This window comes from Salmo salar, chromosome ssa03 (genome assembly GCF_905237065.1).
Source record: "Salmo salar chromosome ssa03, Ssal_v3.1, whole genome shotgun sequence".
Classification (NCBI taxonomy): domain Eukaryota; kingdom Metazoa; phylum Chordata; class Actinopteri; order Salmoniformes; family Salmonidae; genus Salmo; species Salmo salar.
In genome coordinates, this window is record NC_059444.1 from 72,589,074 (window position 1) to 72,732,322 (window position 143,249).

Genomic DNA, 143,249 nt, shown 5'->3' on the forward strand with positions numbered 1-143,249 from the left:
CTTTGACTACTTTAATACACATAAGTGAATTTGTCCCAATACTTTTGGTCCTCTAAAATGGGGGGACTATTTACAAACAGTGTTGTAATTTCTTAACGGTTCACCCGATATGGATGAAAATACCCTAAAATGAAAGCTGACAGTCTGCACTTCAACATCATAGTCTGCATCATTTCAAATCCAAAGTGCTGGAGTACAGAGCCAAAACAACAAAATAATTGTCCCTGTTCCAATACGTTTAGAGCTACCGGTATATCAATTAACTCAATCTAACAAAATAGTTGAAACCCCAAGCTCTAAGAGCAAAGAGTCTGACATTAAACTACTAACAGGAACTGTCAGAAAGAAAGATGTTCATAATAACGATAAAAGCCATATCCCTGGCCATGGAGCTGACATATTTATTCAGTCCTCTCTCTGTCCAAGCCATAATTTACACTAATGCCCTGACACCACCAGCACTGGACACTCATTTGGAGCTTCAGCCTCCTGTCACCTGGGAAATAATGTCCTGCTACACTACCTCCTTCTAAGCCCTCTGCTTTCTCTCTCCTCTCCTCCATCTCTGCCCTGCTCTCTAAATCCAGCTCTTCTCTCCTCTATCTCTCTTTTCTCTCTCTCCTCTCCAGCTGAGCTCATTTTTCAGGGTTACAAATGGGGGTGTTCTCTCTCTGTCTCTCCGCTCCACTGGCAGAGTGACTGAGCTGTACTCCTACTGTACTGTCTACCGCTGGTCTCCTCTAGACTCCAACACCAAGTCCACTCAGTCCGTCTCAGCCATCTCTAAGACTACACCACTACACTACACATGGCTACAGCTACTCTCTGCCCCTCTGACAGCCTGTAATCACCAGAGGGTGTTAAACATGGGGGCAGAGGAGCTAATGCTGCTACATACACCATATATACAAAAGTATGTGGACCCACCTTCAAATTACTGGATTTGGCTATTTCAGCTACACCCGTTGCTGAAAATGGAGCATACAGCCATGCAATCTCCATATACAAACATTGACAGAAGAATGGCCGTCATAGGATGCCACCTTTCCAACAAGTCAGAGCTTCCCCGTAAGTGCTGTTATTGTGAAGTGGCAACATCTAGGAGCAAAACAGCTCAGCTGCGAAGTGGTAGGCCACACAAGCTCACAGATCATGACTGGTGAGTTTTTAAGTGCGATGCCTCTGGAAGCAACATCAGCACAATAACTGTTTGTCGGGAGCTTCATGAAATGGGTTTCCATGGCCAAGCAGCCGCACACAAGCCTAAGATCACCATGCACAATGCCCAGCGTCGGCTGGAGTGGTGTAAAGCTCACCGCCATTGGAGCAGTGGAAATGCATTCTCTGAAGTGATGAATCAGGTTTCGTCGTCCGACGGACGAAGCTGGGTTTAGCGGATGCCAGGAGAACGCAACCTGCCCCAATGCACAGTGCCAACTGTAAAGGAGTAATAATGGTTCGGGCTAGGCCCCTTAGTTCCAGTGAAGGGAAATGTTAACGCTATAGCTTACAATGACATTCTAGATGATTCTGTGCTTCCAACTTTGTGGCAACAGTTTGGGGAAGGCCCTTTCCTGTTTCAGCATGACAATGCCTCTGCGCACAAAGCGAGGTCCATACAGAAATGGTTTGTCGAGATCAGTGTGGAAGAACTTCACTGGCCTGCACAGAGCCCTGACCTCAACTCCATCAAACACCTATGGGATGAATTGAAACGCCAACTGCGAGCCCGGCCTAATTGCCCAACATCAGTGCCCGACCTCACTAAGGCTCGTGGCTGAACGGAAGCAAGTTTTTTTAATGTATTTTTGATTTCACCTTTATTTATTAAGTCCCCGCAGCAATGTTCCAACATCTAGTGGAAAGTGTTCCCAGAAGAGTGGGGGCTGTCATAGCAGCAAAGGGGGGACCAACTCCATATTAATGCCCATAATTTTGGAATGGGATGTTCGACGAGCACGTGTCCACATACCTATGGTCATGTAGTGTATATTTAAGAGTTGAGTGGAATTGTGACATACAGTAGAATAGGAGGAAGAGTGGGTGAGGCATTATAGAATAATTGAAAAAGGAACATCACCGTTGTTAAAGATGGCCCGTTTCAGTTCCCTGAGCCAGTAAAGGAATCCTTCACAGTGTGTGGCCTATTTTGCACATATGTGGACTAGGCTGTGTGTAGGTGAAGCTGATGGTGCATGGTGTGGATTAGTACCATGTACTAGCATTTATATTACTGATTTGATGTACATGTTGGTGTCAGCAGGTACTAGCATTTATATCACTGATTTGATGTACATGTTGGTGTCAGCAGGTACTAGCATTTATATCACTGATTTGATATACATGTTGGTGTCAGCAGGTACTAGCATTTATATCACTGATTTGATGTACATGTTGGTGTCAGCAGGTACTAGCATTTATATTACTGATTTGATGTACATGTTGGTGTCAGCAGGTACTAGCATTTATATCACTGATTTGATGTACATGTTGGTGTCAGCAGGTACTAGCATTTATATCACTGATTTGATATACATGTTGGTGTCAGCAGGTACTAGCATTTATATCACTGATTTGATGTACATGTTGGTGTCAGCAGGTACTAGCATTTATATTACTGATTTGATGTACATGTTGGTGTCAGCAGGTACTAGCATTTATATCGCTGATTTGATGTACATGTTGGTGTCAGCAGGTACTAGCATTTATATCACTGATTTGATGTACATGTTGGTGTCAGCAGGTACTAGCATTTATATCGCTGATTTGATGTACATGTTGGTGTCAGCAGGTACTAGCATTTATATCACTGATTTGATGTACATGTTGGTGTCAGCAGGTACTAGCATTTATATCGCTGATTTGATGTACATGTTGGTGTCAGCAGGTACTAGCATTTATAGCACTGATTTGATGTACATGTTGGTGTCAGCAGGTACTAGCATTTATATTACTGATTTGATGTACATGTTGGTGTCAGCAGGTACTAGCATTTATATCACTGATTTGATGTACATGTTGGTGTCAGCAGGTACTAGCATTTATATTACTGATTTGATGTACATGTTGGTGTCAGCAGGTACTAGCATTGATGCTAAGGGCTGTAGGATCATTCAGAGGTTGGTGAAATACCTCAAAGGATCCGGTCTCTTAGCACACTCAGATCGCCTCTCTGTCTCTCCCTCTCTGCTGCCTGCTTCTCTGCTCTGCTTGTCCTCATTATGGAAAAGCTGTTCCACTTGGCATCACATTTAACCCCTCACTTTCCACTGAGACAAGCAAAGTGGGTCACAGGATCTGAAGCGCTAAACATGCCAATGGGAAGTACATGCTGCTGCACTTAGAGAAGAGGCTAGAAACAAGACTAAAAACTGAGTGATGGAGAAGATGGGAAACAGGCAGGAGGCTTAGTGACAAGACGTAAATGACAGTCATATACTGTATGAATAAAGAGAAAGACATTACAGACTGGAGAGGGACACACATCCAGTCAAGAAAGGAATATGAAAGCTTGTGTAAATATGTCGAGGAAATAAGGAAGTAGTTGCCTGAAGGAAGCTTTCAATCTAACAATCAAACCAGCATATTGTTTTTCCACCCCTAAACATATGCACTGTTAGAAGTTTGGTATTTTCATAAACTACAGTATAACAAAATGGCTGAATGAACAAATAAGTCAATATAGTTTACATCATTTTCTGTGGACTACAATGGTTGCAACCAAACAAATTCAGTCAAATAATATAATTACTGTATTTAATTAAGCAAAATGATTAACTAGCTAGGCACTGTAAGCTAACATTACAAGTTGAACATAGCATGCTTCAGACGATCCACAAATCTAGAAATGGATCATGGTTCATAATACAGCTTCATGCGACACGACACAAGGGGGTTTGTTGAACCAATAAATACATGTCATACCACGAATAAATTGTGAAGACACATCCAAAGCTTAATTCAAAAAAAGAACGCATTTTTCTTTAATGATTTACATTTTACAATTCTACAGCCGACCATTAGAATGTTTACCTCTTCAAAAGGCTGATTATATATCACCACCTGAATCAACTCTAAATCTCGGTCCAGGGGAGACGTTGGGGAACCATAAATGAAATGTTAGATTTTTTTAAAAGTAAATAAACAATATGTTCTATCATGTAATATAAACAAACCTTTCATATCTGGAACAATCAATATTATATGTAAAATATTAAATTACAATAAAGCACCATTTTCAATAATAATAATAATAATAATAATAATAATAATAATAATAATACAGACATGACTGCTTCATGGTTTTACATAAGATGATGTAGTCCTATTGAGTACCTCTGTTGGATTGCTACTGGAACGATGTCTAGATGAGGAAAGTGGAATGCTCAAATGACATTACACACGTGTAAGAGCAACGTCCATTTCAAAAATGTGAATCTCATTCATGGATGTAAAAATAATACATGCAACCACGTGGCTGACTACACATTTCTCAGATAACATTTCATTGTGATCACCATCTACACAACTAGCCTAACCAGTGTGATCCAATTAAGTAATGAGCGAGACAAGACTAAAAGCAAGATTATCAAGTAACTGTCCTTGTTCTAATTCACAACAGATTGCTTTGAAGTTGCTTCATAAATAATGCCATAAGCACCAAGTATTCTCAGTGTGGATAGAGGGGAAAGAAGGAAGGGAGGGAACACAAAATGTACCCACTTAGTCCAAGTTGCCCCACTAATACAGTATCATCTACCCCTTGACCTACACAAGACCAAAGAAAAAAACGAATTCTGCAGAAAACATTGCAGTCAGTCTCCCACCCACCCGGTCTCCCTCCCTCGAATACTGTGGGTGCTCTGGACAGCGGCTGCAGAGCTGCAGTTCATGTCATGCACGCCACCCCTCAGTGGAGTTGTCCTGGAATTTACAGGCCTGGAAGTCATTCTACACTACACACACTGTTGATGCACTGTGCATTTCTTAATGCACCATTGACTGCTAATCTTCACTCAAATTGGCAAGGCAGTGCACAAACATACCATATACAGAAAAGCATGGTACCTAAAATTCCTCCTCACTCCCACACACACTTGCAAGTCTATGTACTTAGTGAAACAGAGCAGATCCAATAAAACTGTACATTTTAGAGCTCGTAGACAGTACTTAAACCGACTGGAATCAAAGCCCTACTGCCCAAAATCACAGAAACATGATAGAGACACACTTGTTTTAAAACTTAAAAACTAATTTTTATGTCAAAGTAATCATGTTGTAGAATGTGCAAACGGTTTGTTTAGGCCTATCTTCCTGACATGTCAACTTTGTTACAGTACAATAAGAAGGCCTCCACATACCACTAACTAGAGGGTTCAATGTGCCCACCTTGAGGCTAACCTCTGCTATGACAGACTATGAAAGGACGTCATGCCAGAAAAGCATTGTGGAGACTGACTGATCTATTCACTACATATTTTCCTCTTGCAAATCACTGAACTTACACAGAAGATGGTTGTATTCACAAAATAAATAGAAGTAAAACTGTTAAGCATAAGCATTACTCGATCCCCACAGATGTCAATAAAACCTTCTCTGAGACATTCATATCATAACAGTATCCAAGAGAGGGATTAGAACAAACACCAGTAACCATTAAACAAACATAATGATAGGTAGACTGTGTAAATTGCTGTTTAAAAAACATCAGGGCAGAGATATGCTCCTCATGAACAATTCTGTACAATAATGTTGATATATTACAAGCTGCATCAAAGTCAGATGAGAACAGGTATAAATCAGTCTGTATACTGGAGGTCCAGATCCACTAGCCCATCAGTAACCACTAGCCTCAGTCTTTTGGGCTTACGGTCTGAGACCGGGGTACTCAAGGAGTGGGAGGATGTGGGAGCATGGTGGGATATTGGTGGGTGGTCTATGGGCTGGCACTGCTGTTGTATGTCCCTCTTGCAGTGGTCATCCTGGCCTTTAAGCCCTGAAAAGCCCCCCACAGAGAAAGATGGTGAGTGTGAGAGTTGGGGTCCACATGGCTCCAGAACCAGCCTTCCCTGGGTGCCCGAAGGCTCCATGAGGCAGCGGTACGTATAGTTGGTGGGTGGAGACCCTGGGTAATCTCCCAGGCCCATGGTGACTGAGTGGTCACCAGTAAAGTTGACCACATAAGGTGGACCTTGGTGACCATAAGAGTAGGAGAAGGAGGAGGAGGGGGGCTGCTGTTTGTTAGCTGGTGTCTGTGATCCAGAGGGAGAGTTGTGTGCTACTTGGGGGCTATTGTGCTGAGACATAGAGGGAGAGAGCGAGGTGGAAAAGGTCAAGTCTGAGGAATCGTAACACAGTTTGTCAGGTGACGCCGATGTGGCATAGGAAGAGTGAGGGTTCTGGGAGTGCACAGCAGCACAGGGCTTGTCCTGATTCAAACGTTTGCCATGGGGAGACCCATAACTCTGAGGTGCTTGGCTGGGGAAAAAGAAAGGCCTTGGGAGAGTGGAGAAGTTTTTGCTGCCGAAGCTGGTTTCAGTGTATTGAGGTTTGTCAGAGGGCGACTTCTCCAAAGCTGTCGTTGTACTTTTACTGGATGTCTGGAAATAATCTGGATGGACTTTGTCATTGGGAAGATTTGACTTGATGGGGTAGTTTGATGCATTGAGACGAACTGGATCTTTTCCTGAAATGATGCTATAACTGGGCATGCTACCTTTATGTCCGCCAGTGCTAAAACCTGAACATTTGTTACTCTGGTGGACCTTGTCAGTGTCACTGTACCTAGATTTGGCAATATGAGGTTTGGCCGCAATTTTAGGGTTGCCAGCGACAATATTAACTTTAGAAGGGGCACTATTCAAATTCTGACTTGGTTTCCCTCCTTGAAACTTCAGCACACTCTGGATCACACTAGAGCTTTTGTCATACGTGTTGCGAAAAGCATCTCCTACATTAGGATTTAATTGTGAGCCAAACTTGTTAGAAACCACTTGAGGTGAATGGACGGACTTGACTGAGTAATTCTGGGGCCCAGTTTTGAAGGAACTTGGCACTGGCTGAGAGGTGGAAAAAGATTGAGATTTGTTGGAAGAGCTCATCAGGTGGAAGGGACCCGGAGTTTTGACTTGAGGCTGGACCTTAGAAAAATTGGAATGAGCAGAACTAGCCTTAGTACCATTGGTGCTCTGATTGAGAACATTGACTGGGGTATTGTGGGAATGGGAACAGATGGATGGAGTATTTGTATTAAACATGAATGATTCTTTCTGAGAGTAGTGGGTTTTGGCTGCTGAAGATAAGGCTTGTGTCTTAGAATCTTCTTTTGACAATTTCATCCCAGGATTTTTCATCAAAAAGCGATCCATGAAAGTCCCCTCAGCGCTGCTCAGGGGTGTAAAACAAAAATTTGCATTGAGCTGTCCTCTGTCTTTGGAAGTATCCTTAACTCCACAATCCAAAGGGAGAGACTCATTTTTGGAGCACACAAGACCATTAAGAAATTGCTGATCCTCTGCATTGAAGATACTTCCTGGGCTTGGAGGGCCAAGGTATGGGGTTTCTGGGTTCCAAGCATCCGAGGGGCTATGAGAAAGGGGACTACTAAAGGGCCCGCTGGGTGGATCCATTGGACAGAGGTCTATTGGAGAGGTTTGGAGGATGTTCTGTGGATGATAGAACCCTTCAAGATTGAGACACTGGAAGTCGAGGAGATCTTCACAACAATTAGCAAAGCTGGATTCTGTGGAAAGCATCCTTTCTGGAAAACTGAACGGTGGAGACTGAGACTGAGACTGGGATGGAATCTTTGAGGTGGAAGCAGTGTAATCAGAAGGTATGTTTTTTTCTAAGGATTGTGACTGACATAATCCTTCTGAGAGTCTAGAAAGACTGTTGTCTATCTGTAGCAGGTTATGACTAAGACAAGAAGTTCCCATCTCTCCAGTTGCAACCTTACGAGCAGTCTCTGTTTTCTGCCTTTCTTTCCGTCCCCTTCCCCTTCCTCCCTTATTAGTGATTTTTGGCATGGCCCTATCATTCATTGTTTCAGGAGCATAGGCCCTCACATCAGAACCCACAGGTTGAGGTGAGTTAAGGGTCAAGGGTGAGAGAGATAAAGTGAGGGGGGGAGGTTCTTTTTTCAGAAGAACAGCAGAGGAATCTTTTAAAGTGTTGCACTTGATTGCACTGTTGAGTTTCTGGCAGGTGGGCGGTTGAGAAGGGCACTCTTCTTTTGGCTTAACGCATGTCATTTCCTTCTTCTCTTTTTCAGACTTTGCTTCACTCTGCTCCAACTCCTGGCTGTCCACCTCCCATACACCCTGTATTTTTCTCCTCAGTTTGATCCGTGGCAAGGGTTGGTCCTCATCCTTTACTTTGTGTTCATGCAGTGCCCCACTGTCAACCAAACTACTCTCTACTCCAATACAAGTATCCTTCACTTGTTCTCCGTCTTCAGCCAAGGATGGAATATCTTTCTCTTTTTCACAGATTCTAACAGGACTTGGTGTGACTTGATAGTCACATTGCAGTCCCCCCACTCCGACAGACATACCCTCACTAGAAGTTGTATGGCCCTTTTCTCCTGGCAGTTGCTTTACTCCATAAATAACCTCGTCTAGCACCTCATTTATCTCTACCTCACTTATCTCTACCTCACTGAGCTCCCCCTGTTCCTTTTTTTTCTCTTTCGAGTCTACAGCTACAACCTCACTTTGCCTGTTCATCAAAATGGGACCTCTATCTTTCAAACTCCCCAATCTGTCTCGTCTAACTTTACGTCTCTTCCAAAATCGTACGTCATGAGTCTCCTTCCCATCTACCTGGGCACCCTTCTCCATTTCTAAGTTTAAGATTGACACAGAATCTAAAATGGCCCTATAAGGCTCCAATTGTTGTGAATCAATAGACTTTTCTGCTTCAATAATCAAATCCTCTCCTCCTGCAGGTCTGTCCAACTCCCACACTTTACCCCTCTTTCTCTTAAAACGAATTTTGAAGTTGAGGCTCTGCCCTTTCCCGTTCTCTTCCTTGCATGTTTGAGAGGCGAGTGAATTCAGTAACTCAGTATGTGATTCTGTCTTCTTCTCTCCTTCATTTACATGTTCTTTTTTAGAATCCAGTGAGATTTCATCATGTCCTGCTTTGTGTTTGTCCTCATCAGATTCATTCTCCAGTACCTCTGAGTCTCGGGTCCCTCTTTTATACTTTCCTGCACTCCTCCGTGGCCGGGCTTGTTCCAGCTGATTGACTCTGGGACGCAGCATTCTGGGCGTTGCATTTTGTTTTGCTGTCCTCTTGATGGTCTGTGTCCGAGATTGGACCCAAAACTCTGAAACGGTAGACTTAGGGTCACTATTAGACCGCAACCCACCTCTACCGCTGTCCTCCAACACTTTGATAGCTTTGATTTCTCTTCCTGAACACAGAGTAAGATTCTGCCTCAGCTCTGTGGAGGGTTTGAGGTCCTTGGAGGATGGCTCTGACACAGGAGAGTTGATACTCTGCTCAGAGTCAGTCTCCACAGAATTACGGAACATCCGTTTCTTCAGAGGAATGTTGGCCTGGGTGTGTGTCTGAAGATATTCTGAAGAAGGAGGGGGAGACTTGGAAAGCCTATCTTTCGCTGGGATTAAATCATCATTACTTTGTGGCGAGTGAATATGCAAGTCTTGGCCTGGACCCTCAAGTTTCAGCTTACTAGCCCTTCCTTTCCCCCGTTTGGAAATTAACATACTTTGTGTTTTTGCATGAGGCAAACTATTTGTCTGTGCATCAGATAATATATTAACCTCTTTCCCGCCATCATTATTTGCCTTTCTGCCATCTTCCATTTGCTTATGGTTGGAGGAAATTAGATCTTTCTTTCCTGTGTTCCCACTTCCTGAGCCCCCAGCCTTCTGATCCCGCTCTTTTCTTAGAATATCAGAAAGTAGAACCCTCACCTGTTTGATGACAACACCCTTCTTGTCCATAGTTATACTACTCCCCTTTTTTACCATTTCAGACACCCTCTCATTCTTACCTCCATCCTTTCTGATAATGCTGTCACAACTTCTGCTATTTTGTCCTCCTGCTTTTCCATTACTCTGTTCTTCTGCATCATTTCGCCCTCTAAGCACCCTCTTATCACAGCCAACAACTTGAGATTGTACACTTTTACTATTTAGTTTTGCCCCTCTGTCAATGTCTTTCACACTCCCCCTATGCCCCTTCCCAGCCACACTAACCTGTTCCCCCCCACCAGCAGCTTCTATTTCAATGACCTTCTCACCTGCCCCTTTCTCACCATGTAATAAATCGACTTTCACCACAGCAGTCTGTCCCTTTCCTACATCAACTTTGTTAACCTTAGCCTTGAAATACATTTCCCTCACCCCTTTCTTACCTTCAGCATCTGACAACTCTCTGCCTGCTTCCTCCATGGACTTCTGCTGGGACCTGGACACTCTGGTGTCTGCCTCTCCTCCCTGTGTAGCTGATCTAGCCATCTGTTCTGCTTGCACTGGTACGCTGCTCTCTCTTCTCACAATGCCCTTTCCCTCCAATCCTGGACAGGCCCTTTCTTCTGCTACACTTCCCGGCACAGACACTCTTATCAAGCTAACTGTGACTTGCTTCAGTCCTGACATTACTGGAACATGGTCAAGTGAGGGGGAAGAGAGAGAAATGGTGCTAGGGGTGGTAGTGACAAGGGGAGTACTAATGGGTTTCTGGTGATTCCCAGGCTTCTTGGCTTTGTCCAAAGCACTTTGGCAAACTTCAACCCTTTTACCAGAGGGTTTGCTCGCCACAAGTGTCCCATCAGTCCCCGATTCTCCAATGGTTTTGATTTCCACTTTCAGATCCACTGGTTTCTGATCTGCACCCTGAGCCTTGCTGCCTTTGGGCCCGCCTCCACCAGTGTATGTTCTGTTGCTGATGTATGCCACATCATTGTTGTTGCCGCTGGTGTTATTTTCGATGGTTATGCAATTGGTTCCATGAATATCTTTGATAACATTGTGCGTGGCATCTTTTCCACTACAGCTATCCATGTGTTTCTGAGGACTTGCGCTGTTGCTTTTTCTGCAAATGGGTTTGGTGAGTTCAATGCGCTTGCTAATGATTTTGTTGTTCTTCTTGGCTCTGGAAACAGACTGGCGTGTGTGACAGTTTCTGATCATGCTCCTTGTTCTGGAAGAGATCCTTGTCTGGACAGATACTTTTTCCACCACTCGAAGGGGCTTGCCACCCAGTATCTGTCCAGAAACTGCTGGTCCAGCATTCTGTTGAGAAGACAAGGAAGGGTGAAGAGTGAAAGGCTTCAGGTTTAACTCACAAGTATTGCTGCTCTTCTCTTTTTTGTCATTCTCTTTGGTTGTACAGTAGAGAGCAGATTGTTCCTTCCTCCACTTGTCTTTTGTCTCCACATGTTCAAGCTGGTGCAGCAAGGCCCTCTCTTTGCTGGTGGGGTCCTTGCAGCTCAACAAGAAGTTGAACGTGTGGCGCCGTACTCGAACCCTAAGGTTCCTCAACACCACCTCTGATAGGGATGGCATTATCAGCCGTTGCTGCTTGATTCCCGATATCCTCCTTTGCCCCTCCTGTTTCAACCTTTTGGTCTTCCTGCTCATCATCAGAGCATTTCTCTTCATCTGCTGGGTAAATGAATTCCTTGAAGGGATAGCTAAGACAGGAAGACAAAGAACTAAGAAATTCAGGCAACACCAATAGCATAACAAATAAATGCATACTGCACCTAACATTACATTCTAGTTGCATACTGTCACTAACTGTCTTATCTGCAATACATTTAGCAATAAAGACAGTTTATTGCTCAATGACCAATACGTAGTACCACTTGTATTTTCCTAGAATGAAAATTTCAGGCATTGTTAAAAGACATGAACATCATTAGCTTAAAGTTTGAAACGAGAGACAAACAAACTTACCTGAATTTGAAAATGTAAATGTAGGCCGAAATGTAGGAGGACAGGGTGCTTTCCCTCTGTTAAGACGAAGGTCTGTGTCTCTGAGGCGGTACTTCTGGCCAGACAGGTCATTAGAGTCATCACAACCAGGCTGCCTCTCTCTGTGTCGGAAGTGACCCTCTCCTTTTCTAAATAATAAACAAATAGTATAATGTTACACGTCATTATATAGTACCAGTCAAAAGTTTGGACACATTCAAGGGTTTTTCTTTATTTTTACTATTTTCTACATTGTAGAATACTAGTGAAGACATCAAAACTATGAAATAACACGTGGAATCATGTAGTAAGCCAAAAAAAGTGTTAAACAAATCAAAATATATTTTATATTTGAGATTCTTCAAATAGCCACTCTTTGCCTTGACAGCTTTGCACACTCTTGGCATTCTCTCAACCAGCTTCATGAGGTAGTCACCAGGAATGCATTTCAATTAACAGGTGTGCCTTGTTTAAAGTTCATTTGTGGAATTTCTTTCCTTCTTAAGGCGTTTGAGCCAATCAGTTGTGTTTTGACAAGGTAGGGGTGGTATTCAAAAGATAGCCCTATTTGGTAAAATACCAAATCCATATTATGGCAAGAACAGCTCAAATAAGCAAAGAGAAACAACAGTCCATCATTACTTTAGGACATGAAGGTCAGTCAATGCGGAAGATGTCAAGAACTTTGAAAGTTTCTTCAAGTGCAGTCACAAAACCATCAAGCGCTGTGATGAAACTGTCTCTCATGAGGACCGCCACAGGAATGGAAGACCCAGAGTTACCTCTGCTGCAGAGGATAAGTTTATTAGAGTTACCAGCCTCAGAAATTGCAGCCCAAATAAATGCTTCACAGAGTTCAAGTAACAGACATCTCAACATCAACTGTTCAGAGGAGACTGTGTGAATCAGGCCTTCGTGGTCAAATTGCTGCAAAGAAACCACTACTAAAAGACACCAATAAGAGGAAGAGACTTGCTTGGGCCAAGAAACACGAGCAATGGACATTAGACCAGTCAAAATTTGTCCTTTGGTCTGGAGTCCAAATTTGAGATTTTTGGTTCCAACCGCCGTGTCTTTGTGAGACGCTGTGTGGGTGAACGGATGATCTCCGCATGTGTATTTCCCACCGTAAAATCATGGAGGTGGTGGTGTTATGGTGCTTTGTTGGTGACACGTCTGTGATTTATTTAGAATTCAAGGCACACTTAACCAGCATGGCAACCACAGCATTCTGCAGTGATACAGCATCCCATCTGGTTTGGGCTTAGTGGGACTATCATTTATTTTTCAACAGGACAATGTCCCAACACACCTCCAGGCTGTGTAAGGGCTATTTTACCAAGAAGGAGAGTGATGGAGTGCTGCATCAGATGACCTGGCCTCCACAAACCCTCGACCTCAACCCAATTGAGATTGTGAAGGAAAAGCAGCTAACAAGTGCGCAGCATATGTGGGAACTCCTTCAAGACGGTTGGAAAAGCATTCCAGGTGAAGCTGGTTGAGAGAATGCCTAGAGTGTGCAAAGCTGTCAAGTCAAAGGGTGGCTACTTTGAAGAATCTAAAATGTATTTTTTGATCTGTTTAACACTTTTTTGATTAGTACATGATTCTATATGTGTTATTTCAAGGTTTTGATGTCTTCACTATTATTCTACATTGTAGAAAATAGTAAAAATAAAGAAAAACCCTTGAATGATTAGGTGCGTCCAAACTTTTGACTGGTACCGTATGTATGTATGTATGTATGTATGTATGTATGTATGTATGTATGTATGTATGTATGTATGTAAATTAAGCTGGTCATTCAGACAATGAGCAGATATGTCTCAATCCTCTCACCTCTCACAGGTGCAGCATTCACACATTTCATTGTCTTCTCCAAAAAAGCTGTCGCCATAGTAACAGGTGATCTCCTCCCCAGGTGCGATGGGCCTCACCACTTTTACACAGCCTCCATTCTTATCGCCAGGAACAAACTGGAGAGAAGGGGGAGGTGAGGGAAGAAACAAGGTGACATCGCTAGCCCTGGGGATGTAACACTTCCAACAATAAAACCATAATAGTACAAGCACAATACACTGACGAAGAGGATAATAACAATAATCATGTATAACAACACTTCTATAAAAAGGGAACAATGCTTAACAGGAACAAACACACAGAGTGATTAAAAATATAGAAGAGTAACATGACTAATAATACATAACATTGTTGATTACCTTACAGTTTGGTCTGCAGTCTTCACCCAGGAAACAGAAACAAGCGTATGGTTACAATACAGATATAACAACTTAAAAACACTGGAAATTGTGCCATGCGTCTGTATAATAAAAGTATTGACCATTAGCAAATCCTGTGAAGCTCTGCTGTAGGTGAGCACATTAAATACCAGGATTACATGAGTGCATTTGATTTGATCACTCTAGATCTAATGTATGACTTGTTAGGAATGCCTAATTAAGAGAAATCCCATAAGCAGATGCTCTGTCTGTGTTTTCTGTGATAGGTATGCACAGTGGGTTTCTGTTTTAGTGTGTGTACAGTGTGGCAGACAGTAACTGGGGTTGAATCTTGAAAAACTCACCGTGGTTGATGAAAGCCGCAGGCCCAAGCCAGAGTTGTGCACAGCGCTTACGAGTGGAGTACATCACACTAAAGTCATTCACCCCTGCTCTCAGAACAGCACTGTCTGCTGGACTCAGCTCGGCTATACAACCCAACAGAACCTCCATCCGCTCACCTACAAACCTGCAGCATTCAGCATCAGAGTTAAACATGATATATAAAAACACAGACAAGATTTATGTCATCTGCAGTTACACATGACTATTGAATGAACTGTTAAAATAAGTTGATCCTTACCAGTGCTTGGTAGAGGTTATCTTTGCTCCGTTGGTTTCTGAAGAGTATCGGTCACATGACTCAATCTGGACACCACTATCCAACAGGAAGGCACAGAGGTAGCGATACACCTGAAGAAATAATAGCTGTCAAGACCATGCATATAGCCAAGCATCTTCATGCACACAATCATGAATACCCACAGAGTGAAAATAGGTAATATTAGCTAACTACCCAAACTAATAAGAAAAAAATGACAGAGGCCAACAAAAGTAAATGAACAAATTTAAAATTACACTGACTAAAGAAAGGAAGGGGCAATCAAAAACTTACTTCTAGTGCACACTGATATAACAGGGTTAACTGATCCTGCAAACACACACTTACATGCTGTTTCAGTAGTTCCAGACGATGTGTTCCCAGTCCAGTGAAGTAGTCACAGGCCCAGTCTCCCACTGTAAGGGCCTCAAAGGTGGCCTGCAAATCATGTGTGCGTTGGAAGCGTAGCAGAGTCTCTTTGAGGTAGCCCCAACGACGGACCTCTGGGGGGGGACTGCAGGGCGACAAGAATTAGGTGTGTGCTGTTCTTTGCAATTGTGAATTAACTTTTCCACTTCTCTTTGAAGAACGCTGAAGTTGTGCCTTAACTGCCTGATGAAGACTGATTACTAGACGCATAGAGGAACCATCATGACCAAGCACAAGAAAAATGGTACAATGCATACATTATGGCAAAAGTTTGTCATTTCACACACTTTTGTCAAATATAATGGATAGGTTTAAAGAGATTACCTGACATTCATTTTATGAGTGCTGAACCCCAGCAAGGGGTCCAGCACCAAGCTGGTGGCCAGATCATCCGTCTCACACAGCTCCATCACACTCATTTTACTGCATCCGTCCATCGCCTCCCACCATCAGCATGCTGAAAGGACAGGGGGTCGGGGTCAAGGGACAAGGCGATGCGACTGACAACCACCCACAACTGAGTCAAGTCGTCCTCATATCCCCATACAAGCTAACATTAGCCTTTATGTACGGCTTCGATAAGCTAGTTCTAGCTCAAACATCAGTAAGGTTATGTTAGAAACAAGCAAACTGACCAGCTAGCTAGCCTTCTGATTTTGATGTCTAAATTAGCATCATAGCTAGCAGCTAGGTACCGCAGGACATAGCGTTAAGCTGAAAGTCTAGCTAGTTAGCGTCTGACTCAGGCATAAGTAAACACGATAAATATAACTAGCTATATTGATTTATATAAAAGTCAGTCTACAGTTATATTTAGCATAACATTACCTGGGAGTATTTGATAACGAAAGCCGTTAGCTTGATTGTATCCGTAGTGGTTGCTAGCTAGCCGCTAGCTGGCTATGTCAGATGTCGAGTCAGCTAGCTAACGTTACGTAGCTAGCTGATCCGCCAAAACACAGCACAATTTCTTGGTGTTGCCTCGTTGATTCAACGCTGCAAATGTAATCAAATTAGCTAGTTTCCACAGCAAAACGACTGACCCGAGGGAAGGAATATATATTTTTTTAATGTTTGTTATTCTCGTATCAGAAGTTGGGCGAACAACCACTGAGGTATGCGAGTAACACTGCTGCAGTGAAACCGAACTAGGGCCATATCCGTTGTTTTTCATTGGCTAGTGCCAAGGTCAATTTTACGCCCGTTACGAAATCTCTCACAGGCCATTTGTCAATAGGGAGAGGATGTCCTTTAGTTCTAGTAATACTGTTGGTTGTACCTGGTCATAGTAGGTTGGGTTTCAGTTGCTTGAATGGACAGTCGTTATTTATAAATGTCAGTTTAACAGAACTTTCACGTTAAACATATTGATAACCCTCTCAAATAACTGTTACATCGACAGAATCCATGGCTAAGGACCCCGTCTCAGCCATCTACTACATTGGCGTAAGCAGTGGTATGTCAGTGGTCCTTCATGGTCTTGCTGGGTGTCTTGCACGGGACACCGAGGGGATAACACATCAGTGTAAGCTTGTAACTACCCAGGCTTGAGGTACAAATCATTGTAGATCGAGCCCATTCCAACACACCAACTACACTGAAGTTTTGGGCCAGTTTTCCAGACCTTGATTAAGCCTATACGCCTGGGTTAAATACAAAGCCAATATTACGATGTTGGCCTATTAAAATTAATTTACACAGGCAGACCAATTCTGATATTTCTTCCTACCAATGGGTCAACTGAAATGTGATTGGTCAAAATACCAATTATTGAAAAAAGATCATAATTAGGCTGCCTGTCTAAACGCAGCCAGTGTGAGGCAATAGAACACTTAGCAGATGTCTAGATTTAAGAAGCCAGAAAACTGGAATCACTGAGGTTTTATCAAGGACAGTGGATACCACCCCCATGTCCTATGAACAATTTTCAATCTATGGCGCCACTGAATAAGGAAGACATGCAAAGTCCCCCTATACCAGCAAGGGCCTGATTTTGGCCCCAGGTGGTACCCACTACAATCAGACAGATCACATGTTTACTTGGCCAGACATTTAACTTTCCAAGGAAATGGTAATATCACTGGAATTCACATTAGTGCTCACTAAAGCAAGGAGACAGTTTCACATGATTGAAGGCATCCAAAATTGGAGCTGCAATTTATTACAATGCTCTTGTGTCGTACAACAGGGATAATGTCACGTGCACGGGTAGAGGACATGGAGTGTCATGCGTCAAGCCCTCACTGACAGCAGCTTGTGTCGCACGTCTTGCACACACAACCAGAGGCACACTTGCTGCAACCAGTCGGGCAAAAGGAACAACAATCTGGAGAAATGATAGAAGAGATTAGTACTGATTAATGACCATGACTGGTTTTCTAACAAGACCTGTGGCTGCTATATAACAGGCCTGAAGGCATTTTATCTGGGCTAAAAGTTCAGCTGAATGTTACAGACATGCCACTAGTGGCAGCATCCAGAGTTTGACAGTGGATATTCCATTTTAAAATTATTATTTAGATATTGCACTAAATGCTTACAATGTAAGGAAAGATATGCAACTCTAATTTCAGGTGAAGGATTCCTTTAAAGCAGGGTTTCCAAACTTGGATCTTGGGCCCATGTTTAGATTTTTGCCCAAGCACTACACAGCTGATTCAAATAATCAAAGCTTGATGAGTTGATTTGAATCCACTGTGTAGTGTTTGGGCAAAAATCAAAGCGTGCACCCAAGGGGGGCCCCAGGACCGAGTTTGGGAACCCATGCTTTAAAGGGACACTAGGATAGTCAATTTAGCTCTTAAATCTCAATGGTGGGTTGCGCGTTGACACTGGGCGGATTTGATAATGCCAAGCAGCGGGGCACAGCCCATGATGTGAGCGGGCAAAGGCGGTGAGGGAGGAGCCGGTTCGCAAATCGAACAATCATTAATCTGCACCGCACCGAATTTGCAAACTAGTTGTTTTCATGGGGAAGGCAGCTAGTTAGAAATTACTATTACACGTGAAGGAAATCCTACTTATTACTCCTCTCGCATAATTACGTCACTTAGAGCCGACTTCGCCGTGGGCTTTCTCCGGGCACCTGGCTCACGCCCAGGAGGCAGCCCGTTCTTAAACGAACGCAATAATCTCTCGGTGTAATGCACGCCTACCCGGGCCCATTTTTTTTGTTCGAATCCTCATTGGTTTGGGATGTTCAGTCTAGAAGACGTGGTTACCAATTGTTCACAACTAATCTGTAAAGTTTTTAAAAAAAACTTTAATCTGCACTTGTTACAGCTATTTTGACAAATTCACGACATGTACCCATTGATTCTTTAAGAATTTAACTTTAATGCGCTTAGTTTAACTGTCGTAGGCCTATTCCATCAGCACACAATATAAAATGCTTACAAAAGAGAATACTAAAGCTACAACTATATATTAGTTATTGGATAGTCAGTCCTTACATCCCATAGCGAGTCTAAGTGTACATTTCTCCAGCTCCATCCGTTAAAGTGCAATCCGTCGAAACAAAGCGACGCTATCAAATACACATATTTAGCAGAAGTTACTGTGGGTATAACAATTTTGTTCCGAGCTCAAACAGATCAACACATGCACTTACTTTGTGGCACATCAGCAGTTTGTACAACTGCAGCGTCCAGCTATAAACAAAACACGTCAACTACTAAATTAATAAGGGTCACCTGCACTGCAAATCCATTGTACCCGTTCAGGTCAATTCGGAATTTAGAGATCAATTACATTAGGCAAACTTACTTTTTGAGCAATCACAAGGATACATTTACAGTTTGAATTATATCTTAGCCCAAACAATTCACCAAGGCTGACCTGACTCCGTTCCAGTTTCGCTTTGTCTGTTATTGATTTGAGATTTGGTTCAGCTGTTTTATATGATCGGAATTGATAGGGCAATGTGCAAAATAGAAACGTGCATTGATGCTCCGCCTATTTCTCCCTATAATACAATTTTACTATAAATGATTTCCTATAGATTAACTGCATACGTTGTTGTATACACTAGATGGCGCCCATTTAAAATGTAATCTCAAACATACAATATGTAGTATGTATCACATTATGGGTAATTCACCATTAGTGGCCTATAGCGTCATTTTATCTTACATTATACACAAACCATGGCTCATTTAAAGTTCCATTATGGAATATTGGCCGTTTCTTGAGACAAAAATGGCCCACAATTATGGACAGTAATATTGTCCAGAAATTACTTCTTTAGACAGAAGGGGGGCCAACCTCCCCACACCCATGAGCAAAAGTTTATATTGCACATCATGCATACGAACCATACAGCCAACACTCGAGAAAAACTTCCATATTGTATCATCTTTAAGACAAAAACAGACAAAGTACAAATTCACTATTTTTTATTTTCTACCCGGTAACAGAGACAGGATTTGTGATTGGTTGGAAAACAAATTACATAAAAATAAAACATTATCATTTTATTTTTATTTAACGTTTTTGATTCATTTATATTTGAGCTTTTCTAGCCTGGGGCGCGTTCAGCAGGACTTAACGTTTTGATACGTTCGGATAGAAATAGGCTATGTAGAACAAACGCCTCTGACATGAAGAATACGAACGCATCAGCTCTATTCATGCCATTTCTATCTGCAACGTTCGACAACGTTTGGCAACTGAACGTGGCCTTGTATTGCCCCCAGCGACAGTGCATTAAGGAAAAACGTCCCTGATTGGTTAAAATAAAATAAAAAAGTTTTACATTATCACAATATCTATATTGCCCTAGTCCTTGAAATAAAAGTTCAAAAGAAATAAGATTAATATCGATAGTTACAGTAGATTGTTGGTGATGTCTTAATGATTTTAGCAAATTAATTATCTGACCAACATTACAAGCAGAACGTTTGCCTTGCTATGAACAGCGTAGGGTCGGGTGAAATTGGAAGTTGTGAAGTATCATTCAGGACAGCAATACTAAGACCTGCAATGATCCCCAAAACAATTTATCTTCAAGTTGAGGCATTGCTCTACCCTACTGCCTAAAGCATGTAAGCAAAGCTTGTTTCCAAAATGCATATTTAAAAAAAATTGCAAATGGTCTACATTACAGCTCTGAATCAGTCTCAAAGCCTTGTCAGAAAACAAGCCATTGACAATTCCGACAACTTGAAACTCCTACCTTGTTATTTTATCAGCAAAAAAGTTTCCAACCCAAAATGTTCTCTCTAATAGTACAGCTCTTTTAAAAACAAGCATATTACCTTTCCATGTAACATATTGTATATCAAGCATTCAATATCCTTATCTAACAGCAAATAACACTTCCTCTGGTCAATAGATCATAACATGTCATTAAAATTAACACTCCTTGGTCTCACAATATGATCCATTTTCTTTATAAACTACAAAGCCAAAAAACCTTGAGCCATGTGCTCTTTAAAAAACATACTGCCGCCTATACACCATGAATGCACTCAGTACTGTTGGGGGCACATTGAATGTACAGTACTCCTGATCCCAGTCTTCAGTGAGATGACGCAATGGTGAGTGTTGTATGAAATGCACCTCCTAGTGGAGAGGAGAGAGCACTAGAAGCAGATATGAGCTAGCTACTAAAATGTGAGAAAGAACCCAGCACAGGAAATGAGCATTAATGCTGTCTGGCAAGTTGTTACACATCTTTAAATATAAAAGAGAAGAGAAAAACATGAGCTGAGTAAGGGGTGGGGGGGCAGATGCAAAGTGGGGTGAGAATTGAGATATGACATTCTTTGACTACTCAGAACCCAGAGGGAAACTACTGAGCAAAATGGGAGACAGAATATGGAAGATGGGGGGGGGGTGAGAACCAGAGAGATGAACATTGACCTTGTTTAAAAGGATAGGGGCAAGGAGAACACATTTTAAGGAAAGGAGATGATAGAAAATAGCTAAGCAAAAGACCCCAAAATGCTGTACAGGAAATGGGTATTTCTTGGAGCCAGCAACCTATGCCAACATCCCACCCTGAACAAAGAAAGCTTTCGATACCGTTCAGACAAGAGAAGAGCAAGTGGGAATGACAAAGGGGGTAGAGCAGGGGTGTCAAACTCATTGCATGGAGGGCTGAATGTAACTAGGCAAGTCAGTTAAGAACAAATTCTTAACACTAACCCGGGCAACACAGGGCCAATTGTGCGCCGCCCTATAGGACTCCCACTCACGGCTGGTTGTGATACAGCCTGGAATCGAACCAGGGACTGTAGTGACTCCTCTAGCATTGAGATGCAGTGCCTTAGACCGCTGCGCCACTCGGGATCCCTGAAATTCATTACTATTTAGTGACCTTAATTCATCCACCAAGTACAAGGGTGGAGCAAAAACCCATGGAAACGCAACCCTTTGTGGAATGAGTTTGACACGTGGGTTAGAGGAATTTAATATAAACAAATCACAAAGAAATGGTGAGGTGAACATAGTGAACAGTGTGATGGAATATTTTAAATAAATGGTTCTTTATTAATCATCGGCTTCCAAATAAACTAAAACTCAAGGATTCAAACCTTTTTTTATGCATCTACAAAAAAAAAAAAACAGAAAAGCAAAACTATTTCACATCCATGATTGCATTTTCAAATCATTGGTTTTGGGAGAGAAAAAAAAATAAACGTGTCCACTTCTTGATCTTTGTGAATCCATAAACTAAAAGGGTCCATCTGCACATATCCACCTGTGCTCTCAGTGTGTGGTGTGTGCCGTTGTTACCATCTGACCATGCAGATTGACCCCATTCCATACACACACCTCTCAAACAGGATGTACAAAAGCTTGTGTTGAGCATCAAAACAGTGCAGGGCCCTAACAAACAGTAAAGGCTCCTTTGCCCTCCTCTCCCCCCCCCCCAGGTGTGCATTTACATCACTGAAAGGAAGGACCAATTTCATCTACAAAGTGACAGGAGAACAGAGCAGGGGAAAGGAAGGACATACAAACAGAATACAATAAACCTCTCTTTCAGACACACACAGACATACATACACTCAAACAGTTAAAAACAGTATCAGAGGAAAAGAGGACCGAACCCTAGGTACTGTCTGCTTTGTTGCTGTTTGGTGATGAGGGAAAAGTAGGGAGGTAGAGAAAGAGTGTGGGGGGGGGGGGGGGTGCTTGGTTCAGGGAGGGGGGTCCAGTGGGTGTTATTTCTTGGCCTTTCCGCCTTTGGCGGAATTCCGTGGCGGGGTGACGGGGCGTCCAGATCCCATTCCTCCACCTCCACCATAAGAGTAGAGCTTCTTATCCGCTGGCTTGAGAATCTGAAGAACAGAGGCTTTCTTTAGACAGCTATAAATATACATATACTCCTACAGACTAAACACTGCAGCACATAACAGGTAAGACAGAGGACTGGCAGAACTTAAAAATCTAGACAGACAGGAACAGCCAGACTGAAGGAGAGAGAAAAGGGGCAGAGAGAAAAGCAGAGGAGTACACACCTGAAAGGAACACATGAGGGTCTCATCCACACTCATCATGGCACCGGCATTATCAAACTCTCCACAGTAGTTAGGGGCAGAGAAAAGAGTAACAAGCTGTCTCTTTGCAAAGAACTCGTAACCGTCTTCTACCACCTGAGGACAGGAATGAAAGAGGTAAGAACGCAATGAAAAATAAACAGGAAAAATACCAGGAGTGGATAACCAACAACTGCAGGGCAATCAGTACATTTCAAACAGAGGAGTTACCATCTTAAATGAACACAACCTCCATCGCCAGTAAACACACAAAATGACACGCTTTAAAGATGGAATCCGCATCAGGGGAAACAGAGCCACTGTTCACCCCAGCACCTTTGTTGTTGTTTGTGTTGTGAAACGGAGGAGAGTCGTCTTCGGCAGCATGGACCAAAAACTTGCAGTACATAATCTGCTGTTCTATCGCGAGTGCAATGATGTCAGAGAGGAAAAATAGGGTTTGTTGTTTACAGCAACTTCTGTTGTTGTTGTAATATCACAAACAGACGTGGCAGTGTCACCAATTAAGGATTCCAGCTTTTAAAAAGTGCTTCAATATTTTATGTAGGTGCAATGACCTTCGATCATCTGATTTCCCTGATTAATAACAAGATCCCTCTATTCTTCCAACACTACCATTGGTCTGACAGTGTCCTGCAAAATACTCTCTTCCCAGCCCCTAACCCCCATCCAAAACTCTAAGCCACTGAGCTAAGCCATTACCTGATGTGCCCTGCATATAAGGTCCATGTCGTGTTTGTGCAGAAATTTGGCCACCACGTCTGCCCCGAATGTGAAAGAGACCCCGCGGTCGTTCTCGCCCCAGCCTAGGACATCTTTGTCTGGGTCGGCCCACAGCAGGTCACACAGCAGGCCCTGGTCAGGCACATCTGTGGGTCGCATCACTCTGCGCACCTGCTCCATGGACTGGAGGTCTGGAGAGAGGCCTGGACAGAACATAGCACACAGAAACATTACATCACCATACAAATGAATGATGACTGCCATGATACTGTCTTCTACCACCAAGAACAATAACATCTGAAATCACACCTTGATAACTACCACCTCTTATCGACCGTATAGTGTATACACGAGTCATCTTCCACCACAAATACTTAAGGGGAGTGATTAATCCAAACGATCATGGGGCCCCCAAGTGCTTATTGATAAGGCCCACAGGAGAAAGACCCACACACTCAGACCATGCAAGCATACACCACCCACCTCCATGGCAGCAGAAGATCTTCTCATCTACAATGGCAGCCACGGGTAAACAGTTGAAGCAGTCTGTGAACGTCTTCCACAGCTTGATGTTATACCGTCTCTTACCTAAAGAGGAGCAGGGGACATTACTAAAAGGCTATTCTCTGTGTGTTCCGGTCTCCTGTTGTTAAGCATGTGTTCCAGCTTCTCGGCACTTACACTCATCATAAAAGCCGTAGATACGGTTAATGGAGGCACACTCGTGGTTGCCACGCAGCAAGAAGAAGTTCTCTGGGTATTTGACCTTGTAGGCCAGAAGCAGGCAGATGGTCTCCAGGGACTGCTTCCCTCGGTCCACGTAGTCCCCTAGGAACAGGTAGTTGCTCTCTGGGGGGAAGCCTCCATACTCAAAGAGCCGCAGCAGGTCGTAGTACTGACCGTGGACGTCACCTGCAGGGGGCAGCACAGAGGTGGCCAGTCAGTCACTACCACACCCTCCCTGACTACATTAGATCTGTGTGTGTATACAGGCCGTTGGACTGAGATAGCAAAGGCAATTAGAGATTAGAATTCTACAGTAAATCAGACAATCAGTCGTGTTGTGAAACCTTGGAGCTTTCACTATCAGTTATGTGTCAGATTTGCTACACTGACATTAATTACTATGAAACCAATTTCAGCCATCGTAACTTATCCAATATGACTCACCGCAGATCTTGAGTGGTGCCTCAAGCTCGAGCAGGATTGGCTGGCTGAGGAAGATTTCGCGAGACTTGAGGCAAAGGCCACGGATCTCGTTCTCTGTCAGCTGAACGTTCTTGCCTGGCCGAGAGCCCTTAACTAGAGAAGAGAGAAAGACAGAGCAAACAGAGTGAGGACTGACGTTGCGCTTATTGGAACAAACATGCTAGGCCAAGACCATGGAAACAACACATACACAAATAGCACAGCCACAGATCTAACACACAGTACACCAGAGCAGAGAAACCAATCAGTATCACAGGCCCCGCTGACAGCACAACCCTGAGCATACTGCAGAGCCAAGGTGAATCTGCTCACACAGCACAAGCCAGGAGGATGAACTATTTGACGTGAGAATCTCAAGGTTACAGAGCGTGAAACCTAAATGAAAATGGGGTTGGGGTCTTTGTTTCTGAGCACTCAAGGCTAGGGGATGATGATGATGGCAGTGTTGAACTGAGCACCAGCAGAAGGTACAGGCCTGGCTATGTGTCTGAACAAATGTGTACAGTGTGCACCCAGCCCCAGAAGCACGTATGAACACACCACCTGCCTGTCTGCTGATGTAACCAGGACAGAGAGGCTGCAACGGAAAGAGGCACACGCAGCGAATCTAACACTGTACTCAGAGGGTGGACGACTCAAACAAGGATCAAATACACTGCCCTTCAAATCAAAGTAGGCCTAAATCACAATTAAATAAACACATCATTGATGGCCAACTTCAGAGCTCTCTGGTTACAAGTGCACCGCATGCAGTCTGGTAGCATAGGGTAGCCTGTGAACTGACTGCAAACGTTGCTAGGCCGCCTCTGACCACACGGCAGGCTAGTAGTAGCAGGATGGTAGTAGCAGGCAAGTCTGAGATTTGGTCAGGTCACAAGGGACACATGCACAGTGCTGCGCTGAGCATCTTCCTGAGGCATGCTCCTGGCTGTCCCCTAACTCTTCTCACTGGATCTCAAGAATCTTACGTTTGTTGAGTATAGTAGCTAGTTATGACATTTACACACATTCTACCAGGAAAAAGAAAACCCACCCTGTGGCTGTGTAAATGTTAAGTGTTTATCAAGCAGAGGCGCAAATCCACAGTGCAACTGATATGATAAGTGTTCAATGATCAACACAGACAGGTGATCAGCTCTACTGGAGCCACAAATTGGTAAAATGTTTAATGTAGTTAACGCACCATTGTAGCTCTGGAGCAGGGAATACTCATAAGTATGTTGGCATGATATGCAGGGCAGCTTGAGGCTTTTGTGGCGCTGCAGGTCAAGTACAGGTTTAATATGATCAGCTGGATGAGGCTCCTACTTCAATCTCAACACTCCTCCCAAACTAAAACCTTCACTATAGCTGCATGGGATCACCACAACAGCACATCTATAGTCAAACAAATACAACAGTAGGACTGTATTCTTCAGAAATCCTGTTTGCATGACAAGCTCCAGGCAAGGATATAACGGAGCATGTAGTAAGTGTATTGCAGTGACTCATGATGGACGGGGGAACTTGTGCAAGAATGCGCATCAGGGTTGTTTGTGTCACAGAATCAATTCCACTCCCTTTCCTGCACGTTCTGCTGTCTTCCCTAGGTGCAGGTGAAAAGTCCAATGCCAGCGCTCTATAAACCATCACAGGAGAACTAGGCAATGACAAACAAGCATCAATAGAAAACCTTCTAATATTCAACCATAGACACTTGTTGTGCTCCATCATGCACCTGGTACTGTAATTGCTGAAGCTAAATGGGGTATCGATACACTTGAGAGCAGAACAATAAAATTGCCTGAAACCCTTCAGTGACATTCTGCTTTACAAGCTGGGTGCAGACAGTGTTCTTTACAAAAACACACACCGGGGTTAATTGAACACTTGTCAAAGCTCTGACAGCTCAAACTGAACGATGCTGACCATGCCAAATACCAAACTAGAGAACATGCAGTTGTCACACAACACAATGCCACAGATGTCTCAAGTTGAGGGAGCGTGCAATTGGTATACTGACTGCAGGAATGTCCACCAGAGCTGTTGCCAGAGAATCTAATGTTAATTTCTCTGTCATAAGCCGCCCCCAACATTGTTTTAGAAAAATTGAGGCCAGTTGGATGTACTGACAACTGCATACCACCTTGTGTAGGCGAGCATTTTGCTGATGTCAACGTTATGGTATGGGCTGGCATTAGGTACGAACAACAAACAATTGCATTTTATCAATGGCAATTTGAATGCACAGAGAAACCGTGACGAGATCGTAAGGCTCATTGTCGTGCCATTCATCCGCCGACATCACCTCATGTTTCAGCATGATAATGCACGGCCCCATGTCGCAAGGATCTGTACACAATTCCTGGAAGCTGAAAATGTTCCAGTTCTTCCACGACCTGCATACTCACCAGACAACTCACCCATCAAGCATGTTTGGGATGCTCTAGATCGACGTATACAACAGCGTGTTCCAGTTCCCGCTAATATCCAGCAACTTCACACAGCCATTGAAGAAGAGTGGGACAACATTAGGCTTGGGGATTCGAACCAGCAACCTTTCAGTTACTGGCCCAACGCTCTAACCACTAAAGCTACCTGCCACCCAACTCTATGCAAAGGAGATGTGTCACACAAGATACTGACTGGTTTTCTGATCCATGCCCCTACCTTTTTGTAAGGTATTTGTGACCAACAGATGCATGTGTATTCCTAGTCATGTCAAATCCATAGATTAGGGCCTAATGAATTTATACCAATTGACCGATTTCCTCATTTGAATTCTAAACTCAGTAAAATCTTAGAAATTGTTACATGTTGCATTTATATTTTCGTTCAGTGTAGTGCTTTCACAAAAATATATTCTGCCCTAATAAAATCACAGGCAGTGGGAGAGAGGCAAACACATTTGTTCTGAAAATGGAGGATGGAAACGGACGAGGACTTCCAGGTAGGACCTCAGCAATAGATCTAAATAAGCAGTGTCATGTTTGGGCAGCAACACAGGCCTTGGCCCTAAAGAGTGAAATGTGGGTATAAATAGGGTAGTGCTGCTTGTCACTTTAAACCTGGATTAGGGTCGGCTAAGCCATGACAGAGCTTACTCTAAAGTTAGCCACATGGCCAATGGCAACAGTGAGCTTAGAGAAGGGGCGTGGGGGATGGGGAGGGAGTCAGACAAAGGGCTTTCCGCTTTACTGGTCACGGGATAGAAAAGAAAAAGTTGGACAAGCACAATAGGAAAGCCGTTGGGAATCAACAGTTGGCTGGCTTCAGATTCCCCACCTGATATGTCCATGGCTGATATGGACATCCTCTTAGATGGTGACAGGTGGTGGTAGTAGCGGCCTGGACTGACCGTTCAGATGTACAGGTCAGGAGGCTGATGGTCAATCCCATTGAAACTAGTCATACCGTCACCACATCTAACTGCCCATGTGTTAAGGTGTACAAGGTGCAGCTAAAGGTCGCTGGCGGTCAGTCACCATTCTCTGACAAACGAGTGATTAAGCAACCAGAATGCAGTTACCTTGGCCTGTCACTACATCATAGAAATACAGCAGGATTGGATGGACAAAAAGCCACAGGTGATGGTTTATGGATTGGCCAAGACTTCAAAACTAATTTAGAAAATGCCATACATGATGTGATAGGCTAATTATGACAACTCTCACGACAGAGGCAAACACTCTGCCTTGTAATGAGTTGCCACACCACAAGAGGAAAAAGGTCCGCTATATATACTGCCAGTACAGCTGTTTTTTTCTTTTTCCTGAACTTGTCAGACAACCTTATCATGGACAGAGTAGAACACGGTTTCCACAACACTTCCAGCCATCAAGAGCCACAGTCAAAGTCAGAAGGGGCTAGGGCTGAGCGATATATCTAATTAATTTGAATGTGCATTTTAGCGCGAAATTCCAAACACATGCATCTCAAGAATAAAGTTCTCCCATTTTTATGAGCGTTTATGTCTGCTTGTCTTTTTACTCCAGTGCTGTGCGCACCTTCCCATTCACACCAAGCCCCTCCCCCTGCCACTCACAACAACAAAGTTGAGACTACTTCTTTCTCTATGAGAACAAGCCGTTTCAACTGGCTATTTGCATTTGAGGTTTGGTACTACAGAATCATTCATATGGACACCGAAACACATTCGAGATATTTTACTGTAATAGAAAAGTGAACCTTTCCAACGATACCCTTTTTATGTCTCAACTCCCAAAATTTAGCACAGATCAGACCCTGTCTAGTCTACTAGCCGTCTAGCCTGTTTTATAAATGTGCAAAGAGCATAAAAACTAACAACTAAAACATTATGAAGCTTCTATTTGATCAATTAAGTAGCAAATAAGCCATTCCATTGTTTATCAAAATTCAACACCCATTTAAAATAAATATATATATAAGGGCCTAATGAATTTATTTCAATTGACCGATTTCCTAATTTGAATTCTAAACTCAGTAAAATCTTAGAAATTGTTACATGTTGCATTTATGTTTCCGTTCAGTGTAGTGCTTTCACAAAAATATATTCTGCCCTAATAAAATCACAGGCAGTGGGAGAGGGGCAAACACATTTGTTCTGAAAATGGAGGATGGAAACGGACGAGTCCACGAGGACGACATATATATATATATATATATACATACATACACACACAGTCGTATGAAAAAGTTTGGGCACCCCTCTGAGGCTGCATAATAATTGACTCTGTCGTCACAGAAAATGATCACAGTGACATGCCATTGATTTTCTAATAAAAGCTGAGTACTGGGGTATTGTCCAGACAAAGATTTTTAGTGTAGCAATATTAAGTTGTATGAAATTAAATCAGATGTGAAAAATAGGCTATGCAAAAATGTGGGCACCCTTGTCGTTCTGTTGATTTGAATACCTGTAACTACTTAGCACTGATTAATTGGAACACACAATTGGTTTGGTGAGCTCATTAAGCCTTGAACTTCATAGACAAGTGCATCCAATCATGAGAAAAGGTATTTAAGGTGGCCAATTGCAAGTTGTTGTTCTCTTTGACTCTCCTCTGAAGAGTGGCAACATGGGGGCCTCAAAACAACTCTCAAATGACCTGAAAACAAAGTTTGTTCAACATTATGGTTTAGAGGAAGGCTACAAAAAGCTATCGCAGAGATGTAAGCTGTCAGTGTCCACTGTGAGGAACATAGTGAGGAAATGGAAGACCACAGGCACAGTTCTTGTTAAGGCCAGAAGTGGCAGGCCAAGTAAAATATCAGAGAGGCAAAGGCGAAGGATGGTGAGAACGGTCAAAAACAGCCCACAGACCACCTCCAAAGACCTACAACATCATCTTGCTGCAGATGGTGTCACTGTGCATCGTTCAACAATTCAGCGCACTTTGCACAAGGAGAAGCTGTATGGGAGAGTGATGCGGAAGAAGCCTTTTCTGCACACACGCCACAAACAGAGTCGCTTGAGGTATGCAAATGCACATTTGGACAAGCCAGCTTCATTTTGGAATAAGGTGCTGTGGACTGATGAAACAAAGATTGAGTTATTTGGTCATAACAAGGGACGTTGTGCATGGCGGCAAAAGAACACAGCGTTCCAAGAAAAACACTTGCTACCCACAGTAAATTTTGGTGGGGGTTCCATCATGCTGTGGGGTTGTGTGGCCAGTGCCGGTACTGGGAATCTTGTTAAAGTTGAGGGTCACATGGATTCCACTCAATATCAGCAGATTCTTGGGAATAATGTTGAAGAAATCAGTCACAAAGTTGAAGTTACGCCGGGGCTGGATATTTCAACAAGACAACGACCCAAAACACTGCTCAAAATCTACCCGGGCATTTATGCAGAGGAACAAGTACAATGTTCTGGAATGGCCATCCCAGTCCCCAGACCTGAATATCATTGAGAATCTGTGGGATGATTTGAAGCGGGCTGTCCATGCTCAGCAACCATCAAACCTAACTGGAGATGTTTTGTAAGGAGGAATGGTCCAAAATACCTTCATCCAGAATCCACACACTCATTAGAGGCTATAGGAAGCATCTAGGAGGCTGTTATTTTAGCAAAAGGAGGCTCTACTAAATATCGATGTGATTTTTCTATTGGGGTGCCAAAATTTATGCACCCGTCTAATTTTGTTTTGATGCATATTGCACATTTTCTGTTAATCGAATAAACCTCATTTCACTACTGAAATATTACTGTGTCCATCAGTTATTTGATATATCAAAATGAAATTGCTGATCCAAACACCCAATTATTTATAAAAGGAAAACATGGAAATTGTCAGCGGTGCCCAAACTTTTTCATACGACTGTGTGTGTGTGTGTGTGTGTGTATGTATGCATGTATATGTGTATATATATATATATATTTTTTAACCTTTATTTAACCAGGTAAGCTAGTTGAGAACAAGTTCTCATTTACAACTGCGACCTGGCCAAGATAAAGCATTGACCTCCATACAAAAACACCTCAGTTAACGTGCGAAAAATATAAAAACACCATCTGCTGGAGAAGACAGATTTTGGGCCCAGCTATCCCTCTTGCTTCACCTCTTCCTCTCTGGTGTGACTCACAAATTTCAGTTAATTACTATAGCTCCTGCCTTGGGCCAATCAGTGTCATCGTTCACCCAAGTTTCATCAAACTCGGGCCAGTGCTGTCTGAGATGGCGTTTTTACTAACGTACGAACAGAGACCGATCCACAGTCCCCTACCTGATTTCATTGTGGGAAACAAAGTGGACAGGCTAGTATGTTGTTCAAACAGTTGGAGACAGACAACATGGTGGAGCCAAAGATTTGTTATAACTAACCCAAGATTGGAAACGCCAGGCTGTGGTCTATGGGAACAAATGAGTCATAGTGGGCAGAACAAGCAAGGAGTGGGCAGAGCCAAGCAAGAGAGGTCCTATTGGCGCGTTCTAGCATATATTTGCATATTTCCGTTAAGGAACACCTACTCTGAAGTGTGTGCAATAACTCAATTTGCCCTTGCACTCCTTCTAAACAACATTTTAATTGTTTTACTTTGACAAAGGGTAAAATCTCCAAAACTTAGTCCACACTTCATAACGGATTCTAGCTTTGAGAACAGAAAACTGTGTTGAGGTCAAATGTTCATCGAGGAGAAAATGATCATGATGTCGGCAAAAATCCATCTCGTTCCATCTTGTCTCACTGCAGGACACTAGGCTCTCTCTCATCACCATATTAGGTAGTGAGTGGAAGTGTCAATCGGATGCTTCACACTTATACAACCGATGAAATGTCTGGATTATTGTTCTATCTGTGGTGGAGCCCTACAACATGATGCACCGCTATTACCATGATGTAGAGGAGTGATAACACCGAGAAAACAGACATGTGAAAATGTCTAGGTTAACTGCAGTACCATTACAGTCAATAATTGTCAAAACAGAAATAAGCTATAGCCTATAAATTGATACGGTAATAATCTGTATACATCTAGATCAATAGATTTCAAAAAGGAAAGAACAAAACAGCAGATCCAGGTGTTTGAACACCTGATGTGACTTTACACCAGTTAGACCAGACTTGGAGAGAGACATTTTTTTAATCTAACTAGACAAGTTCCAAGAGCAGCAGAATGCCCCACTTCCTGTTTTTGAACTGTTCCCAGGCCAGCAGAAGCTCATGTCTGGCTCAGCCACTGTGCTCATTACAGCGGAAGGCCCCTGCAGATTTAGTAGCTGGAGGGGTTTATGTTGGTCTGACAGCCTCAGGTCTCCCATTACGCAACATTTATCATACATTTAAGTTTGCTTCTGCCCCCCCCCCCCATGTACACACACAGTCCTCAAGGCTCATATCTGTTACTATAGAAGCCATCATAAATCTAAGGAGTGGCCAGGACTGAGGGTAGGCAAACCTGTGTGGTATAGACAGCTTCTCCCATGCACCAAACACTAACACCTACATATTATTCAACAGTCATTAACCTCCACAATACTCCAAGAGTGGTGTGGTGGTTACAAACAGAAACACGGATAGCGGAATCGTTTTAATCCATCAATACGACCATAAGCTGCCCACAACAAAAGATGTGTTCAGAGTAAAAACCCAAGAGAAAGACACTAGGCCTGCTACTTGCAAACAACACTGTCCCTCACATTCCCCAAGTCTGCCCATATTTCTACTATTCATGCTTCAGTAGCCGATGTGAAATACCTAGCTAGTTAGCGGTGCGGGCTAGTAGTGTTCAATTACTACTAGCCCGCACCACTAACTAGTGCTGGCTCAGAGCTTGAAGTGGTTGTTGCCCTAGCACTTGAAGGGACACTGCTTTTGTGGAGCTATAGGTAATGATGCTTCTTGGGTGACAGTTGGTGGTGTTCAGAGGGTCCTTGGTTCAAGCCCAGGTTGGGGCAAGGAGAGGGACGGAAGCAACACTTCATTACATTACAAATCTACTGGGATCGCAGAGAATGTAATGTGCCATAATGTTTCCACCTCTAGTGTTTACAGTATGCACAAATTTCACCCCTGCTATAAGCTACTTGGCCAATGAAAAACAAACCCAAATCTGGATATTCCCTTTACTTTATAATGTAGTAAAGGCCATTGGCCTTCTTTAGACAGACAAGAGTCTAAAACCAGGGCACTGATGTTTCCTGTCCATGGAATTTGGAGTATCACAGTAGTACATTATCATGGTGGAAACAGTTGTACCGAATGAAAGCCAGTGTGACCCATTGGTCTGTGTAACCAACCACTAATGATATGGCTAAACCTACTGTAGCTTGCATTTATACAATAAAAGCAAGTTATTACTTCAGCAAGCACGCTTTCAGCACATGATAATTGCATCCGCAGCCCTGAAAGACATGCTTAAGTATGCTTCTCCCTCATCCAGGCATGAATTGCAATGGGCCTGCTCCTACATACAGCATCCTCCATTCAGGCTGCAAATATATCACTTTCCTCCTTAACTATTTTTAATGGGCATTAAAAAAAACTGAAAATATGCATACTTTATTTAACAATTTGTCTTTTCGGACAATTTAGGATATTGCACATTCTTGGTTGAACATAGTGTGCAACATGTTAGATTGTCCAAAAATATAAACAATTGTGGTGGGAAATTGTGTTTCAAAAATAAAGTAAGCATATTTCCCTTGAATGGAGGATGTTTTATGTACAAGCCGATCCATAGGGGGACACTAGTTTATTACCGGGAATGCACATCCAACCTATACGATAGTACATGGGCGCTAGAGCTGTACTATCGTCTGCCTAGGCTACTGTACAACCGGTGTGTTAGACATAACTAGCTAAATACTGGCAAGCAAAAAACGACATTATGGAAAGATTGGATGCAGGAAACAGAAACGAATGGTAAACAAAACCTACTAACCGACGTTACTGGCTAGCTTTGCATTCATTATTACAACAGCATACACCAGACAGAACACATTTAACGTTGCAGTAGCTAGCTAGAGTTAGTTAGCTAACACAGCACCATCGTAAAATAGCCGTGTTTGTCATCTTAATAATGATTTGCCATTAATACTAATATTACAACAAAATTGGCACATCAGGCCGAGTGATAAAGATTGAAGCAGCAAGCCAGCCATCTCTCATTTGCCCTACTAGTTCGTAGACCTAGGTAACGTTATCTCGAGCTCTAACCCGGACACATCGTTTCAAAGAGAACAGCTAACTTGACGTTAAGCCTGCTAACATACACCAGACATCGTTAGAATTCCGACGCTTCTTTGAAAATACAAATATCCAAATAGCAACTGATTCGTAATTAATCAAATTAAGTGGCTTGATTCCTAGTTAAGTACAAATCCTCACCTTCCAGAAGACGCTGTATTATGGAGTCGATGTTTAATTTGTCCGGCTCCGCCATTTTACTTTTTTTTTGTCGTGGTTCAGGCAGTCAAGACCTTCGTTTCGTGTTGCTTCTTCGATGAGACAAAAAAACAAGTACCGATCAAGTTAAACAAACAACTAGGCAGCTTATATTTTGTTGTCAAATTGAGGGAAAAAATGTCATTTGGCTTTACTTTCCCTTCCGTGTTGTAGCTAGCTGGCTAAATGAGCTAGCTAGTTAGTTCAAGCTAGCTAGCCGATGTTAGTTAGCTAACAAACCAAGCTACCCGCTTTAGTTATAGCTAGCCAATAATGAATGATGCAAATACGAAATGTTAACATATAATCAACCTTTGATTTGACAATAGTCTTCCCGTGTAGAAGACAGGGCCTTTTCAGGTCTGTTTTGTGTCTTTTTGTCTTCGTATTTCAGAGTCCCCCTTTCTCTTCCCCCACTGAACTTAAAAAGGGCCGTGTTGTTCAGGGGAAGCGAGAAGAGAGGGGGTTGACACTAAGGCGAGCTTTAGATTTACTCAATGATGATTGGGTGACTGCATGATTTTGAACCCATGTTGTCGTTTTCCATTGGATACATTGTACATCCGTCACACACTGGTGCCCCACCTCCAGCTGTTTTACGGGTGACATCAACGGTCGTCACTAGTTACCACTACTGAGGTATAAATAACTACCACAGCCACAAAGTCAGAAACTCCGCCTATTTCTACAATGTATCTTCTTAAAATGTGATTTTAGACCTAGCCTTTACCATAACCACACTGCTAACCGTATACCCAACCCTAACCTTAAATTAAGACCGAAAAGCATGTTTTCAATGATTTTTACGATATAGCCAATTTCGACTTTGTGACTATGCTATCTAGTGGAAACCGACGCCAACGGGGTCGGTACCGGCAAGGACTGCCATCGTGTGTTAGAAGTTAAAAGTATAAGGCATATTTTGCATTAGTGTAGAGGCTAGGGTTTCCCAAACTTGGTCCTGGTTTTTGCCCTATCACTACACAGAATATTCAAATAATGTAGTAGTTTAGTGTGTCGTGTGTAGTGTATAACTTTGTGGGAAGGTAATATGTGGATGTTGTGCAACCCTAACCCATCTCTTTCCCGACATTCCTCATTCCTTCCCATAATCTCCACAAATTGACATTCCACCATTACAGGTCAATATTACACAATCCTCCTCCTTACTCGTTCTTTACCAGCTTTCCAAATCCATCCCTCACCTCACTGTGTTTCTATTTGTCAGACAGTTTTGACAGAGGTATGGGATAAACTTTTCCTTGGGGGTGTGGGTTATGGGGTGGGACATTGTGAGTTCTGTGCCTTGTGATACAGGTAGGGGTAGGGGAGGGGGTGACTTCAACTGAATTCACAGTGAATCATAGGCTACATGTTTACTATGAATCAGAGCCTAAATGTGTGAACTCCAAATGATTCATGGTTTCAGGATGGCATTGAGAGACCTCTGCTGTTATTGTTGTTCATGTCTTCAATCTATACAACCAAAAATAAACAATTTATCTTTCACTCACATATCCTTTGTTTTCATTTTTTCATGTAGTCGGTAGTGGGTAACACTTTATTGTCAATCTGTAGATGCTCTTCAGACTATCCGTAACATTTAAACTATCTACTAAGCCTAGCCCTAACCCCAAACTGAATCCTTATCCTAACCCTAAACTTAATAACCCTAGCCCAGGCCCTAACCCTTACCCTAACTCTTATTCTAAACCTAACCCTAACCGTAACCTTAGCAAGCAATTTCTTATCAACAGATAGTTTGTTGTCAGTATGACCATCTGTAGTGCGTCTACAGATGGACTATCCAGACAATCCAAATAAAGTGTGACAGGGTAGTGAACCTCATTTTGCAGTAGCTTGGTGGTAGTTGAACTAAATTTGAATCTAGGTAGTGTTTTCAGTATTGAATTACTTTTTTGAGATGTAGCGGTGTAGCTAACAACTGGAAGTACACACTACTTTTTTGCAAAAATATAATATGGGTGAAGTGGGCAATCATTTCCTTTCTTTTTCAGCATCAGACCTTCATAATTCTCACTTGAAACAGTTTTTATTGTTTTTATTCATTTATTTGGATCCCATTAGCTCTTGCAGAAGCAGCAGCTATTCTTCCTGAGGTCCACACAAAAACATAAAACACGACAAGTAACAAAACACTGATAAACTGACAGACAAGAACAGTCACACAAATGTAAAATACAATGAAATACAAACAATACAATTAAAGAATAATGTGTGTGTAGATTGTGTGTGTGTTAGATTGTGTTTATGTGTGTGTGTGTGTTTGTGTGTGAGTGTCATTTCACAGTCCCTATCGTGTCATTAGATGTTGTTTTATAATTTAGCTTTTTACTTTAGTAATAAGAGATGGAAGGGAGTTCAATGCGATCACGGCTCTGTATAATACTGTGTGTTGCCGTTAATTTGTTTTGGACTTGGGACTGAGAAGAGACCCCTGGTGGAATGTCTTGTGGGGTATGTGTAGGTGTCTGAGCTGTATGTAATTTGATTATGCAGACAATCAGGAATTTTTATCACAGTAATATTTTTCATAAAAACTAGAAGAGAAGCAGTTCATCTCTCATCAGCCTTCAACCAGGAAAGACTGGCATGCATGTTGTTGATGTTAGTTCTGTATGTGCCTTTTAGGCCAAGGCGTGCTGCTCTGTTTTGAGCCAGCTGCAGCTTTGCTAGGTCTTTCTTTGTTGCATTTGACCATTTTACCAGACAGTAATCAAGGTGGGACAAAACCAGTGCCTGAACAACTAGTACAGTTGATTTTTGTGTCAAAAACGTAGAACATCTTTTTATAACAGATATACCCCTCCCCACCTTCACAACAACTTTGTCAATATGACTTGACCATGATAACTGATATCATTTAACGTACTCCAATGTCTTTTTCCATTGTGTTTTATGTCATTTATCTTGGTTAGGTATTATAATTTCTTCTTCTTTTTGTTAAGTTTAGTCACACATTTTTTCAATTTACAGTGTCAACCAATCAGTTGAGCAGCCAGACTTGTTTGCCACCTCTTTTGCACAATTTATTTTAACCATATCATTTTTCAATTAATCATCAATCCAGGGGGCTCTAGCAGTTCTCACAGTTAGTTTCTTAACAGGTGCATGCTTGTCAACAATTGGCATACATGAATATGTCACGAATCCCACCGAAGGCGGTTCCCCTTCCTGTTCGGGCGGTGCTCGGTGGTTGTCGTCACCGGTCTACTAGCGGCCACCGATCCCTTTTTCCCTTTTCGGTTGGTTGGGTCTGATTGTTTTCACCTGTTCCTTGTTGGGGTTTGATTAGGTGTTATTTAAGCTGGAGATGCCCGCTTGCTGTTGTGCGGGTTTGTTTCTCTTGTGTAGTGTTGGTGGATGTGTTTATTTGCATTTACGCAGTACTGTAGTGGGTCCTGTTTTGCGCCTAGTGTATTTGGCGTGACCGTATTCAGTTCTGTATTAAATTGCATTCGTCCTACCCTCTGCTCTTTGCACCTGATTCCTGCACCCACGCGTTACAGAATAACTTTACAAATACTGCATTTGGATTCACTTCCTCATATACATCATCAGACCAACATACATATTTCAACAAAAGATTGCTGATATTTTTTTTTGTATGATCTCTTATAAATTACTTTAGGCCCAACCTTTGGCACTTTGAATTTCATTGTTATTGTCACAGGGACCACTTTTACATTCACACCAATATCCCGTTATTATTCGGGATACTCAAGTTTTTGTTTTTAAACATCATATACCGTTAACAATAACCTGAAAAAGCTTGTTTCCCGGTTATAAGAAACCCGGGCTAGATACCTGGTATATGCTGATCTAAAACGGGATACTGTGGCATGTTAACATTTTATCCCGTTTATTGTTGTTTTTGCGGTTTGGGCAGGTTCAGTTTTGCATATCATATGTGTTGTGTGATGCATTATGTTTTCATCTGATTGTTAAACAAATCACTTCAAAAAGTAGGCTACCTGTGCAATTTGATCCACCCTAATAATTTAGCCTACTATAATTAAGTTACTTTAAGTTTCTGCTCATAATTTCCGACATTTGGTAGATCATATTCAGTAGCGACCTGTCATTCAAGGCAGTTTTGAGCCCCACATTTTTTGCAAAAAATAAGTAAAAAGAAAGGCTTGCCTGTTTTGTATGTTATTTTGGCATTAATACGTGTCAGTTTGCAAACAATTAAAGATATATATAATTGAGTTAATAAAGCCGCCTTCAGGCTGTAACACAACAAAATGTGGAAAAAGTAAAGGGGTGTGAATACTTTCTGAAGGCACTGTATATTAATATGGGCTGTTCTTAGCCTTTTCCTTGGTAGTTTATCGGAGATAGATATATGGAGAAGAAAATTTTCAATTAAAACATTGTTTTGACATAGAGTCAGTCAATCAGGCACTTGTGTCAGCTGCTGTGTGTGTGTGTGTGATGTTGGGCTGAAGCTACTGACCCAGAAGCTTGGCTCTCTCTCTCCTCCCAGGCTTTTGGGAGGGAGGGTGGACAATGAGCTTGTCATAGGCGATATAAGCAATGTCCCACATGCTCTCTGGAAGCTTCATCCACTTTTATTATTATTATTATTATTTATTTATTTATTTTTATTTTATTTTTTAGGGGTGGATCAGCTTAATATTGCGGAAAGAATATTGCTTCCATCAATGTAATTGTCTGCATCATTTCCAATCCCCCATTTATTTTTTGGGTAAATATATATATCCATACACGCATGCATACATATACACATATATACATACACATACCTATATAGATATAGATACTTTTTTAAAGAATATACCTTTATTATTATTCCCCGCAAACCCACCACCGATCGCCCAATTGGAGTAAACTAATAAACACTTCGGCTTTTACCTTCAATTTATTCATCTTATACACATTTTACAGACACCGTCTATTTTACAGTAGTTCTTTTTTGTTTGTTTTTAGTCCTTCCTCTATTTCTGATGTCCATCCAGTTTGATTTCTATTTGTAACTGTGCTATATCACAAAAGTTCTGAACCTATATACATTTTACACACCCCGTATGTTTTACATTGTTTTATCTTGTTATTAGTCCCACCCTTCAGCTCCATTCAACCCCTCCCATCAATCCATCAACATCATCCATTTCGGATTTCTATTTGCCATATATTTTTCAACTGTGCTGTGAAGCTTCACAAAACAATTGAACCTTTCTATTCTCATAGCTTCTACATATTGTAAATTAAAAATAAACATTTTTGCTAAAATAATTATTATATTATTGATTGATTGACTATGGCTTTTCAAATCACCCAGTATTGCTATCTGCAGCGTTAGTTCTAGGCAAATGTTGCAATTCTTCAGCCATTCCTGGACCTGTGACCAAAAACGAGCTACATCTGGACAATACCAAAATAAATGATCTAATGACTCTGCCTCCTCACAGCAAAATCTGCAGAGCTGGGAAGATTGTATCCCCCATATATATAACATTCTATTATTTGCAAGAAGTTTGTATAGTAATTTAAATTGAAAAATTCTAAGTTTTGAATCCGGCGTTGTTTTGCGTATCAATTCATAAACCATGTGCCATGGCTGCATGTGTGACATCACTCCACCAGTCCTATTTATAATATCATTCACTAAAATTATACTTTTTTTTTTTTTTAATTTCTTCGAAAAATACAGTTTTTTTAAAATCAATTACTATATTTGAATTTAACCACAATATTTGTTGTATTATTTGTTCTGTCTTTTCAAGTGGATTAAACTGAAATTGCAACCAACTTTCTAAGGCTTGTTTAAAAAATAAAGATATTTTGGAGATTATTTCCTTTTCAAACAACCGAAAGTGGGCAGGTGTAATCTGAATAAAGGGAACAAGGCCCTTCTTGAACATAGGATGAGACACATGAGACACCAATTTACTAGAAAACCAGTTTGGATTTAAATATAACTTTGGTATGACTGATGCCTTTAGTGAGAGGTCTAATGCTTTAATATTTAATAATTTCTGCCCTCCGAATTCATATTCGTTATATAAATAGGCCCTTTTAATTTTATCTGGCTTGCCATTCCAAATAATGAATATTTTTTGTTCATATAATTTAAAAAGCAGGTCACTAGGTGTAGGCAAAACCATAAGCAAATAGGTAAACTGATATGACTAAAGAGTTAATCAGGGTGATTTTTCCACAAATAGACAGGTATTTTCCTTTCCATGGTAGCAAGATCTTATCTATTTTTGCAAACTTTCTATAAAAATTTATTGGAGTGAGATCATTTCTTTCTTTTGGGATTTGTATACCGAGTATGTCCACATCTCCGTCAGACCATTTAATTGGTAAACTACATGGTAATGTAAAATGTGCATTTTTTTGTGATCCAATACATAATATAGTACACTTATTATAATTTGGTTTTAATCCAGAGAGGATAGCAAAAGTATCTAGATCCTAATTGTGGTTTTAAAAGAAAACATGAATCATCGGCGTACAATGACACCTTGGTTTTTAAGCCACGGATTTCTAATCCCTTAATATTATTGTTTGATCTAATCTTAACAGCTAACATTTCAATGGCAATAATACATACATTTGCTGATAGTGGACAACCTTGTTTTACTCCTCTAGATAGTTTAAAACTTTCTGAGATGTAGCCATTATTTACTATTTTACACCTAGGGTTACTATACATAACTTTAACCCATTTTATAAGAGATTCCCCAAAATTGAAATATTCTAGGCATTTATATATAAACTCCAGTCGTACTTTATCAAAAGCCTTTTCAAAATCAGCTATGAAAACCAGGCCTGGTGTCCCCGATATTTCACAGTATTCTATTGTTTCCAGTACTTGTCTCATATTATCTCCAATGTATCGTCCATGTAAAAAAAACCTGTCTGATTAAGATGAATAATATCTGACAATACTTTTTTAATTCTATGCGCCATGCATTTTGCTAGGATTTTTGCATCACAACACTGAAGTGTAAGAGGTCTCCAATTTTTTAAACGGACTGGATCTTTATATATACCATTTGGGTCCTGTTTCAGTAATAATGATATCAGACCTTCTTGTTGCGTGTCTGATAATCTACCATTTATATAGGAGTGGTTAAAACATGCTAATAAAGGTCCTTTGAGTATATCAAAAAAAGTTTTGTATACTTCCACTGGTATGCCATCCAGCCCTGGAGTTTTCCCATCCTTAAAGGCCCCAATTGCATCAAGCAGTTCCTCCTCTGTAATTTGGCCTACACATGAGTCTTTCTGTACAGATGTTAATTTTACATTATTATTAGGGAAAAAATCCATACAATTAGTTTCAGTTAGTGGAGATGGAGGAACCTGAAATGAAAACATATTCTTAAAGTACTTTAATTCCTCTTTCAAATATAATTTGGTGAATCATGCGTCAATCCATCATTTGTAACAAGTTTTAATAAAAAAATTTTGGTAGCATTTCTATATTGAAGATTGAAAAAGAATTTGGTGCACTAAACAATTTATCATCTAGTAGGCTTTGATTAAATTACCAATATCCCCGCCCACGTGGAAATTCTGTAAGAGTAATATATATGCCAATTATGTGATGATCCGACCGCATTCTGTCCCCTATCAACACTTTTTAAACTTTTGGTGCCAGAGAGAATGGCATAAGAAAGTAGTCAAGACGACTAGCTTGATTAAGCCTCCGCCATGTATTTCTCACTAGGTCAGGGTATTTAAGCCTCCATATATCCATGACATTCATGATTTCCTCAAGTGCCTGAGGGTGATAGTTTGTAGTGTGATTTCCTTTCTGGTCCATAGAGGTATTTAAGACCATATTAAAATCTCCCACCATAATAATAGAGTCTAGTGTTGCTTGTAGAGTTGATACATTCTTATATATATTTTCAAAGAAGCTTGGATCATCATTATTCGGACCGTATAGGTTAATAAGCCATATCTGTTTATTGTCCAATAACATTTTTAAAATAATCCATCTACCTTGATAATCTGTTTGGACAATTTGCACATTTGGATCAAAATTACTGTTAATTAAAACCATCACCCCTTTTGAATTTCTTTGCCCATGGGAGAAATATATTTCCCCCCCAGTTCTTTTTCCACAAAACTTCCTCTAAAATTGTTGAATGGGTTTCCTGTAAACAATAGATATTATATTCCTTCTCTTTTAGCCAGGTAAATACTGATCGTCTTTTCTTATTATCTGCTAGGCCATTACAATTATAACTGGCTATACTTATTTCACCACTTACCATAATGAGACAACTTTAAATTCTATTTATGAAAATATATGTTTGTAAACGTACCATTAAAAAGTAACATGATGATTGAGTGTCTATATAGCTGTACCATGATATTTGCATTGCTACTAAGTAAACCTCCAATTGGTCCCTACTATTCCACCCGCTAAAAGCCTTCCTCATCCCTAGTTGGGTTGTCATCCCATAGCCCTGAACAGACTGGGATCCATCCTTCGAAAAGTGCACACAGTGTCATTTACCGAATTGAAGTAAATCAATTGCCAAATGCATTTCCATCGCCCTCACCTCGATTTGTATTATATATAGCTGTGGATCATCCTCTATTGTCCCTAACATCTTTAACTCCTTCGCAACAGTTGTGGGATACACACATACACCCACACACACTCAACCCTTTCCCCCTCACAACCATAGGCTCACATTCTCAACAGTTGCACCACCCAGAGCCCAACTCAAGAAAGGTCTTGATTTACAAATGCATTTACAGTTGCAGCTGCATTAGAAGGCCTGCAAGACTGTGCAAAAAAAAATGGGCAGAAATTTAGAGATTTTATTAACCATTGTCACATCCTAGATGATGGAGGTCAAATGTACACCTCTTCCCTGAAACACCCACCCAAGTTTGTTGTCAACTTGCTGCACGTCTCTTTCAGGATATCCACCTCTCCCTGGGAGAACTGCAAACTGTTCTTAAGGTCTTGGACCTCTCTGGTCAGATCATCCAGTCTTTTGTTAGCTGAGTCCACCAATATTTGGACAAAGCTCTTGAAGCTATTTTCCTGTTGCTGTAACAATTATTTGTAGCCATATTTTTGTTGATTTAAAAGATCACGCACTTGTGATAGCGAAACACTGTCCTCTCCATTACTCCCACCTTCTTTAGCTTTGGGCAGCATAAAGGTAGCGTTACATATTCTGGTAACATAAAGTGTTCTGTTCTGTTGCAATTTTATAGTCTATGACATTTCAGATTTACATATGATAATTTTTCACAAAGTAGTTTGGATGTAGTGAACTCGTTTTTCAAAGTAACTTTAGTTAAGTAAACTATATTTGTCTTAAGGGGAGCTACTGTAGCTTAACTTCTTCCAGTGTGAAGTAATTGGTAGGTTGGTAAACTATTTTCAGAGTAGCTTCCCCAACACTGCTAAAAAGTTGTGACTAAACCTGGAATATCAACACTGGGAACACAAATGAAAGCTGGAAAAAGAGTGGGAAAGAGAGGCATGAGACAAGTCCAGTCTGGTTGTGAGATACATCCCGCCTCTCTCTCCTGTTCTTCCCGGCCCCACCCTACACCTCACAGTCCACTACAAAACCCTTTACATCACACCAGCTACATGACAGACCGCCGCTTTACACAGACCAACACCTGAATTAAGAGAGTAGAATTTCCTTTTTAAAGAGAAGGAAAACCCTTGACAAAGAACTTTACTTTTCAAATTTCCAATCAAGACAAGAGGACACATCATAAGGTATTTGTTCAACTTTTCTACTTGTATCTCTGATTTTGTGCTATTTCAAATATGAAACATACCAGCTCCATAGTGCATTATAACTGCATTTTAATTTGTTATAACTCTTAGCGGAGTAACCTATCCAATCAAGTTTAAATAAATTAATATTGATGGTATGTTTAGGGGGCAGACACATGCATGTAACATCCTTATATTTTCATGAATGTCACTTAATTAAAACAGACTAAGGTATGTATGATTCAGGCCATATGCAAAGTACAAACAAAGAAACTCTTTTTTTGCTCTCTATCGATTAAAAGATAATAAGTTCTGAGGAACATTTCCACCCAAACTTTTACTTTTGACATGAATCTATTGTGAAACACTCTATGGTTAATCCAAAATACGCTACTTTTTTCATGGTATAAGAAATGTATTCATACTCTATTCCATTGACGAACCAAACATAACGCCTTCATATTATGCTCAGGATTCAGTGATTCACCAGGATCTATAAGCAGCAACAATTACTATTAGTAATTATGTTCTTACCACTCACCCCCATCCTCTCGACCTCCTCCTCTTCCTCTTACCCTCACCTCTATGGGTCCTTGTGAGAAGAGAAGACACATTTATGTCTTTGTTTTACTAGTCTGCCTGGTCTTGTCCAGTTGAATATAAGGAGAAGGGTCCAAGTAAGCACTATTGCATGTTTTCTTAATTCAATGAGAGTAGCATACCATCAAGGGGCGGCGGGTAACCTAGTGGTTAGTGTTGGGCCAGTAACCGAAAAGGTTTCTAGATCGAACTGCCGAGCTGACAAGGTAAAAATCTGTCGTTTTGCCCCTGAACAATGCAGTTGTTCCTAGGCCGTCATTGTGACAAAAGCATTTGTTCTAAACTGACTTGCCTAGTTAAATAAATAAATAAATTGCTTAGATGGATGAAATAATATGATCCAGTGGAGAAAATAAAGGTGTGACATTTTGCAAGGCTACTTACTGTTGGGGTGGAAGAAAAGCTCTTTTGGCTTGATTTAGTAAAGTTGTACTCAGCTAAAGGAATGACATTTGCTGGACTTTTTGGCAGGGCTAGGTGAGATTGAGTGGATCCAGGTGAGGAGATGTTGAAGTCTCAGTGAGACTAGGAGTGGCAGCATGCCACTGAGCTGCAGCAGCAGCAGGCTGAGGTAGACCGGGCCTGTCACAACACGACTCTGTCCCAGGGCTGTGCTTTCTGAGACTTTGTTTTTAAATGCACCTCTGAGCTACACAATCCTGACTTGTACAGGCCTGTCATAGGGAATGAGTCAGTGTGTGTAAGTATGTGTGTGTAGGTGTTTGTGGGGTACTCTGCTGTGTGATGATCACAGAAATGACCATGTAATTCTATATCTACATTTAAAGCAACCACACTTCCTTTAATACCAGAATGTGAACTGTTTTGTATCCCTCCCCTCTCTCTCTTCCAGGATGGGATCTGCTGGGGTACAGATTGTATGTGTGGCCCTTGGGGTCCTGGGCCTGATCGGGGGCATTGTGTGCTGTGCCATCCCTAGGTGGAAAGTGTCATCATTTACAGGACAGAACATCGTAACGGCACAGGTACTGAGCAGATCAAGTGATTTATTAGCCCTATGTGGTTTACATTTTAAACCCCTAAATACTTTCTAACATTATATTGGCTCAAATGACTCTAATAACTCGGAAAACGTAGAATGAATGCAATATGCTGAAGTCAAATAAGCTGTAATGAATGAATGGCGTGTGTATTACTGTAACTATTTGTCTCTGTGTGTAGGAAACTGAAGAAGGCCTGTGGATGAGCTGTGTGGTGCAGAGTACGGGCCAGCAGCAGTGTAAGAGCTATGAGTCCATGCTGGTCCTGCCATCTGACCTGCAGGCGGCCCGCGCCATGACCATCATCAGCTGCATGGTCACCTCCCTGGCCATCCTCATCTTATTCGCCGGCGCCGAATTCACCACCTGCGTGGAGAATGAGGACATCAAGCCCAAGATCAGCCTTGTGGCCGGGATCGCCCTGTTGGTGTCTGGCCTCCTCCTCATCATCCCTGTCAGCTGGTCCGCCAACAACGTCATCAGCAACTTCTACAACCCCCTTGTGGCTCAGAAGATGGAGCTGGGAACCTGTATCTTTATTGGCTGGGCTGCTGGGGTGCTGCTGATTCTGGCTGGAGGCCTGCTCATGTGCTTCAGCAGAGCCAAATCTGGCAGCTCGGGAGGAACCGCCAAGTACTACGGCAACAGCGCTTCAGCCCCCGCCGCCAACAAGAACTACGTCTAGTGCATGTACTACACCTCTGTATGTTTGTATGTGTGTAGAGAGATAGTTTGATGTACTACACCTCTGTATGTTTGTATGTGTGTAGAGAGATAGTTTGATGGAAAGGAAATGGGTCAGACAGAATGGAAACTAGAAAGGGGAGGGGTTTAATCTTGAGGATAAAGAAGGGACATTATTAGTGGAAATAATGGTTGTAAATATTGAATATTTCAAAATAGTAAGACTGGTTTAGTTGTAGTTAATCCAAGGGTCCAATATGGTGGTTCAATTTAAAATACAAATAGATGTTTCTTTTTGGGGGGGGAACTAACTCAATATACTATAATATACTATAAATCAAAACTGTGTAGAGATGATGATGTACCTACATTCATTCAGTTTCTTAACTGTGTCCAGCTCGCTAATAATCACCTACATGAAGGTTAGACAGTCTAGGAGCACCGGAAATTCCAAAAACGATGGATAGAGGAAATTATTTTACAAATTGTGACGGCGAGGAAATATAACCAATTTTCAGTGTGGACCTCGTTGAAGACCAAATGCAGCCCGCGGGGCAGAATGAGTTCGACACCCTTGTTGTAATGTGTTATCTCGTTGAGTTTTTCAATGCTGGGTGACATGCTTCTATAATGCCATGAATGAACAACAGAGACCAAGGTGAGGGACTCAGTGGTCATGCATTTCAAAATACAGGTATAGTCAAATGACTGTATATATCATTTACATCCATGAGATCACAACTTTTTTACTTATGAAAATCAGCTTGTCTTTTACTTTTGTGTATCAAATAATAAATACATGTTTTTATTTTATTCTGTTGCAATACAAATGATTGTCATCTCCTTCAGGTGTGCCATCCTTTAGATGGCGTTTGGAAATGTTAACAAAAGCAAAACAAGTTTAAATATTTTGGAAAATATTAAGGACTTTTATTTCCAACTATGTAAGAGCATATATTAAAAACAAGTCTCTATAAATGTGAAAACTGACGCCAAAAAACGAATTCAAGCTTCCAGACACGAAAAGATTTGGCTGCTGATATTGATGTCTCCAACTCTCCCTTTAACCATCTTTCCTTCAAACATCCCCAACTATTTATAACTATCTTACTTTCATCCCTTCTTTCTCTTCTCCTCTTTACACTTCCTTCTCTCTCTCCATCAGCTCCCTCTCGAACCCAATGGCTCTGTTTCAATTCTTGCTCTCCAGTTCGCTCACGCGCTTGTTCAGCTCCTCTACTGTTTCCTTCAGAGTCTTCACCTCCTTCTGCAAGGCATGTACCTCCTGAGAGAGAGAGAGAAAGATAGAGACAAAAAAGAGAGAGAAAAAGAGAGAGAGAGAGAGAGAGAGAGAGAGAGAGAGAGAGAAGCAGAGGGGAGATTCCTGGTGAAATGTGCAAAAGAGGAAGCCATATCTAAAATACAGATCTATTCACAGATATATCAAAGCATGTAGGTAGATGCAGCCATGTCCTTACCCCAGTGTTATCATGCTGATGCCCCATGGCTGCTGATGTGGTCTTCAGAAGACTTTTGTGAACTTTGAACTCTTTGGTTTTGGTGGTTGTCGCAAAACCGTCCTTCAAGGAGATCAGGATAGGTTGGCCCTCTTTTCCTTCAAACCACTCATTGGCCTCCACAGACGGCTCTGGACCCATGGTGTCTGGGTACAAATCCTCCTGAAACAGGTCAGACTAAAGAGAGATAGAGAGTGAGATATTTAAGAATTACATGCTTTGAGTTATAGTCATTTTTTAAAAGTGTATTTACCTTGCGGGGCACCGTCATGACAACGGGCTCACACTTCCTCTCATGGAGCTTGTAAAACCTGGTGGAGCGCGAATAAAACAATATACATTCCCATTTTACAAACAGAGCTTGTGTGTGTATACTGACGAGTGAAAATGTCCATGACTCTGTGTGGTTACCTGGCGATTTCACACTTGTTGACCTCCAGGCCCCTCTTGGGCATGTAGCCCATGCCCTTCTGACTCTCCTTACTGCTGTACATGGACAGGTAGTGAACATAGGGAGCCTCATCCGTCACCTCAAAGTACCGGATACTGCTGTCACCCTGAGGCAGGAAAATGAATGGTTAGTAAACCATAGTGTGTGTGTCAAAGGAGGTTGGTGGCATCTTATTTGGGGAGAAAGGGCTCGTGGTAATGGCTGGAGCAGAATAAGTGGAATGGTATCGAATACATAAAACACATGGTTTCAACGTGTTTGATGCCATTCCATTTGCTCCGTTCTGGACATTATTTTGAGCTGTTCTCAAAAAACGTTTGAGCCTCCTGGGTGTGTGTGTGTGTGTGTGTGTGTGTGTGTGTGTGTGTGTGTGTGTGTGTGTGTGTGTGTGTGTGTGTGTGTGTGTGTGTGTGTGTGTGTGTGTGTGTGTGTGTGTGTTTTTAACTCTAACCTTGCCACAGAGGTAGACGATGCCAGTGTCAGGGTCAAAGAAGGGCAATAGGACACCACTGCTGGTGTCCAACTCCTGCAGGGTGAGTGGCTCCCCAAAGCTCTTCTGTCAAACACATACAGGTCATGTCGGGTCTTAAGACACTATTCATACGCCTTTATAAGAAGTTCATAATTGTCCCATAACACTCACCGGGTCCCAAAGTGCCACCTGCCTCTCACTCATGCGACTGAAACCGGTGCTCAGGATCTTCCCATCGGACACAAACACAGCCTTGACAGGCCTGGAGCCTTCGTGGGTCTTCTCCTTCTCCTGAGAGAGGCAGAGAGGCAGAGAGAGAGAGATGCAGACTCAGGGAAAGACAGACACTCAACGAAGGAGGTTAATCTATCAAAGACGCATGAAGGGAACTATATGAACTAATCACTGACTGTGATTCTATTGAGATCTATGACATTAAACCTGGTAGACTGTCCAGGGTTAGAGCGGCTGGTTCTCCTGTGGTACTGATGGGGGCAGGGAGAGGGGCACTCACAGCGATGACTGTGCCCTTGCGGGGGTCCAGCACACGTATGGTCTTGTCCTTACAGGAGGTGAGGATCTGGGAGCCGTCCCTGTTCCAGCAGGCACTGTAGATGAGGTCAGGGTGGACCGAGTCGATCCTCACCATGGCCTCTCCACACGCCACGTTCCACAGGATCACCACGTTGTCACAGCCTGGAAGCCAGGGGAGAGAGAGATGGAGGAACAGGCTGTTAGGCCATGCAGTGCTACTCCAGATATGTTAACAGTTGAAGAGGCACTTGTATTCTGAGGCGATGCATCATAGCAGTGCTATACCTGCGCTCATGAGCACATTGTGGGCAGTGGGGTGCCAACTTAGGATGCCTACGCGTTTGGAGTGCCCCTCCAGCTTCACCACGGGGTCCTTCAGGGGCGTGACCAGGCCACCCTCCGGGATCTCCCAAATCTGAACAATGGAGAGGTAGAGGAAGAGGAGGGTATGTCATTACACTGAGTTAACACAGTACATAGATACAGAACACTGATCGACTGGATCACACAGGGACATATGTCCTTATGTGCATCCATAATATGATTCTACTTAACAAGCTCAACATTATGGCCAGTGAAAGGTTGTGACCTCTGCTTACCATGACACTGCAGTCCTCTGAACCACTGGCAATGATGTTGTCATTGTGGGGACAGAACTCAATATCCAGCACTGGGCCTGTGTGTCCACAGACTGTGGGCTGGGACATGTCAATACGACCCGTCTACAGGGAGACACAAAGGAAAAAGATGAGTTACTATGACACAAATAAACACACACACAAGCTGATTGCTCAAACAGGAGATAAATACTACAGTATGCAGTAAGAACACATGGAGATGTAGATCTTTGCTACCACTGTGGTCTTGGCAACAGAGAGACCTAGAGAGGGTTCAGATGCGAGGAACTCAGTCAGCTGATGACAATTGTATAGCTCTGCCTGAAATCAGCCTTAGAGAGCAGAGAACTCTACTGGGAGAGTACTAGCAGTCTGTAGGGTTCCCATGGCCCTGGGGGTACACACAGGATCTGGACTGTTGGCCCTGGTGAAACACACACAGGATCTGGACTGTTGGCCTTGGTGAAAGACACACAGGATCTGGACTGTTGGCCCTGGTGGAACACACACAGGATCTGGACTGTTGGCCCTAGTGGAACACACACAGGATCTGGACTGTTGGCCCTGGGGGTACACACAGGATCTAGACTGTTGGCCCTGGTGGAACACACACAGGATCTGGACTGTTGGCCCTCTCTGTCACGTTGGCCCTCGCCCACCATTCACAGTACCAAAACAAAACCATCTACATTCTCCTCATGCTCCTAGACCTTAGTGCTGCTTTTGATACCATTGATCACCACATTCTTTTGGAGAGATTGGAAACCCAAATTGGTCTACACGGACAAGTTCTGGCCTGGTTTAGATCTTATCTGTCAGAAAGATATCAGTTTGTCTCTGTGTATGGTTTGTCCTCTGACAAATCAACTGTAAATGTTGGTGTTCCTCAAGGTTCCGTTTTAGGACCACTATTGTTTTCACTATATATTTTACCTCTTGGTGATGTCATTCGGAAACATAATGTTAACTTTCACTGCTATGCGGATGACACACAGCTATACATTTCGATGAAACATGGTGAAGCCCCAAAATTGCCCTCGCTGGAAGCCTGTGTTTCAGACATAAGGAAGTGGATGGCTGCAAATGTTCTACTTTTAAACTCAAACAAAACAGAGATGCTTGTTCTAGGTCCCAAGAAACAAAGAGATCTTCTGTTGAATCTGACAATTAATCTTGATGGTTTGTACAGTCGTATCAAATAAAACTGTGAAGGACCTTGGCGTTACTCTGGACCCTGATCTCTCTTTTGACGAACATATCAAGACTGTTTCAAGGACAGCTTTTCTCCATCTACATAACATTGCAAAAATCAGAAACTATCTGTCCAAAAATGATGCAGAAATATCCATGCTTTTGTCACTTCTAGGATAGACTACTGCAATGCTCTACTTTCCGGCTACCCGGATAAAGCACTAAATAAACTTCAGTTAGTGCTAAACACGGCTGCTAGAATCTTGACTAGAACCAAAAAATGTGATCATATTACTCCAGTGCTAGCCTCTTTACACTGGCTTCCTGTTAAGGCAAGGGCTGATTTCAAGGTTTTACTGCTAACCTACAAAGTATTACATGGACTTGCTCCTACCTAGCTTTCCAATTTGGTCCTGCCGTACATACCTACACGTACGCTATGGTCACAAGACGCAGGCCTCCTAACTGTCCCTAGAATTTCTACGCAAACAGCTGGAGGCAGGGCTTTCTTCTATAGAGCTCCATTTTTATGGAATGGTCTGGCAAAGTGGGTGGGGTTATATCCTGCCTGTTTGGCCCCGTCGGATGGGGACACAGTGTCTCCCGACCCCTCCTGTCTCAGCCTCCAGTATTTATGCTGCAGTAGTTTAGGTGTCGGGGGGCTAGTGTCAGTCTGTTATATCTGGTGTATTTCTCCTGTCTTATCTAAGTATGCTCTCTCTAATGCTCTCTTTCTTTCTTTCTTTCTTTCTTTCTTTCTTTCTTTCTTTCTTTCTTTCTTTCTTTCTTTCTTTCTTTCTTTCTTTCTTTCTTTCTTTCTTTCTTTCTTTCTCTCTCTCGGCGGACCTGAGCCCTAGGACCATGCCTCAGGACTACCTGGCCTGATGACTCCTTGCTGTCCCCAGTCCACCTGGCTGTGCTGCTGCTCCAGTTTCAACTGTTCTGCCTGGAACCCTGACCTGTTCACTGGATGTGGTACCTGTCCCAGACCTGGTGTTTTCAACTCTGTAGAGACAGCAGGAGCGGTAGAGATACTCTGAATGATCGGCTATGAAAAGCCAACTGACATTTACTCCTGAGGTGCTGACCTGTTGCACCCTCGACAACCACTGTGATTATTATCATTTGACCCTGCTGGTCATCTATGAACATTTGAACATCTTGACCATGTTCTGTTATAATCTCCACCCGGCACAGCCAGAAAAGGACAGGCCACCCCTCATAGCCTGGTTCCTCTCTAGGTTTCTTCCTAGGTTCCGGCCTTTCTAGGGAGTTTTTCCTAGCCACCGTGCTTCTACACCTGCATTGCTTGCTGTTTGGGGTTTTAAGCTGGGTTTCTGTACAGCACTTTGAGATATCAGCTGATGTAAAAAGGGCTTTATGAATGCATTTGATTTGATACATTCAATAATGTACTGTACAGTACATGCCTTATTTTGAATATGAAGTGACATAATGTTTTTTTTCAAACTTCATTCAAACGTTTCTCCTAATGTCCCTGCCTTCATTATAGATGAACAATCAGCTGCCATCCAAAACCCTCTTAGTCACTGTCTCAATAATAGTGATCACATACTGGTTATATTGCTGTAGTAATAACTACAGAGTAGTTAAGTGACAGAAAAATGTACTTCTCCAACATATAAATCAAGGTAGACTCAGCGATATGACGTAGATGCAGAAAGTACATTTCCACAACAACTAAGAGCGTTGGAGCGCAAGGCTCAACTTCTCAGCTGTTTTGGTCCCGTGGCTCCCACACTGTAAGAGCGTGATGCGAACCCGTGCACATGCGCAGATACTTTGTGCGACTGTGTGAAGTCTTGCATCTCGCTCATCTCAATATCTGCAGTCATTTCGCTCTCTACCTTTAAATCAAATTATCGTTCATTGGAGAACAATGGCTTCCTTTGACCAAATCATTAGGCCTTAAATGCACTGTGAATTGTGGTTGAGAGGACTACTATTCATCCCTGTTACAGGCAAGTCCAAACAGTGACGCAATGGCGCATGACGTTGAGACAGTCTATGTCTCTGTGTAACATTTTTTTTTTTATATCTACGTATCTGTTCTATACATTAATATGCATACACTTAATGTCAAAGTCTTTCAATTACACCTTTATGCTTCAATATCACATAACGCATTCAAAATCAATCTAGATATTGACCACTATAAGACCATTACATACACTATATATACAAAAGTATGTGGACACCCCTTCAAATGAGTGCATTTGGCTATTTCAGCCACACCCGTTGCTGACAGGTGTATAATATCGAGCACGCAGCCATGCAATCTCCATAAACAAACATTGGCAATAGAATGGCTTTACTGAAGAGCTCAGTGACTGATCATTGGATGCCACCTTTCCAACAAGTCAGTTCATCAAATTTCTGCCCTGCTAGAGCTGCCCCGGTTAACTGTATGTGCTGTTATTGTGAAGTGGAAACGTCTAGGAGCAACAACGGCTCAGCCGCAAAGTGGTAGGCCACACAAGCTCACAGAACGGGACTGCCGAGTGCTGAAGCACGTAACGTGTAATTATCGTCTGTCCTTGGTTGCAACACTCACTAACGAGTTCCAAACTGCCTCTGGAAGCAACGTCAGCACAAGAACTGTTCGAGCTTCATGAATTGGGTTTCCATGGCCGAGCAGCTGCACATCACCATGTGCAATGCCAAGCGTCTCCTGGAGTGGTGTAAAGCTCACTGAAATTGGACTCCAGAGCAGTGGAAACGTGTTCTCTGGAGTGATTAATCACACTTCACCATCTGGCAGTCCGATGGATGAATCTGGGTTTGGTGGATGCCAGCAGAACGCTACCTGCCCCAATGCATACTGTCAACTGTAAAGTTTGGTGGAGGAGAAATAATGGTTTGTTTTTCATGGTTTGGGCTAGGTCCCTTAGTTCCAGTGAAGGGAAATCTTAATGCTACAGCATACAATTACATTCTAGATGATTCTGTGCTTCCAACTTTGTGGCAACAGTATGGGGAAGGCCCTTTCCCATTTCAGCATGGCAATGCCCCCGTGCACAAAGCGGTGTCCATACAGAAATGCTTTGTCAAGATCGGTGTGGAAGAATTTAACTGGCCTACACAGAGCCCTGACCTCAACCCCATCGAACACCTTTGGGATGAATTGGAACGAAGACAGGGTGCCAGGCCTAATCACCCAACATCACCCAGAAGAGTGGATGCTGTTATAGCAGCAAAGGGGGAACCAACTTCATACAAATGCCCATGATTTTGGAATGAAATGTTCGACAAGCAGGTGTCAACATACATTTGGTCATGTAGTGTATTTGTTTGTTGTTCATATTTCAGCACATTCGTCCCATGCTGATACTGTACTTGCATCCCCACATATGCTTCTGTTTTTCAATGTCAAACCCACCACTTGTATGCATGACCAAAGAGCTATATTTTCATGTTATTTGACCATAGCACCGGTTCCAATCCATGTGCCAATGCCGTTGATCAAACTCCAGGCGGTGCTATAGTCAGATGGCATGAAAATATAACTCTAGCTCAGTAAATAGCTCAGTATTTGTATTATATATTTTATACAGTCATCTTTTTTCTCATCTTTATCTGGTGTGCCAATAATTTTGGACCTGACTGTATATGCAGCTGCACTATACTGCGCCCTAGCCACATCCTGTCAAGACTGTGTTGCACTGAACCGCTCCAAATATGGTGAAAAACTAGCAACAGCACAGAGAGAGCGAGTGACGTGTAGAACCGAAACTCTGCCCCAAACTTCCTTATTCAGCACAATGTGTGATGCCGCCTTGCAATATTCAAAATTAAAATGTTGAAAAAACATTGTTCTTAGAACAAACTGTACAAACTGTACAAACGACACGCCAATGAGCATTTTCATCAAAATTGTACCGTAGTTGGGCAAATCTGGGCATGAATGAAGGTGACATTTTGAAACTTCAAGACTTGAGACTGAGTCATATGCATAGATCTACACAACAAATGGAGAGGGAAATGGACGTTAGACCACTTTTGCGGCCTGAAAACGTCTAACTTCACTTAAGGCATTCACTTTGACCTCTGTCTCTCTGCTCAGGCCCACCTTGTTCAGAGGCAGCACTAGGAAGGCCCCTCCTCCGCTGGCATCCACAATCATGGCCACGAACTTGGGGTTGACAGAGCAGAAGTTGCTGTCCCAGGTCATCTGGGAGATGCGGATGTCATCGTAGCACTGGTCAGCCTTCACTCCCTGGCCGAAGACATGACGGAACTTACTGGCCCTGACTACCTTCCTGGACATGGTGACCTGATAGGGGAGAGAGATGAGGACGGGGAGAGGAGAGAGGGGGGGTGGGGCGGTAGTAGGAGAGATGAGGACGGGGAGAGGAGAGAGTGGGGGGGTGGGGCGGTAGTAGGAGAGATGAGGAGGGGAGAGGAGAGAGTGGGGTGGGTGGAGCGGTAGTAGGAGAGATGAGGACGGGGAGAGGAGAGAGTGGGGGGTGGGGCAGTAGTAGGAGAGATGAGGAGGGGAGAGGAGAGAGTGGGGGGGGTGGGGCGGTAGTAGGAGAGATGAGGAGGGGAGAGGAGAGAGTGGGGGGGGTGGGGCGGTAGTAGGAGAGATGAGGACAGGGAGAGGAGAGAGTGGGGGGGTGGGGCGGTAGTAGGAGAGATGAGGACGGGGAGAGGAGAGAGTGGGGGGTGGGGGCGGTAGTAGGAGAGATGAGGACGGGGAGAGGAGAGAGTGGGGGGGTGGGGCGGTAGTAGGAGAGATGAGGACGGGGAGAGGAGAGAGTGGGGTGGTGGGGCGGTAGTAGGAGAGATGAGGACGGGGAGAGGAGAGAGTGGGGGGGTGGGGCGGTAGTAGGAGAGATGAGGACGGGGAGAGGAGAGAGTGGGGGGGTGGGGCGGTAGTAGGAGAGATGAGGACGGGGAGAGGAGAGAGTGGGGGGGTGGGGCGGTAGTAGGAGAGATGAGGACGGGGAGAGGAGAGAGTGGGGGGGTGGGGCGGTAGTAGGAGAGATGAGGACGGGGAGAGGAGAGGGGGGTGGGTGGAGCGGTAGTAGGAGAGATGAGGACGGGGAGAAGAAAGGGGGTTAGTGTGAGAAAATTAAGAGGAGATATAAGAAGAAAAAGGAAGAGGGGCAGAGTGTTTAATGTACAGTGGTAGACTAATCAAGTGGTTATTGTATTTAAGAATTAGCAGACTGCTACTGTAGCCAGTGAACTCTCACCCGGCACCCTTACAACATTTACATAGACAGAGAGAGAGAGAAAGAGAGAGAGAGAGAGAGAGAGAGAGAGAGAGAGAGAAAAGAGAGAGAAAAGAGAGAGAGTGAGAGAGATATATAGAAGAAAACCATTAATCTGTGAAATATATGTAACTGTTCATCATTTGCATAAATAATACACAAATGCAAGTAAAAACATTTTACACGATATGAAGAGCAATGAAGGGATTTGAATACTGTGACCTTAGATGCCACAAAATGTCTTAAGAACATGAGCATCACTGACCCACTCTAGTTAGACCACAAGACAAACACATAGTGAGGACACAAACACACAGACACAAAGCTACAGGAAGGAAGGACAATACAGGAAAAGCAGAGAAAAGGGGAAGAAAGAACTTGCACAACTACTTCCTCCAGTCTGCAACTGTTTCTTTTTGTCTTTATTATCCGAGGTACACTTGTGGCTCTGTGTAATGCTTTAACTCACATCTAGTCATAGGGATGAACCCACACAGAGAGAGACAACATGGAGAATTGAAGGAAATATGAACATATGGGACTATAGAGGCAAACTGAAAGGCATACTCCACTGCTGTTTGGAAATCATGTGAACCAGGAACCTACAGCAACAGTTAGACCACATCCTACCGAACAAACAACAGAACCACAAAACGATCGTTCTTTCCGTTTCATTCACACACATGCTCTCTTTGTCCCTCTCTAATGTTCCTTTTTCACACATTAAACAGTTGGCAGATATGTATATGATATTATCTTTTTGCGAGCTATAACCAAAGAGAATGCAACTGGATGAAATATTGTCGTCCAATTTAGGGTTTGTAGGGTTTGTCATGCATTACTGTCAGTGGATAGTCCTCATGTTCAATGCATAGGCTACATTTCACAAGTTTCAGATTTATCAATAAGAATATTAGTGCACACAATGACTCAGTCCTGGCCTACAGCCCATACATTTATGCTGTAAAACGACAACTCTAAAAGAGTGAGCATAGAATTTACCTCCATTTGCAGACCTTACTTCCTCAAATCTGAAGCTGCGCTGACTCTGAATCCCTTGGCTAGACTTAGGCCTCATTGTTCTTGTAGCATTTGTGCATCACAAGACCTCTTTGGTAGACATTCATCTAATGCAATAATCCTTTGCAGAGTGTGCCCTAACGTTATAAAGGACCAGGACCTGAGTACATGTCAATAATGGTGTGTGTGTGTGTGTGTGTGTGTGTGTGTGTGTGTAGGCCTACAGCATGATCATATAAAGGGACAGCAATTATGGACTATCAGTCACATGGTGTGTGATTACTAGAAGGATGCTGAAAGCAGGCCTACCTGTTTTAGTGATGGGGAAATGTTCTGCTCAGTCAGGCTCCCTGCTTGGTTCTGCTGTGTCGCCAGAGAGGAGTAGGAGTCGGTAGTCTAGGGTAGATCTCTTTATGTGATGGAGGAAGTGAGAGTTTTAGATGGTGGAAATGGGAGGTGTCTCATTCGGTCTTCTCACTTGCTGGGGTTGAAACATTTAAATGACAGATCTCAAGAAGAGATTAGATGAAGTTGTTGATATGCAGACCAAAGTGAGCCTAGTTAATTAGACTAATCAAATCATCAAAGCGTGTGTGCAATACTTTCTAAGTCTGTATTACTTTGATTTGATTACATTTAATTTAAATTAATATATATATATATATATATTGAAGATAAACAATGTAATGTCACCGGAACAGAGTCTCCAGAGTGCTCTAAAGCTTTGGGCCTCCCGAGTGGCGCAGCGGTCTAAGGCACTGCATCGCAGTGCTAGAGGCGTCACTACAGACCAGGTTTGATCCCGGGCTGTATCACAACCGGCTGTGATTGGGAGGCCCATAGGGCGGTGCACTTTTGGCCCAGTGTCGTCTGGGTTAGGGGAGGGTTTGGCCGGGGGGGGCTTCACAAGTAGGCTGTCATTGTAAATAAGAATTTGATCCGAACTGACTTGCCTAGTTAAATAAATAAAGAACAATGAATTCTAGGGTTAGGTCATCCCAAGGATCCCACTTAGCATCTACCATACTGTAGTTGCCTACTTGCAGTGGGGAAGGTTGACTGTGGGATATAAATATGCTCAAAGAAGGTGCTGCTGTGTACAGGACAACCGCCTACAAAAATGACAATTTAACCCCTGTGCACAATGAATGGATAACAGGATAAGGTCAAACAGAGAATAGCATGGCACAGCTAGGCTCTGTTTAAAGACACATGTATGCATCCTTTAACCAGACCCTGCTCCCTCAACCCCCCTGAAAACATCTCCATTAAAACAAGCAAGAGAACAGAACAGGAGAGACCAAAAAGACAGAATGGAAGGCCAGAGACAGGTTTAAAAATATAGACTTCAGTTTATTGCACAATCGTTGCTGGAGACTGAGGAGTGGGAGGGCCTGTCTGTATAATGCAAGACACTACAGATGGACACATGTAGAGAAACTAGACACAGGGAGATACAAGATGGCCATAAATTAACAGAAGCGTTGGTGAGAAGAACACAGGCGGGTCGATGAGGCACAGTAGGATGCAACTTGCACCCAGACATGGAGCAGGACAGACAAAACACATTAAAACACAGATTTCACACATGAACTATGAGATCTTAATAAAACAGCTCATATATTCAAACATACAGGGTCCATAATATACATTCCTAACTGGTTTGTGCAACCCTGAACATGCAGGGTTTGGTCACTCGTAGCATGTAAACACTGATGAGTAGTAAGTATGTCAGTCAGTCACGTTGCCTGTGTAAAAGCAGCCTGTCTAATTCTGGTATTGGTTTTCCACCAATGGTCTTTTGACTAATCACATCAGGTCTTTTCACATCAGATCTTTTTCAGAGTTGATTGGTCAAAAGATCAATTAGTGAAAATATCAGAACAGGGTTTCCTGTGCCAGACACAGAACGGTTGGCGGTGAGCCTTTATACGATACAATATGATGCCTCCAATGAACTGCAACGTTACAGTTATGTCCACCAGATGGGGCCAAACGAACAGCCATTCAATTCATTTACAAAAACCAAGACAGACCGAAGACAAGGACAAACAGAGAAACAGACAGACCCTCAAGAAAGCTCCCTTCATCAAGAGGAAAAGGGCATTTCATCATCTGTACAGACAGTATCATAATTAGTACCAACCCTCCACAGAGTAATTGTATTAATAATAATAAGTATCATCGTCATCATCATCGTATAACAATAGTGGACAGTTAATCCTTTATAAATAGTCAGAAACAGGCTAGCTGGCACCTGTGTACAAAACAAAACGTTACATTTTGTTAGGGTTTTCATACATCATGTCATCATTATCATCATAGAATAGCAGAATATACAGACTAAAACAATGACCATTGGCTGGCCTGGTTCCATCTCTGAAAAATGGTACTGTTGGTGGGCCTGGTTCCATCTCTGAAAAATGGTTTTCAGTTCTTTCTCACACCACATTCTTCCCTCCCCTCCCATCTTCCCGTTTCCACAGTCTAACTCTTTTCTCAACCACTCTTTAAATACATTTCACCTTGTTTTATCAGAGCCCACCCCAAGAATCCCTAAATAATCCCTACTTCTACTACTACTGCTGACTCTTACCTTCCCTCAGACCCCTACTCAGTTCAGGAGTCCCTCACAGTGGCCTCTGTGGTGTGCGTCTCTAAAAGCCATGTTTCAGAGAGGACCCCCCTGGCCTCAACGTAACAGCTACGGCTATAGCAGCCTGAGAAGTGGAAAACCCAGGGTGGTGGAGTCCCTTTGAGTAGAGAACTGGCCCTTTTTGGTTTTTGTGACAGTTGAGAAACAGCACTTGAACACACATCCACTTCAGACAGTGTAAATGTATTTGTATCTGATAATGCATAGATATCCAGTTGTAATCAGAGGTATTCATACATGCCCCCCCCCCCGTATCTTCCCCGTCTTTTATTTTTATGAGGTTACATTTAATCGAGCAAAAGCATTCTTAAACCCTGTGTCTCTCAAAAACCCACACGGTTACCCATCTCTACAACAGAACTGAAAATAATCCGTTTTATCTGGGTTCACATATTAGAGTAAATAGGTTGGATGTGGTTGATATTAATACACAGTAGAACCCCACCTCAGCCCGTTTCTCTTACCAGGTCCCTTTTCCCTCGGACACAGAGCATTGTCTGAGGTGACAAACATATTGAATTCCAGGTTCCTACTTCTGCTTTCTTTCCTTTACATATATGTATAAAAAAGTATCAGCGTTATATACTGTTTGCACTGTATGTATATATAATCTACATACATACATGTATTTACATGGACTTTAAATAAGTTTCATTACTGGTATTCACTTTGATCCAAAGCCCTTTTGAAAATAAATAAACAGTGCAGTTTATTTGATATAGTTGTATTGCCTCTGTTGTAGTCCCTCATATTCCTGTATTAGTATATACTGTATGTAGTATGTTCCTCTCTTAACACTCATGGTCCACTGCCCTGACAGCATGTAAAGTTCTTAGCTGGAGTGACTGACGCATGACGTGTCATATGTTACAATGCACAAGCATTTGGCTAATACTAAGTTAAAGTCCTCGTATGAGACAATGAGTTTATGTTTGAGAGCTACTAACATGCATTAATAATCAGTTTCATTCAGTGCACTGTAATACAATTTCAGCGTATGACGATACAAGGGGCCATGGCTGTAATGTACTCACCATGACAGGGGTGGTTTCATAAGGGGGCTGAGAAACAGTTTAACACTAGTCAGGGTCGGGTTGCAGTCTGAGGCCTGTGTGGGAGAGGCTGGGACATTCTCCCTCACCCCTGACTCAATGTGAGCAAAGCATGTGCTACAACGGAGGCCCTCGACACATCATTTGGCAACTTGTGAGTGAAGTGGAAATTAGTGTGGTTATGTGTGAGTGTGTGCACCAGGTTACAAAAGTGCAATGTTACATAGAAACATGCAAACTTAACTAGTCCATGGGACGACTAGGTAAAAGGTCCCTCAGAACAAAGCAGATTAAAAAAACTAAACGCTTGGTCTCAACCTTCCACATACAGTCAATCTTTGAACAAAATCTATAAAACACAAAAGTAATCAAAAAAGTAAACATTGTACTGTTCCTCAGAGCATAAACTCAAATGCCAGTGCAGAAACTAGTGCCAACAATTTTTACTTTAAAACTGAGTAACCAGAAATAGTTTGCTCAGGGTTACTGGTTGTGAAAATGGTGAGAGGGTTAGGGGTTCATTCATGCTTGGTTGCAGTTGTCTAATGAAATACTATATGGCACCGGTCAGCTTGGTACTACAGTACTGTACCTCTCTAAGGGTAACAAAGTGCAAAGACTCAAACTGGGCTATGTTATGTAGTAATAATGTCCAGCTTTGGCATAGAATGCAGTGCATCATACCAAATCATTATCTGGCCTCGGACAGTTAAAAGCCTAGAATGTAGCCTAGCTGTCGGCCATTTCTACCCTCTCAGGGGAACCTACTGGTTTCTAGTAGTCAAATAATAATAGTGCATTCAAATTTAAAAAACCCTCATCACAAACGGTCTCTCTAATACTGTAGCGTAATAAACATTTGGCATCTTTTTGGTGGCAGAACTTCCCTTTTCAGTCAACAAGATCCATCCTGCACAGTCATGTAACTATTGTTCAGGTATTATAAAGAGAGACATCCGGTCTGTTTTAGGCATCTTCATTTAAGACGTTATGTGCCCTTTTCATTGACTACAGTATGTGCCAAACATGATTACAATAATCAACACCAAATCAAATTCCTTAGTTAAATGTGAGGAATTGTCACTTTAAATATAGATATTGATGAATAAATAAAAAGCACTGTCTCACAAGATTAAGGTCAACCAATAATAAAGAGTAACTTAATGTAACTCAACAATAGCAATTGTAAACGTGGATAATATGTCATGATTCCCTAATCAAAATGGCTGTATTTTCAATGGCACAACGCATCCAAGTTCAGTCTAGCATTTAGGCTATGTGGATTGCACTAAAAGGGAGGTAAACTTCAAACAAAATGAGCACTAACAAGCCAAGGAATGAACCCCTTCACCCTTCACCCATACCCAGTTACCCTTCACCCATACCCAGTTACCCATACCCTGTTACCCTTCACCCATACCCAGTTACCCATACCCTGTTACCCTTCACCCATACCCAGTTACCCATACCCTGTTACCCTTCACCCATACCCAGTTACCCATACCCTGTTACCCTTCACCCTTACCCAGTTACCCATACCCAGTTACCCATACCCAGTTACCCATACCCTGTTACCCATACCCTTCACCCATACCCAGTTACCCATACCCAGTTACCCATACCCAGTTACCCTTCACCCATACCCAGTTACCCATACCCAGTTACCCTTCACCCATACCCAGTTACCCATACCCTGTTACCCATACCCTTCACCCATACCCAGTTACCCATACCTGACCACAGAGAGACAGACAAAGTCAGAGAGAAGGGAGAAAGACAAACAAACATGGAAGAAATAATGAGAGGGAGAATATCCTCTCTAATACACAGTAACTCAAGTAGTTCCATAGGACTCTGTGACGGGTCTGGGAGTGCTTTGTGCATTACTTGTGCATTACTAGCATGTATGCATGCTACGCTGTGAGTGTGTGCGGTGTGTGTGTTTGTTCTAAAGTTTATATGCTATGTGCTGCATAGGTTGCAATAGAATGACATCTGAAAAATACTTCAGAAAGAATTAATGCATCATTGACGGATCCACTTTGATAAAAGCCATAGGTTGAAATGGTAATTGACACATGAGGATAAGAGAAAATCAACTATTGCTCAAGTGTAACTTCACTTGCATATCATGATTTTTTTTGTAGACATTTCTATGTGTATTTCTGATATCAAATCCTTAATCTCCTTTGTGTGTAATCTTGACAGATCCTCTGCAGTGTGTGTGTGTGTGTGTGTGTGTGTGTGTGTGTGTGTGTGTGTGTGTGTGTGTGTGGTTGACCAGTGAGCCAATATACAAATCCTTGTGTGTGTTCCCTAATATAAATAGCAACGCATGTATAATGGCAAGATGGACACAGATACAGTATGAACATTCTTGCTAGGTGCACATGTGTCAAAGCCTGCACCAATCCCTATTATGTAAAACACTTTATCTGGCCTTCCATGCACATCTTCATGAACACTTCCCATCTTCCCTTCCCAACCATTACCTATTGAAACAGCCCCCTCCCCCCAGAGGTCCTAAACCCTGTTCCCTGCTGGTCCTACTCCAGGCAGGGTGGGGCTCAGTCTGAGGGACAGTGGTGGCTGTTGATCCAGAGCAGGTCGTCCAGAACACCCCAGTGCAGGTAGAGGATGGAGCCCACCACCAGCACGTGCATGATCTGGTGGCTGTTGCACCAGTAGTCAAAGAGGCCCGGGCGGAAGCGCTCTGGGATGCGCGAGATGTTGATGATCCCGCCCAGTACAGCCAGCGCATCCATGGTGAGGAAGTGTTGCAGCGAGGTGGGGCTGCCGCCGCCCACGCCCACCCAGCGCAGCAGGAAGAAGGAGAAGCGGAACAGGGCCTGCCAGGCAAAGGAGCGCAGACGCCGCACGCTACTCCGCGCCGTGATGGCCGAGTAGATAGCGTAGCTGGACAGCAGGATGTAGACGAGCAGAGCCACTGTGCGGGTGAATGGGTAGCACAGCAGGGTGCTGTAGACGATGGGCAGCGCTCCTGAGGCAAACAACACACAAAGTCAGAGGCAGTTAGTCATTAAACTACACCACAACAAATATTCCCATCCCAGAGAATCATGCACACAAAGCTGCCATCAAGGCAAAGGGTGGCTACTTTGAAGAATATCAAATATAAAGTATATTTTGATTTGTTTAACTTCTTTGGGATGGGGGCAGTATTTTCATGGCCGGATGAAAAACATACCCAAATTAAACGGCCTACTACTCAGGCCCAGGAACTGGAATATGCATATTATTAGTAGATTTGGATAGAAAACACTCTGAAGTTTCTAAAACTGTTTGAATGATGTCTGTGAGTATAACAGAACTCATATGGCAGGCAAAAACCTGAGAAAAATCTAAGCAGGAAGTGAGAATTCTGGTGCTTGTAGTCCTTTCAAGTCATTGCCAATCGAACACACGGTGAGTTAGGGTTCATTTTGCACTTCCTAAGGCTTCCACTAGATGTCAACAGTCTTTAGGAAGTTGTTTGAAGCGTCTACGATGAACGGAGACCGAATGAGAAGGCTGGGAACTTGGTCACCAAGGGAATGACATCACTTCATTGGGGCGCGTTCACGAGGGTGGATCCTCCGTTCCAAAACATTTTTCAAGACACAGGAACCGTCCGGTTGAAATATTACTGAATCTTCACGTTCTAAAGGCCCTAAAGATTGATGTTTTACAACGTTTGACATGTTTGAACGAACGTAAATACAATTTTTTTTTAAACTTTTCGTCGCAACATTTTCAGTGCGCATATTTGGAGTAGCTGAACTGAACGCGCGAACAACAATAAGCTATTTGCACATAAATTATGGATTTTATCGAACAAAACAACATTTGTTGAGTACCTGGGATTCCTGGAAGTGCCTTCTGATGAAGATCATCAAAGGTAAGTGAATATTTCTAATACTATTTATTAATTTAGATGACTCCAACATGGCGGCTATCTGTATCGCTTAGTGTTTCCTTCTGAGCACAGTACTCAGATTATTGCAAAGTGTGATTTCCCAGTAAAGTTATTTTGAAATCTGGCAATGCGGTTGCATTCAGGAGATGTTAATCTATAATTCTTTGAATGACAGTTTAATATTTTATCAATGTTATGACGAGTATTTTTGTAGATTGTGGTGCTGATTCACCGGCAGTATTGGAGGCAAAATATTTTCTGAACGTCACGCGCCAATGTAAAATGCTGTTTTTATATATAAATATGAACTTTATCGAACAAAGAAATGCATGTATTGTGTAACATGATGTCCTAGGAGTGTCATCTGATGAAGATCGTCAAAGGTTAGTGCTGCATTTAGCTGTGTTTTGGGTATTTGTGATGCATGCTAGTTGCTTAGAAAATGGCTGTGTGGTTATTGTGTCTATGTACTCTCCTAACATAATCTAATGTTTTGCTTTCGCTGTAAAGCCTTTTGGAAATCGGACAACGTGGTTCGATTCAGGAGAAGTGTATTTATAAAATGGTGTAAAATAGTCCTGTGTTTGAGAACTTAGAATTATGACATTTTGTGGTTTTAAATCTGGCGCTCTGATTTTTCACTGGCTGTTGAATAGTGTGGGACGATTTCGTCCCACCTCCCCTAGAGAGGTTAACACTTTTTTGGTTACTACATGATTCCATATGTGTTATTTCATAGTTTTGATGTTTTCACTATTATTCTACAATGTAGAAAATAGTAAAAGAAAAGAAAAACCCTGGAATGACTGGTACTGTATATATACATTTACATTTACGTCATTTAGCAGACGCTCTTATCCAGAGCGACTTACAAATTGGTGCATTCACCTTATGATATCCAGTGGAACAACCACTTTACAATAGTACATCTATATCTTTTTTTTTTGGGGGGGGGGTTAGAAGGATTACTTAATCCTATCCCAGGTATTCCTTAAAGAGGTGGGGTTTCAGGTGTCTCCGGAAGGTGGTGATTAACTCCGCTGTCCTGGCGTCGTGAGGGAGCTTGTTCCACCATTGGGGTGCCAGAGCAGCGAACAGTTTTGACTGGGAAGTCATATAGATGACTTCCCTGTCAAAATAAAGGTTTAATAATAATAATACTTTATTTGGCACTTAATAACTTTTTAGTGACGGGGGCAGTATTCGGAAATTCAGATGAATGATGTGCCCAAATTAAACTGCCTACTACTCGGGCTCAGAACGTAGGATATGCATATTATTAATAGATTTCGATAGAAAACACTCTGAAGTTTCTAAAACGGTTTGAATGATGTCTGTGAGTATAACAGAACTCATATGGCAGGCAAAAACCTGAGAGAAAATCCAACTAGGAAGTGGTTTGTAGTTTTTCAAGACTGGGCCTATTCAGTATACAGTGACTTAGGGTTCATTTTGCACTTCCTAAGGCTTCCACTAGATGTCAACCGTCTTTAGAAAGTTGTTTGAGGCTTCTATGGTGAACAGAGAGCGAACAAAGGAAGTTGGAAGTTGTTGACTCAGGAGTGGACATGAGTTCATTGGCGCGCATTCACGTGAGAGTTAGCTGTGTTCCATTACATTTTTCAAGACATTGGAATCGTCCGGTTGGAATATTATTGAAGTTTTATGTTAAAAAGGCCCTAAAGATTGATGCTATACATCGTTTGACATGTTTCTACGAACGTAAATATAACTTTTTTGACTTTTCGTCGTGAAATTTTCTGCGCACTTCCTACATTTGGAGTAGCGTACTGAACGCACGAACAAAAAGGACATAAATGATGGACTTTATCGAACAAAACAACATTTATTGTGGACCTGGGATTCCTAGGAGTGCATTCTGATGAAGATTATCAAAAGGTAAGTGAATATTTATAATTCTATTTATGATTTTAGATGACTCCAAAATGGCGGGTATCTGTATTGCCTGCTGTTGTTTTCTGAGCGCTGTACTCAGATCATTGCAAAGTGTGCTTTCCCCGTGAAGCATTTTTTAAATCTGTCACAGCGGTTGCATTAAGGAGATGTTTATCTATAATTCTTTGAATAACAGTTTAATATTTTATCAACGTTTATGATGAGTATTTCTGTAAATGTGCTCATTCACCGGAAGTTTTCGGAGGAAAAGGATTTCTGAACATTACGGGCCAATGTAAAATGTGGTTTTTGGATATAAATATGAACTTTATCGAGCAAAACATACATGTATTGTATAACATGAAGTCCTATGAGTGCCATCTGATGAAGATCATCAAAGGTTAGTGCTTAATTTTAGCTGTATTTCTGGTTTTTGTGACGCCTGTCCTTGCTTGGAAAATGGCTGTGTGGCTTTTATTTTTTAGGCACTGTCCTAACATAATCTAATGTTTTGCTTTCGCCGTAAAGCCTTTTTGAAATCGGACAACGTGGTTGGGTTAAGGAGACGTGTATCTTTAAAATGGTGTAAAATAGTTGTATGTTTGAGAAATTAGAATTCTGAGATTTTTGCTGATTTGAATTTGCCGCCCTGCTATTTCACTGGCTGTGTCCCGCAGGTGGGACACTAGCGTCCCACATAGCCCATACTAGTTTAATAGGCACTTACTATAGTCATTTTTTTTATGAGATTGGAAAATGTTTTTATTTTTATTAGGTTATGCATGTACTCTTTATGACAAAGTGTGAAATCAAACTTTTTTTCCCCTACCAAGTTACACATCTTGAAAGGCACCAAATTGCTGGTACGACACACTGGCTATTGGATACTCAAGATGATTTGCATATATGTAAATTAAAAATGGATTGCACAAAAAGAGTGCGCCAGACAGTGTACACAGAAAACAAAAGGCCGGAAGAGAAAGAAAGGAGATAAAAAGGTAGAGAGAATGAAAGAAAGAATGAGAGAGTAGAGAGCTTTTAGTTGCTACCCAGAAGCCCCTCTGCTTACCCAGCGTGTTGATCATGCAGATGCCGCACATGTCGAGGGTGAGAAGGGTGTGGTAGACAGGCTCTCCTCCCTCGTGGTTCATGAAGAGGTGGTAGAGCACAGAGCCCAGCTGGGGGGACAGGCAGGCCAGGAAGTGGACCACACCCAGCCATGTCACACTGATCTGGGACCAGGGGAAGTTGAGCGGGATGAGGAACAGGAAGCAGAGCAGAGGGATACCTGTCAGGAAGGGGTGAAGAGGATAAACAGGGTCCGGTCAAATAGGCCTAAATCTTGCTGACAACTAGCACCAGATTTACCAATACAAAAAGCTTGCAGTTTTCACTACTGTACCGGATAGTTTATTTTCACCTGTTATTATATTCCAATGAAATGACAAAAAAATGTCAAATGTGTGATGAATTTCCAATCACATTAGCAATACGGCATAGCGCTACTGCATAGACACCTTTTTTTCACCTTCCACAAGCTCTTGTTCAGCTTCAGCAACAATTACTGCTGCACTACAGGGCAATTCCACAGTAACAGAATTACACAGTATGGCAAGAAAAAACAACTATGTACAATGACTACTTTGAACACCTTACACATCAGGGTTCTCCCCAGGATATTTAAACAAGGAGGTGCTGCAGAGTACAGCCAAGATTTTTGAACACCTGTAACTGCAATTTCCTGCAATCTAGAGCAAACAATGGCCTTATATGATAAAAAATGAAGTAATAAAATTGTTTTTTTAAATGGTTCGGTCCTACAGACAGTGAGTCATGTGGCAGGCAAACAGGCATCCAGTTACTGTTTGATTGAACGCTAGGATGACATAAGTGACTTTGAGCGTGGTACGATTGTCCAGTATCTCAGAAATGGCCGGCCTCCTGGGATTTTCATGCATGACAGTGTCTAGGGTTTACTGAGAACGGTGCGACAAACGAAAAGCATTCAGTCAGCGTAGCCCTGTGGGCGAAAACAGCTTGTTGATGAGAGAGGTCAAAAGGAGAATGTCAAGAATCGTGCAAGCTAACAGGCAGGCCACAAACAGGGAAATAACGGTGCAGTACAACAGCATCTCGGAACGCACAACTCGTCGGTCCTTGTCACGGAAGGGCTATTGCAGCAGGCGGCCACACCGGGTTCCACTCCTATCAGCTAAAAACAAGAAGAGGAGGTTCCAATGGGAACGTGATCACCAACACTGGACAACTGAGGAATGGAAAAACTTTTCCTGGTCCGACTAATCACGGTTGCTGTTATGTCATGCTGATGGCAGAGTCAGGATTTAGCCTAAGCTGCATGAGTCCATGGCTCCATCCTGCCTGCTGTCAACGGTACAGGCTGGTGGCGGTCGTGTAATGGTGTGGGGAATGTTTTCCTGGCACACGTTAAGTCCCTTGTTACCAATTGAGCCATGTTTGAACACCAACCACACCTTGTAGAATCCATGCCCTGAAGAGTTCAGGCTGTTCTGGAAGCAAGAGGGGGGTCTGACCCGGTACTAGATGGGTGTACCTAGTAAACTGGCCACTGAGTGTAAGTGTCTTCAGAAAGTATTCATACCCCTTGACTTATTCCACATTTTGTTGTTACAGACGTAATTCTAAATTGATTAAATAGATGTATTTTCTCACCCATCTGCACACAATACCCTATGACTACAACGTGAAAATGTATTTTTTCAAGATTTTTGCAAATTTATTGAAAATGAAATACAGAAATATCTAATTTACATAAGTATTCACACTCTTTTGCTTTGACACTCCAAATTGAGTTCAGGTTCATCCAATTTCCTTTGATCATCCTTGAGATGTCACTACAACTCGATTGGTAGCTCCACATGTTACCAATTCCATTTTTTGGACATGATTTAGAAAGAAACACACCTGTCTATATATGTCAGAGCTGAACCTATCCCATGAAGTCCAAGGAACTAGTACATCTCCAAGATTGTGATTAGGCATATATCTGGGGAAGGGTATAAAACAATTTGTAGTGTTCAAAGTTTCCAAGAGCACAGTGGTCTCCATCATTGGGAAATAAAAAAAATATGGAACTATCCAGACTCTACCTAGAGTTGGCCTTCTGACCAAACGGAACAACCGGGCAAGAAGGACCTTGGTCAGGGAGGTGACCAAGAACCCAATGAACACTGACAGAACTACAGAGTTCCTTGGCTGAGATGGGAAAACCTGCCAGAAGGACAACAGTCTTTACAGCACTTTAAGGGAAAGTGTCCAGACAGATGCCACTTCTGAGAAAAAGCCACGACAGCATGCCTGGAGTTTGCAAAAATGCACGTGAAAGACTGATAGCATAAAGCAAAATATTCTGTGGTCTGATGAGACACATTTTACTATTTGGTCTGAATGCAAAGCGCGATGTCTGGAGAAAACCAGGCACAGAACATCAACCGTCTAACAACATCCCTACTGTGCAGCATGGTGCTGGCAGCATGATACTATTGGCATGCTCTTCAACTGCAGGGATTGGGAGACTGATAGAGGGAACAATGAATGGAACCAAATACAGGCAAATCCTTGATGAGAACCTGCTTCAGAGTGCAAACGACCTTAGACTGGGGAGAAGATTTACGTTCCAACAGGACAATGACCTCAAACATACAGCCAAAGCAACGCTGGAATGCTTTAATCCTATTGAAAATCTGTGGAAAGACTAAGATTGCTGTTCACCGCCACTCCCCATCTAACTTAACAGAACTTGAGAAGAAAAAAAAAATTCAGATGTGCAAAGCTGATACAGACATACCCAAGACGACTCAAAACTGTAATCACTGCCAAAGGTGCTTCTGCAAAGTATTGACTCATGGGTGTGAATACTTATTTAAATGAGATATTTCTGCATTTAATTTTCAATACATTTTCAAAAATGTTTAAAACGTTTCACTTTGTCATTATGGGGTATTGTGTGTAGATGGGTGTCACGGTTGTCGTTGGTAATGGAGGACCAAAACGGAGCAGGTATGTGTACGCTCATCTTGACATTTATTAACTCAGAATGAACACACCAAAACAACAAAACGAAACGAACTTACGAACAACGAAACAGTCTTGAAAGGCTCACTCGGCAAAACAAGAAACAATCTCCCACAAATACACAGACAAACACACCCAACTAATATAGGACTTCCAATCAAAGGCAACACCACACAGCTGCCTTCAATTGGAAGTCCACCCCAATTAACTCAACATAGAAACAGATTACCTAGACTAAACATAGAATTACATAAACAAGGAACAGTGCCCAAAAACCCCGGAATACATAAATCAAATGCCCTTTTTAGAAAAACCACCACCCCAAACCACATAAACCAAATACCCTCTGCCACGTCCTGACCAAACTACAATAACAATTAATCCTTATACTGGCCAGGACGTGACAATGGGTGAGAGAATTTGTTCTTAACTGACTTGCCAAGAAAAATAAAGGTTGAATAAAAAATAAAGGTTACTCATTAAAAGAGTGTGGATCTCGGTTACATTTCACCCACCTTTGACCTCATACTCACGGCACCAATATAACTGACTGGGTTTGAACTCAGGCCTACTATAGAACAACACTTTCTGTGGCAAACAAAAGCATAAGAATCTGTAACAAAAACAAAAGCGGTAAAGTCAAGGGGTATGAATACTTTCTGAAGGCTGTTTTTTTTCTTCTTCTCTTATGGTCTTTGGGAGATCCCTGCACAGTAAATACAATTAAAACATTTACTGGAAAAACAGTGCAGATGCAAAGACCACAGTTCTTTCCTGTGAAAAATCGCAGCGTAATTCCGTTACCAAGGAATTGCCCTTAAACTAAAGAAGTGTTGTAGGTTGCTTCACTTAGGCTATTGGAATGTGCTTGGTGAGCAAAATCAGGTCCTTGAAATTTGATACACACATATCACTCTCCTCCACATCCTGCCTTCTTCCCCATCTTTCGCTCACTCTGCTTTTCCGAATGTAAAATCATTTGTCCTGACCAGGTGATACAGCCAATGCAATCCAACACCAGAGGAGGCTGGTGGGAGTAGTTATAGGAGGACAGGCTCATTGTATTGGCTGGAATGGTATAAATGGAGTCAAACATGATTTCCATGTTTGATAGGTTCCATTTATTCTTTTCCAGCCATTACAATGAGCCTGTCCTCCTATAGCTCCTCCCACCAGCCTCCTGTCTAACATCTATTTTGAGTGTGATTTCTTCTGCACCCTCCCTCCATACCCCGCTCAGCACTACTGAACAGTACAACTGGACAGGCTCTATAAGGCTGCGTTTACACAGGCAACCCAATTCTGGGGGTTTTCCATTAATTGGTCGTTTGACCAATCACATTAGATATTTTTCAGAGCTTATCTGATTGGCCAAAAAAACAATTAGTGTAAAAAATATAATTGGATTGCCTGTGTAAACACAGCCTAATCGGTCCAAAGTATGATTGCTACTCTTTAGACAGGAGTTGCGTGTTTCTATCCAAAAGTATTCCAGCTGTTGAACATATTGTGCAAATGTAACATGTAGACTCCATTTGTGTGATCTTATTTGGTTTTCAGGTGCCATATATTACAAAAAATGGGACCTGTGTGACTTCACCAACTTTATATATATATAAATATATACCATTTAGCAGACGCTTTTACCCAATGAGACCCAATGAGTCATACATCCGTATTTATGTAGCCTATTTTCTGAATGCTATTATGCTGCAAGAATATTGCAATAACCTTTTTCTCTGAATGACAAACCTTTTTCTCTGAATGACAAACCTTTTTCTCTAAATGACAAACCTTTTTCTCTGAATGACAAACCTTTTTCTCTAAATGACAAACCTTTTTCTCTGAATGACAAACCTTTTTCTCTAAATGACAAACCTTTTTCTCTGAATGACAAACCTTTTTCTCTGAATGACAAACCTTTTTCTCTGAATGACAAACCTTTTTCTCTAAATGACAAACCTTTTTCTCTGAATGACAAACCTTTTTCTCTGAATGACAAACCCTTTTCTCTGAATGACAAACCTTTTTCTCTGAATGACAAACCTTTTTCTCTAAATGACAAACCTTTTTCTCTGAATGACAAACCTTTTTCTCTGAATGACAAACCTTTTTCTCTAAATGACAAACCTTTTTCTCTAAATGACAAACCTTTTTCTCTGAATGACAAACCTTTTTCTCTAAATGACAAACCTTTTTCTCTGAATGACAAACCTTTTTCTCTAAATGACAAACCTTTTTCTCTAAATGACAAACCTTTTTCTCTGAATGACAAACCTTTTTCTCTGAATGACAAACCTTTTTCTCTGAATGACAAACCTTTTTCTCTAAATGACAAACCTTTTTCTCTCAATGACAAACCTTTATCTCTAAATGACAAACCTTTTTCTCTGAATGACAAACCTTTTTCTCTGAACATCCTTTTTCTTTTAATTACTTTTCTCTGAATGACAATTGCATAGTAAGGGAGAGGCTAAGCTGCCTGCCAATCAATCAATCATTCCTGGTCTTAATAAAGGATTCCTCTTCCTTTCAGGCATAAATTCCCCCCTGACCTGGTGATCACTAATCCTGTCTGTTTTAATGACTGTTGGCAGGGTGTGCTGTAAGTAAAATGGAAGGAGTTGGCTGACACTAAAACTCAACACTCCATTGGTACACGAGCATCCTTTATACCGTAGCAAGTTGACTTCACTTGAGGTCATCAAGAATCCTATGCTAGAGACCATGGTTTCATATGCAATCTTGGTCACTTCAATCTGAAAATGAAGAGGATTTTTAGAGACACAGACAGCCTTCTCCTTCTCTGCCCAACACATATACTGAAATTATAAGAGTATGTGGGCAAATTCATTGTGATTATCTATAACTTGTTACCATACTTTCTGACATAATTACCACGTTATTACCAGTTTATTCTGTGCTGTAATGTACTACCAGGTGCAACCAAAACTTTACATAAAGCTTATTATATTAGTCATCAGCTGCTGATGAGATTTGTCTTTGGTTTTGCCTATGGCAACTTACTGTGATTCAACTAACTACAATAGCAAGCTGCTTGCTAGTTAGCTAGCCAGCTAACCCTTTCCATGGCTGCTGTCACTGGTCACAGTACGGAGCGACTTCAGTGCCAACAGAAACTGTATTTGAATTCAACATTTTTTTATTTGTAATGCACAAATTGAATAATTGAATAAATAAATTGAACTTGTATTTCATGATTGAAAACTGAATTGAATTAATAGTTTTAAAGTTTAATTTCAATTGAATTAAATACATTTTCAAATTCAGTTCTCTAAATTCAGATTCAAAACCAGAGGCAACATCCTGGTACTTTGTCAGCAAGGAATGGTAGAAGTTAACAGATAGAATCAAACGTTCTACAGGTTGAACAGGGTTCCGGCGGTTTCTGAAGCCAATGTGGCATGTTTAATTTATTTTCTTCCGATTAATTTGTCTCTAAAATGTGTACCATTTTGGCTATAAGCTATTATGACCCCATTCCTGAATGGGCCTCTCTAAGACTCTTGAATATTGTCGTGCCTTCTGTTCCCCTCTATGATGCACACAGGACACGTAAGAGTGTGACAAAAATAAATGCAATTTGGCCCCCATAAGAATATAGTTGAATTGCCCTGTCATAGCCCTTCTGAGGATAGCTTTTCCACTCCCTATTTAATCTTGCTCTTGTGACTGACTGGGTTCGAACCAGGTCTCCAGCATGTCATAAGACTGTGTTAGCCCACTTAGCTAAATCCCATATGGATGAGTTCAGGAAGCTAACAAGTATTCAAGTCTCCAGCAAGGGCTCCTGAGTGGCGCAGGGGCCTAAGGCACTGCATCTCAGTGCAAGAGGCAACACTACAGTCTCTGGTTCAAATCCAGGCTGAATCACATCCGGCCGTGATTGGGAGTCCCATAGGGCGGCGCACAATTGGCCCAGTATTGCAGAAAATAGAATTTGTTCTTAACTGACTTGCCAAGTAAAATAAAGGTTGAATAAAAAATAAAGGTTACTCATTAAAAGAGTGTGGATCTCGGTTACATTTCACCCACCTTAGACCTCATACTCACGGCACCAATATAACTGACTGGGTTTGAACTCAGGCCTACTATAGAACAACACTTTCTGTGGCAAACAAATGCATAAGAATCTGTTTACCATATTTAATGAGAGCACAACAGCGGTGGTTTGGTGATCCATGCATGTGATGAACAACCTTGCCTGAGACCGGAAGACATGATTAGGTTCTAACCCAGGTCTCCTGTGTGCCAGACAATGCAACTTTTCAGGTCTCAGAGTATTCATCATGTAAGCATGGTCCACGAACCACCTGTTACACTTCACCCCCCTTTGACCTCCTCCTCGAAGAGACCCATCCAAGTCACAGAACCAATGCCTAGGCTTTAGCTCAGCAGGTTAACAAAGTCTTCACCCAGTCACTCACATTATAATGAGTACCCTTGCCGGAGACTTGAAACTAATATGTCTAACATGTCAAACTAACACATCTTCAGATCTCAGGCAAGGTTCTCATCACATAAGCATGGTCACAGAAACCACAACCATGTTCCAAGTTTTAGCTTTCAGCAAAGGGGTCATAATAGCTTATAGCCCAAAGAGTTCAAATGCCAAATTCATTGGAAGAAGATAAATTCAACATGACACATTGGCTTTAGAAAATGCCTGAAACCTGTTTAACACAGAGCGCACGGTTCTCCCCAATGTAAGTGGGGATGCTGCGCCACCTTGTTAAAATATCCTGGAGAGAACCCTGGAGAGTGTGATTCTATCTGTTATTTTCCACCATTCCTTGCTAGCAAAGTAACAGGATGATGTCTCTGGTTTTGAATCTGAATTTAAAGAACTGAATTTGAAAAGTGAATCTGAATGCATCTGAGAAGTTGAAAATAAGAAACTTTGCTAAACTTGAAATTATATTTTGTAAACTTAATACACAGACAATGAAAGCAATATATACAATATTGAAATGGAATATATAAATATTGGATTTCAATATTTAATGGAATTGAAATTGAATTTTAAAACTGAATGCAATATTCATTCAATTCAGTTTCAAATCATGAAATACAAGTGCAATTTATGAATTCAATAACTAAATTTGTGCATTACAAATTGAAAAATATAGAATTTAAATTCAATATCTTAATACAAAAATATTGAATTCAAATCGTTTCTGTTGGCACTGAAATCGCTCCATAGCAAAGCCTTCACCCAGGCAAGATCTGCACTGCTCTGTTGCTAGCTAGCTAGCAAACCCACTCATTTATTTCTAGAGAAATGTAGCTAGCCAGCCAGCAAGTTATCTTCATCCCAAAATATTTAAACTCACCATGTGTGTATATGTTTCCCAGTTCGTTGTGCATGTAAAAAAGGCTTCTTATACAGTCTTGGACAGAAGATATTGGTCGGTATCCAGTCAGGACGTATTTGTTGAATTGAAGATGAGGAGGTGAATTCGCCCAGTCTAATAGTCTGGGTCCATTTAAAAATGCCATAGCAACCAAAATAATTAAAACGACGCCGCCAAAAAAGTAAAATAATGACTGTACACCTATATACACATATAGTAGAATTATTGCGAATAAAAATTTATTAGACACCATTGATCAAATCTGGGGGGGTAGCTAGCTATAATGTGCTGCTAGCTACATAGCTAGCTAGCTCCCATAGCTACAATACTGTAGCGAGCTAGCGACAGAAAATATGTTCTTTCTTTTCAGCACCACTACCGGTGACAGCGTTTTTATCCCGCTGTTTGCTTTTAAAAACCGATACTTGTGTCAACCACAGGGGTTGACAAGGACGAGGCCAACCACATACATGGTGTAAGCCCGTGGTATACATTACATATTACATTTAATTGCCGACATAACACCCAACATCTGTCGGAGGTTAGCTAACACAATATAATTCATGGTAGCTGCTAGCTAGTTTCTCAATGTGTCGCTAGCTAGCGTACAACATTCCACGGCACATATCATTAGCCATAGTTAGTTAATCTGCACCGGTTCACAAGTCCAGTGGCTTTAGCTTAGCTACTTCCATCCATCACCTTGATACCACTGACTACAGAGGAATGGGTTTAGCGGTCAGATTTCCAATACAGGACTAACGTTAGCAGGTCATAACGTAAAAGCAGCTAAACGCTCGCGCACAATCATCTCTATTGTATTTACAAAAATATCCATATTCTGGTTACAGCTAACTAGCGGTAGCTAGTTTGTCACCGACCAACAACTACAGATGTAGTGCGATGGAACGCGTTAGCGTGCTACTGCTGTGATTTGGAGATTTCAAACAAATATGGATAAGGAAGATGTCAATCCGACACCAACAAATACAGATTTTCGTGTCCAGATCTTCTCTCGTATTGGTAACCCCATTTCCCATAAAGATTCCGTCCAAACTCTTGTTAAATGTGACTCGTTTGTTCACCGGCGTCGAGTCCCTCGCATCGGATGACTGATGCCCTGTACCGGACAGTGACGCTCTAATCCAATGTGGGTATAGAGCGGTACTGAAGAGAATTATTGCGGGGGACTGACACTGGGGTTTTATGAGAAAACAGCACAAGGGAGACAGGGATAAATACCTCACCAGTCACTGTCTGGTATTATTTTTGGAATAATGTTTAATAATGGATGCACCAATAATTAGGCTATCCTCTCTAGAATTTAGGAAACATGAAGAAGAAACAGTTATTTGTACATTAATCTTACATCTTCTATGTATTTTTCTAATTACTTTCACGTAGTTAACACATTTAGGCCTACAACAGCAAAGTTTATTTTAAAATACACAAAAATGCACATTGGATAAGAAGGTGAAAGGTTGACTGTGGTGCCAGTCAGGGTGGCGGGAGCCATGTCAATCAACCTGCCCTCGCAGCTTGCACGCTATATGTTCATCCTTCATTAGCCAATAGGAAAGCCTATAACATGAACACGCCATTACTAAACCAATTGGAGCGCAGAATTGTGTTCATGGGTGTGTTCATGTATTATATTATTATATGGGTACGTTTCTATCTGAATTGATTCTGTAGTTGTGAGAGAGGGCAAAGCAGAGAAAATATGTTGTCCCTATATTGTTGGAGGTATGCTTAATAATTCTAATTGACTGTATAGATTGTGATTCAATAAAAAAAACAAATTGTTTACCAAAAAGTAATAACTTAGTTACTAAGAGCATATGAATGTTTCTCTAAATATGAATCTAAAATATTGTTTCCACACTTTCTTTCTCTCGCTCTCTCTCAATTCAATTCAACGGTATTTATTGGCATGGGAAACATATGTTTACATTGCCAAAGTACGTGAAATAGATAAACAAAAGTGAAATAAACAATAAAAAGTGAACAGTAAATATTACACTCACAAGATCCAAAAAAGTTAAGACATTTCAAATGTCACATTATGTCTATAGACAGTGTTGTAACGATGTGCAAATAGTTAAAGTACAAAAGGGAAAATAAATAAATGTGGGTTGTATTTACAATAGTGTTTGTTCTTCACTGGATGCCCCTTTCTTTTGGCAACAGGTCACAAATCTTGCTGCTGTGACACACTGTGGTATTTCACCCAATAGATATGGGAGTTTATCAAAATTGGATTTGTTTTCAAATTCTTTGTGGGTCTGTGTAATCTGAGGACAATATATCTCTAATATGGTCATACATTTGGCAGGAGGGAAGGAAGTGCAGCTTAGTTTCCATCTCATTTTGTGAGGAGTGTGCACATAGCCTGTCTTTTCTTGAGAGCCAGGTCTGCCTACGGCGACCTTTCTCAATAGGAAGTCTATGCTCACTGAGTCTGTACAGAGTCAAAGCTTTCCTTAAATTTGGGTCAGTCACAGTGGTCAGTTATCCTGCCACTGTGTACTCTCTGTTTAGGGCCACAAAGCGTTCTAGTTTGCTCAGTTTTTTTGTTAATTCTTTCCAATGTGTCAAGTAATTATCTTTTTGTTTTCTGATGATTTGGTTGGGTCTAATTGTGTTACTGTCCTGGGGCTCTGTGGGGTCTGTTTGTGTTTGTGAACAGAGACCCAGAACCAGCTTGCTTAAGGGACTGTTTTCCAGGTTCATCTCTCTGTAGGTGATGGCTTTGTAATAGAAGGTTTGGAAATCGCTTCCTTTTAAGTGGTTGTAGAATTTAACGGCTCTTTCTGGATTTTGATAATTAGTGGGTATCGGCTTAATTCTGCTCTGCATGCATTATTTGGTGTTTTACGTTGTACACAGAGGATATTTTTGCACTCTCTCTCTTTCTTTTTCTCCCTCCCGCTCTTTCACTCCCTCTCTCTCTCTCTAGATGAGTATCATTTCATATCTAAACTTGAATAACATTATGAGTCTCCCAGTCGGCCAGTCTCAACATTTCAATAGTTGTCCTACGAGGTGACCCTATGGGTGTAACATGCCATAAATGTCAGTCTCTTTATATGAGAGACTTGATGCCATTGTATCTATTTTGATAGTTCTGATTGACACATCAAAATTAATCTTGGAGCTAAGACAGTGGAATCTCCCTCAAACATGGTTTAACTTCCTACTACATTTGGAAATGAGCAGCCTACATGGTAGCCCACTCTCTCAACTGAGAGTGGGCTGGTTAACATTATTCCTTCAAATTTTGTCTGATATGGGAACACTTTTTGAATTAAACTGAACAAAAATATAAATGCAACATGCAACAATTTCAAAGATTTTACTGAGTTACCATTCACATAACGAAATCAGTTAATTGAAATAAATTGATTAGGCCCTAATCTATGGATTTCACATAGGAATACAGCTATGCATCTGTTGGTCACAGGTATCTTTAAAAAAAAAGGTAAGGGCGTGGATCAGAAAACCAGTCAGTATCTGGTTTGACCAACATTTGCCTCATGCAGCGCAACACATCTCCTTTGCATAAAGTTCATCAGGCTGTTGATTATGACTTGTGGAATGTTGTCCCACTCCTCTTCAATGGCTGTGCGAATATGCTGAATATTGGCGGGAGCTGGAACACGCTGTCATCACGTCGATCCAGAGCATCCCAAACATGCTCAATTGGTGACATGTCTGGTGGGTATACAGGCCATTGAAGAACAGGGACATTTTCACCTTCCAGGAATTGTGTGCACATCCTTGCAACATGGGACCGTGCATTATCATGCTTAAACATGAGACGATGGCGGCGAATGAATGGCACAACAATGTGCCTCAGGATCTTGTCACAGTATCTCTGTGCATTCAAACTTCCATCGTTGTCCGTAGCTTATGCCTGACCATACCATAACCCCAGCGCCACTATGGGGCAGTCAGTTCACAACGTTGACATCAGAAAACCGCTCGCCCAACATTGTAGAATAATAGTGAAGACACCAAAACTATGAAATAATACACATGGAATCATATACTAACCAAAAAAGTGTAAAACAAATCAAAAAATATTTTAGATTTTAGATTCTTCAAAGTAGCCACCCTTTGCCTTGATGACAGCTTTGCACACTTTTGGCATTCTCTCAACCAACTTCACCTGGAATGCTTTTCCAACAGTCTTGAAGGAGTTCCCACATATGCTGAGCACTTGTTGGCTGTTTATCCTTCACTCTGCAGTTCAACTCTTCCCAAACCATCTCAAGTGGGTTCAGATCGGGTGATTGTGGAGGCCAGGTCATCTGATGCAGCACTCGATCACTCTCCTTCTTGGTCAAATAGCCCTTACACAGCCTGGAGGTGTGTTGGGTCATTGTCCTGTTGAAAAACAAATGATAGTCCCACTAAGCGCAAACCAGATGGGATGGCGTATCGCTGCAGAATGCTGTGGTAGCCATGCTGGTTAAGTGTGCCTTGAATTCTAAATAAATCACTAATAGTGTCACCAGCAAATAACCCCCACCATTACACCTCCTCCTCCATGCTTCACGGTGGGAACCATACATGCGGAGATCATCCATTCACCTACTCTGCGTCTCACAAAGACACAGCAGTTGGAACCAAAAATCTCAAATTTGGACTCAGACTAAAGGACAGATATCCACTGGTCTAATGTCCATTACCTGTGTTTCTTGGTCCAAGCAAGTCTCTTCTTATTATTGGTGTCCTTTAGCAGTGGTTTCTTTGCAGCAATTCAACCATGAAGGCCTGATTCAAGCAGTCTCATGTGAAGCATTTATTTGGGCTGCAATTCTGAGGCTGGTAACTCTAATTAACTTATCCTCTATAGCAGAGGTAACTCTGGGTCTTCCTTTCCTGTGTTGGTCCTCATAAGAGCCAGTTTCATCATAGAGCTCGATGGTTTTGTGACTGCCCTTGAAGAAACGTTCAAAATTCTTGATATTTTCCGCATTGACTGACCTTCATGTCTTAAAGTAATGATGGACTGTCATTTCTCTTTGCTTATTAGAGCTGTTCTTGCCATACTATGGATTTGGTCTTTTACCAAATAAGACTATGTTCTGTATACCACCCCTACCTTGTCACAACACAACTGATTGGCTCAAACGCCTTAAGAAGGAAAGAAATTCCACTAATTAACTTTTAACAAGGCACACCTGTTAACTGAAATGCATTCCAGGTGACTACCTCATGAAGCTGGTTGAGAGAATGCCAAGAGTGTGCAAAGCTGTCATCAAGACAAACGGTGGCTAGCTACTTTGAAGAATCTCAAATATAAAATATATTTTGATTTGTTTAACACTTTTTTGGTTACTACATGATTCCATATATGTTATTTCATAGTTTTGATGTCTTCACTATTATTCTACAATGTAGAAAATAGTAAAAATAAAGAAAAACCCTTCAATGAGTTGGTGTGTCCAAACATTTGACTGGTACTGTATGCTTCAAGGGTGCTTTCTTTCTTTCTTTTTCGGACCTGAGCCTAGGACCATGCCTCTTGACTACCTGGCCTGATGACTCCTTGCTGTCCCCAGTCCACCTGGTTGTGCTGCTGCTCCAGTTTCAACTGTTCTGCCTGCGGTTATGGAACCCTGACCTGTTCACTGGACTTGCTACCCGTCACAGACCTGCTGTTTTCAACTCTCTAGAGACAGCAGGAGCGGTAGAGATACTCTGAATGATTGGCTATGAAAAGCGAACTGAAATTTACTCCTGCGGTGCTGACCTGTTGCACTCTCTACAACCACTGTGATTATTATTATTTGACCCTGCTGGTCATCTATGAACATTTGAACATCTTGGCCATTGTTCTGTTATAATCTCCACCCGGCACAGCCAGAAGGGACTGGCCACCCCTCATAGCCTGGTTCCTCTCTAGGTTTCTTCCTAGGTTCCGGCCTTTCTAGGGAGTTTTTCCTAGCCACCGTGCTTCTACACCTGCATTGCTTGCTGTTTGGGGTTTTAGGCTGGGTTTCTGTACATCACTTTGTGACTGATGTAAGAAGGGCTTTATAAATACATTTGATTGATTGATTGATTGATTGATTGATTGATTGATTGATTGATTGATGGTCATGTTTTCTGTCTTGTTGTGTGTTATGTGTTTGTTGTTATTAGTGTAATGGTGTAATGTCATATTGAAAATTTTAAAAACTTTATTGACAAAATAAAAACCATTCTTCCTTCAGTTATCTATGGCCAGCTCATATTGCTCTGCCTCTTTTACACTAACAAACTGATAATATTTGGTCATTTCAGAACATACATGTAGCTTGTTATATTGAATTAGCAGTTCTATAATTGAGAAGGTAAATTCCTTCTTATATCACATTACCCAGGGTTTCCTAGACCTAGTAGGCTATCATTATCTTCTCAACAGTTTCATTTTATCAACCCACACCACCACTTCAGAGAAATGACAAAGTAAATGGTCTGTCAGATGAAGCCATTTAACTGAAAGACCACTGTCGTATTTTTCCACTGAGCAGCACACCAGACCACCACCCCAACCCCTCTTCTGCTCAATTCTCGCACTCTGAAACCACAGAATGTTCTCTTCTGCGACAGACACTCTTTATCATCGTCTATACTAAGACCAACATCCCCTCAACCTTCCATTTGCTAGTCCCGTTTGAGTACGAGCACACCTTTTCCAATATCAAAAAGGAACTTTAATACGGTACATTATTGCCCAGCCTCTCACTCTCACATCCATCACATAGTGGACAGACTGGTCAAAGGTGAGTTTTAATGTTGTATATTTAGTTTTGCTTTGCACCATTTTTATAGAAAGGAAACATACACAAATAGTTATGTGCATATGGACAAAAATATTATTTTTGAGTACACATATTCTAATAATTGGATTTGACTTTGATAGTAGGCTGCGGTAACACATTTACTACCACATTAGATAACAAAAGAAAGAGAAATTGAACAAAATATGCAGTCAATAAGTACAGTCAATATGCAGTCAATATGTACAGTCAATAAGAGAGTGGCCTTTGAAATGGATACATAACAAGTGGGATGAAACAGAACAAGATTGAGTTTATGCAAGTGTTATGCTTATACCATATTATGTATTTCATAGTTGAGGGTCATGATTAATTTCCATTGAGGATTCAATTCATGGAAGTAGAATTCAAGAATAACCATTATGTAAATTGGGAATATTTATGTAGAAGTTCCATGTACACCAGCACCAAGTTTTCATACGTTTGTGTAAAATATGGTAAACATTGTTAGCTTATGATCTAGCCTGTAGGTTACGTTTGAAGGCTGACTTGCAATAAGTTATGTATGTTATATCTTGGTTATCAATAATTGTTTACTTCATTAAAATAATTACCCTCTAATTCACAAATAACTTTTATTTTTTTCAGCATAAAACAGTGACTTGTAGCTGCCTGTCGCAAACATCTTCTCACCTCATCCAGGATGTCCTTATTGATAGTGTGCCTCTGGGCAGGGCTTATGTTGTCCCTTCCTCGTCCCAGTTGCCAATCATGCATCATCGGTTCAGCCAATGAGTGCAAAGAGGCAGAATTTGCTCCTGGAACCAACCTAGCAGGGGAAGGCTTTGACATCACCAAAATGAAACGCAAAGGAGCCTTTGTCATTGACATGAACGTGTGGAAACGCAAAGACAAGACATGCACCCTCTGTGAGAATCCCTATCTGGAAGGGAAAAAACAGAGGCTTCCTTTGGCTGTGGTGGATTGGAGACCAAACCACCAGTGTAGTATGAAAGTGTCCAGTAAGCTCCATCGCTCCAGTGAGTCTCTCGTCAGCTCCAGTAGCTCTTCTGTGGAGAATAACTGGCAGGTCAATCTAGAGTTAGAGAAGGGATCAAAAAGTGGGAAGTTTATGCTCGCTGGAACCAACTCCAAATTGGCTGAGTACTCCATGGAGAAAACCAAGAGTGACAAGTTCAGTTTCACAAGCCACAGTGTGTCCTGCGGGTATTACAGGTAAACATCAGGTGGCCCACACAGCATGAGCTCATTTTACCCATGTGTCTCTGTGAAACCTCATCTCACAGTTTCCTTTGGGGATTGTAAATAAAAGTATACTTTTGCATGTTTATGGCTGGTATATTTCTGTGATCATTTCATTTCATGAGTGTTTGTCTGTATCCATACAATATTAACCCCCCTCTCTCTTTTCTCTCTCCAAAAATAGCTATCGAGTATCTGGCCAGCCCAAGTTACACCGAGAATTCAAGACAGCAGTGAAGAATCTCCCCAAAATATATCAACAAGAAAACAAACAACGTTATTACAAGCTTATTGATAACTTTGGCACGCATTACATTACCAAGGTGAGGGAGAGAGATGGTCAACATCAAGGTGGTAAATCATCAAGGCAATAGGCACACAAACTACATATCAAAATTAGGGATGTTTGCCCCTAGATGTGCAGTTTACTGGCATCTCTCTGGGAACAGTCATTACTTTCTACCTCTCATCCTGTGTGTAGGTGAGCCTGGGTGGAACGGTGCAGTCTGTGACCAGTATCATGCAGTGCCAGGCCAGCCTGCAGGGTCTCAGTGCAGAGGAGGTGAAGATGTGTCTGGATGTGGAGGCGACTGCCAGTGTGGGTGACAGTAACAGCTTGAAGACTGAGTTCAAGCACTGTCAGGAGGATAAGTCTAAGACAGAGAGCAAGGCCAGCTTCTCCAGTGTCTTCAATGATAGGTGGGGAATTATAGTCTGCTGCTCTCTCACATATAGATTCTCCCTCACACAATATCTTTATTTCTGTCTCTCTCTCTTCACACTTCCCTAATCATTACATACTCCCTTGCTAAAATGTGTATTGCCCCTCACAAAAACCTTTCCCCCTCTGACACCCTACAGGTTCACAGAGGTGAAAGGAGGCCACACCACAGAACCAGAGCTCCTCTTCTCTGCTGAAAAAGATCCCGCCTCCTACAAGCAATGGCTGGACTCCCTACCACGCTATCCGGACATCGTCTCCTATTCGCTGGAATCTCTCCATGAGTTGCTGCCCACCACCAACCCAGCTCGGAAGCACCTGCGAAAGGCCATCAGCGACTACATCCTGGAGAATGCCTTGTGGAAGAACTGTTCTGAACCCTGTCAAACTGGCATCAAAAGTGACCACAGAGACTCCTGCGTCTGCAGCTGCCACAACAACCCCGGGGTGAGCGCCGACTGCTGCCCCACCCGCAAGGGCCTGGCGCGGGTGATCATCACTGTTCAGAGAGGGGCCAACCTGTGGGGAGACCACACCACTGCCACTGACGGCTACGTGAAGGTGGCTTTCGCAGGCCTGACAATCGGACGCACTAGAGTTATCTACAACAACAACAACCCCAGCTGGGCAATGAGCTATGACCTGGGAACCGTGGATCTGTCAACCAGTAAGAAGCTGAGATTTGAGGTGTGGGACGAGGACGACAAGTGGAACGACGACCTGTTAGGAGAATGTGAGAAGGAGCTGACAGCCGGGGTGAAGGAGGATCTCTGCAACCTCCAGCATGGCCAAATGTTCTACAAGTGGGAGGTGGTGTGTGCCCCCAGTCTAGGTGGCTCCGCCTGTATGGACTATGTGCCCTCCCCTATGAATCCCCACCTGGAGAAGGTTTATGTGTCTCGCCACTCCCGTCTCATTCCAAAGGACATGCTGGTGAGTATGGGAGTGTTGGTGGACGAACCCAATCTCCATGGCAACAAGAGCTTCAGTACAGGGAACAGAGAGTGTGGTCGATTTTAGAGGTATGCATGGTGATCCATGTCAAAACCCCAGATCTTTTTCAGGTAGATTTCTCCAACCTAAAATAATAAAATAAATGTTTTGGTAAAATGTGTTTTGTTTTCTATACTGTATCTTTGAACTCCCGAGTGGCACAGCGGTCTTAGGCACTGCATCTCCGTGCAAGAAGCGTCACTACAGTCCCTGGTTCAAATCCAGGCTGTATCACATCTGGCCAGTATTGGGAGTCCCATAGGGCGGCGCACAATTGGCCAAGCATTGCCTGGGTTTGGCCGGGGTAGGCCGTTGTTGTAAATAAGAATTTGTTCTTAACTGACTTGCCTAGTTAAATAAAGGTTACATTTAAACAAAATAAAACAATTTGAGTATTAGTTGCTTGTTTTGTACTTGTTTGTGTTTATTTACAAGGTAGCTTGCATTCAATTTAAAATTGTTGAATGATTGGGTTACTTTATGCATAATAAAATGCTTATAGCACACACAGGGAGATCTCTTTTATGTCTCAAATGCAAAGTTATCTGAAGTTAACAATCAGGCAATATGTACATGTTGATGCAAGATGAGCACGTGCATAGCTGTCATTTCTTTTTATGTCAGGTGTTGTATTGCTACGTTATGTTTTGTTGCATTTGGTTTCGTTTACTGTCTGTGAGATACCAGTTGTTTGAAGGCACAGTTGCATTACTTGAGAGGAAGGGCTATGGTTTCCTGTGCACGGATGAAGTTTAGGTGACGCCATGCAAAAGACAAATGAAACGAACTGCGTGTTGAGATAACGACCAAACTATTTCCGTTGTGGAACACGATAAAGGTCTTTGGGGATACATTGTCAGTAATAGCAATACAGTAACATAAGAAGTACTATGTCATGAACAAACACCACTAGCATACTGAGGTACTAAGGAATAGTTTTTCATACACATGACATCTTCTGTATTTAATATCCCTCACAACGTCCCAGAGAATATCCCCCTTTATAATGACCTCAGAAGAATTCAGGTGTCAGGTTTTGGGAACAGGTCTTTGAATTTTATTTGGTGTTGATTTAAACTCATAGAGCTTCAGTCTTAAAACTCAACCCCCACATCACATGTACAGTACATTTACCATACTGTTGCCAAGGTTAAAAGAATGAGGAGACTGACAGACATTATACGGTTGCTTTCTGACCTTTAGTGTGAAATGGATATGAACACAAACACACTGGCAACACAATCTCCAAACACAGTAGAGGAAGAGAGGGGACAGACACACAACAATACAAAAGACAAGGACCATGAACAAAAAAACAGACAAATACAGAAATGTAACAACAGACCAAACAACAAACATCACAATGAACACATGATGGAACGGAACAAATATTCACTTGAAGAAGGCCTCAGCTGATTGACTTAACCTGGACATAGAAAGAGAGAGAGAGAGAGATAAGAAATGATTTTGAGTGATGCAGCTGGTTAAAGAGAACAATAAAACAAGGTAGGCCAAGAAGCTCTGATCTAAATTACTAGTAAGGTGACTTCATGTGCTCAGTCACAGAGACAAGCATAAATTAGTAACAAACACTCATCCCACCCACCTTTGTATCCTCCATTTCCAAAGAATCCAGTCAGTCCACCACCACCATATTTGCTTTCCTTCCCTCCTGCTCCTGAAGGAGACACACAGTCAGAGGTTTAGGTTTTGTTAGTTCAGCAGACAACAAAACAACAAAACAAATAAAAATGCAACGGTGTTAATGGACATCCCTGGTTAGATGTAGGAACCAGTGGAGGCTGGTGAGGGGAGGATGGTTTACAGTAATGGCTGGAATGGAGTCAATAGAATGGACTGCAACACATTTCATTCCATTCCATCCACTCCATTCCAACCAATAATCTCCCTCTCTTTCTCTATAATAAAATGACTATAACGGCTGGAATGGATCTACTCCATTACTATGAGCCGTTCTCCCCTCATCAGCCTCCACTGATAGGAACTAATATGGTTATTCTGACAGAAGAGAGCAGGACTTTCAGTCAGGGAATGTGACTTTATAACTTACCGTTACTGTAGGGGCCACTCTGACCTGCACCCAGCTGTCCTTGACCATAGCCTAAGCAGAGCCAAGATGAGAGTCGTAGCAATAGTTACCACAAACAGGACACACAGACACAAGGGACATTTACAAGACACGCACAGAACACGCACAACAGACTAACACTGAAAAATGTGTGCTCTTCCTCACCCACATGCATTCACACCTTAAGCAGTTACCACACACATCATTTCCCTTGGCAAGCAGTGTAGGGGTTGTGGTTGTGAGTGTGTTTAATCACCTGCTGGCTGTGCTCCATAGCCCCCTCCGTTTCCTGAAACGACAAGAGACAAGTACCCACATGTAAATAGGAGGAACAACGACAAACACATTCAGACATACTACAGAAAACACACAAAATCCTATATAGCACATGAGCAGACGGACGTACGGACACACAAACACATACGTATAGCGACAGACGACACATATAGGACAAACGGACATGTACTCAAAGACATGTACCATTTTTGCAAGGTGGTTTCCCACCACCAGTCGCAGGTCCATAAGGCTGTGCACCCTGTTGTGCACCCTGTGGCAATCCACCGTTGCCTTTAGAGAGATGGTCAGAGACAGCAGAAGCAAGACAGGTTTAGAGAGAAATGACCACACAAACAAGCACATAGTACACACTCAATCTCTGTCTCTCTTTCTCTCTCACACACACACACACACACACACACACACACACACACACACACACACACACACACACACACACACACACACACACACACACACACACACACACACACACACACACACACACACACACACACACACACACACACACACACCATATTTGCCAGAGGATTTGCCTCCATCACCACCACCAAGGCCCAGTTGCTGAGCACCATAAGGGAAGCTTCCATCACCTGCTGGGAGAGTTTATTACAACAAGTGTATTTAATTGTGTCTAATACTGTTATAACAAGACCTCACATAAACATTCACAACCACACACACAAACATTTATTTTTCTTCCTCACACATCCACACTGTATGAGCAGGGTCACAAGTCACAGCAAAGAATTATAATACAAAAAAACCCTTGGGTCACAATGCTCTTACCATCCAGTCCAGCAGTATTGACTGGGGCGCCATTGTAAGGAAGCTGACTGACTCCACCCCCTGTGGAACACCACAAGGGTCACTTATAGAGTCTCATCATCTCTCCTCCCACCCCACAGACCACATCAATGCATGGAAAACATATGACTCAATTATGGCATCAACTGTATGCAAATGTGTAAAATGACAGTGACCCTTGAGTTTTTGACAGTGACCTTTGAGTCCCTCTGTTGCTGCTTCAGTGTTCATCACTGACTTGCTTTTTTCTTTGTCTAATCCTTCTCTTCTCTCCATCTCTCTACTTTTCAGCCTCTCTATACCTCTTTATTTTTCCTGACCACTCTGTCCTTTTTCTGCCTCTATTTTCTCTTGTTCTTCCTTTGTTCACCCTCCCCTCTCTTTAGAGTGTATTTACCCAGGCCAGTATCATGTCCCAGCCCCATAGGCTGAGCAACCCCGTAGGGCTCTGGGCCGTACCCACCCAACTTCCCACCATCAGGCCACAGCCCAGCAGGGACCACAGGCTGGCCCCCATAAGGCAGAGCACCACCAGGACCAGAGCCAGCACCCCCTACAGACACACACAGGGTACTGCATGAAGGAGGAGGCATGCGAGTTAAACAGAGATGGATTACACAGATTACACAGTGCTGATCAGAGTGAGCATAGAGAGTGTGTCAGATGAGAAGTGAAACACAGAATGTGTGTATGATTGTGTGAAGGTAATCATAAAATGGAGAGACTTCAATTTGTTTCGCTATGCGTCCTTTAGAATGAAGATATATGTAGATATAATCATCCAGATGATGTCATGAATGATGTGCTGAACATGCATATTTTGATGAGCTGGCATTCCTGAAACAGATGTTTTCCAAACATAACTGTCTGGTTAAAGGGGTCATCCATATGGTGCACGTTTATGGATTATCACATGATTATGGATTATTACATGATTATGGATTAATTGATCAGGTATGTTTCAGATGGTTATTCCCGATGGTAATTGGGAGTGTTTAGGGTGAGTGATTAGGTATTACACTGTGACATGTCCAGGGAGCGTTTCATTACTTTCGTTAGCATGCATGTTTTGGAGTGTGATGCTATTAGTGACATCAATTAGGGTGAAAGTTATTCTCCTTCCATGTGTACATCCTGCTTGTTGATGCCCTCTATCTTTCCAAGACAGGACATTTTAGGGAAAACATCCACTTCTTGACCCCTCTTCTTCCATCTCAGGGTGACTTCCTCACCATATTTCTCCTGTCCCTGTGGATATCCTCCTGCGCCAAGACCTAGAATAGCAGAGGAATAAAACAAACGATGAACCCCTGGGCAGTTAACTCTGTGGTTAGATAGAGGTCCCCTAAAGTGATGAAGAAAACCCCACATAAGACAACTAGGAGATATAGACAAGACATGGTTGGCAGAACATTGGCATGGTCCAGAGTTATTTCCAAATGGGAGACAATTGCTACACCTAGCATCCACACTGTTACATTACACCTAGCGTCCACACTGTTACATTACACCTAGCGTCCACACTGTTACATTACACCTAGCGTCCACACTGTTACATTACATCTAGCGTCCACACTGTTACATTACACCTAGCGTCCACACTGTTACATTACACTTAGCATCCACGCTGTTACATTACACCTAGCGTCCACACTGTTACATTACACCTAGCATCCACACTGTTACATTACACCTAGCATCCACACTGTTACATTACACCTAGCGTCCACACTGTTACATTACACCTAGCGTCCACACTGTTACATGACACCTAGCATCCACGCTGTTACATTACACCTAGTGTCCACACTGTTACATTACACCTAGCGTCCACACTGTTACATTACACCTAGCGTCCACACTGTTACATTACACCTAGCATCCACACTGTTACATTACACCTAGCGTCCACACTGTTACATTACACCTAGCATCCACGCTGTTACATTACACCTCTTACCTCTCTCAATGCAGACTTTGAACGATTGTTATTTGTTTTTGTGAGTAGGCCTAAGTAAGATCCTAATTAGGAGTTGTTATGACAGCTCATGCAAGTGTTATAATGCACTATAATGCCTTATTTGTATATATGCCTCATAGAAAGTGATACTAACCTTCCTCATCTTACTGAGAGCGAGTCAAGTTCACATAGAATAGAGTAGTTACCAGATTGAGCTATTATTGAGTTATTATTTATGCTGCTGGTGATTCTCTGATCCACCTCTACGCAGACGACACCATTCTGTCTGTATACTTCTGGCCCTTCTTTGGACACCGTGCTAACAAACCTTCAGACGAGCTTCAATGCCATACAACACTCCTTCCGTGGCCTCCAACTACTCTTAAATGCAAGCAAAACTAAATGCATGCTCTTCAACCAATCGCTGCCCGCACCCGCTCGCCCGTCTAGCATCACTACTCTGGACAGTTCTGACTTAGAATATGTGGACAACTACAAATATCTAGGTGTCTGGTTAGACTGTAAACTCTCCTTCCAGACTCACATTAAGCATCTCCAATCCAAAATTAAATCTAGAATCAGCTTCCTACTTCGCAACAAAGCATCCTTTGCATTACTCATGCTGCCAAACTTACCTTCGTAAAACTGACTATCCTACCGATCCTTGACTTCGGCGATGTCATATACAAAATAGCCTCCGACACTCTACTCAGCAAACTGGATGCAGTCTATCACAGTGCCATCCGTTTTGTCACCAAAGCCCCATATACTACCCACCACTGCGACCTGTATGCTCTCGTTGGTTGGCCCTCGCTTCATATTTGTCACCAAACCCACTGGCTCCAGGTCATCTATAAGTCTTTGCTAGGTAAGGCCTGCCTTATATCAGCTCACTGTTCACCATAGCAGCACCCACTCGTAGCACGCGCTCCAGCAGATATATTTCACTGGTCACCCCCAAAGCCAACTCCTCTTTGGCTGCCTCTCCTTCCAGTTCTCTGCTGCCAATGACTGGAACGAATTGCAAAAATCACTGAAGCTGAAGACTTATATCTCCCTCATTAACTTTAAGCATCAGCTGTCAGAGCAGCTTACCGATCATTGCACCTGTACATAGCCCATCTGTAAATAGCCCACCCAACTACGCCATCCCCATATTTTTTTTTCTTCTCCTTTGCACCCCAGTATCTCTACTTGCACATTCATCTTCTGTACATCTATCACTCCAGTGTTTACTTGCTAAATTGTAATTATTTTTTTACCCCTATGGCCTATTTATTTCCTGATCTCCCTAATCTTACTACATTTGCACACACTGTATATAGACTTTTCTATTGTGTTATTGACTGTACGTTTGTTTATCCCATGTGTAACTCTGTGTTGTTTGTGTTGCACTGCTTTGCTTTATCTTGGCCAGGTCGCAGTTGTAAATGAGAACTTGTTCTCAACTGGCCTACCTGGTTAAATAAAGGTGAAATAAAAAAAAGAATGAGTTGTTACTGGTTATGAATGGTTACCTCCTGCTCCCTTCCCTGCCTTGCCTCCCAGCCCAGCAGCACCATCCGCTAACACTGTTGGGTACCCAATCCCTGAAACATAATTATAATCATCAATCAATTAGAATGATGTCTGTATGTGAGCGGGTCAGTTAGTTGGTCAGCCACCCACAGATGTTAGTTGGTTGGCTATAGATGATGAGACCTACCGGCTCCATAACCATTGCCTCCAGTACCAGCACCGTAGCCATTGCCATAGCCTGTGGAGAAGAGGGGGCATGTTAAAAACCTTGACAAGAAAGCAGACATTTAGTCTCAAACAAAGTCCACAAACAACACTGCATGCAGCTTTCCAACTCCTCTGGCTTTAGTGTGGGCTTGTTTAATGTTGTGGCAGACGTTTTCCACAACAGTACTTTCTGTACAGGGGATAGAAAGGTTAAAAGATAAGGACAGATGCATGCCTTGTACAGACAGAAGGATAGACAGATAGACAGACAGACAGACAGACAGACAGACAGACAGACAGACAGACAGACAGACAGACAGACAGACAGACAGACAGACAGACAGACAGACAGACAGACAGACAGACAGACAGACAGACAGACAGACAGACAGACAGACAGACAGACATGCCAACGCCAAATACCTGCAGGCACTGCATTGGCCCCCCCAGGTAGGCCTCCACCTGCATGAGAACAAAAGAAGTCGAGGTCACTTCCTGGTGGTACAGACCCTGAGGATCTGTCTTCTCTCATTTAAGATCACTTCTCAGTGACAACTTTGGTGCAGTTGTCTTCCATCTCTAGAGAGTCAGCTATGTTTCACACTGCTACTGTACTCCTCAGTCATTCCCAACATATCTATTGAATCTCGTATTTCATCGTCAATACCTCAGCTCTATACTTCAGTCTACAGTGTCCTCTAACTGTACTTATATTTTAAGGCATTTGACCTTAATAAAGGAATTTGACCTTAGCATTTGACAAGGGGAAGCATGCTGACTCACCATTCCCATTGCCGTTACCCGCTCCAGCCCCGGGGTATGCTCCTCCCATTTGATCACCATAACCTGTGATGACAACCAAAAAACATTAGAGCACAGCACATCATTCATAGAGAGAGTACTGTGGGATATTTCATAACGAGAAAAGAGGAGATTGGCACCTGAGATCAAAAATCGAGTGAAGAAGATGGCAAATGGAAATGAGAGAGAAAATGAAAGGTGGGAGAGATAATAAGAGAGCAAGAGAAACAAAGAAAGATAGAAAATTTAAACTAGAGAGTGCAAAAGTGTGATAATTAATAGGCCTTACCCGCTGATTTGCCTGCTCCACCCTGGGGGTATCCTCCTGCTCCACCCTGGGGATATCCTCCCTGTCCCAGATTAGCACCTGAGAGAGAGAGAGAGAGAGAGAGAGAGAGAGAGAGAGAGAGAGAGAGAAAGAGAGAGCAAGAGTGAGCAAGAGTGAGGAAGAGGGCAAATGAGAGTGAAAGAGAAAAAATAGAATAGAAAGAGAGAGAGAAGAAAGAAAGAGAGAAATAAAGAGAAAAACATGGCGACAAAGTAAAAGGCTCACCACCACCAGCTTTGCCTGGTTTTCCTGCTCCACCCAGTGGGTATCCTCCTGCTCCACCCTGGGGGTATCCTCCTGCTCCACCCTGAGGGTATCCTCCTGCTCCACCCTGGGGGTATCCTCCTGCTCCACCCTGGGGGTATCCTCCTGCTCCACCCTGGGGGTATCCACCTGCTCCACCCTGGGGGTATCCACCTGCTCCACCCTGGGGGTATCCACCAGCTCCACCCTGGGGGTATCCTCCCTGTCCCAGACTGGCACCTGAGATAGAGAGCAAGAGCGACAAAGAGCGAAAAATGGATTGAGATAGAAATATAGAAAGACAAAGATATATAAAGAGAGACAGAAATAGAAAGACAAAGATATATAAAGAGAGACAGAAATAGAAAGACAAAGATATATAAAGAGAGACAGAAATAGAAAGACAAAGATCTATAAAGAGTGACAGAAATATAGAAAGACAAAGATATATAAAGAGAGACAGAAATAGAAAGACAAAGATCTATAAAGAGAGACAGAAATAGAAAGACAAAGCGAAAAGCTTTGCCTGCTCCATTCTGGGGGTATCCTCCTTGTCCAAGACCTGTAGCATAGGTGCATTCATTACTCAAGCGATCATCTACTTTTAAATGAATTTCAATTACATCACCTAACATGCATTAGAATGTACTGTGAAGAGGTAACATGGAACCTGTGCCAGATTTAGTAATGTTTCCAATGATTTTCTTTATGCCACAGAATAGTGAGCCATCCATTGAAAGGAGAAAAGATGTTGGTTAGGTTTCTGTCTGTCAGTGTCAGTTCCATTACCTGCTCCATAGCCGTTGTTTCCTGCCCCAGGATAGCTGCCAGCTCCAGCACCGTAGCCTGTGGAATAAGTCAACAAAGCTCAGCACAAAACCCTGTGATTGACTTGAGACTGAGCGACACGATCCCTAAACTCATCGCATTGTGATTGACCCTGTTACCTGTGGAGGAAAACATACAGCGAGCACTCATCACATAATACTGCTATTGGCTCCTAGCCTGCGGAGCACAACATCCATGCACATTACATATCACTGTGATTAGGCTGTAGCCTGTGACACACAACATCCATGCACATTACATATCACTGTGATTAGGCCGTAGCCTGTGACACACAACATCCATGCTTACCACATAACTGTGACCAAACAGAAAGATATGTTTACACAAATCCAAGCCACAGTGAAAATAAGACAAACCTACAACTCAGGTCAAATTTCAAGTCAACCATCCCTAAAGCGATTCATCAAAAGCTTTCAGTGTGCTTCTAGAACACGAACATAGAGCCAACAAGACCGGTGCATCATTCATTAAGGGTATTATCATATACAGTGCCTTCGGAAAGTATTTAGACCCCTTGACTTTTTCCACATTTTGTTACGTTACAGACTTATTCTAAAATTGATTAACTCGTTTTTTCCCCTCCTCAATCTACACACAATACCGCCCAATGACAAAGTAAAAACATGTTTTTAGACATTTTTGCTAATTTATAAAAAATAAAAACGTAAATATCACATTTACATAAGTATTCAGACCATTTACTCAGTACTTTGTTAAAGCACCTTTGGCAGCGATTACAGCCTTGCGTCTTCTTGGCTATGATGATACAAGCTTCATAACAGGCTAAAACCTGTATTTGGGGAGTTTCTCCCATTCTCCCCTGCAGATCTTCTCCAGCTCTGTCAGGTTGGATGGGGAGCATCGCTGCACAGCTATTTTCAGGTCTCTCCAGAGATGTTCGATCGTGTTCAAGTCCGGGCTCTGGCTGGGCCGCTCAAGGACATTCAGAGACTTGTCCCGAAGCCACTCCTATGTTGTCTTGGCTGTGTGCTTAGGGTTGTTGTCCTGTTGGAATGTGAACCTTCGCCCCAGTCTGAGGTCCTGAGAGCTCTGGAGCAGGTTTTCATCAAGGATCTCTCTGACTTTGCTCCGTTCATCTTTGCCTCGATCCTGACTAGTCTCCCAGTCACTGATGCTGAAAAACATCCCCACAGCATGATGCTGCCACCACCATGCTTCACCGTAGGGATGGTGCCAGGTTTCCTCCAGATGTGAAGCTTGGCATTCAGGCCAAAGAGTTCAATCTTGGTTTCATCAGACCAGAGAATCTTGTTTCTCATGGTCTGAGAGTTCTTTAGGTGCCTATTGGCAAACTCAAGTGGGCTGTCATGTGCCTTTTACTGAGGCGTGGCTTCGGTCTGGCCACTCTACTATAAAGGCCTGATTGGTGGAGTGCTGCAGAGATGGTTGTCCTTCCATAGAGGAACTCTGGAGCTCTGCCCGAGTGAGCATCAGGTTCTTGGTCACCTCCCTGACCAAGGTCCTTCTCCCCTGATTGCTCAGTTTGGTAGAGCGGGCAGGTCTAGGAAGAGACAAGGTGGTTTCAAACTTCTTCCATTTAAGAATGATGGAGGCCACTGTGTTCTTGGGGACCTTCAATGCTGCACACATTTTTTGGTACCCTTCCCCAGATCTGTGTCTAAAAACCTGTTCTCGGTTTGTCATTATTGGGTATTGTGTGTAGATTGATGAGGATTTTTTATTTATTTAATCCATTTTAGAAAAAGGCTGTAAACAAAATGTGGAAAAAGTCAAGGGGTCTGAATACTTTCCAAAGGCACTTTAGCCATTGACACAAAGTGATTGCTACAAACGACAGTGATTGGCACATGCAGGTGGATATAACACACAGACAGCTAGATTGTATGGGGTTACCAGTTTTGGTTGCTTTAGCACCCTGTCCATTGGGCTCTCCCACTCCTGGACCATATCCTAGAGACCACAACAAATGTTACTCGATAGTGCTACCTACACAATATTACAGCCACAAAGGAAAATAGAAAAAAGGGACAGACAGAGGTTTACCATTGCCTTTGGCTCCCTGAACACTGGGAACTCCAGCACCTGGACCATATCCTGGAGACCACTAAACAAGTTAACTCTGTAGCTTATAATAATAGAAACAGCGTCCCTCTGTTATAGCGCTTGCAACACCAAGGGTTGTGGGTTCGATTCCCGCTGGGGCCAACCATTTATAAAATGTATGCATGCGTGACTGGAAGTCGCTTTGGTTAACAGTGTCTGCTAAATGGCATATATTATTATATATTATGTGTCCGGCTCAAAGGACCATGAAAAACAACACCACCCAGAGAGTGGTTTAAAATAAGAAACATATCGCCCTGTCTCCTCCTACTGTGTCATTGTCCTAACAGGGGACCCACTTTAAACAGTACCTCTTCCTGTGTCCAACCCTCACTGGGTGGTGCCCAGACACAGTGACGTTCCAGAGACTGAGAAAGTGGTTTACCATTGCTTTTACCACCATTGAGGACTCCAGCTCCTGGACCATATCCTCGAGACCACAACACGTGTTACAACCACTGATTATTCAAAACCATTTGCATTCCCACAACACACTGCTCTTTATCCTAGTAATTCAACACATAGATTCTTAGCCATGCACAAAACAATATCACAGAGACTAGATGACTAGCATTTGGGAGGATATCAGCAAATTTCATGTCACCAAAAATATAGTTTTAAAGATAGTTCTAAATATACAGCTCCACTTCAATACAGAAAGAGACAGAGACAGAGACAGACTGTGACACAGACAGGGTATCAGAGGTTTACCATTGCTTTCAGCACCGCTGGGTTGCTGAACTCCTGGGCCATATCCTAGAGACCACACTAGTGATTACTTTACACTACTTGCTCAACACTGTTTACAATTGACCATTGGAAAGCTCTGTTACATCCTTTCCAGAACAGTTACAGGCATTCTGTCGGGTTAAAGCGAGACTTACTTCCAATATGGTCTTAACTGTAAAGCTGACAAAGACATAATTGTTGCAGTGGCAGTGCCATCCAGCATGCAGAACAATGTGCAGATCACCACTGATGAAGACTAGTCAGAGAAACAGAAACAACCCAGTAGCAGAAATCTACCATTTTTAGCACCAAGCCCAGTAGACACTCCAGCTCCTGGACCATATCCTGGAGACCACAACAACTGATACTGAACACTGGTTACTCAACAAGCCCAGTAGACACTCCAGCTCCTGGACCATATCCTGGAGACCACAACAACTGATACTGAACACTGGTTACTCAACAAGCCCAGTAGACACTCCAGCTCCTGGACCATATCCTGGAGACCACAACAACTATTACTTAACACTGGGTCAAAGCAAGTTAGCGCTGTAGAATGTATTATCAAAAGTTTTGTAGGTTATGATAATGAGTGCCATCCAGTTATTTAAACCCAGAGATTTAAACTGGCATTACCATTGCTTTTAGCCCCACCATTGGGAACTTCAGCTCCTGGACCATATCCTGAAGACCACAAAAACTGTTATTCAACACTGCTTATAGAAAATAAAAACCACTTGCATAAACACAACACATGATGTCTTTGACACAGACAGACAAGACACACAAAGACTGACAGAGACAAACAGACAGGGTATCAGAGGTTTACCATTGCCTTTGGCTCCCTGATCACTGGGAACTCCAGCTCCTGGACCATATCCTGAAGACCACAATAACCGTTACTCAACACTTGTTACTCAACACAAGTTAGCTGTGTAGATCTGATCATCAGAGGTTCTGTAGCTTATCATAGGAGAGTGTCAGATGAATAGAGATTCAGAGCCTGTAACACTCTGAAAGAGGTTACCATTGATTTTACCACCATTGGGAACTCCAGCTCCTGGACCATATCCTGGAACCAACAACAACTGTTACTCAACACTGCTTATAGACAATTGATCAAAACCAGTTGCACAACACATTCTGCCCTTGATCCTAGTATTTCATCATATAGCTTATAGCCGTGCACAAATATCTAGCAAACACCAGCTGGATGTGTTCAGGAGCTTATCACCAATACTCCTCTAAAGATAGATTACCATACAGCATGCAACACAGACAGGTAGGGTATCAGAGGTTTACCATTGCTTTTAGCCCCGTTAGGTGCTCCAGCTCCTGGACCATATCCTGGAACCACAACAACTCTTACTCAACACTGTTCTACAATTGACCAGACCAGCATCCATGGATCGGTCAAATTCTACAATATGCTCAATGAACTGGCAACAGGCATGCAACAATATGTTACAAACTGTAACATTATCACACAGCATGCAGCATCTTGCTCGACCTCAACTTTGACATGGACGATAAACATTGAAGACAGACGTAGACACAGACAGGGTAGCACAGGTTTACCATTGGGTTTAGTACCCTGACCTTTGGGAACTCCAGCTCCTGGACCATATCCTGAAGACCACAACAACTGTTACTCAATACATGTTACTCAACATAGGTTTTCTCTGTAGATTTTATCATCAGAGATTCTGTACCTTTTTATAATAAGAGATGCTATAGCATTTCACTGTAATAACATGTTTATTTGGCGTGATGGAATGGTCAGAGTACTTAAATGTCTGGCTCGAAGGACCAGGAAAAAGAGCGTCACCCAGTGATTGGTGGACTAAGAGAAAGGAGCCAGTTTACCTCTAAAGTGACAGAGAAATAGAGACTGATGAAGACTCAGAAAGAGGTTTACCATTTCTTTTACCACCGTTGGGTGCTCCAACTCCTGGGCCATATCCTGGAGACCACAACAGCTGTTACGCAACACTGTCAACACTGACTTATTGTAAATAATCACTTGCATGAGCACAAAACATGCTGCCCTGGGACCTTTCCCCTCTGGCCATGCACAAATATATTCATCCTTCTCAACGTTCAGGAGTCACATCACACCAACTTTTGTAGCACATATCATGCAACATACAGTCAAAGAAGCTCCACTTTGATACAGAGAGACAGAGTGTGACACAGACATGTTATCAGAGGTTTACCATTGGCTTTGGCGCCCTGATCATTTGGAACTCCTGGACCATATCCTAAAAGCAACAGCTCTTATTCAAAACTGTGCTAAAAATGACCTGACCATGAAAGCATAATATGCTACAAACGTTGGCATAACCACACAGCATGCACCATTCAGCTCAACCTCAAATTTGAGATAGAAAGACACACATTGAATAGGGCCGTAGACACAGACAAGGTAGCCATGGTTTACCATTGGGTTTAGCACCCTGACCATTGGGAATGCCAGCTCCTGGACCATATCCTGAAGACCACAACAACTGTTATTCAATACAAGTTAGCTTTGTAGCTCTTATCAATGACCATTGAGTTCTGTCTGAAGTCATGAAAGATACAGCAATAGAGATAGAGACTCTGACATTTAGTGATGGTAACAGAGGTTTACCACTTGGTATAGCACCACTGGGTTAGCACCACTGGGTATAGCACCACTGGGTTTAGCACCACTGGGTTTAGCACCACTGGGTATAGCACCACTGGGTTTAGCACCACAGGGTTTAGCACCACTGGGTATAGCACCACTGGATATAGCACCACTGGGTTTAGCACCACTGGGTTTAGCACCACTGGGTATAGCACCACTGGGTTTAGCACCACAGGGTTTAGCACCACTGGGTATAGCACCACTGGATATAGCACCACTGGATATAGCACCACTGGGTTTAGCACCACTGGGTTTAGCACCACTGGGATTAGCACCACTGGGATTAGCACCACTGGGTTTAGCACCACTGGGTTTAGCACCACTGGGATTAGCACCCCTGGGATTAGCACCGCTGGGTGCTCCAGCTCCTGGACCATATCCTGGAACCAACGACAACTCTTACTCAACCCTGTTCTACAACAGACCAAACCAGCATCAACATTTAGTGTTATCACACTGGCCTGGGTACTCTATCTGTCAAAGGCTTCAATATGCTAATTGTAACAAACAGTTGAGGTTACAGACATGCAGCAATGCACCACAAAGACAGAGACAAACAGACAGGGTATCAGAGGTTTACCATTGCCTTTGGCTCCCTGATCACTGGGAACTCCAGCTCCTGGACCATATCCTGGAGACCACAACAACTATTATTGAACACTTGTTACTCAATTCATCTTGGCTCTGTACTTATTATAAACAGAAGTGATGTATCTTATCATAAGAGAGCAACAAAGAAAGAGAGATGGAGATAGACCTGTGACACTCAGAAAGAGGTTTACCATTGCTTTTAGCACCGTTGGTAGCTCCAGCTCCTGGACCATATCCTGGAATCAACAACAGTTGTTACAACAACAAAACATAAATCAAAATCATTTGCAAACACAATGCATGCTGCCCTTGACACAGACAGACAAGATGCACAAAGACTGACAGAGAGACACTGACAGGGTATCAGAGGTTTACCATTGCCTTTGGCTCCCTGATCACTGGGAACTCCAGCACCTGGACCATATCCTGGAGACCACAACAACTGTTACTTATCGCTACATTCTCAAATCTATTAAAATGGTCTTGACACAAAAATTGACAAAGACCTACTCATATTGGTATCACCAAACATGCAATACAGTGAGAGTGTGCAGATCACCTCTGACACAGGGAAATAAACACAGAAACAGAAACAACTCCAGGGTAGCAAAAGCTTAACATTTTTAGCACCAGATACAGTAGGAACTCCAGCTCCTGGACCATATCCTGGAGACAACAACAACTGATACTGAACACTGCTTATAGACAATTGATCAATACCACCTGCACAGCACATTCTGCCCTTGATCCTAGTATTTCATCACATAGCTTATAGCCATGCACAAATATCTAGCAAACACCGACCTTAAGGCGCTACAGAGGGTAGTGCATACAGCCCAGTACATCACTGGGGCTGAGCTCCCTGCCATCCAGGACCTCTATACCAGGCGGTGTCAGAGGAAGGCATACAAATGGTCAAAGACTCCAGCCACCCTAGTCATAGACTGTTCTCTCTGCTACTGCATGGCAAGCGGTACCGATGCACCAAGTCTGGAACCAACAGGACCCTGAACAGCTTCTACCCCCCAAGCCATAAGACTGATAAATAGTTAGGTAAATAGTTAGTGTGGGTAGCTTTGGGTTATCTGTATTGACCCTTTTTGCACCAACTGTTTTGACTCATCACATATGCTTCTGTTACCGTTTATTATCTGTTCTGTCGCCTAGTCACCCCGGACACCTGCACATCAACTCGGTACTGGTACCCTGTGTATACGGCCAAGTTATCGTTACTCATAGTGTTTTTAATCCTTGTTTTATTATTTTTATATTTGTCTCTCTCTGCATTGTTGGGAAGGGCCCGTAAGTAAGCATTTCATTCTTAGTCTACACCTCTAGTTTACGAAGCACGTGACAAATACAATTTTGATTTGAACACTAGCTGGTTGTGTTCATTAACATATCACCAATTTTGTTCTAAAGATAGAGTACCATACAACACAGACATGCATGCATAATATGCTACAAACTTTGGAATTACCACACAACATGCACCAGAAAGCTCAACCTCAACTTTGAGATAGAAAGACAAACAGTGAAGACGGACGTAAACACATACAAGGTATCAGAGGTTTACCATTGCCTTTGGCTCCCTGACCTTTGGGAGCTCCAGCTCCTGGACCATATCCTGAAGACCACAACAACTGTTACTCAACACTGGTTACTCAACACTGGTTACTCAACACTGGTTACTCAACAATGGTTATCTCTGTAGATATTATCAATGACCATTGAGTTCTGTCACAAGTAATGAAAGATACAGCAATAGAGAAATAGAGATAGAGACTCTGACATTTATTAATGGTATCAGAGGTTTACCACTAGGTTTAGCACCACTGGGTTTAGCACCACTGGGTTTAGCACCACTGGGTTTAGCATCACTGGGTTTAGCACCACTGGGTTTAGCACCACTGGGTTTAGCACCACTGGGTATAGCACCACTGGGTATAGCACCACTGGGTATAGCACCACTGGGTTTAGCACCACTGGGTTTAGCATCACTGGGTTTAGCACCACTGGGTTTAGCACCACTAGGTATAGCACCATTAGGAACACCAGCAACTGGACCATATCCTAACACTGGTTAGTAACTACCACATACCGTTTAAAGAATGCATGTCTGAACACTGCGTAAAACTGCATCAAATACCACAAAAGCAACAATAAAACTATTTCAATAGGGAAGTTAGGCATCCAGTCAAAATGTACAGCAACAGTGTACTTAAAAATCCCTAACAGATCATAGCAGGTTACCAGTTGATATCCACACACTAGAGTGTGATATTTGTCAGAAGGGCAATATCATACAGAAATGCCAGCATCATGCAGTACTGTATGTAGCAGACAGACAGAGAAACAACAGACAGAGTAACAGACAGAGAAACAACAGACAAAGTAACAGCAAAGTAACAGCAGACAGAGAAAAACAGTCAGAGTAACAACAGACAGAGTAACAACAGACAGAGAAGCAACAGACAGAGAAACAACAGACAGAGTAACAACAGAGTAACAACCGACAGTAACAACAAACAGAGAAGCAACAGGCAGAGTAACAACAGACAGAGAAACAGACAGAGTGATGACAGAGAAACAACAGACAGAGCGATGACAGAGAAACAACAGACAGAGTGATGACAGAGAAACAACAGACAGAGGTTCAACATGGGGTTTAGGTTTAGCACCGTGACCATTGGACACTCCACATCCTGGACCACTTCCTAGAGACCATAATACTGGTTATTCAACACAACCTAAAACAGGGTACTCAGCAGCTATCTGATTGTAATATATTTACTGTAACGTCATATCTTCCTGCTGTTAGAGTTTAAACTTTTGACAGAGACAGACACACAGAGATAGAGTAGCAGATGTTTACCATTGGGCTTAGCACCCTGTCCATTGGGCACTCCAGCTCCTGCACCATATCCTGAAGACCACAACATTGACTCATTAGGTACAAAAATATATAAAAACAGACCAAACACGTGACATAAAAGCTAACATATTGACAAGTTGTTGAATCTGTACGTTAGTCATGGGCATGCAGTCTTAGCGACACTTGTACTGCAACTAATATGAACCATACATATACTTCAGTAACCCAATATGACCCAGCATATTGAACACCCCAGCACGCAACAAGCAGTGTTCACTATTAAACTGTGACACTCACTCTAAACGGAAGCTAAACTGAGGATGTAGCAGAGACTCTATATTTAGACTGTCAGAGTCGGGGGGGATGAATTCGGATTAGCATGTAAGTCAGAGTTTTGAATGGACCAAGCCGTCCTCTGTGGCGCAACACTGATACATAGAACAGACACCAGGGCACAGACAGGATCACACACACTGAGCTACAGACGGGACGACAGGCAAACACATGGTTGCCTTTAGCACCCTGTTCAAAAGGTTACTCTGCTCCACCATCACCAGTCCCTAAACAACCAGTAGAGCTACAGTATATACACATTTTATACAACCGGTGGGTCTAATCCTGAATGCTGATTGGTTAAAAGTGCATTCCAGCCGGTGTCTATTCCACAAGTTTCCACCTGCTAAATCTATACACATTTTACCACACACTCACATACCTTCACTACACATCAACATGTTCAGCTAAGAAGTCAAGTAAATGTTAATTGAAGGTCACTTCAAGTTTTTTGTCACAACTGAATGAAATACTTTTCCAATCTGGATATATTAAATCAAGAACTACTCATTCTGATAAATCAAGGCTGTTAATGTAAATGAGAACTCATTTGATGCGTAAGTGAAGTGTACACGCTCAAATCAACACATATGAAGATTGTTAAAGACATTGGACGACAAAGACGCTGGAGAGACAACATAGATAACATGTTAAAATAACACTTGAAAAAAACACCATACCAAATTCATTAGCAAGCACAGACAGCTGATATGGACATACTAAAGACAGGTTTCTATGAACACCTGGAGTTAGTCACTGATTGAGATACATTTTAAGATTTAAAACATTGTAATTAGATGAAGAGCAACATTCACAAACACTTTTGGAAGGAAACCATAGACAAACAACAGGAAGATGATATGCATCCCAGTTGACAACTAACAATGGGATGACTGAAAACAAACAACAGCAGGTGAAGAGGAGTCTCTGGCGAGCCCCTGTCCAGCTGGTATCGTAGGTCTATAGTGTTTGGCTCCCTGTCCAGCTGGTATCGTAGGTCTATAGTGTTTGGCTCCCTGTCCAGCTGGTATCGTAGGTCTATAGTGTTTGGCTCCCTGTCCATCTGGTATCGTAGGTCTATAGTTTTTGGCTCCCTGTCCATCTGGTATCGTAGGTCTATAGTGTTTGGCTCCCTGTCCAGCTGGTATCGTAGGTCTATAGTGTTTGGCTCCCTGTCCATCTGGTATCGTAGGTCTATAGTGTTTGTCTCCCTGTCCATCTGGTATCGTAGGTCTATAGTGTTTGTCTCCCTGTCCATCTGGTATCGTAGGTCTATAGTGTTTGGCTCCCTGTCCAGCTGGTATCGTAGGTCTATAGTGTTTGGCTCCCTGTCCATCTGGTATCGTAGGTCTATAGTGTTTGGCTCCCTGTCCATCTGGTATCGTAGGTCTATAGTGTTTGTCTCCCTGTCCATCTGGTATCGTAGGTCTATAGTGTTTGTCTCCCTGTCCAGCTGGTATCGTAGGTCTATAGTGTTTGGCTCCCTGTCCATCTGGTATCGTAGGTCTATAGTGTTTGTCTCCCTGTCCATCTGGTATCGTAGGTCTATAGTGTTTGGCTCCCTGTCCATCTGGTATCGTAGGTCTATAGTGTTTGGCTCCCTGTCCAGCTGGTATCGTAGGTCTATAGTGTTTGGCTCCCTGTCCATCTGGTATCGTAGGTCTATAGTTTTTGGCTCCCTGTCCATCTGGTATCGTAGGTCTATAGTGTTTGGCTCCCTGTCCATCTGGTATCGTAGGTCTATAGTGTTTGGCTCCCTGTCCAGCTGGTATCGTAGGTCTATAGTGTTTGGCTCCCTGTCCATCTGGTATCGTAGGTCTATAGTGTTTGGCTCCCTGTCCATCTGGTATCGTAGGTCTATAGTGTTTGGCTCCCTGTCCAGCTGGTATCGTAGGTCTATAGTGTTTGTCTCCCTGTCCATCTGGTATCGTAGGTCTATAGAGTTTGGCTCCCTGTCCAGCTGGTATCGTAGGTCTATAGTGTTTGGCTCCCTGTCCATCTGGTATCGTAGGTCTATAGAGTTTGTCTCCCTGTCCATCTGGTATCGTAGGTCTATAGAGTTTGGCTCCCTGTCCAGCTGGTATCGTAGGTCTATAGTGTTTGTCTCCCTGTCCATCTGGTATCGTAGGTCTATAGAGTTTGGCTCCCTGTCCAGCTGGTATCGTAGATCTATAGTGTTTGGCTCCCTGTCCAGCTGGTATCGTAGGTCTATAGTTTTTGGCTCCCTGTCCATCTGGTATCGTAGGTCTATAGTTTTTGGCTCCCTGTCCAGCTGGTATCGTAGGTCTATAGTTTTTGGCTCCCTGTCCAGCTGGTATCGTAGGTCTATAGTTTTTGGCTCCCTGTCCAGCTGGTATCGTAGGTCTATAGTGTTTGGCTCCCTGTCCAGCTGGTATCGTAGGTCTATAGTGTTTGGCTCCCTGTCCATCTGGTATCGTAGGTCTATAGTTTTTGGCTCCCTGTCCATCTGGTATCGTAGGTCTATAGTTTTTGGCTCCCTGTCCAGCTGGTATCGTAGGTCTATAGTTTTTGGCTCCCTGTCCAGCTGGTATCGTAGGTCTATAGTGTTTGTCTCCCTGTCCATCTGGTATCGTAGGTCTATAGAGTTTGTCTCCCTGTCCATCTGGTATCATAGGTCTATAGTGTTTGTCTCCCTGTCCATCTGGTATCATAGGTCTATAGTTTTTGTCTCCCTGTCCATCTGGTATCGTAGGTCTATAGAGTTTGTCTCCCTGTCCATCTGGTATCGTAGGTCTGTAGTGTTTGTCTCCCTGTCCATCTGGTATCGTAGGTCTATAGTGTTTGGCTCCCTGTCCATCTGGTATCGTAGGTCTATAGTGTTTGGCTCCCTGCCCATCTGGTATCATAGGTCTATAGTTTTTGGCCCTCTGTCCAGCTGGTATCGTAGGTCTATAGTGTTTGTCTCCCTGTCCAGCTGGTATTGTAGGTCTATAGAGTTTGGCTCCCTGTCCATCTGGTATCGTAGGTCTATAGTGTTTGGCTCCCTGTCCATCTGGTATCGTAGGTCTATAGTTTTTGGCTCCCTGTCCATCTGGTATCGTAGGTCTATAGCTTTGTCTCCCTGTCCATCTGGTATCGTAGGTCTATAGTGTTTGTCTCCCTGTCCATCTGGTATCGTAGGTCTATAGTGTTTGTCTCCCTGTCCATCTGGTATCGTAGGTCTATAGTGTTTGGCTCCCTGTCCATCTGGTATCGTAGGTCTATAGTGTTTGGCTCCCTGTCCATCTGGTATCATAGATCTATAGTTTTTGGCTCCCTGTCCATCTGGTAATGTAGGTCTATAGTGTTTGTCTCCCTGTCCAGCTGGTATTGTAGGTCTATAGAGTTTGGCTCCCTGTCCATCTGGTATCGTAGGTCTATAGTGTTTGGCTCCCTGTCCATCTGGTATCGTAGGTCTATAGTGTTTGGCTCCCTGTCCATCTGGTATCGTAGGTCTGTAGTGTTTGGCTCCCTGTCCATCTGGTATCGTAGGTCTATAGTTTTTGGCTCCCTGTCCATCTGGTATCGTAGGTCTATAGTTTTGGCTCCCTGTGCTACAGGACCAAGACTTTTGCCCTCTTTCCCAACAGGCACCTGAGGTTCTAGACTTTTAGCCGCCTGTGACTCTGGGACCACAGAACCAACACCTTCGGAACCCTGTGGCTGCTGAGCTACTGGACCTTGACCTTTACCCCTCTTCCGATCTGCCACTGCAGCAGGTCCATAGCGTTTGGCTCCCTGTGGTTCTGGTGCCGCAGGACCAAGACTTTTGGCCTCTTTCCTAATGGGTATCTGAGGTCCTAAGCTTTTAGCCTCCGGTGTATGGGATGCCACAGGACCAGAACTTTTGACCCCTTTGCCATTTGGAGCTGCCGGTCCAAAACCTTTGGCCCCCTGTGGCTGCTGAGCTACAGGACCAGAACTCTTAGCTTCCTTTCCCAGTGGAGCTGCAGGCCCATAGCTTTCGACTCCCTGTGCTTGAAGAACAACAGAACAAGGGCTTTTGGGCCCTTCACATCTGGCAATGCAGCAGGTCCTTGGCTATCATGATTGTGGCATAATGTGTCTACATGCAACATGCACCTTTATAGAAACTGGGACAAAGACACACATAGACAGACAAACACACAGGGTAGCAGATGTTTACCATTGGGTTTAGCACCCTGTCCATTGGGCACTCCAGCTCCTGCACCATATCCTGAAGACCACAATAGTGATTACTCAACACTGGCGACTATAGGACGGACTCATGCAGATACGATGCTCTGATCCACAAACATAACCATACACGGACACACCCACTTACATACTTCACCACTTACACAATTCCAATCACACCACAACAAAATATATATGGCTGCCCATTTGAAAGAATTTGGCAGCCGAACAATAAAGACAACCATTGATGGTAAGTAGATAGACACCTGTTAATGCACTGAGCAAACAACATGCATTTACACCATGTCTGACTGAATCAACAAAAGGCATAAATACTGATTACACAGAAGAGATTGAAAACGGCAACACGAAGAGCAGACATGAAGGCACAAACTGAAAAACGCAGGTAAAAACAAACCAACATGAATGCGGACACGGACGGACACGGACGGACACAGCAGGATTGGAAAGTTTACCCGGTTTTGGTCCCTTAGATCCCTGTCCATTGGGATACCCAGCTCCAGCACCTAATGTTTGCAAAGGGGCACTGTCAACTGGAATTATCAAACTCCACATGCAGGGTATGAGGTACAGAGGCTTTGCAGCAATCAACCACATTGCTTGTACAGATGTAGGATCTTAATTTCAGCCAGTTTGCTACAGCAGGAAAATAATCCTGCTGCGACAGAAAATGTGAATTATTATGTGATTAGAATTCATCTTTAAGAGTAAATTGACGCACCTGTGCATCAATCTAAGTAACATTATTAAAAAATCCCCAACAAAACCAGTCAGTTTAATGGACATTTATGTAGGGGTTGATATATTTTTCATTAGGGCAAATTAAGTCTGAAATTTCAAAGTGGAAAATCTTTTAAAACTCAAATTTTGCAAATGAAGATCCTACATCTGTAAAGCCAGTTTACAGATGCTTGGTGTCTATGTAGGACCCGGCTGGCTAATGTACACTGTACAGTGTACAGTATGCAGATGACAATTTGGAAGATGCGTGATATGGAAATCCCCACTGATTTATTGATTGGGATTGACAGTTTGTTCAATGAATTAAGTGCTTGAGGTGTGAGCTGTAAAAAATATGAACCCTGGCTTGTAAAATAGTAGACTATAGTATTGGCCTTTAGATGGTTCAGGCCAGCAGGGATTGGCTGCTTACCTGGTCGTGGATAGCCTCTGGCTCCAGTTCCAGGCCCGTAACCTAGCAACAAGACAAGTAGCAAGGTCAAAGGACATGCAACACATAACTCTTTACATCATGTCATTTAACCACATAACCACAAACAGAAAGCTTAAATCACCACTGCTGGAGTTATTATTATTTTATTCCAAGGTCACATTCTGGTTTATTAAATGAGAACCAATCTGCACTCACAGACAATGGCACAAATTCAACTTAACTATGATTAGATCCAACAGACAGAGACAGAGGAGACGGACTTAAGGATCTTAAATATTGTGTGTTCTATACGAACAAATACCAGGTAACAGAACAAACACGTACCTGGCTGTGTGCCATAGCCATTACCACCGTATCCTGACAAACACAGACACACAGACAGATGATGTTTACTCAGCATTGTTAGTACAAACTTTGGAATAAAACATCTCTTGTCCTGAATGTCTCACTCACCTCCACCTCCACGTGGTTTCCCACCCTGTGAGCTCAGTCCGGCTCCCGTCCCCATTCCTTGGCCATTTCCTGCTCCCAGACCAGCACCTACAATCAGACAAATGGGAAGAAGTAATATTATGTAAACATGTATTAAAATAAATGAATGAATATTTAAATCAACAAGGAAAACTGCTGCAAGAGTTAGACATTTTTGGCATATAGCCATTGTGGATTTCATGTAAAACTAAATTACTAAGACATTTCCTCTTAACAAGCCTTGTTCAGAGACTGTTTGTTGAGTAAAGTAGTAGACATTACCATAGCCTCCCTGGCCTCCGTTACCATATCCTCCCCTACCCCCGGCCCCTCCTGGGCCTCTGTATCCCCCTTTGGGAAAGACAGTGGAGACATGTCACAGATTGATACACACAAATAACACATTAAACAGAGTAGATAAACACAAGCTGAATCAAACAGAGAATACTTACACTGAGAATATAAAACATTAAGAACACCTGACACAGCCTTTACCTGGATTCACCTGGTCATTCTATGATCCCTTATTGATGTCACTTGTTAAAGTCACTTCAATCAGTGTAGATGAAGGGGCCTCAGGTTAAATAATGATTTTTAAGCCTTGAGACATGGATTGTGTATGTGTGCTATTCAGATGGTGAATGGGCAAGACAAAAGATTGAAGTGCCTTTGAACAGGGTATGGTAGTAGGTGCCAGGCACACTGATTTGTGTCAAGAACTGCAACGCTGCTGGGTTTTTCACGTATCAGGAATGGTCCACCACCCAAAGGACATCCAGCCAACTTGACAAAACTGTGGGAAACATTGGAGTCAACATGGGCCAGCATCCCTGTGGAACACTTTGAACACCTTGTAGAGTCCATGTCCAGGCGAATTGAGGCTGTTCTGAGGGCGGGGGGGGGGGGGCTAATGTTTGGTACAGTAGACTCAGTGTACGTGGTTTAGCTCTATCTTTGAGAAACTCACCTCCTCCAAGCTGCTGAGCCCCCCCTGGATAACGACCACCTGTGATTCATTAGAAAGACAGGTCATGATGGTACATAAATTCAATTATGAATGATGATTGGCAGCACTAAAAATATAAATATGGCAATCAATATTACCCCCAGCTCCTCCGGTTTTGGCGGGCTTGGCTCCGTAGCCTCCCTGTATCCCAAGAGCACCAGCCCCTGGAAGACCACAGCAAGAGGGAGATATGAGACATCAGTGATCAGTGAGCACCATAGCGGAGCATGTTTCTCTATGGTGGGAAAAGAATCTAAACGTTGTATCATATGAGTCTATATTAAATCATTAATAAGGAGGATGAGCATTGCAAGACAGAATCTCAGTCGGATTTCTCATTGACGATTGCACCACTTTCAGTTTTAATTAATTCTAAAAATGCCAGACAACTTAATCTGAAGCTATATTTAGTTGAGCAAATTAGTTTAGACCATGCTCAAGATGGGTCAATTGAGTGCAGTCTGAGATAAGACAGAATCTGTTAGGGGCTCAGAAATGTTGGTGGAAGTTCCACTGACCTCCAGCTTTTACACCTCTCATCCCTGCACCCAGAAAGAGAGAGAGAGAGAGAGAGAGAGAGAGAGAGAGAGAGAGAGAGAGAGAGAGAGAGAGAGAGAGAGAGAGAGAGAGAGCGAGAGAGAGAGAGAGAGATGTGGGGGTGGGGGAGACAGACAGACATACAGAGACTAATAATTGCACTTACCCCTGGGTAGCATTTTCCCCATACTGCCACTTTGAGGTTTCACTCCTAATAGAGACGAAAAACAGAATTGCAAATCACTCTATGAAGTATACTATGCTGCTATGCTGTGGTTTGGAGAGAGTTGAAGGCCTTCATCGTTTCCTGTTGGCCAGTGCCAGTGTTCCACCATCCATAATGTAAGCATTTGAAACACTACAGCTGATTAAATATTAAATGATGTCATCGGATGATGAGTAGTGTACATCTCACTCCCATCCCATGCAAACTCAGCTCCAACTGGGCAGCTTGAGGGAAGAGAAACAGACATCTCCATTGATGGAGTGGAGAGACAGACAAAAAGGAGGGACTGTGTGCAGGTTGTAAAGGCTTCTTTCACAACAGGTTGTCAAATTTGGACCACTGCTGCCACCTCACCTTCCCATGCTTTGATTCAAAGCAATCAGACGAGATGAAACTACAGAGGTTTAGCGGGGTCACCAGACTTGGAGCAGGTCCATTTCACTGAGATCCAGGCAGCAAGGACCGCGTAGGCCCCTTTTTTCCCCTGATCTGACACAGTCATTGGAAATTTGACACATAAATGTCAGTTGGGTGGTTTTACAGAGATATCTGAGCATGATACCCAAGTTGATTCCTGATAGTTTAGCAACATGTCTACAGCTATCTGTCACTCAGCTGTACAGGTGTAGGATCTTAATTGGATCCCCATGTTGCAGGAGAAATGTCCTGCAAAGCATGAAATGTGAAACTTGTAGTGTATTTGAGGTTTGTAATTTTCACTTTGAAATTTCAGACTTGATTTTCCCAGGAAAATATAAATTAATTATAATCCACATAATAATTCACATTTCCTGTTGTTGCAGGATTATTTTCCTGCTGTAGCAAGCTGACTCAAATAAAGATCCAACATCTGTATGTTGACAGGCCTTCCAGACCTCTCAGATAAAGTCACCAGAAACATGAAATGCATGTTGTCAGGGTTTAAAACAAAGTAGTTACTCTGAATAGTTTAAATGTTCCATACAATTTTAAATTGTTTTTATTTTATCCCCAACTATTCAATTATAGCAATTATGCTGGCAATTATTTTCTGATTTTCTCTGTGAATTTTAGAGCTTCTTTTTTTAGAAGAGAATTTGACTACATGTGTCAAAGGAATTTCACAACTAGGGAATTAATGTTATATTAAACATATCTTATATTTCAAATGTTATTTCAATTTAATTTGGACAATTCAGATTGGCAAGTTTTTTATGGAAGTTGCAAGTTGTGCGTAATAGGTAACTAAATGTGGACCACAATGCAACACATCCAACAACAACAAAAATAGTTCACGTTTTATATATGAATATAATGTGAATATTATGCATGCATAACCACTTAAGTAATCAAACTACAATTGTTAAATATTCTTATTTTTTAAATCTAAGTTGAGAAACAAGCAAATCCATAATTTACAGAACAATACAATATCTTCGGAAACTACTATAAACTAATAAATAATTAACATTTAAACATTTAAGTCCAATTTACACTGCTGTGCACTAAGCAAGCACCAGTGAAGATCTAAGGTGGTAACAAGCAGTCCTGTGCTGACACCTACTGTACAGTGTTTCACAACACAATGTAATGAGTCTGAATGCTATTATAATAATGTTCTACAAAGCCATTTTTTTTTTACATTTTAGTAATTTAGCAGACGCTTTTATCCAGAGCGACTTACAGTAGTGAATGCATATATTGCATACCTTTTTTTTTGTACTGGCCCCCCGTGGGAATCGAACCCACAACCCTGGCGTTGCAAACACCATGCTCTACCAACTGAGCCACAGGGAAGACAGTCTTGAAGGGAAGACAGTCTTGAAACTACTCCAACATTAATTCTAACTATTCATTAAAAATACCATTTCAGATGTGCCAACTCTACAATTTAAGAAATGATGGTGGCATGTCTTAATCTCTCTTTCTATCCTTCCCAATCCTCACACACACACGTGGGCCTGACTTCTTATCTCTCTCTCTTCTCTCACCTGGGATCTATATCCTTTAGACAACGTTCTCACTTTCTCTCATATTCTGTCATATTCCCTCTCATCCCTCTTCCACATTCCTCTCATCCCTCTTCCATCAGCCATTCTATCCTCCACACAGATAGTCTTGGTTATGTCTCTTACCTCCTTGTAGTGTGTGCTGTGCCAGCCATAGGACCAGCGAGGTCTGAAGGAACGCTTTTACCAGCATGGTGGAGGAGACCTGGTCCGGCAGAGAGAAAAACAGGCAGACAGACAGACAGACAAGGAGAGAGAGAGAGAGAAACTGGCCGGCTGGACAGGGGCACAGCACAAGTAGACAGCTCCAGTGTTTGCCCACGCCTTAAATACGATTCTGGTTTTGATACCATCCCCCTGACCAGCCCTGCCCTCTACCCTGCAATTGGCCGCTGCACCGAAGCACCTGCCCCATTTTCTCCCTCTCTCTCTGGACAGGCACTCAGGCCCACCGCTGCCCATCCATAGACAGTCCACATCAGGCTGCTGATCAGCTGGAGGGCTGCCAGCCAGTATATTAACATGGCAATGTGATTTGTGTGTGATGAGCGGGATAAGACAATGCTTCAAAGAGGTGATAAGTGTGAGATCATGGTTTAGATCAGGGATCATCAACTAGATTCAGCCGTGGACCGATTTTTTCTTGAGCAGATGGTCGGGGGGCTGGAACATAATTACAAATAATTTGTAAACTGAAAATTGACCGCAACAAGCCGAAACAGATATAATATTTGACTAAAACATAATTTCAAACCTTGCTTAGGGAATGAATGGGCAGTAGGATATGATCACGTGTCTCTCTATTATGCATGGGAATCACTTGGAGCTGATTTTCTGGTGTTTTTATAGACATTTATGTCTAACAATAAAAAACGAAATATATAATGTTGCTCAGAAAACTTGGGGGGGGCAAATAAAACCACCCGCGGGCTAAATGTGGATTGTGGGCCTTCAGTTGAGGAAGCCTGGTTTAGATGGTAAGGAAGGGGCAGTAGGACAGAAGGGCATTTTCAGTATGACAGTGTTTTTAAAAAAAGGATTGTTTATTTAACCTTTATTTAAACTAGGCAAGTCTATGTGTGTTTACAGAGGGGAAGGTATAGGAATGTGTATACATTCAAGGTGGCTAGCCTTGGAAATCCACTACATTAGACTGGCTGTATGATATTATTACATAACCCTATTACATAATTACATCATATTTATAACATTTCTGAACGAGAACTTATTATATTTATCAACACATATACAGTGGGGGGAAAAATAAAATGATCCCCTGCTGATTTTGCCCACTGATAAAGAAAGGATCAGTCTATAATGTTAATGGTAGGTTTATTTGAACAGTGAGAGACAGAATAACAACAAAAATATCCAGAAAAACGCATGTCAAAAATTTTATAAATTGATTTGCATTTTAATGAGGGAAATAAGTATTTGACCCCCTCTCAATCAGAAAGATTTCTGGCTCCCAGGTGTCTTTTATACAGGTAACGAGCTTGTTACCTGTAAAAAAGACACCTGTCCACAGAAGCAATCAATCAATCAGATTCCAAACTCTCCACCATGGCCAAGACCAAAGAGCTCTCCAAGGATGTCAGGGACAAGATTGTAGACCTACACAAGGCTGGAATGGGCTACAAGACCATCGCCAAGCAGCTTGGTGAGAAGGTGACAACATTTGGTACGATTATTCGCAAATGGAAGAAACACAAAAGAACTGTCAATATCCCTCGGCCTGGGGCTCCATGCAAGATCTCACCTCGTGGGGTTGTAATGATCATGAGAACGGTGAGGAATCAGCCCAGAACTACACGGAAGGATCTTGTCAATGATCTCAAGGCAGCTGGGACCATAGTCACCAAGAAAATAATTGGTAACACACTACGCCGTGAAGGACTGAAATCCTGCAGCGCCCGCAAGGTCCCCCTGCTCAAGAATACATATACATGCCCGTCTGAAGTTTGCCAATGAACATCTGAATGATTCAGAGGACAACTGGGTGAAAGTGTTGTGGTCAGATGAGACCAAAATGGAGCTCTTTGGCATCAACTCAACTCGCCGTGTTTGGAGGAGGAATGCTCCCTATGACCCCAAGATCACCGTTTTTCTGCTAAGGGGACAGGACAACTTCACCGCATCATTTGACGGGGCCATGTACTGTCAAATCTTGGGTGAGAACCTCCTTCCCTCAGCCAGGGCATTGAAAATGGGTCGTGGATGGGTATTCCAGCATGACAATGACCCAAAACACACGGCCAAGGCAACAAAGAAGTGGCTCAAGAAGAAGCACATTAAGGTCCTGGAGCCTAGCCAGTCTCCAGACCTTAATCCCATAGAAAATCTGTGGAGGGAGCTGAAGGTTCGAGTTGCCAAACGTCAGCCTCGAAACCTTAATGACTTGGAGAAGTTCTGCAAAGAAGAGTGGGACAAAATCCCTCCTGAGATGTGTGCAAACCTGGTGGCCAACTACAAGAAACGTCTGACCTCTGTGATTGCCAACAAGGGTTTTGCCACCAAGTACTAAGTCATGTTTTGCAGAGGGGTCAAATACTTATTTCCCTCATTAAAATGCAAATCATTTTATAACATTTTTGACATGCATTTTTCTGGATTTATTTGTTGTGATTCTGTCTTTCACTGTTCAAATAAACCTACCATTAAAATTATAGACTGATCATTTCTTTGTAAGTGGGCAAACGTACAAAATCAGCAGGGGATCAAATACTATTTTTCCCCCACTGTACTTAACAAGTACATAGACCATACACCCAGAAACAGAAACACCCAATAAGCTGAAATTCCTTCTTCAAGAGAACATGTATACACCAAGCCTTTGTCCCTGTTGTTCAGTTCTACTCTGTAACCCCTCCTCTCTTTAACTCACATCCTGACCATAAGGAAAGAACCCTCAATGGCCCTCTGCCTCTAATAACCCCTTCAGACCCCTCCTACCCCCTCCCCACCCCTCCTTAGACTTAGTGACCCCTTCAGACCCCTCCTACCCCCTCCCCACCCCTCCTTAGACTTAGTGACCCCTTCAGACCCCTCCTACCCCCTCCCCACTCCTCCTTAGACTTAGTGACCCCTTCACACCCCTCCTACCCCCTCCCCACCCCTCCTTAGACTTAGTGACCCCTTCACACCCCTCCTACCCCCTCCCCACCCCTCCTTAGACTTAGTGACCCCTTCAGACCCCTCCTACCCCCTCTCAGAGCCTCACGGTCACGCCAGCCCAGCATGAGCTCACAGCGGCAATTTAAAGTGACAAAACAGTGCATGAATCACTATTCTGGCTGGAGGCAGCAAGAAGATCCTAAGAAAATGTAGAAGACTGATAACATTCAAGTTGCAATCCAATCAAAACCAATAAACAGACAACCTGGTTACTTACTTGTCCCCCCCCCAAAAAAACTCTTCTCATGCATTGAGCTCATGTCTGAATTTATATGCAGTCAAGCAAATTTTTGAGTACAATGTTTTTTGAGTGATATTGTTAGTATGTTCCTGTCAAGCCAAGGGCAAAGGGAAGCTGTTTTAGGTCTACCTCAGATTAGTGGAGACCAGTGGAGGTTGGTGGGGGGAGCTATAGGAGGACAGTCTGATTGTAATAGCTGGAATGGAATCAATTGATTGGAGTCAAACGTGGTTTCCATATGTTTGATGTGTTTGCTACCATTCCATTTATTCCATTCCAGCCATTACAATGAGCCCGTCCTCCTGTATCTCCTCCCACCAGCCTCCACTGGTGGAGACACATTAGATGGACACAGACAGACAAAAAGCAAATTCTTGTCAGTGATGAGAGCCAATGAAGATGCTGCCCAGAGAAAACACAGTGTCTGATGTCATCTCCACTGTTTACAGAGAGAGGGCTGGAACAGGCACATGTATTTCAAATGATATTATTTAGCAGAAGCAGTTATCCAGAGCAACTTACAGCAGTGAGTAGCATCATCTTCATGCAGGTCCCCCATGGAAATTGAACCCATAACTGTAGCGTTGCAAGCGCCATGCTCTACCAATTGAGCCACAGTGGAATAAAGTACTTAAGTAAAAATACTTTAAACTACTACTTATGTCGTTTTTTGGGGTATCTGTGCTTTACTATTTAAATTTTTTACTACTTTTATGTCAATACATTCCTAAAGAAAAGTATGTACTTTTACTCCATACATTTTCCCTGACACTCAAAAAGTACTAGTTACATTTTGAATGGTTAGCAGGACAGAAAAATGGTCTAATTCACAAACTTATCAAGAGAACCTCCCGGGTCATCCCTACTGGCTCTGATCTGGCAGACTCACTAAACACAGAACATCTCTGGTCATCCCTACTGCCTCTGATCTGGCAGACTCACTAAACAGAGAACATCCCTGGTCATCCCTACTGCCTCTGATCTGGCAGACTCACTAAACAGAGAACATCCCTGGTCATCCCTACTGCCTCTGATCTGGAGGACTCACTAAACAGAGAACATCCCTGGTCATCCCTACTGCCTCTGATCTGGCAGACTCACTAAACACAGAACATCCCTGGTCATCCCTACTGCCTCTGATCTGGCAGACTCACTAAACACATGTTTCATTTGTAAATGATGTCTGAGTGTTGGCGCGTGCCCCTGGCTATCCGTCAATTAAACAAATCTAAAAAATGGTGCAGTCTGGTTTGTTTTACATAAGGAATTTTAAAAGATTTATACTTTTCCTTTTGATACTTAAATATATTTTAGCAATTACATTTACCTTTGACACTTAAGTAAATTTAAAACCAAACACTTTTAGACTTTTACTCAAGTAGTATTTTACTGGGTGACTCACTTTTACTTCAGTCATTTTCTATTAAGGTATCTTTACTTTTACTCAAGTATGACAATTGGGTACTTTTTCCACCACTGCTGTGCCACACGGGAATACATATATATGTAGAAAACATACACTTGGGCAAACTAACACAAAACCTCTATACACAACAGCCCAGTCCACTGACAGGTGGAATATAAATGGATGGGGCTGTTGCTCTGGGGAGAGAGATGATGATGATGATGAAGAGTGGTAGAGAGAACTTTCACAGTCAGGTGGAACAAACTCAACCTGCTCTGTGTTCCAAACAAGACCCATTAGGTTCATTAATGAACGTCTTGTTTTTACTAAACAGGTGTGACTGTACGCCTCCTAAAAAATAAGGGAAAGGGAAAAGAATGAGAACACGCAAACAGAATGTCTGAAATTCACACAAACAGCCCAGAAAAAGGCCCAGTAAATTGCAAGATAAATATGACATCATTTTAGAGTAGTTTGTTTCTGCCAGGCACTGTAAGGCTCAGTGAAAAGCATGCTGGTATAAATGTTTAATGTGGAAACCTGTGCAACCAGGTTGAAATATTCCTCAATGCCACCTTCTCTCTTAAAAGATGAAAAAGTATTTTTCCATAATTTTTCTACAGAGGGACGTTGTAAAAATGTTCCTTCAAAATAACCTGTCTAAAACCTTTTATTACGCTGTTTGTACTGACCATCTCTCTTAGTTTTCACCTCAGTTCGTAAACAAGAGGCATTGGTCGATGCATGGGATTGTGGTTCCTCATTGACTCACACATGATCTACTGTCTTCTACACTTCCTCTGTGCTGTGTGAGGGCTGCTACCATTAACACGCACTGTCCACCTACACCTCCATGACTGCTGAATATATGATGATATAAAACATTAAAATCGTCTATATGGCACCACGCTGATATCCAAAACCTTACACAATATACAATCATTTAACGAGTGGAATTCAAAGAACTCTGGTTATTTTCATGATTATATAGAACTGAAAGCACACCTGCATATTGTTTCTCATAGTGGTGCTCTGAATAGAAACCCTAACTTCTTAGACATAAATTATTAAAATTGCTCCCTCACCCACGTTTGACCTCTGCATGTATATTTTCTGGTCATTTCACTCATGGGGAACTTTTGGAAGACATTGTCCAAACCCACAGCTTCTGTGTGGTCAGTGCACTGCACAATTCATGTCAACACAATACATTGATGAGAGGATCCAAAGAACACTGGTTATTTTCAGAGAAAAGAGAGGCAGAAAGAGGGAAGAAAGAGAGAAGAAAGAGAGGGAAGAAAAAGAGAGGCAGAAAGAGGGAAGAAATAGGGAAGAGGGGGAAGAAAGAGGGAAGAGAGAAGCAGAAAGAGGGAAGAAATAGGGAAGAAAGAGGGAAGAAAGAGAGGCAGAGAAGAGGAAAGAGAGAGGCAGAAAGAGGGAAGAAAGTGTGAAGAAAGAGGGAAGAAAGAGAGGCAGAAAGAGGGAAGAAAGAGGCAGAGAAGAGGAAAGAGAGAAGCAGAAAGAGGGAAGAAAGAGAGGCAGAAAGAGGGAAGAAAGAGGCAGAGAAGAGGAAAGAGAGAAGCAGAAAGAGGGAAGAAAGAGAGGCAGAAAGAGGGAAGAAAGAGAGGCAGAAAGAGGGAAGAAAGAGGCAGAGAAGAGGAAAGAGAGAAGCAGAAAGAGGGAAGAAAGAGAGGCAGAAAGAGGGAAGAAAGAGAGGCAGAAAGAGGGAAGAAAGAGAGGCAGAAAGAGGGAAGAAAGAGGCAGAGAAGAGGAAAGAGAGAAGCAGAAAGAGGGAAGAAAGAGAGGCAGAAAGAGGGAAGAGAGAGGGAAGAGAGAGGGCAGAAAGAGGTGGTATAGACAGTGTTGGCTCTATGAGGAAGTGGGAAGAACAGGGTATGCAATGTGTGGACAGACATCTGGATGGCTATTTATGTGTGGTCAGTCAAACTGAAAATACCGTGCCTCACTGAACACACAGACTGAAACAGAGACAGGATAAACACCATACCATAGAGACAACCTCATAGTTTGTAAGGAGGGGGCTGAACAGGTAGTTCCTGCAAACACAACACACAATGAATGCATACACCTACACTGATGCAAGCACACACACTGAGACATCGCAAGACAGTGTGCCACCGCAGCACTGGCATACATACATAACACTCAGTCAATTCTTCGTTTCTGACAGGTTCTCACATGCCTGTTAGGTGGGCGTAGGTGTATGCATTCAAATGATTTGCAATCATGTTTTTCGTCTCTTAGGATTGAGGTAAATGCCATTATTAGTGTGTGTGTGTCTGTCTGTCTGTCTGAGATAAACCTGTTCCCACTACATCTGTCCCAGGTCCTCATTCATCCTCTGAATGTCAATAACACATCTCTTCAGACACATGTTTCATACCCAGACAAATATGGTGCTGGACACATGACATAATTATTTGTCATGTATTTTTGAAATTGCTTACCGCAGTTTAGCCCTGAGGATCCAGAGTGTTAGGCCTACGTGGTTTTATGCTCTTCGGGCATTATGCTGCTTCAGTCTCGTAAGTTGCTCTGGCCACAGCTGGGGGTTCTCAATATTAGTGTTCAACTCTGTGTAGCATATCAAAACTGAGTTAAGAGAACACAAAGAACCACAGAAATGTCTGAAAAGCATGCTCACCTCCCTAGCTGTGCAGGTACAACGGACATACCAGAGGATGTGGCTGAACCAACAGGTGGTGGTTGTGTCTGATGACAAATCTGCAATAAAATATCTCTCTGACAGACCACCATGCACCCTCTCACAGATGGACAACTCAAACAGTCAATATTTGCAGTCAAAATCAATCACTGCAGTAGTAATGGATATAAACACCTTGACAACAGTAGTGGAACAGAGAGATGCAAGGGAAGCTTTTGTGTAGATACACGACTCAGGTTGCCCGATCTGGATCCTCCAGGACACACAAATCAAAGACAAAAAGCTGACCAGCAGCAGGGATATGGACAGGGAGAGTATGAAATCCAACATGAGCTGCGATATTACCTATATTCTTAGAAAAAAAAGGTTCCAAAAGGGTTCTTCGGCTATCCCCATAGAACCCTTTTGGGTTCCATGTAGAACCCTCTGTAAAAAAACAAAAAAGGATTTCAGTGTAAACTCAAACAACTGAAACCAAATATCAAATATGTAGAAAAAATAATAGAGCTATATTTTTTTTATTATATATTCTTTGAGAACTAACAATCACCAATATAAAAGCGAAACATTCAGGGGAATAGAAAATTCAAAAAAGAATGCATTTAACATTATTGATGTTGTTAATAAATTTGAGCAAAAGAACCAGCCATGGCAAAATGCATAGAATTGCAGGAATGTATCTTTAAACTGCTAAATGTTCTCTCAGCTACATGGCAGAATACGTATAATCCAGTGGAGGCTGCTGAGGGGAGGACGGCACTTAATGGTTGGAACGCAGCAAATGGAATGGCATCAAACACATAGAAACCATGTGTTTGATGTATTTGATACCATTCCACTCATTACGCTCCAGCCATTACCACGAGGCCGTCCTCCCCAAATAAGGTGCCACCAACCTCCTGTGGTAGAATTGCTTAAAAAACTGCATCTATATCTTTCAACTCCGTGGCAAAATGTGTAGAAATGCAGGAAATGTACTTTGAAACTGCAAAAATGCATCTGGGCTCCATGGAGAAATTCTGAGAATTGTAGGGAATTGTCTTAAAAATGCAGTCCGGGGGCAGCAGGAGCAGGGGTGCCAGGAGGTTGTTTAAACAGTCCTATAGAATCCAGACTGATGAAACAGAGAGGAGAGGGAGAGGGTCACATACAGACGGCCCGGCCTGTCAAAACATCATGACTCTGCCAAGCTCCCAGTGAGAGAGAATGGCCAAGAGTCTAGCTGCCGGTCCAGTTGGGTGATCTACAGTTTCCTGTAGATGGCCAGGCGCACAGTAATGGACAGCTCCATTAACACTGTAATAATTACTGCCTCTTATTCAGACTGAGATAACCCACTGGGCACACTACGTCATTTCAACATGGATAATTGGGTCATATTTGGTTGAGACATTGGCCAATGAGGTTACAACCTATATTCACCCACTCAAAAAGACAGACAAAAGTCAGTTGGATTTGCATTGTGTTATTACTATGCTTTCAAACATCTTAAAGCACAAGCAAATTCCAATGGAAAAACAATGTCTGAGTTTTGGTTTAGTTGTCACCCAAATGTCTATCACTGCACTTTCAATCATTTAAAAGCACAGCAAAGTTCAAACGTCAGATATTTATTTATACATCAGATGAATGTGATATCACTGTGTTTCAATAGCACAACCAAATGACCTGGAATGCAGTTGAGATTACATTAAAATTACATGGTGCAAGTGATCAATGCCATTCGAGATTCTGCACAGATTATTACAGCAATTGTGAAGATCTCCACAGACCTGCGATGACCTATGCATGCTATCTTGATCATGCACTCTTTATATGATTACATAAGAAGAAATATATGGTTACAGTAACCTCAAAATGTGGCCATCGATCTATTACTAATTTTAAGGCTGAATGTTACATTCGTTTGTAAAATAGCTTTAACTTTAGGCTATTTATGAAATTACAAAAGTACATTTGGTTGACAACACAACCAAATATCAACATTTAAAGGAGACGTATGTACTGCTTGGATAGTTCCAACTGAGCTACTGGCTTATCCCATTCTTTAACTTATTTTTGGTTGAGTTGAAGACATGAATCCAACATATCATTTGCTAACTTGTGCTAAGTTAATAGGCTATGTACTGTATTTCAAAAGTGATATTGAATTGTGTTTGGTTGTCAACACAAATAAAAATCTATATTTTAAGGAGATTTCTCTTCTGATTGGATAGTTCCATCTGTGCCACTGACTCAGTCTGGCTTTAATTCCAGTTTGTCTACAAATGAATAATTGATATGTTGGATTCACGTCTCCATCTCAACCAAAAATCTAAGTTATAGAATAGGACAAAATCAAATCAAACTTTAAATGCACTTTAAATAAAGTTTGATTTGATTTAGTCCTATTCTTTAAATTACATTTTTGGTTGAGCAGGAGATGTTTGGATCTCCTTCAAATGTTGATATTTGGTTGCGTTGACAACCAGACACAATTCAATATAATTAAATATCATTACATTTTAAATCAACCAGAGCTTGAAACCATAGGCCTATTGTATTTTTTTTAAATTATGGATTGAATTGAAACAATTGCTGTTGATTACTTTGCAGACCTAAATAGCATCATTAATGATTGATAAAGTATGGTCACATTTCATTTGCTCTGTTAAACCTATACTTTGGAATGACTTCAATAGTGACACAAAATATATTTCGATTTTAAGTGGAGCTCTCTTAACAATCATTCTCACGATAGCACATTGGGAACAGTTGGTGACACATTTCGTAGCAAAGTAGGGACTTACTTAAAACCCTGTGATGGGAGACCAAAGGGTAACTGTAAATGGATCAAATCTCCAGTAGGAGGTGCTGCCAAGCCTATTGTTTTGCTTTTCTGACAGTGCCTTCAGAAAGTATTCATACCCCTTGTCTTTTTCTACATTTTGTTGTGTTACTGCCTGAATTTAAAATGGATTATATTGAGATTTTTTGTCACTGGCCTACACATAATACCCCATAATGTCAAAGTGGAATTATGTTTTTCGAAATTGTCCCAAATGTATTAAAAACAAACAGCTGAAAAGTATTGAGCCAATAGGTATTCAAGCCCTTTGTTATGGCAAGTCTAAATAAGTTCAGGAGTAGCAATCTGCTTAACAAGTCACATAATAAGTTGCATGGATTCACTCTGTGTGCAATAATCGTGTTTAACATGATTTTTGAATGACTACCTCATCTCTGTACCCCACACAAACAATTATCAGTATGGTCCCTCAGTCGAGCAGTGAATTTCAAACAGATTCAACCACTAAAACGAGTGAGGTTTCCCAATGCCTCACAAAGAAGGGCACCTATTGGTAAAAAAGCAGACATTTTATATCCCTTTGTCACTATAAAGATATAGGCATCCTTCTTAACTCAGTTGCAGGAAGGGAACCGCTCAGGAATTTCTCTATGAGATCAAAGGTGATTTTAAGAAACAGTTACAGAGTTGAATGGCTGTGATAAGAGAAAACTGAGGATGGATCAACAACATTGTAGTTTCTCCACAATACTATCCTAAATTACATAGTGAAAATAAGGAAACCTGTACAGAATACACATTTTCCAAAACCTGCATCCTGTTTGCAACAAGGCACTCAAGTAATACTTTTAAAAATGTGGCAAAGCAATTAACTTTTTGTCCTGAATACAAATTGTTTTGTTTGAGGCAAATCCAACACAACACATCACTGAGTAACACTCTCCATATTTTCAAGCATAGTGGTGGCTTGTTATGGGTATGCTTGTAATCGATAAGGACTGGGGAGTTTTTTAGGATTAAAAAAATAAACAAAATGGAGCTAAGCACAGGCAAAAAATACTAGAGGAAAACCTGGTTCAGTCTGCTTTCCACCAGACACTGGAAGATGAATTCTCCTTTCAGCAGGACCTACAACACAAGGCCAAATTAACACTGGAGTTGCTTACCAAGAAGACAGTGAATGTTTCTGAGTGGCCGAGTTACAGTTTTGACTTAAATCTATCGGAAAATCTATGGCAAGACCTGAAAATGGTTGTCTAGCAATGATCAACAATCAATTTGACAGAGCTTAAAGAATTGTGAAAAGAATAATGGGAAAATGTTGCACAATCCAGGTGTGGAACGTACCCAGAGAGACTCACAGCTGTAATCGCTGCCAAAGTTGCTCTACAAAGTATTGACTCAGAGGTGTGAACAGTTATGTAAATGTGATATTCCTGTATTTCATTTTTTAATATGTTTTCAAAACTTCCTCAAAGCATGTTTTCACTTTGTCATTATGGGGTATTGTGTGTAGTAAAATACATTTAATACATTTTCAATGAAGGCTGTAACACAACAAAATGTGGAATAAGTCAAGGGGTATGAATACTGTAACGTTGAATATTACGTTTTTTTAAAGGTACAAATTCAGCATATTTTATACAAGGTTTGCCTATGTTGAAATTTGGTTACCATAATGACATAAAAACAACAAATCCATATATTTCCACGTAGATTCCATGTCACAATAAGTTGGCAAATTATGTTGAAACAACATTGATTCAACCAGTTTGTGCACAGTGGTAATCCATTACATATTGCGACAAGGGCCAAGGGGCCTATATACTGTTGCATTTAGATGAGTCTGTTGGCAACTTGGCATGCTAAAATCATCTCATACTGAACACTTTTCAGCTCCTACATATCCATAAAATGATCAGTCTAATGACGGTAGAACTCAACCCACTGTTTCCCAGCTATTTAACCACTGGTTACAATAACTGAGTATATTAAATCATTTGACACCTTACGACCGAACTGAAGTCCACCATACCTGATTTTAAGACCATAATTGAATTTTAGTCTTGCTCCTGACGTTCAGTTATTAAGATTATCAAGCTCTGTCAGATGAATCCACTCAATGTGGAAAACGATCATACAATAGCCACTTAACTGCCTTTCTGTCCACAGACACCTCCATTTCCCTGTTGACTCTCAGTGACAGCATATGGGAGATTCCACTATACAGCCCTCACATCGCTCCCGACTCCGTCTCCATTCCAAATCCCCTGCTGACTGAGTCAGACAGTGACAATATTGATGGTGTATTCTCAGTATTAAAGGTTTGTTTTAGTGTCTACAGCCAGGGTTACCCCACCAAAACAGACAGGCAGGGTCTCTGTCCAGCCACTTAGAAAACAGAGTGCGATAGTCTGAGGGATACATGTCTATGCTTTAGCAACTCCATGCATTTTTCTTTATTTATTATTTCTCATGTTTTTTGTATATACTATTTTGATATTGACTACTGCACTGTTGGGAAGAGCTTGCAAGTTAAGCATTTCACTGTACTCGTGACAAATAAAACTTGAAACTTGCATCCTTTTGAATCAGCTGGTAGTGCATTGTCCTTATTTTGTGTATTGAATTACACTGAACAAAAATATAAATGTAACATGTAGTGTCGGTAACATGTTTCATGAGCTGAATTAAAAGTCCCACTGAATTTTTCAATAGGCACAAAAGCCTTAATTGGCTCAAATTTTGTGCACAAATATGTTTACATCTCTGTAAGTAAGCCTTTCTCCTTTGCCAAAATTACTCATCCACCTTACAAGTGTGGCATTTCAAGAAGCTGATTAAAAAGCATGATCATAAGACAGGTGCACCTTGTCAATAAAAGGCCACTCTAAAATGTACAGTTTTGTCACACAACGCAATGCAACAGATGTCTCAAGTTTTGAAGGAGTGTACAATTGGCATGCTGACTGCAGGAATGTCCACCAGAGCTGTTGCCAGATAATTTAATGTTCATTTCTCTACCATAGAGAGAAATTTAGCAGTACATCCAACCGGCTTCACATCCGCAAATCACGTGTAACCACGCCAGTCCAGGACCTCCACATCCAGGCTTCTTCACCTGCGAGATGGTCTGAGACCAGCCACCTGGACAGCTGATGAAACTGTGTGTTTGCACAACCGAAGAATTTCTGCACAAAATGTCAGAAACCGTCTCAGGGAAGTTCCTCTACGTGCTTGTTGTCCTCACCAGGGTCTTGACCTGACTGCAGTTCGTTGTCATAACTGACTTCAGTGGGCAACCGCTCACCTTTGATGGTCACTGGCACAATGGAGAAGTGTGCTCTTCACAGATAAATCCCGGTTTAAACAGTACCGGGCAGATGGTAGACAGCGTGTATGGAGTCATGTGGGCGAGCGGTTTGCTGATGTCAACGCTGTGAACTGAGTGCCCCATGGTGGCGCTGGGGTTATGGTATGGGTAGGCATAAGCTACGGACAACGAACACAATTGCATTTTATCAATGGCAATTCGAATGTAGCGAAATAGCGTGACGAGATCCTGAGGCCCATTGTCATGACATTCATCCGCCGCCATCACCTCATGTTTCAGCATGATAATGCACAGCCCCATACCACAAGCATCTGTACACAATTCCTGGAAGCTGAAAATGTCCCAGTTCTTCCATGGTCTGCATACTCACCAGACATGTCACAAATTGAGCATGTGTGGGATGCTCTGGATCGACAGTTCCAGTTCCCCCCAATATCCAGAAACTTCGCACAACCATTGAAGAAGAGTGGGACAACATTCCACAGGCCCCAATCAACAGCCTGATCAACTCTATGCGAAGGAGATGTGTTGAGCTGCATGAGGCAAATGGTGATCACACCAGATACTGACTAGTTTTCTGATCCACGCCCCTACCTTTTTTTTAAGGTATCTGTGACCAACAGATGCATATCTGTTTTCCCAGTCATGTGAAATCCATAAATTAGGGCCTAAGGAATTTATTTAAATTGACTGATTTCCTTATCAAATCTTTGAAATTGTTACATATGCGTTTATATTTTTGTTCAGTGTATAAGTCAACGCAGTTCTGTTGGGTGCACGTGTTTGCATTGGTGAACATAGTGAGAGACTGACTGTCCACACAGGGAATTAAACCTCTGAACCTTTTGCCCTGTGTCTTGACCAGACCCCTCCCACTTTACACCCACTCCTAAGCATCCTCTCTCTGACCCCTCTGAGTCATTATCTTCACATCTCTGCTGCCCATCTCATTCCCCTGATAGCTGTTTCTACATGTCCTCTAACTCTCAATATTCACTTTCTCCCTGCATCTTTATCTCTCCACATCCAAGGCAGTATATCTACCCTGTCTATGCTGTTTGCAATTTCCACTTTCATAGAATTTCACATTAAGGTGTGTCCTTACAGAGCTTCTTTATCTTCCATCCCTCACCTCTTCCCTCTCTTCCTACTGAACGACAGTCAAAACCTCTAAAGGAAATATTCAAGCCTTCGTGCAATCGGCAGAGTTGAAAAGCTTTCCAACGACATAATAGTCACAGGTCTTGATTTTAAACGTTTCTACTTCATCTGATCATGATTTGCCTAGTCCCAACCTCATTTTCTACCCACCAGACAGTGTGTGAAAAATACAAATGAGCCCTTGTACTGTCCAAGACAGTGATGCAGAACAATGTTTAAATTCAGTTCAGGGTCATAAAAAATACAGACACAAATTGATGGACTAGCTGTTCGAGGCGCCCTCATCAAAGGCTCAGTATACTATGTTTTCAAGACCCATGTTGTAATGTTTGGATATGCAACTCTGTACCACTACAAAATGACTTTAAACAACAATGGATCACGCCTCACAATACATCTGATACAGACAACATGGATGTGACCATGGTTGACCATGTCATTTCTGTGACTAAACCAAGACAAAGAAAGAAAATAACTAGAAAGAATTTGGTTGAGTTCTTTTTGTCTGGTGTAAGCGTGAAGTGACTTTATTGGGGCAGGAGAACTGAATGGTCTATATCAGACCCAGGAGCCCCTCTGGAGCGGGCATGGCCTGATTAGACTCGTCTAACAGGGCACATGCTCTCAACTTATTGTCAACGCTATGGCAGGGTGGCAATAACCGCTCACGCCATCTCAATCTTTATCTTGGCATTTTGAAGCATACAGTCAAAGTGTGCGTGCTTTGCATGTGTATATGTGTGTGTGTGTGTGTGTGTGTGTGTGTGTGTGTGTGTGTGTGTGTGTGTGTGTGTGTGTGTGTGTGTGTGTGTGTGTGTGTGTGTGTGTGTGTGTGTGTGTGTGTGTGTGTGTGTGTATACTTGAACATTGTTGAGTCTATGTGTCTCAACGCAGAGGTGTGTGCCAGGTTCACATAAACAGGTGTATGTGGTAAGAGAGAGCTGGAAAGAGTGGAAACATGGGAATGTGTGAGACTGATTGTGTGCTCGAGTGAACAATTCTAACAAGTGTGTGTGTGTGTGTGTGTGTGTGTGTGTGTGTGTGTGTGTGTGTGTGTGTGTGTGTGTGTGTGTGTGTGTGTGTGTGTGTGTGTGTGTGTGTGTGTGTGTGTGTGTGTGTGTGTGTGTGTGTGTGTGTGTGTGTGTGTGTGTGTGTGTGTGTGTGTGTGTACACTTGTGTGTGTGAGTGAATGTGTGTGTTTCAATGTGAGCCTTGATGAGTGCGTATGCACATGCACAGTAAAACACAACATGGGCCTACAATAACACAGGGCCAGACGGCCAGACTGCTTGCCTGCATGACTGGCTAACCCTAACCCTGACAGGCTGACTTCACGCCTGGCTCTCACTGCTGTTTGCATTGGAGCTGGAAGCTCCTCAGACAGCGACGGGAACACTCAACAAATAGTGTGAAAATAAAGGATTCACACTTATAAAAGGACAGGCTGGCTCACACACAGACACAGAGGAAACTCACATGGTTACACACTTCATATACACACAGACACAGAGGAAACTCACATGGTTACACACATCACACACAGACACAGAGGAAACTCACATGGTTACACACATCACACACAGACACAGAGGAAACTCACATGGTTACACACATCATATACACAGACACAGATGAAACTCACATGGTTACACACATCACACACAGACACAGAGGAAACTCACATGGTTACACACATCATATACACACAGACACAGATGAAACTCACATGGTTACACACATCACACACAGACACAGAGGAAACTCACATGGTTACACACATCATATACACACAGACACAGAGGAAACTCACATGGTTATACACATCATATACACACAGACACAGAGGAAACTCACATGGTTACACACATCACACACAGACACAGAGGAAACTCACATGGTTACACACATCATATACACACAGACACAGAGGGAACTCACATGGTTACACACATCACACACAGACGAAATGGACATGGTTACACACATCACACACAGACACAGAAGAAACTCACATGGTTACACACACATACACACAGAGACACAGAGGAAACTCACAAGGTTACACACACATCATATACACATAGAAAGACAGTATTGTAGGCTGAAGAGGAGTTTAACTGATTTCAGGGAACTAATAGCCTACTGAAAGTAGGTTCAAAAATATTTGGGAAAATACTGTAAGGCATCATTTTCTCTAGGATCACATATGGATGTTGAGGGAGAAGTAATAGGCATCTAGGCAAGTTAGAGAAACACCAAACAGGAGGGTGAAAATCTTTGTCAATTGGATATCCTGCCATAGGCACACAATGCCCCATCTGGTGGTCAGTAAAAATAATGTACCCAGACCGTAAAAAAAAAAAAACATTTCAGTTGGTTGGTTCATTCAAAGATGCCAAGAGAGGCCAGGCTCCCCCAAAAAATTCACCAAGATAAAAATATTTAAAAAACATATAAAATAATGTATCTTTTGTGTTTAATCCTTTACCTTCAAATCACAAGAGGCTGAATGTACAGTCGTGGCCAAAAGTTTTGAGAATGACACAAATATTAATTTTCACAAAGTCTGCTGCCTCAGTTTGTATGATGGCAATTTGCATATACTCCAGAATGTTATGAAGAGTGATCAGATGAATTGCAATTAATTGCAAAGTCTCTCTTTGCCATACAAATGAACTGAATCCCCCCAAAACATTTCCACTGCATTTCAGCCCTGCCACAAAAGGACCAGCTGACATCATGTCAGTGATTCTCTCGTGAACACAGGTGTGAGTGTTGACGAGGACAAGGCTGGAGATCCCTCTGTCATGCTGATTGAGTTCGAATAACAGACTGGAAGCTTCAAAAGGAGGGTGGTGCTTGGAATCATTGTTCTTCCTCTGTCAACCATGGTTACCTACAAGGAAACACGTGCCGTCATCATTGCTTTGCACAAAAAGGGCTTCACAGGCAAGGATATTGCTGCCAGTAAGATTGTACCTAAATCAACCATTTATCGGATCATCAAGCGCTTCAGGGCGCCCAAGAAAGTCCAGCAAGCGCCAGGACCATCTCCTAAAGTTGATTCAGCTGCGGGATCGGGGCACCACCAGTACAGAGCTTGCTCAGGAATGGCAGCAGGCAGGTGTGAGTGCATCTGCACGCACAGTGAGGCAAAGACTTTTGGAGGATGGCCTGGTGTCAAGAAGGGCAGCAAAGAAGCCACTTCTCTCCAGGAAAAACATCAGGGACAGAATGATATTCTGCAAAAGGTACAGGGAATGGACTGCTGAGGACTGGGGTAAAGTTATTTTCTCTGATGAATCCCCTTTCCGATTGTTTGGGGCATCCGGAAAAAAGCTTGTCCGGAGAAGACAAGGTGAGCGCTACCATCAGTCCTGTGTCATGCCAACAGTAAAGCATCCTGAGACCATTCATGTGTGGGGTTGCTTCTCAGCCAAGGGAGTGGGCTCACTCACAATTTTGCCTAAGAACACAGCCATGAATAAAGAATGGTACCAACACATCCTCCGAGAGCAACTTCTCCCAACCATCCAGGAACAGTTTGGTGACGAACAATGCCTTTTCCAGCATGATGGAGCACCTTGCCATAAGGCAAAAGTGATAACTAAGTGGCTCAGGGAACAAAACATCGATATTTTGGGTCCATGGCCAGGAAACTCCCCAGACCTTAATTCCATTGAGAACTTGAGAGGCGGGTGGACAAACAAAAATCCACAAATTCTGACAAACTCCAAGCATTGATTATGCAAGAATGGGCTGCCATCAGTCAGGATGTGGCCCAGAAGTTAATTGACAGCATGCAAAGGTCTTGAAAAAGAAGGGTCAACACTGCAAATATTGACTCTTTGCATCAACTTCATGTAATTGTCAATAAAAGCCTTTGACACTTATGAAATGCTTGTAATTATACTTCAGTATTCCATAGTAACATCTGACAAAAATATCTAATGACAATGAGGCAGCAGACTTTGTGAAAATTAATATTTCTGTAATTCTCAAAACTTTTGGCCACGACTGTACTGTATCTCACCAGAGAAAGCATTCGAGCAAGTGAAACAGCACCCCTCTGTCACTGTATGTGTAGGTCCAAAAGAGTATGACATTATAGCCACCTGTAGCATTGAATGCAAAGGAAGCCAGCGAGTATTTGACCTCCCATGATGAAAAAAGTATAAAATAATAGCCAATCAGCATTGAGCTAAACTGAGTGAGCTCAACTGTGAATGTTCCTAGCACACCAAAAAAAGTGTCAAAGGAAGCCAACTTGGATTTGGTGTGACTCCTATCAAATCGTATGGAGAGCATAAGTCACCGGCAGAAACAACTTGAATTGTTCCCTCTCACTGCGTTGTTGTCCTCTTGTGGCTAGCTAGCTGGCTAAAATTGTCCCTTTCCTAAATTAGCCATGTATGGAGATAGGGATTTATACTTGTGGTTTTACTTAATTCTCCGTACTGGCCAATGATTATTACTCCGATTCTGATCCAACCATTAATTCATACATTGTGCCCCTGGCCTGAGAGGACAGACATTCAATATGTAGTTACATGTAGAAGGCTATTGTTAACTAGGTAATGGAAGGTAGATAAACAGAAATCAGAAACATCAACAGCCACATCATATTTTTATTATGTAGATTGGAGTAAATGTTTTTGGTATCTTTTTGTTGTCACTGTATTAGACTAAGCATAGGTGATTTGATGATGTTGAAATGTTGAAGTTGAAATGGTGCTGGATAGTGGAGGCAGTTCCTGTTTTCTTTGCGACTTGCGGTAACTCACAGTGCTTCTAAATCCATAGTTGTTTAGTGGTCCGAAAATGTCGGAAACAGTAACTTGCTTGACCATGCTGTAGGTCATGTAACTGTTTGTTACATGCAATATGCTTTGTGGACTTCACTGGACAGAGGTTGCTTGTCGGTTTTGTGATGAAACAAAGGTGTAGTTGAATTTATTCTGCCACTGTGTCCTCTTATTGTCTAGGTCTTAGGCCTATACAGTGGGGGAAAAAAGTATTTGATCCCCTGCTGATTTTGTATGTTTACCCACTGACAAAGAAATGATCAGTCTATAATTTTAATGTTAGGTTTATTTGAACAGTGAGAGACAGAATAACAACAAAAATATTGAGAAAAACGCATGTCAAAAATGTTATAAATTGATTTGCATTTTAATGAGGGAAATAAATATTTGACCCCCTCTCAATCAGAAAGATTTCTGGCTCCCAGGTGTCTTTTATAAAGGTAACGAGCTGAGATTAGGAGCACACTCTTAAAGGGAGTGCTCCTAACCGCAGCTTGTTACCTGTAAAAAAGACACCTGTCCACAGAAGCAATCAATCAATCAGATTCCAAACTCTCCACCATGGCCAAGACCAAAAAGATCTCCAAGGATGTCAGGGACAAGATTGTAGACCTACACAAGGCTGGAATGGGCTACAAGACCATCGCCAAGCAGCTTGGTGACAACATTTGGTGCGATTATTCGCAAATGGAAGAAACACAAAAGAACTGTCAATCTCCCTCGGCCTGGGGCTCCATGCAAGATCTCACCTCGTGGGGTTGCAATGATCATGAGAACGGTGAGTAATCAGCCCAGAACTACACAGGAGGATCTTGTCAATGATCTCAAGGCAGCTGGGACCATAGTCACCAAGAAAACAATTGGTAACACACTACGCCGTGAAGGACTGAAATCCTGCAGCGCCCGCAAGGTCCCCCTGCTCAAGAATACATATACATGCCCGTCTGAAGTTTGCCAATGAACATCTGAATGATTCAGAGGACAACTGGGTGAAAGTGTTGTGGTCAGATGAGACCAAAATGGAGCTCTTTGGCATCAACTCAACTCGCCGTGTTTGGAGGAGGAGGAATGCTGCCTTTGACCCCAAGTTCACCATCCCCACCGTCAAACATGGAGGTAGAAACATTATGCTTTGGGGGTGTTTTTCTGCTAAGGGGACAGGACAACTTCACCGCATCAAAGGGACGATGGACGGGGCCATGTACCATCAAATCTTGGGTGAGAACCTCCTTCCCTCAGCCAGGGCATTGAAAATGGGTTGTGGATGGGTATTCCAGCATGACAATGACCCAAAATACACGGCCAAGGCAACAAAGGAGTGTCTCAAGAAGAAGCACATTAAGGTCCTGGAGTGGCCTAGCCAGTCTCCAGACCTTAATCCCTTAGAAAATCTGTGGAGTGAGCTGAAGGTTCGAGTTGCCATATGTCAGCCTCGAAACCTTAATGACTTGGAGAAGATCTGCAAAGAGGAGTGGGACAAAATCCCTCCTGAGATGTGTGCAAACCTGGTGGCCAACTACAAGAAATGTCTGACCTCTGTGATTGCGAACAAGGGTTTTGCCACCAAGTACTAAGTCATGTTTTGCAGAGGGGTCAAATACTTATTTCCCTCATTAATTAAAATGCTAATCATTTTATAACATTTTTGACATGCGTTTTTTGGATTTTTTTGTTGTTATTCTGTCTCTCACTGTTCAAGTAAACCTACCATTAAAATTATAGACTGATCATTTCTTTGTAAGTGGGCAAATGTACAAAATCAGCAGGGGATCAAATACTTTTTTCCCTCGCTGTATATCACGGCCGCAAGGCATACTGTATGAACTAACAGGTTATAGAGCAAACAATGCAATTATTACAACACATAGGTTGTAATATGACTTTTCTTACCCACACACCGCTACTGTTCTGATATGATATTTCTCTATAGTGAAGTAATACTACACTTCTAGACCTATTTGCTATCTCGTCTTTGAATGACAATATTCAGTATTTAATTTCAAACCCAAATGTGCAGCATTAAACCTATGGTTCTGTCAGCTTCAATACGGTAGGCCTACACCACGGACACTATTATCTGACATGCACACACACACACGCACACGCACACACGCACACGCACGCACGCACGCACGCACGCACGCACGCACGCACGCACGCACGCACACACACACACACACACACACACACACACACACACACACACACACACACACTGCTAAACAGTGTGTGTGAGCTATCTCTCAACTATGAGAGAGATAGCTCAACAGTAAGCAATACAAAGTTCAGTCTGCAGTCTGTAGGGATAGAACGCTCACTGTCTAGGAAGAGGTATGGGTGCTGCACTGCTGCACTGTGACTGCCACTGACTAACCGACCAGATCAGGGCGTACTGTTACCCTGTGACACACAGTGAGAGCTATTTCTGAACTTGTACAAGTTCCAGCTGGACCAAATTCAAGTCAGACTTCAGTAAATTAAAGGGACAGGTCAGCTGCACCATGATTAGCAGACACACCTATCAGTCATATTCACAACTTCCGATTGTACACGGGCGGACACGGCCCATTCTCTATGTACAACTGAAGTATAGTTGATGAAAATACATTTATCTACAAATGCCAACCCTATGAAATTAGGCGTGCTGAATTGATTGATACATTAGCCTTCTTGTGAACTCTTGAACAAAAACATAAAGGGAATACAGACCATCTATTTCAAAGCTTCATCAGACGCTATTTTCCCACTTCAGACCTTTTCCCACTTCAGACCTTTTCCCACTTCAGACATTTTCCCACTTCAGACCTTTTCCCACTTCAGACCTTTTCCCACTTCAGACATTTTCCCACTTCAGACCTTTTCCCACTTCAGACCTTTTCCCACTTCAGACCTTTTCCCACTTCAGACCTTTTCCCACTTCAGACCTTTTCCCACTTCAGACCTTTTCCCACTTCAGACCTTTTCCCACTTCAGACCTTTTCCCACTTCAGACCTTTTCCCACTTCAGACATTTTCCCACTTCAGACCTTTTCCCACTTCAGACCTTTTCCCACTTCAGACCTTTTCCCACTTCAGACCTTTTCCCACTTCAGACCTTTTCCCACTTCAGACCTTTTCCCACTTCAGACCTTTTCCCGCCTTTTCCCGCCTGATCAACATGTGATGGCGTTCATGGTAATCTATCAATCTCACGTGCATGTGGTCATGCGCAGAATTAAATTGAACAAAACTGGGACCTACTACTATTACAGGTGTAGGATTTTAATTTTAGCCTGTTTTAGTGTAAGTGCCTAGCATATCAAGTTTATATTTGTTCAAGTGCAAAAGTGCCTAGCATTTACACAGCAGGAAAATAATCCTGCAGCAACAGAAACTGTACGTTATTATGTGGATTATAATTAGCCTAATGTATATTTTTCGTAACGGATTATCAAGTCTGAAATTTCAAAGTGCAAATTACGAAGTTCAGAAGTTTTAAATTTCCAGCATTGCAGGAAAGTTCTCCTCAAACAGGGTGATCCTACTCCTCCTGTACACTGCACTGGTTTGATAGGTCTACCACAGATTTGAATGCATTTTTCAGCACACACACACACACACACACACACACACACACACACACACACACACACACACACACACACACACACACACACACACACACACACACACACACACACACACCTCATGTGCAGTTTACAAAGAGACAAAAACACAACAGACAATGTCAAACACCCATCCCATTCCTTCTTCCTCTCTTTCACAGATCTTCCGGCCTGCCTTTTGCACTTGACCTAATATAAACTTGATATTTCTTGGCAGACAGACAGGTTGCAATGGGGAGGAGTCTCACAGTTCTGTTCAGTCCAGGACAGGCTGAAGGACAAACAGACACAAAGGTGCAGAAAGAGAAAGGGACAAAAGACTGACCAACAAAATTAAAGGTGAGTCAAACTTTTTGGATAAAGAACAGAACGTTTTTAAAGATTCTATGGTATTTGTTTAATTTTGCTTCCCAAGTGTTTCCCATTTCAGATCACCAGTAATATCAACAGGCCTATGGCATGGCTTCTGTCTGTTTTGTTTTTTACTTTACTTTTCTTTTAATTTAGGTATTTAAAACCCAATATTTATAAAATGTATTTGACTTCATTTGAAAATGACTAGGTTAGACATTTACTGCCAGTTAACATATATTGTGAGCCATTTTAATAGGGTATCTTATCTATGAAGGTTTATTGAGAGCTTTAGCTTGACCTACTTACTGTATGTGCCATGGCTGGGGTAGAGAAGCCACAATACAAACCTGGATAACATGTGGGCCTAGACCTGGATTATTTCATCTTGCCTGTAGGGTGTAATAAATTACCTACAAATATAATAGCACTTTTCTAAAAGGAATACATCTACACATCTGAACATAGCCTACTGCCTCTCTGTCTACACAAACATGGAAACTAATTCCCACTTCTATCCTCTGTCCATTGGTTTAAAAGTTGTCTGTCTGTACTCCACAGGAATGGCGTCTCCTGCATCGATGGCGACCCGCAGGCTATTTGCTGCTGCATCACACGCAGGCCATGAGGGAGGATCAGGTGTGTGTAATGTACTTAACTCTGCTCATATTGTGTTATATTCTCTCTGCCCTACTGCCTGCACCTTTTGTGTTGAGTTGGGCTTCTGGGTTTAACATTAACAGAGGTTTGTGGAAAGTTGGCAGTCTTCCTCTTACATTCATTAAATGTTTGTGTTCTGCTGTATTTAGGCCTGTCAGGTGACTTACAAATGTATCATATTGTAATTGAGGCGCTTCTGTCCTGCATGTCAGAGCCTGAGACAAGGAACCAAGGCTGAGTCACTGCAATCTGAACTGGATGATCAGTGTTTTGGAGCTGCTCTGTTACTTAGTTATGCTGGTGTTGTGATGTACCCAAGCCTTGATAACTCAGGGTCACACAGAACCGTAGAGTCTGATCTACCGGAACTGGTTTCAACTCCACAGCTAGGACCTGGAAGATCCTGTCGTTTGTGTTGGCCCTACCTGGTGTGGCCGTCTGCATCGCCAACGCCTACATGAAGATGCAGCAGCACTCCCATGAACCCCCTGAGTTTGTGGCCTACTCACACCTTCGCATCCGCACCAAGGTGATACAGGAGGCACTCTGATATCCAACAGACTATAGCCACATCCTCAGACTAACTTCACTCACAGTTCATCATCTACATGTTAGGATTGGTAGTAGTAGTGGGATGTCTTTCTGAACATAGGTCTAGTTTTATCCAATCTATCCTGAATGATGAAACAACTTTCTCTTTCAGAAATGGCCCTGGGGTGACGGCAACCACTCTCTCTTCCACAACCCTCATGAAAATGCTCTTCCTGAGGGTTATGAGGGCCCCCGCCACTAAGGAAACCTCCTAACTCTATGCTGATCATCCACCTTCCCTGATTGCTACATGCTGAATAGCTCTAATCTATAGCTCTAATGAACCTGGCATTATGCTACTGACCAAGGGGCCAATTAGCAACACTACTGACTGTGGTGCTCCCAGTCAGATAGAAATAAAAAATATACTAGTTTTACTGTATCACACACACTGAGTGGCTTCTCATTTGTTTACCTCCAACTGTCTGATGTTATTATGTGTAAGATGAATGGAACTAGTATGTAAACATACATATATTCCAGTTCTGAACACCAAACATACATTGAGGACAAGACAGACCAACACAGACGTTGGCTGTGCGTAGTGGGTGTGGCTTGCTCTTGCCTCTGACCACAGAACATCGGCTGTCATTTTCTGTTCATTTCCAGACAATTCTACATGTTAAATCACCACTGTTCGTCTGAGCAGGTGATCTAGTGCGCATGGCCAACATTCGTGTTGATCAGTCTTGTCCTTTAGATACAGTATGCCTTTTCAGACAGGACAAAAGAGAAAGACATTTTAAACAGATTTAATGAGGAACGTGGATTCACATGAGGCGAGTGAAAGCTGATCTCTGTTATCTTCACCTTGCAGCTACTCCTAAAGTTCTCTTTATTTACAGCATATACAACATGGCACCCAGTCCCACCCTGATTATTAGAGTCATCCAAGTCAATACAGGACATTTACAGGACAGCTCTGTGTATACTTCAAAATCAAACTGAAAACATAAAAAAAAGTTAACATTACATGCAACAAAAGTATTTAGCATATTACATTATGCTAATGTTTTAATTATAATATAACTTAATTTACAGTGCACCATGAGATAAAAATGATTTTCCTCATGATTCATTGTCTGAGAACCCATCCCTTTAAACGGCCGCATGACTCCTTTAAATATAAATGTACTATTCTGAAGAAAATAATTCAAACGTCAATTACTTTGTAAACACCAATATTGGAATATAAAGGTTATTTGTTGTGAGACAAAGACAGATATTCACAAGGAAGGAAGGAAGGCTAATCATGTTGTAAAGACTTTTGAACATAAAATACATTTTCACACTGGCAAACGTTAACTTCAGTGTCATTGGAGAGACAATCACATGATCTCATACCATTCCTAATAATATCCTCATACTTGATCCTCTGTTTCTCCTCTCTTCACCTCCATCCCCACCCAACTTTCTCCTAGCCCTCCCCCTCTCAGCTCAGGGCCATGGTGGCCAGACTCACTAGGTCACGTTTCAGAGTCTCTGTACAGTCTGCCTCTCTGGCCAGTCTGCGCAGGCAGTCTGCAGCCAGGGAAGAAGGGCGGGGCTGGGAGGAGCCCTGAGAGCCCAGCAGTAGGGACAGACAGGCCCTGCCCAGTCCAGGATAGCTGTACCGCTGGGAAAACCAATACACCTGTGGTAGGAGGGTCCATCTACCAGAACCAACTTTAGAGTCCTGTACAGAATCCGCAACCTTCTGTGTGTTTGAAACACTCTGCAGTTTAGAACGTCTTTTGCAGCACTTAGAGGCAGAACTTGATTTCAGAGGATTGACACAAGTCTCCAGTCCTGAGGTTGTCTTTGGTGCACTATCGCCCTTCTGGCCTGGTCCAGGGGCAGAGTGTCGTCTACCCTCTGTCTGCTGACAGAGTTGGAGTCCAGAGCCATGTAGTGACACAGCCTGGCCTGCTGTCACTGTGGGGGCCAAGGAGTCTGTCTGGGCCTCAGAACCACTCAACTCTAGTCCAGATGTGCGGTTTGCCAGGCTCTCGTCAGCAGACTCTCCATCTGACCCATATTGGTCCATGTTAGATGGAGGTTTTTTGCCAACATCTGCAATTCGACCAGCATTCTTGGCAGAGCAGGACAGCAAAGACACACACAGATCCTCCACCTCCCTCTGCAACTCTGTCACCAAAAACCTACAGGCCCCCACCATCGTCTCAGCTAGGGGGGTCTTCTGGAAGCCCTGTGCCTCTGGTGAGGGTTCTTCTGCCCCGTCTCTCCAGACACCCAGTCCTTCAGAGGCCAAGGATCCCAAAATCTGACACTCTCCTCTGCCTTCTCTCTCTGTCTCATCCCCCTGTTCCTCTGCAGTATCTCCGTCCTTGTTCAGGCGACAGCCATGCAGATAGTGCAGTACAGGTAGCAGCATGCCTTGGCTCACATCCCTGATAGGGATGGCCTCCCCAGTTTTCCCTTGAGCCTCTCCAAAGCCCCCCCTCAACAGGGCCCTGAAGTACTCTGACCCCACCACCTCGGTTCCCTCCGCCCCAGCCACTGCTTCCCTATTGGCTGACACCTGGCTCCCATCGTCCAGTAGGAAGAGGAGGTCAAAGGTTGAGTCATTGTAAGGACAGATATTGACCAGACGAGGCTTTTTTAAGGGAGGGGGTGAAGCTTTACCGGTTTGTGAGACTGACAGGGGTTTGATAGGACTGAGTACCCTGCACCTTCTTTTAGCCAGTACTGTTTTGGGGCAACCCATCAGACTAGAGAGGCATCCAATCAGCAGGGAGAAATATAGAGAGTGGAGCTGGGGGGCGGAGACATGTTGTGGTGAGTTGAGACAATCGGAGAGGAGTCGTCGGCATTCACTGGTGTGATGGTCTTCCTCTTCCTCGTCCTCATTACATCCAAGGGGCTCCAGAGCCAAGAGTAGACCACCGTTGTCTAGAAGAAGCTTCTTCAACAGAACCTTGTTACTGTTAGGGAACACAAGTTGATGTCAGATTACAGTTGGTATACACTTCATAACATTCCACCAGTGCCATTTCACACAAGACAATTTGACTTACCCATTTACTAGTGGTAGAGACAGGGCACAGTTCAGCTTGTCTGACTCCGAGCCTGACAGCATCACATGGCTCAGGACTCCAGAACCAAATCCAGACTCACACTGAACGCGTAGGTTACTAAGCAGAGCAAGACCTATGCACAAGAAATTATACCCAAAACGTTACAGCAGCACCATTACACAAACTAAAAACAAAACTTTAAGACCAAGTACAACAATTAAACTTACCAAGCTGTTTCACTTTGGCCTTGACCCTATCAGTCTGCCTCTCTCCAGCTCCCCAACTCTCAGGGTCACTCCCTCTCTGGACCAGGTGGTGGCGGATCAGAGCCACTGAGCCAGTCCTGACCAGCGCCTGCAGACAGTTGGGGTTGCAGCTCAGCCGGCACAGCATGCGGAAGCACCTGCCGCTGGGGTCCTGATGCTGGCTGAGGTAGAACAGTAGGCCAGAGATGATGCCTGAGTTGACCAGAGCAGCGCTGGGATCCGTGGCATGAGAGAAGCGTGAGAGCAGCAGCAGGATGGGAGACTCTGGGGCCCAAGGCTCAGGGTGGTAGGGGTGGTGGTAGGCCTGGGGTCGGGACACTGTGGGAGGGGTGTCGAGGGGCACCACACTAGAGCGGGTGGTTGAGGGGACACGTGGCCTTTTCCGTGGAGGGGAGGAGAACTTGGATGGGGAGACGGGAGTGAGGGGTGGGATAGTGGGGGAAGGGAGAGAAGAGGTAGAGGAGGCGGGCTGGGCTCGGGGGGTGGAGGTAGAGGAACCGGGCTGGGCTCGGGGGGTGGAGGTAGAGGAGGCGGGCTGGGCTCGGGGGTGGAGGTAGAGGAGATGGGCTGGGCTCGGGGGTGGAGGTAGAGGAGATGGGCTGGGCTCGGGGGGTGGAGGTAGAGGAGATGGGCTGGGCTCGGGGGTGGAGGTAGAGGAGATGGGCTGGGCTCGGGGGTGGAGGTAGAGGAGATGGGCTGGGCTCGGGGGTGGAGGTAGAGAAGCTAGGCTGGGCTTGGGGGGTGGAGGTAGAGGAGCCGGGCTGGGCTCTGGGGGTGGAGGTAGAGGAGCCGGGCTGGGCTTGGGGGTGGAGGTAGAGGAGATGGGCTGGGCTCGGGGGGTGGAGGTAGAGGAGATGGGCTGGGCTCGGG

At 42.5% G+C, this 143,249-nt stretch overlaps 9 protein-coding genes across 64 annotated transcripts in view; 3 read left to right on the forward strand and 6 right to left on the reverse strand.

Moving 5' to 3' along the window:
* Positions 1–3,955: 3,955 nt before the first annotated feature.
* Positions 3,956–16,423, reverse strand: kmt5c (lysine methyltransferase 5C). Of its 2 annotated transcripts, XM_045715305.1 has the most exons (10): positions 16,089–16,422; positions 15,585–15,717; positions 15,180–15,345; positions 14,814–14,923; positions 14,536–14,699; positions 14,171–14,190; positions 13,791–13,927; positions 11,934–12,100; positions 10,388–11,668; positions 3,956–5,995 (listed from the first exon to the last, which is right to left on the reverse strand). In XM_045715305.1, the coding sequence occupies exons 2-10, from the start codon at positions 15,695–15,697 to the stop codon at positions 5,799–5,801; spliced, it is 2,355 nt and encodes a 784-aa protein (XP_045571261.1). In that variant the 5' UTR covers positions 15,698–15,717; positions 16,089–16,422; the 3' UTR covers positions 3,956–5,798. The 2 variants fall into 2 exon arrangements, with proteins under 2 accessions (XP_045571261.1, XP_014049366.2); XM_014193891.2 differs by having other exon boundaries at positions 3,956–11,668; positions 16,089–16,423.
* A 5,306-nt stretch (positions 16,424–21,729) lies between these two features.
* On the reverse strand, positions 21,730–35,019 carry LOC106601579 (serine/threonine-protein phosphatase alpha-2 isoform). Of its 2 annotated transcripts, none has more exons than XM_014193888.2 (8): positions 34,862–35,019; positions 34,493–34,602; positions 24,659–24,790; positions 24,170–24,400; positions 23,972–24,076; positions 23,468–23,691; positions 22,727–22,861; positions 21,730–22,546 (listed from the first exon to the last, which is right to left on the reverse strand). In XM_014193888.2, exons 2-8 carry the CDS (start codon positions 34,545–34,547, stop codon positions 22,430–22,432), a joined length of 999 nt encoding a protein of 332 aa, XP_014049363.1. In that variant the 5' UTR covers positions 34,548–34,602; positions 34,862–35,019; the 3' UTR covers positions 21,730–22,429. The 2 variants fall into 2 exon arrangements, with proteins under 2 accessions (XP_014049363.1, XP_014049365.1); XM_014193890.2 differs by having other exon boundaries at positions 34,493–34,599; positions 34,862–34,999.
* Positions 35,020–44,139: 9,120 nt separating this feature from the next.
* LOC106606881 (claudin-4) lies at positions 44,140–47,407 on the forward strand. 2 transcript variants are annotated; one of them, XM_045715364.1, is made up of 4 exons: positions 44,140–44,309; positions 45,763–45,895; positions 46,092–46,637; positions 46,685–47,407. In XM_045715364.1, exons 2-3 carry the CDS (start codon positions 45,764–45,766, stop codon positions 46,593–46,595), a joined length of 636 nt encoding a protein of 211 aa, XP_045571320.1. In that variant the 5' UTR covers positions 44,140–44,309; position 45,763; the 3' UTR covers positions 46,596–46,637; positions 46,685–47,407. The 2 variants fall into 2 exon arrangements, with proteins under 2 accessions (XP_045571320.1, XP_014058779.1); XM_014203304.2 differs by having other exon boundaries at positions 46,092–47,407.
* A 93-nt stretch (positions 47,408–47,500) lies between these two features.
* On the reverse strand, positions 47,501–58,112 carry cor1a (Coronin-1A). 3 transcript variants are annotated; one of them, XM_014203303.2, is made up of 11 exons: positions 57,943–58,112; positions 55,467–55,670; positions 50,168–50,290; positions 49,854–49,983; positions 49,549–49,730; positions 49,206–49,325; positions 49,014–49,118; positions 48,523–48,668; positions 48,365–48,422; positions 48,073–48,288; positions 47,501–47,879 (listed from the first exon to the last, which is right to left on the reverse strand). In XM_014203303.2, the coding sequence occupies exons 2-11, from the start codon at positions 55,662–55,664 to the stop codon at positions 47,787–47,789; spliced, it is 1,371 nt and encodes a 456-aa protein (XP_014058778.1). In that variant the 5' UTR covers positions 55,665–55,670; positions 57,943–58,112; the 3' UTR covers positions 47,501–47,786.
* A 4,923-nt stretch (positions 58,113–63,035) lies between these two features.
* Positions 63,036–77,721, reverse strand: LOC106601588 (progestin and adipoQ receptor family member 4). 2 transcript variants are annotated; one of them, XM_014193899.2, is made up of 3 exons: positions 76,561–77,721; positions 68,223–68,441; positions 63,036–64,342 (listed from the first exon to the last, which is right to left on the reverse strand). In XM_014193899.2, exons 1-3 carry the CDS (start codon positions 76,832–76,834, stop codon positions 63,909–63,911), a joined length of 927 nt encoding a protein of 308 aa, XP_014049374.1. In that variant the 5' UTR covers positions 76,835–77,721; the 3' UTR covers positions 63,036–63,908. The 2 variants fall into 2 exon arrangements, with proteins under 2 accessions (XP_014049374.1, XP_045571318.1); XM_045715362.1 differs by lacking the exon at positions 76,561–77,721 and adding an exon at positions 73,883–73,979.
* Positions 77,722–83,079: 5,358 nt separating this feature from the next.
* On the forward strand, positions 83,080–86,710 carry LOC106606884 (perforin-1). The gene is made up of 5 exons (XM_014203336.2): positions 83,080–83,357; positions 84,003–84,590; positions 84,802–84,940; positions 85,099–85,316; positions 85,479–86,710. The coding sequence occupies exons 2-5, from the start codon at positions 84,058–84,060 to the stop codon at positions 86,356–86,358; spliced, it is 1,770 nt and encodes a 589-aa protein (XP_014058811.2). The 5' UTR covers positions 83,080–83,357; positions 84,003–84,057; the 3' UTR covers positions 86,359–86,710.
* Positions 86,711–87,360: 650 nt separating this feature from the next.
* Positions 87,361–114,606, reverse strand: LOC106601582 (glycine-rich cell wall structural protein 1.8). Of its 50 annotated transcripts, none has more exons than XM_045715311.1 (38): positions 114,422–114,606; positions 112,248–112,292; positions 111,643–111,708; positions 111,506–111,544; positions 110,821–110,889; positions 110,521–110,607; positions 110,392–110,424; positions 110,047–110,088; positions 109,349–109,399; positions 108,862–108,912; positions 104,382–104,432; positions 103,083–103,133; positions 101,882–101,932; positions 101,698–101,742; positions 101,496–101,546; positions 100,685–100,735; positions 100,163–100,207; positions 99,823–99,873; positions 99,547–99,591; positions 99,272–99,316; positions 99,074–99,124; positions 98,881–98,928; positions 97,306–97,362; positions 95,371–95,427; positions 94,564–94,821; positions 94,300–94,377; positions 93,993–94,055; positions 93,633–93,671; positions 93,190–93,240; positions 93,002–93,073; positions 90,757–90,798; positions 89,507–89,566; positions 89,233–89,313; positions 88,901–88,987; positions 88,677–88,709; positions 88,403–88,453; positions 87,938–88,009; positions 87,361–87,757 (listed from the first exon to the last, which is right to left on the reverse strand). In XM_045715311.1, the coding sequence occupies exons 1-38, from the start codon at positions 114,486–114,488 to the stop codon at positions 87,753–87,755; spliced, it is 2,241 nt and encodes a 746-aa protein (XP_045571267.1). In that variant the 5' UTR covers positions 114,489–114,606; the 3' UTR covers positions 87,361–87,752. The 50 variants fall into 50 exon arrangements, with proteins under 50 accessions (XP_045571267.1, XP_045571266.1, XP_045571265.1 ...); XM_045715310.1 differs by having other exon boundaries at positions 99,844–99,873; positions 109,349–109,426; XM_045715309.1 differs by having other exon boundaries at positions 89,233–89,310; positions 109,349–109,426.
* Positions 114,607–137,639: 23,033 nt separating this feature from the next.
* Positions 137,640–139,483, forward strand: LOC106606878 (cytochrome c oxidase subunit 6A, mitochondrial). The gene is made up of 4 exons (XM_014203298.2): positions 137,640–137,833; positions 138,407–138,484; positions 138,892–139,034; positions 139,209–139,483. Exons 2-4 carry the CDS (start codon positions 138,409–138,411, stop codon positions 139,296–139,298), a joined length of 309 nt encoding a protein of 102 aa, XP_014058773.1. The 5' UTR covers positions 137,640–137,833; positions 138,407–138,408; the 3' UTR covers positions 139,299–139,483.
* A 349-nt stretch (positions 139,484–139,832) lies between these two features.
* The window catches only part of LOC106606877 (armadillo repeat-containing protein 5), a 7,606-nt gene continuing 4,189 nt past the window's right edge, over positions 139,833–143,249 (reverse strand). Inside the window, exons 6-9 of the mRNA XM_045716067.1 lie at positions 142,999–143,249; positions 142,341–142,914; positions 142,114–142,246; positions 139,833–142,020 (exon numbers count right to left, since the gene is read on the reverse strand). The exon at positions 142,999–143,249 is cut by the window's right edge and continues 317 nt beyond it. Coding sequence (XP_045572023.1) covers positions 140,529–142,020; positions 142,114–142,246; positions 142,341–142,914; positions 142,999–143,249 — 2,450 coding nt within the window. The 3' untranslated portion in view covers positions 139,833–140,528. The remainder of the gene's footprint in view (positions 142,021–142,113; positions 142,247–142,340; positions 142,915–142,998) is intronic.

Excerpts from the sequence above, each read along its gene's own strand:
- LOC106606884 (XM_014203336.2), top strand. The coding sequence starts at position 84,058 with ATGTCCTTATTGATAGTGTGCCTCTGGGCAGGGCTTATGTTGTCCCTT. Across the intron at positions 84,941-85,098 it reads GCACGCATTACATTACCAAG|GTGAGCCTGGGTGGAACGGT; the intron begins GTGAGGGAGAGA and ends TCCTGTGTGTAG. Across the intron at positions 85,317-85,478 it reads TCCAGTGTCTTCAATGATAG|GTTCACAGAGGTGAAAGGAG; the intron begins GTGGGGAATTAT and ends GACACCCTACAG.
- LOC106606881 (XM_014203304.2), top strand. The coding sequence starts at position 45,764 with ATGGGATCTGCTGGGGTACAGATTGTATGTGTGGCCCTTGGGGTCCTG. Across the intron at positions 45,896-46,091 it reads AGAACATCGTAACGGCACAG|GAAACTGAAGAAGGCCTGTG; the intron begins GTACTGAGCAGA and ends CTCTGTGTGTAG.
- cor1a (XM_014203303.2), bottom strand. The coding sequence starts at position 55,664 with ATGTCCAGGAAGGTAGTCAGGGCCAGTAAGTTCCGTCATGTCTTCGGC. Across the intron at positions 48,289-48,364 it reads TCATGACGGTGCCCCGCAAG|TCTGACCTGTTTCAGGAGGA; the intron begins GTAAATACACTT and ends ATCTCTCTTTAG. Across the intron at positions 47,880-48,072 it reads ATCAGCATGATAACACTGGG|GAGGTACATGCCTTGCAGAA; the intron begins GTAAGGACATGG and ends TCTCTCTCTCAG.
- LOC106606878 (XM_014203298.2), top strand. The coding sequence starts at position 138,409 with ATGGCGTCTCCTGCATCGATGGCGACCCGCAGGCTATTTGCTGCTGCA. Across the intron at positions 138,485-138,891 it reads AGGCCATGAGGGAGGATCAG|CTAGGACCTGGAAGATCCTG; the intron begins GTGTGTGTAATG and ends TCAACTCCACAG. Across the intron at positions 139,035-139,208 it reads ACCTTCGCATCCGCACCAAG|AAATGGCCCTGGGGTGACGG; the intron begins GTGATACAGGAG and ends TTTCTCTTTCAG.
- LOC106601579 (XM_014193888.2), bottom strand. The coding sequence starts at position 34,547 with ATGGCGGAGCCGGACAAATTAAACATCGACTCCATAATACAGCGTCTT. Across the intron at positions 24,791-34,492 it reads AATACAGCGTCTTCTGGAAG|TTAAGGGCTCTCGGCCAGGC; the intron begins GTGAGGATTTGT and ends TCTCTTCTCTAG. Across the intron at positions 23,692-23,971 it reads GATCTTCTGCTGCCATGGAG|GCCTCTCTCCAGACCTCCAG; the intron begins GTGGGTGGTGTA and ends TGTTCTGTCCAG.
- kmt5c (XM_014193891.2), bottom strand. The coding sequence starts at position 15,697 with ATGGACGGATGCAGTAAAATGAGTGTGATGGAGCTGTGTGAGACGGAT. Across the intron at positions 14,700-14,813 it reads ATAACCTCTACCAAGCACTG|GTTTGTAGGTGAGCGGATGG; the intron begins GTAAGGATCAAC and ends TGAATGCTGCAG. Across the intron at positions 11,669-11,933 it reads ATTTACATTTTCAAATTCAG|CTATCCCTTCAAGGAATTCA; the intron begins GTAAGTTTGTTT and ends TTCCTGTCTTAG.
- LOC106601582 (XM_045715308.1), bottom strand. The coding sequence starts at position 114,488 with ATGCTGGTAAAAGCGTTCCTTCAGACCTCGCTGGTCCTATGGCTGGCA. Across the intron at positions 99,592-99,822 it reads TCAGGGTACTAAACCCAATG|GATATGGTCCAGGAGCTGGA; the intron begins GTAAACCTGTGC and ends TTGTGGTTCCAG. Across the intron at positions 89,567-90,756 it reads ACAGGGACAGGAGAAATATG|GGGGTGGAGTCAGTCAGCTT; the intron begins GTGAGGAAGTCA and ends GGTGTTCCACAG.
- LOC106601588 (XM_014193899.2), bottom strand. The coding sequence starts at position 76,834 with ATGGTGTCTAATAAATTTTTATTCGCAATAATTCTACTATATGTGTAT. Across the intron at positions 68,442-76,560 it reads GGGAAACATATACACACATG|GTATCCCTCTGCTCTGCTTC; the intron begins GTGAGTTTAAAT and ends CCTTCCTGACAG. Across the intron at positions 64,343-68,222 it reads CTGCATGATCAACACGCTGG|GAGCGCTGCCCATCGTCTAC; the intron begins GTAAGCAGAGGG and ends TGTTTGCCTCAG.